This window comes from Haliotis rubra, unplaced genomic scaffold (assembly GCF_003918875.1).
Source record: "Haliotis rubra isolate DU_JTF1 unplaced genomic scaffold, ASM391887v1 Scf186, whole genome shotgun sequence".
Lineage (NCBI taxonomy): Eukaryota > Metazoa > Mollusca > Gastropoda > Lepetellida > Haliotidae > Haliotis > Haliotis rubra.
In genome coordinates, this window is record NW_025765847.1 from 400,647 (window position 1) to 504,499 (window position 103,853).

Here is a 103,853-nt window from a genome sequence, read left to right on the forward strand (position 1 = left end):
CAATGCGTCTACTGCGGTACCGTGTTAAAGGACACTTATATCAGGCGTTTAACTCATGGGAGCAAGTGCCCCGTAAAAACAAAGATGGCCATTCATCCCTGCCAATGTAGGTGCCAGCTCTGGTCCCTTGAGTGAGGTACACTCTAAAAAAACGGCCCTTTTCAGGGCCATCCATCTCTCTCAAAAGAAGGGTTCATTTCAATGCCAACAATAATAACAACACTAGGTTGACATTTTTCAAACGTTTTATTTCCCCCGCTAACAAGAACACTTTGACAAAAGAGACAGGATTAGGGGCGTCCCTGATCTTTTGTTTACAAACTGTAACATCATAACATCAGAACGATAAGGTTGTGTCCTTTGGCAGGGGTGTGGATCATGGCCAGCGTTGTTGTCTGTCAGGCGTGTTGGTTGAAACCAACGTCTTACACGTTCTTCATTGACGAGGGTATCGTAGGGATCAAACTGTTCCATCACTTCGTCAAAAGACCATCCACGGGCACGATGAGCCAGTACATACAAGCAGTACATCCCACAAGAGGCACTGAACCAGGGTTGAAGTGACTGACCATTCCACTGTTGTTGGAGCCATCCGGCGAAGGTCATGACATTCCGAAAGTCTGGATGCTGTTGGTAGTCAAAGTAGTCCATGGCACCTGGTACTGGGCGATACACGCACACCCAGTGTTGTCCTGGGAGATGGCTGGGGTCCGTGTTGACAATGTAGGCTTTAGGATAATGTCCCTCCTGCTGTTCACACAGCACGGTGGTGGCAAAACGATCTCGGGCAAAGGTACCTTGGTAGAGGGCTTGCAGCAGGGGATCCTGTTGTACGTAGGCGTTCAAGTGTTTGGTCGTCAAGCCACTGTCGTCGTCCATCCTTAAACCATCAGAGCGCTATGAACCGATCAATTTCCAAAACGCCAGATTCCTCGTGAAAGCAGACGAAAGCGGACGGGACGTGGTAGGGGTTCTGCAAACTGAAGTTCAAGTCCCAACTTGCCCGCCTGTCGGGTAGTTATACCCTTCATCTGCGCCAGATCCGCCATCAGATCCACCACCCACACAGTGAATCCGCTCTTGAATTCGTCCAGGGTGAGGTTGCAGGGATGTTCTTGCCACAGGTGTCCCGTGGTTATGGAACAGGTTCATGTACAACTGTTTGAGCGAGGCACTGTTGTTCTGAAAGTTGCTTTTGATTTCAGTGCCATGCACTTCTTGCCCATTGAGTTTCAGCTTGAGGCTGGTCACGTTGTTGTGCTTGAAATGGTAGGGGTTCTTTTCCTTGCTGCCAGCAAAGCATCATTGTCCACCAATCCAAACACCACTCGCTTGGGCAGTTGGCCTCCAATCAGTTGATCTTTGTGGAAATCGCCCTCCTCCTGAAATGTCGTGGGCTGTGACTTGACTCGGGTCAAAGGATATTTGGCCGTGACTCCTGGTGACATGTGTTTCACATGTTGTTCCCTTATGGAAGGATCAATGTTGACTTGGCGACGTAAAACCTCGCTTTGGTCAGTTCAAATCGGCACTCGGCATCTCCAGCACTCATCAAGTAGAAATCACTCGGGCTGCGAATCAGTTCTAGTTTCATGGGGACTCCATCCACCAGGTACCGGTCTTGGAGAAACAGGTCACAGTGGAGACGCCTGTCAGTTCCACGCCCTCGGTGGGTAGAATGACCCTCGCCGTGCGACAAGTCCTGCGCTGGCATTCGGGCTTACAGCATTAAAGTGATCCATTTTTCCAGCTTCATCTGTGTACCATCCTGGACACTGGAGATGGGTCCCTTTGGCTGCCTTCCCATAACTCAGCAACGCTTCCAAATAGGCTCGGTAGGGATAGGTACCCATGGAAGGAGTAATTTCCAGCTGGTTGTGTCCCACTTGCACACGCACTTCAAAATTTAAAAGAGGGAATGCATCATGTTGTTCACCGTGGACACGGGCGTGCGCCATCGCCATCATGAACTGCATTCGCATTCATCTGTATTCTTGATTTTGAGGCAGATGCGGAGGTAACACTGGCTCAAATCGATGTAGGCATTGACAGGGTTAGCAATGTTAAATTGGAGGGCCCGCGACCGAAGGGGTGCCAGAGGGCTGTATCGAATCCACTGACCTTCTTGGACGGAAGTCACTACAGGAGGCACAGAAAAGAGATCCAGTTGGGCCTTGGAACATTCAAGCAGGCATCTCGGGCGCATCATCTTGACAGCTGATCTGGACAACAGGTCTGCACAACAGGTCTTGACCGTGACGGTGTCTGGTGTTGAACTGAACTCCTTTCCCATCGGGTGGGTCTTTATCTCTTTCTCTCAAAACAAGGGTTTACGCTTCTTGGTGAATCCCACGGGCTGTTTCCGCTTTCGGGTTTGCAGCCGGGTGATCCTGGTGGTGGTGGTGGGTGCTGTCGCAAGGTGGCAAGTAAGGCTTGTTTCCCATGATGTTTCAAACTGTCCCTCACACTTCTCGGTGTCCTGAACTGATATCTTGCACCAATCCTGGCAACATCTTGACGCCTGTTTTGAGAGCTGATTTTCCCACCGTCTTGAGGATGGAGAGCTGAACGCCCCAAGTTTCCCAAGATGTTACCAAACCTCTCCCTCGCTGATGAATGCGCCCTCGGTACACGGTTAAGCTGCCTCCTCGCTGCTGTCCACCCAAGCCGCTGCCACTGGCGCGGGAGTCTGATACACTGGTGTCCTACCATGCTCATTCTCAGTACGCACTCCAGGCGACGCGGACGGAAATGAAGTGTCACGATGGTCTTCCCAGTCTGGAATGGCACGCGAGACGCCCCACGTCATCCGTTAAATAGATTTGAATGGCATCCGTGGTTCCCTGACGCAATCCCATGTAGCGAGGTGCTGAGGGTTTTGATCACGACGCTGTCTTCCATCATCTGACGGACACTGGGACATACATCAGTAAGGGAGCCATGGTATCCCCGACGATTTGATCTTCCACCGCATCCAGTAGACGCACATGGTATCAAAACCAGCCAGATGGTGTGCTTCCTGTTCACCCACGACGAGAGGACGGTCAAACACACCCACCTGGACAGGCTGAGCAGAGACTTGGCTTATTTCTTCTGCTTCATCCACCATGGGGAGCTGTATGAATCCCAGCAGACGTACTAAAGGAGCAGGCAACACCAATCGGGTGGTGTAGGCAGACCTGATGGTATCGTGGTCAGGTTGACTTGCGGTTCTGCAGGAGGAACCCGTGAGGGCTCTGCACATGTCTTTCCGGGTGGGAGCATAAAAGTTGACATGCGTTTTGCCACGCATTTCAAATCGGAGGTCTTCTTTGGGGTAGTTCACGGTGACGGTGAAACGACCTCGAGCATCCTGTTGGTAAACATCAGCTGTATGCTTTTCCAACAGCCGTGCACAGGATGTCTCTGGACGAGTTGGGGACTGGAATACACTCCTTCTGGAATAATGACCTTTTCGCTGACGGCTCTGATGATGCCTAGGTTCTCTTCTGTTACGGTCGCATCGAGTGCTGATGAACTGTAAGTCCGGGTCATGCGTTCCAAGTTCACATGAAGGACAAACCAGTTGAAGGGGAATGACACATTGTACCATGTCATGGGGAAATGAAGTTCACTGACGCCGACTTCCCACTCTTGGCGATTCACTTGAATGGGAAAGGGTAGTTTGACTTCGTAATGATTCACTCTGTTGTTGGGATGAACATCCATGGACGCATCGCTGGGTAAGGTCACGTAAAAGTCCTGCTTGGAAAACAAAGACACCGACATCTTTCTCTCTCTTAGGGAACCAGGCTGGATACAGAGGGGGTTGGAGATGCAGTCGAGGAGGGAGGCAACGGGGATGATGACGATGATGATGGCACCAACGTGGGTTGTGGGAGCAAGTACCCCAAGCAACTGGCCAACAAAGCTGTCCACAACTGTTTCTCACCGTTGTCCAATGCCAACTGAACCATGCTCATGATGACCACGCCATATATCAGAAACACTTGGGAGAAAAACACCACTTCACTTCGTGGCAAGTCCATGCCAAAGCAGCACCAGCGTGGGGATGGCTTACCGCCCTCCTTGCACCTGAGATCGGTTCACTCTGCATGATGGTGGAGGCTCCACTGACGGTGGGAGACTGGAGGCCTCGCTATTTAAAGACCAGATGAGCCGCAGGGATCCATGAATCAAAGCTGGCAGGGTATCCTGACCAACTCACCAACACTTCATCCTTTTTTTGACGATGTCGTCGTTTCAGGACCTGATCCACTTTGTACACGTCATCCGTTTTCTGAATGGGTTGCAGTTCTTGCGGGTAAAAGGTGCCTTGCAGCACTTCTCCATGATCATCTTTCACTTGGTAGACAGGAGGAACACGCCCTTTCACCACCCAATCCACGGTGAACATTTCAGTGGTCCAGTTGGGAAGGTACCCTTTGTCAAACGTGCCCTTGGTCTTGTTCAAACGGACACGGGGTCCCGGGTAACAAGAGAGGGTGCTTCTTCTTCTTTGTCTTGAGTTGGCGCTGCTTCTGCTTCTTCTTCTGTCGTTCCATGTGATCCAACACCCGAATTTCATCGTAGGGAGCGTTAGGACGTACATCCACGGGTCGTTGTCCAATCGTACGATGGACGCGATGATTGTAGGAATGCAGCAGTTGGGGTAATGCCTTAAGGTAGTGCCGTGTTCCCTGTTGGGTGAAGTAACGCCACATACGGTTTTTCAACGTCCTTTGAAAACGTTCCACCACAGAGGCTTTGGTTTCTGGGTTTTGACTGGTGTAGAAATGAATGCCACGTTTCTTGAGGAAGGCTTGAAAAGGTGCATTGACAAATTCAGTCCCTTTGTCTGTCTGTAACTGGGACGGCACACGTCCTTTGGCTTGTTTCAGGATCCGTTGAAAGGCCTCTATCAAAGTGGTACCGGTCTTGGCTTTCATGGGCTGCACCCAGGCCATTTTGGAGAAAACATCGATGACACACAGCAAATACCGGTAGCCTTGGTTCTCTTTCTGATATGCAAGGAGATCGCTCAGATCGGCTTGCCACAATTCATCTACGCCACCCACATGGTAATGATCCCTGGGAAACGAGCGTCGGGCTGGTTTGTGCAAGGTGTACGTGTCCTGGGTTTTCAACCATTGGCGAACCTGGCCTTGTGTGGGCCTTGACCCCATTTTGCGTCCCCCATTCCTGGGTCCCCCCTTCCTGGGTTCTGCTTTGGCTTGACGTCCTGCTGCTGCTTGCCACAAGGCAAGCCATCCCCCATAGCCTGCTGGGTGTTTGGGATCGTAATAGGTGTGGTGGAGCCAGCGTGTCCATGCAGGAGACAAAGACGATGGTGCTTTGCTGTTGTTGTTGTTTCTCTTTGGACGTCTCATGATGACACTGTCATTGTCATTACCCTCTGCTCCCTTTTATTAAAAGTGAATCCACTGACGAACCCGGTTGAGAGGGGAGGAGGAGGGGACCTCTGCAGCTTTCTTCTTCTTCTGGGGTTCCAGAGGAAGGTTGGATGCGGGTGGTGTCAAAAACAAGTCAGCAGGTGGATGGTGTTGACGCTTCACGGGGGTGTCAGGGGGCTGGGTGGATGACCCTTTGGTTTTCATCATCCAGGACCAACATAGAGGGTTGCCAATCAGTTCATGGGGTACGTTGCTGGAAGCGAGATACTGACCCAGAATATTCCAACCCCGTGGAGGGTCTGATTTGGTACGTTGTCGAAACTAGATCATTGATGAGATCCACCATGTGCGTCCCAGGCATGGGTTCCCCATCCACCACGAATTGACCCGTCTCATTCCAACCCAAGTCGGGATGAGCAAGAATACGGGCCATCAACTGCTTGTCCTTGGCTTGTAGCGTTTTGGGAACCGTTTGCACCACTTCATGCAGAATGGCTTCGACATCATCGGGTTCTGAAACAAAAGAACAAACAAACCATGAGCCACTGCTCTACCATGTGCTTCGTGGACTCATTCTTAGGAAGGCGACCTCTATGCCACTGGAACATGCATGTGACTCAGTAAGTCAACCGTACTTACGGTGAGGAGTTCCAGTCCTGGGGGTGCCCGTCCTGGGGGTGCCCGTCCTGGGGGTGCCCGTCCTGGGGGTGCCCGTCCTGGGGGTGCCTGTCCTGGGGGTGCCAGCAGCCTCTAAAGGTCGTGGTTTGACTGCTGCTTGGTCTTGAAACGCCAAGGTGTGTTGCAACAAGGTGTTATACTGCTGCTCTCGGTCCCTAAAGGGAACCGTGTCATCACGGACGAGGGTATCCATATCGTGAAGCGTGTGTACGCGTTTCTGTTCCAGCAGGTTGGACTTGAGCAAATGCCGTTGACGTTTTTCTTCTTGCTGACTTTGCCATACCTCTTCTGGGACCATCACCATCTTCCGTGCATGCTTCATCTTGGTGGTAGGACGGTGCAGATGCAACTAACCCTAATTTAGGATGAGCCGTCTATTTATGATCTTCCTTGAGGATCTTCCTTGAGGATATTCCTTGAGGATCATCTACCCAACAGGCCAGACACCAAGGGACCCACCACCGATGCCAAAGCAGACAAGAGACCCAATCCCCTTCCTTTCTGCTGTAATAGTTGACGCTTCTTGGACACAGACACCTTCTTTTTCATCAACGTATGCATCAGTGGCCCATGCTTTTGTAAACGTTGACGTTGCTGTGTTGTCATAGGAATGTTGCCTCCATACAAATTCACCACACATTCACAGATGGCTTGAATCAGTTCCGACGGGGCCTGTTTCAAAATAGCCTGTCGCATGGCTGGTGTCGCAGAAGGACTACACACATGACAGAGCGCTTCTTTGTGACGCTTCAAACGTGCAGACATGATGGTGTCGTCCCTGCAGCTGCTACCGTTGAACTGACCCGGATGGGGGTGGAAGGCCTCTATTTATGGTAATGTCGCTGGAGGGAGTGGGGGTAATGCTGCTGTCGTCTTCTTCTTCTTTTGACTTCTTAACACCATCCGGGTCAAGGCTGCACCTGGGGCTGAGGGTGAAGTGGCCCTTTTCTTCTTCTTCATATTGTTCTCTTGTCGGGTGGGTGACTTGCGACGCCGGGGTTTCTTTGGGGCACGGCGGCGACGAGGTGCTGAGGGCTTCTGCTGTTTTTCCTGTAGGTAGGACTGCCAGTTCAGCAAGATACGGGTCAAAACACCAGCCAACGTACCACTTCCACTGCGTTTCATCAGGTAATTCAGCCGTTCATCCATAGGTAGGCGTGGATTCGCAATCTTGGTCAGCACGTCTTGGTGCCTCAACAACCAGGTCTTGTGTTGCGTCTTCAAAGGAACACGTCCTGCTCGCAGATTTCTCATGGCAATGACAAACCATTGCAACAGTCGATGGCGTCCTTTGACAGCCACGCTCTCTGCCGAAGGCAGTCGTTTCTTCACGATGATGGGTTTGACTTTTCTGCGGGCGGGCATGCTTCTGTGGCTTCCTTTGCGTAGGGTGCCCGGGCTGCGACGTTTAGCACCCGAGCGATTGTTGCCAGTGCGTTTGGTGCTGGTGGTACGAGGTTGGGTCAAGGGTTGAAAGGGTTGAATCATGGTGGGAGAGAGGGGAGACGATGGGAATGAAGGGGGAGAGGACGGAAAAGAAGAAGGGGGAGAGAAGGCGGCAGGAGAGGCACGATACGTACTGACAGGGACAAGCGTGTTCATGGTGGGTGCTGTAGGGTACAGCTGCTTTAAGGAATGTCTTTGTTTGGAGGAGGGGGGAGCAGGGGGAGCACTTAGACTTTCGTACAACCGTTGCACACCCGACCGATGTTGTTTGGTGGGATCACGACCCAAGGTGGTCAGGAGTGTTTTATGGATCGGTTTAAACAACCCTGTGGCAACAGCACGTTTGCGAGGCTGGGTCTGTTTCCGTCTGTCTCCCATGGCAGCTCTGGGTCAACTGACAGTAGGGTAGACGGTCATCTCTATTTATCCCTACTTGGGAATGTAAAGGGTGGTGGGGTTATGAAAGAGATGGGACCGTACACGGTGCTCTTTAGCCGTGGTCGGTTTCAAGTCCAGAAACAAATAGGAATAAGGAGCCAAAGTGGCATCCTCATAGGCTTCCCGAAGGAAGGCCGTCTGTCCTGGAAAGATTTGTCTGGCCAAGTGATCCATTTGCGAGGCGCCCCTCGGGTTTTAAACAGCACCATGTAGTGGGCATTTAAACTAATGGTGCGATGATGAGGCGATGAAGCAAAGAGGTTTTATGCGTCAATTACAACAACACGGACGTGTTGCGATGATGGCTTTTCTTGGTAAACCATCGCAGGACCTCGGCTTCTTCCTCTTTGGTATTGTCGCCCAGCAAATCATCAATGATCAACCAATGGGGCGTAGGCAAACCCTCCTCTGTCTTAGCCCCAGACCCTGCAGGTAACTGAGTGTTGGCTTCCCCCATGGTTTGCACAAACGTCAGGGGTATCCCTAACCTTGAGGTCAGAACTTCCAAGTCCTCATGCATGGGTTGCCATTCACTGTACACCCACACGATCCCCTGAGGTGGAAGATCAAGGAGCCCCGGTTGAAACACATGTTCCATGTAGGCTTTGACAAACGATGTTTTACCCGACCCTGTAGGGCCTGCAATCAACATGGTAAAGGGATGACGTAACATGAGTGGGGTGACCATGGCCTCCACCAGGTCTGAGTCTAACAGTGTCCCTGACAGTGTCCCTGACATACTGACACACGTCTTACCACCCTGCGGGTTGCACCGGAAATGACCTCCAAGAGCTAAGATCCCTGAAGATGTAGAAGACACAACCCTTTGAAATGGAATTCACATTTTATTGAGGAACAAAACATGGCACACAGATTAACAATAATGATGCATCAACAGATCAACAACAGTACATCAACAGATCACCACCAGTTCAGGTGATCATCGGGATTGCAGGTAGAACACCGTAAAAAGTCCATTTGACCTGGATGAAAATGATTTTCATCGTTAAACATGGGGATGTCAGTGATGCCCTCTGGCTCCTCTGGAGCCATCACTTGAGTCGTCTCTGGAGTCGTCTCTGGAGCCATCACTGGAGTCGTCTCTGGAGTCGTCTCTGGAGCCCTCTCTGGAGCTGTCTGCTCTGCTTCCATGGTGACAGCCATCGGGAGTAGATCATACAAGTCTTGAAGATCTGGAGGTAACTCTGCCTGGGGGATCTCTTTGGGGCTAGCAGGACTGATCCCTTGACCCTTCTCGCTCTCTTCAACCCTAGTACGGCTGGTTTGTGGATAGTTCTCCCACAAGTCAGCAATCTCCAACTGTTTCTTGGGAGTCTGGGGTACTTTGAGACTCTTAGGCTTTGGGGGTACCTTCTTGGTGGGTGTCTTGGTGGGGGCCTCCTTGTTTGGCTTCTTCTTCTCCTGTTTCTTTGGAGAAGCCGGGGCCAGGGTCACCTTGGGAGGTGACGTCTTCTTGGTAGGTGCCTTGGGAAGGGGTGCCATCTCGGTGGGGGGCTTGGTGGGGGTCTCCTCCTCCTTCTTCTTCTTCTTCTTTGGAGAAGTCTTGGCCGGAGTGGTCTTGGGAGGTATTCTTTTTCGAGGGACGGGCTTGGGCGTCATGTCGGTGACCTCTGGATCGTTGGAGAACAAAGGTAGAGTGCAGGTGGCATATCGAAGATCATAGCTGGGTGGGTGAGGCCAGAGTTTCACCTGGAGTTTGTCCAGCAGCTTGCTGTACAGCACACCATGGTCATAGGCCATAGGACGTCCATTCCTCAACTTGAACACGATGTGGAACAGCTTGCTGAGGAAGGTCTCCCCTGCATTTTCCTTGGCATACGCATCGTTGATACCTATGAGTATCAAGCGAACAGAGTTGTTGGCGCTGTCGGAGAGGATCTCTAAGTGGTCTTGGTGATACGCCATCCAGTAATAGTCTTCCTCAGTCAACTCACAGAAGCGACCCATCATTCCATACAGTGTTTCTCTTTTCGGATGAATACCTGCCAGCTTGTGGATGATCGACGGCAACTTTTGTTCCATCACACGCAGCCGGTCCTGGAGATCCATGTAGTTGGTCTTGTATAACTGGCTTTGAGCCATCATGTTGTTGTGGAGATGGGCCATGTCAGAAGCTAGGTCCTTTGCCTGCGAAGCCAAGTTGACGAAGGAAGAAGGGAAGTTGCCTGGAGATGCCATCTTCAACGACTGAACTGATGCAACTGATGACCCGCTCGACTGATCCTGCGTTTTTATAGGCAGCACCAGCAGCGCGAGCTATGACGTCAATTCAAATGACGTCACGATCGTGCTGTTTCTGAACAGCGTCTTGCACTGCTTTTCTGAACTGTTCTAAAAAGTGTCTCTCTTCTAGATAGGTGGCGAGCACAAAGAGCAGCGTGAACAGCATGGCGACGAATAACGATTGGGCCAGAGTCTTTTTATATAGACACACAGGGTGACGTCACGTGGCTCGTGCATGGATGACGTCATTGGAGTTTGTCCATGGATGACGTCACTCACAACAACAACGTGTCACGAAGATGCATTAACGCTTTTCCCAACTTGTTTTTCCCGACCATTTCCAGGGTTTGTCAATATCAGGATGAGATACACCCATTCCTATTCCCCATCTTTGATCAAAGGGGCTAGCTTCAGCTAACGACTTAGGGTAGGATTGAATCAATCTCTGTTTCAAGTCATTGTTCTGGGAAAATTTTGCCGTTATCGCCTTGGTCATCACATCAAGACTGACAGTGTCCCACACTTTTTGAGTGAAGCCTTTCACACATCGCCCCAGACGTTTTTGCTTTGCTGGAACAGCCTCTTGCAGAATACGCGTCGCACTGTCCAAATCTCCAAAGTACATTGCTTTAGAGTACATGTAACACTGTTCAACACAATTAAATGTAACACCATCCAAGGTAAACACAGCTGGATGAAAGTTGCTGAACGGTGACTTGATTCCATAGAAGAATAGCCAGTGGACTGTCACTGGTGACTGTGCCTTGTCAGTTGCAGTCTTGAGACCCAGCAATGTCATGGCTTCTGTCTCTCCACATTCTTCCAATGCTTTGCAGAAGAGGGAGTAAGCTTGGGGTCCACGTCGGGGAAGCATATCTAACAATTCTCTGACACGGTCAAAGGAGGTCCGAGGTTTTTTGATAATCTCTGCCTTCATGAGGATGGTCAGGACTTTAAACGTCATCAGTTTGTCGACCACGGCTTCGACCTGCTTGATAGCAACCACAAGACCACAACGATTCTCCCTAAGCCTATCGCGGTGAACGGGTTCCATCCTTCTCTTAGACAACAGAATCTGTAATGACTCTGACAGAAACGTCTCTTTATATATATACACAGGGTCGTGATGACGTCATAGGGTGTGTGACATCAACCCCACTTCAAGGGGTTGTATTCGCAACATAGAAAGAAAAAAGAAATACAGAGCAGAGCGTGGTTTCGATCCACGGCCCTCTGGGTTATGAGCCCAGCACGCTTCCACTGCGCCACTCTGCTCTCCCTTCTCCTCCCTTTGTTACAGTAAACGTACCATGGACTCCACCAAAGCTGACCATGGACTCCACTCCACCAGGTCTGGCCCTGAAGAGAGACGACACAACACAAGAGTGCAATACAATAACATTTTATTGAATGATAGAGCAACAGATGAACAAGGCAATCACATGTTATGGGTTAAACATCAATAGATCATGAACAGAGCATGTCTGCAACAAAAGTCCATGGGGATGTGTTCACTCTTTATAGCCATAGGGGAGAGTTTCCCTGGGGACGCCTTGTGGGTCGTACTGCACTCGTCGTTTGGTGTAGACCAAACGATAACTTTTGGTAGTGTCCTTGGACAGCAACACGTTGCCCTGGCGAAGTCCTCCGCGAATGATGCGGTGTGGGTACGGGACAGTGATGTTTGCTTGATCCCTCTGACAGACGAGGTTCTTCATGCTGTCAAAGTTGACATGTTGGCTCGCCCTGTGATTTAAAGTAAATCCTCGGACCTTGCTGATGCCCACACTGCCGTCAGATTGAGGATAACGCAGCTTGTAGCCATAATTCTTGGGTCCTGCCGAGACAAAGGTTTGAATGCTGTTGCCCCCTCCCAGTTCATCAGTCAGCTCCCCCAAGGTATCTCCCAGTGGAGGGTTGTAGCTTAGTGGACGGTGAATGTAGATGATACTGTCCGTATCAAAATAGAGGACACGTCGATTCAAGGGTTGCAAATAAGAATACAACTTGAGACTTGCTGTCACCCAGGCTGCAATGGCCACATTGTGGGCTGGATGGGGGGTCGTGAAATTCTGTCTGAGGTTCGTGAGTGACACAGATGAGGTCTTCATTGATGATGTTAATGTCTTTCACCACACAGCGCTCATCCCGGAGGAGGGCAAAGTACCTCTCAGGGGAACTGATGTATTCCGTCTTGGCAAACCCAACGCGTTGACCAAACTTGCCCCAGTGATTGTTCAGGCAGGCTTTTGCTAAGGCACGTAGTCCTGGGTTTTTGCGAATGTGAGCAGGATCCAAGGTGACTCCTTCTTTTTGTTGTATCTCTGGGTCTGGGTCTGGACAGCCTTCTGGGTATCCACTGGCCTCTTGCTTGATCTTGAAGAAATTGTTCACATACTTGGCAAACAGCCCTCCCTCTTGAGTGTCAGGGTCGTAGGCGGCGAGCGTGTGAAAGTGCCAAGCCTCAAAGATGTGAAGCACTTGATAGCCACACTTTTCAACAGCATACTGAAGCTCCTTGCTGACGTAGGTACCGATCCATGCCCGGTCTTCATCCCCGTGGGGGCAGGGAGCATCCAACTGCTCTTCAGCACAAGTACGGCACAGAGGAAATAACAACTTACCTTGGACACGGTAAGGAAGAACAGGATGATAGAGGTCAGTGGGTGGTAAGACACGGCACTGGATCAGGCCGTGGAGCTCAAACAAGTCAGACACGGGAGGATGATCTTTGATCTCGGGATGTCCCACGGGAAAAGTGCCATACTTGCAGATGTAAGGGTACAGCGAGCAAACATCCACATATTTAATTTCTTCATCTTCTTTGGCTTCATAGTACAGTTTGGTGGCATTGGTACGTCCTCCAAAGAAAGCATCTCTGGGATCCAACGGGTCAGGCATGTAGGCATGGGGTCCTTGCAGGGTGGTCAGGAAGGCTCTCAGGTCACCATTGTCTTTCTGTTGTTTCAGAAAATCACATTCCCAGAAGGTCACCACTTGGTCAATGTCGGGATGTTGACGTAACACACCCAGTCGGTACATGGTATGATGGTATCGTTCCCAAGGGGTTGTACCCAAGCTAGCATGGTGTTCACATCGGCCCGTCTTGTAACAGCGAGTACATCCATGCCAGAAACAGCCCAAGTATTCATACATGGTGCGTGTCTTGGTGTCGTAGCCATCCACCATGTAGCGACTACCGTCAGCACAGTCAAAGCCTACTTCTCCACCATTCCGAGCATGTTGGATGTGGACCCCAGGGTGCTGATGCATGACCCAGTTGAGCCAGTGGAGACACTGAAGAGAGTAGCGATGCTGGGGGCGATAACCTTGAGAAGGTATGATGGCAATGGTGCGAGGTTCCAAAAACTGTTTTCAGAAGGTGAGCATGCAAGCCATGGGTAGAGTCACTGCTTCGTAGAAAGGGTCCACGTTGTTCTGTTGGATGAATATGTTGCGGAATGCAGCACAGCCTCGACGTAAAATGTCCACATCACTCTGACAGTAGGTCAACAATTCTTCATCCAGATCAAAGACAGCCTCTTCAGCCACCCGTGCATCGTACCAGGCCAAGAAAGCTTTACGTTCGGCAGGAAACATGCTGTCAGGATCGTAGGTAGACACGGGAGGATAAGGACCCACATAGCCTTGGTGAGCTTCGGTGTTGAAGAAGTGAGGGAAGTAGCCTTTCTTGAGTTCCGTCAATGCAAACGTTTTTGGAAACTGCTTCAGAGCCATCGTGAGGAAATTGAGTGAATCCTTAAAAACAAGGCGTCCCACGGTCATCTGCAAGATGTGATTCCCTCGAAGTGTGACCTGGGGTGCTTTCACGAGATGTTGATGGAAGTACTGTTGGAGCAAGTGTCCATCATACCCACGGTAGTTGTGAGCAATGACCAAGACGTCGTCATCATCAATGGTAGGGGAAATGTCGTCTTGTTCTTCATCGTCTTGTTGTTCTACATCATCATCGGGTTCTGGTGATGACAGTTTGGGTTGTTTCGAGGCACTGTCCGACGGCTGCTGGTGGGGTGCCTTACGTTTCTTCTTCTTCTGCCATGTCCTTCAAGGTCGCAGATCCCCGAAACACTTTGATGCGGCTAGGCCCTTCTCCTTCCTTACGCCAGGGACACTTTTCACACAACTGATCCGAAGCCTCGGAAATACATTTTCCACATCCCAGATGCACCACACACAAGTTGGGAACATGAGTCCCTTGATCTTGGGTACATTCAAAGTCGTAGAAGATGAACTGACGCTGTTGTCGTTCTTTGTCTTCATCCTTGTTTTCACCGTCTTCATCTTGTGTGGGTGGTTTGATGACAGACATGTAACACTGGTGGTTGGGTTTCAAGGGTTCTTTGCAGATCTTACAGTCACGATTCGTGCCACACTGGTGGTTGGTCAGGCCCTGGATTTTTCTCACGTTGACTTTGGCCATACATCGATGACACGTGTGGATGGTGGAGCAGGTGCTGGGATGCTTGGCAGAGGCTGTCAGATGCCGTTGAAAGCAGGTAGGGTTTCGGAACCACCCACCACATTGGAGGCAGGAGAGCCCTTCATTGTCCACGTCGCCACAGTATCCAGGACATTGGCACCAGTGGCATTGAAATTCTCGGGTGCAGCGATGATCTTGAGTGTTGGCGTATCCTTGGTCACAAGTTTCACAATAGTAACTATAACCTGTAAAAGCTGACATGGATGTAATGACATCGTAATGCTGATGGTGATGATACAAGTGAAGGATCTTGGTGGGTTGAGACACTTCACTCTTGTACAGGATCCGATTCATGACATCTTGAGAGTAGATTTTGAGCTGATAGTAAGGCGGCAAACGTTGAGCAAACAGTTCCCACGTGGCATGTCCTGTACAAGGCCCTTCGGGGATCTTGAGTTGACGAAATAAGCCCTTGGCGGCCTTCAGTTGGGTTGGTCTACGATGGTCACGTATGTATCGCCATTCCTTCGTCCATTCCTTGGTCACAGGATCGGGTTTGTGTGCATGGTGACTGGCCACGATCAGGGCACGGGCAAAGCAGAGCTGATCCTCATTCTTGATTTGAACGATGCATTGTTTCTTTTCCAGGAAGGCGTTTAAGCCAACAAGGTGTGTTGCCCGTCCGTGTCCCTCGCCTATACGATCAGGATCCTCTACATGCAGTAAGAAAATATCCATGGTGTCATCAATATGTAAGTCGTGGTTGCTTTGTTGTACTTTTTCCACTTCGGCCATGATGTGTTCCCCCTGGAGGTCCTCCATGCGCCGAAACGTGATTCGGATGGGTGTATCCAGGGCTGGGTGTTGCAGGGCCAATCCCACACGATCACCATCCTGGCCGCCCACATCGTCTCTCAAATCTGCTAACACTGCATCAAACTGTTCTCTGAGAATGACGGAAAGGTCTTCAGGCTGTTGACGCTGCAGCCAAGCTGAATTGAACTTCAGGTTGTAGCGCTGGGTATCAGTCCGGAATTTCTTGGTTGTTCTTTGGGTCGTCCGCTCCAACTGGTAGGGCACAGGCTCCTCTTCAAGTTCATCTTCGTTCATTCTGGGTGACGGCATGGTGAGAACTGGTAAGACCCACGCTGAGCCTGGTTTATATAGCCAACGTCACCCTATGACGTCACAATAGGCCGTCCTAAGCGTGGCAGTGCACACCATGAGCTCATTTGTTATTTATAGGAATGATGACATACCCCATGACGTCACACTAGCCTATCGACCTGATGAGTCAGGATCGGAGTGGTGCGAACCGGATGCAACCAGTGCGAACCTGATGCGTCAAAGTGACGTCATCAACCCCAGCTATATAAATTCGAGGTTTTCCAGCTCTCCCCATCAGTTGCTCACTGAAACTAGAAGCATGCAGACGCCTCCCGCCTCCGCCTCCTTCCGTTGCCGCCTGTGCGAAACAGATGACCAAAGTTATCTACACTGTCCCAAGGTGACCTGTACTGAGTGTGGTGCTCAAGGCCATCGCCATTACGTATGTCCCAAGAAGACCAAGGACAACAACAAGCACGATAACAACACCTGCTACAACTGTGGGAAAAACGAAGGTCATCTCAGTTACGCCTGTCCACACCCCTGTCGTCACTGTGGTGAAGAGGACCATAAGAGTATGAACTGCTCTAACAAGGCCCAGAAACGTCCGGCTCCCCCCACCAACCAGTCAAGTGAACCGCCAAAGAAAGTGAGTAAAATCTACTGGCTCTACTCAATGACAAGGTCCTCCTCGTTCAAGATCGCATAGACACCATGCACTCTGTACTTCAACGCATCTTGGACTTTGTTGAACCCATGGACGATTCCAGCAGCACTGCCTCCAGTGCACCACCATCACCACAATAGATACCTCGGTGATCTCTCACCCACCCATACCAACGGCCCTTTTCAGGGCCACCCACCTCGCTCGAAAGAATGCTACATCCAAAGCTTTTAACCACACACACACACTTGTCTAGCCACGCCATCGTCCGCCTCACCCCTCTCCCTCCCTCCCTCCTTCCCTCTCCTTCCCTTCCTCTCCTTCCCTTCCCTCTCCATCCCGTCCCGTCCGTCGCTCGTCCGTTCCGCCATCTTGAAATGCGTCTACGCTCGCGAGATCCCGCGAGAATCCACGAGATCCCACCGGATGGGCCGCCATCTTGAAACGCGTCCGCCATCTTGGCCCGGAGGTGACGTCATCGTCATGCGCGCACCCACCGGAACCGGACGTGACGTCATCGCGATGCGTACGCACGCCGGAACCGGAACCGGAACCCGAGTGATCTCCCCTAATGGCTGTACATCCGGTCAGCGTGGGCGCCGCCATCTTGATCCAAAATGGCGGCGCCCACGGGAACCGGATGTGCCGCCATCTTGAAAAAGACCCCAGGGAGACATGGTACACTACTCCCGAGTACTAATTAGTCTGGCAAGACGCACGTCCATGGCCCATGTAGAAGAACTGCAAGAGTGGGAGCCAGACTCTCCACTTCCTACTATCAGAAGGAGGCTGCTGGTATGAGGGAGCGTCGTCTGATCACACGTCTCTCCCTCACCAGTTGGCACAGGCAGGAACGTCCATTGTGGAGAAAACTCCGAGAAAACCGCAACTTGAGGACTAAAGTTCAATGGTCTGAAGAAAGTCTCCATCTTCTACACGTTACCGACGGTAGTTGTTGCTTATGGAGTTGCCGTGACACGGTATAGCCAGGTGTATGAAAAGCACGAGCACAAGTGCCGACAAAGTTATTACCTGTGCTGTGCCGTCTCCATTCTTTCTCGCACACCTAGCTGTTCCTCTCTTTGCACTCCTCCCTCGTAAGAAATAGTGAACTGTGTCAAACGTTTAATGATAGTTTGTTAAACAACTTCTTTATTTTTAGGACATACATTCTGCAAAAGACTCACAGAGTTGGTCTGATGTTTTGATTATGATCAGCGTTTCTTTGAGTATTATATGTTTATGAGTTTTCGAGTTAGATTGCAATTCATCAGTCCGCTTTTGAGCCAAACGGACACCAGTAAGATTTTGGATTGCTGTCCCAGCTGCAGAATGAACACCAATAGTGAGATCTTGGAATGTTCACCCAACTACAAACTGCAGGTTGAACACCAATAGCAAGATCTTGGATTGTTCACCCAACTATCAACTGCAAGATGAACACCAATAGCGAGAGATTGTTCAACAACTATCAACTGCAAGATGAACACCAATAGCGAGATCTTGGATTGTTCACCCAACTATCAACTGCAAGATGAACACCAATAGTGAGATCTTGGATTGTTCACCCAACTACCAACTGCAGAATGAACACCAATAGTAAGATCTTGGATTGTTCACCCAACTATCAACTGCAGAATGAACACCAATAGTGAGATCTTGGATTGTTCACCCAACTACCAACTGCAAGATGAACACCAATAGTGAGATCTTGGATTGTTCACCCAACTACCAACTGCAAGATGAACACCAATAGCAAGGTCTTGGATTGTTCACCCAACTATCAACTGCAGGATGAACACCAATAGCAAGGTTTTGGATTGTTCACCCAACTACCAACTGCAAGATGAACACCAATAGCGAGATCTTGGATTGTGCACCCAACTACCAACTGCAAGATGAACACCAACAGCGAGATCTTGGATTGTTCACCCAACTATCAACTGCAAGATTAACACCAATAGCGAGATCTTGGATTGTTCACCCAACTACCAACTGCAAGATGAACACCAATAGTGAGATCTTGGATTGTTCACCCAACTACCAACTGCAGGATGAACACCAATAGCAAGGTTTTGGATTGTTCACCCAACTACCAACTGCAAGATGAACACCAATAGTGAGATCTTGGATTGTTCACCCAACTACCAACTGCAAGATGAACACCAATAGCGAGATCTTGGATTGTTCTTCCAACTACCAACTGCAAGATGAACACCAATAGCGAGATCTTGGATTGTTCACCCAACTATCAACTGCAGGATGAACACCAATTGCCAGATCTTGGATTGTTCATCCAACTGCAGAATGAACATTTGTTGTGATATCTCGGATTATTTTCCATGATTTAAGATGATGACATAGTACCTATACTACAACAGTGATCAAGCAATCAGCCGGTTTTCTTCCTGGCATATTATTATTGTCGGCTCGTGAGTTCCACCAAAGCTCCACCACGTAAGCACACACGCACGCGAGCGTGGTAAAAATCACACTAAGCCGACACGTCGTGACGCACTGAAATACTTTTCACACTTGCTCATTAACACAAGTGGACAATGTACAGCCTAAAAATGAAACCTTGAGTTTTGAAAATCACCTATTCTTTCTTGAAAATGTGTGGCGCGTAGTGTTAAGTTTAGAAGCTACAGTCACAACCTTCCATTGAAACGGAAAGAAAATGTTCACTTAGTAAAATAACTGATCTAGGGGATGATTTTTTTTATTACTTATGGGTCTGTCCAGTTTTGGAACATTAGAGAAAAAACGCTAATTCACAAATTTATGTACACTAAACAAAATTTCTTTATCAATAGTCGAAAACTAGGAACTAAAAGAAAAATATCCAAAATGTGTAAAGCTATCATGTTACATGTACCACCAAACCAAACCAGCTTGTTTCGAAATTGAATATTGTACTCAGGTGTCACTGCTCGGTAAAATTGTTGATGCGTATTGTGTACCTGTATATCAAGATGTATATAATGAGTGAGTGAGTTTAGTTTTACGTCGCACTCAGCAATATTCCAGCTGTATGGCGGCGGTATGTAAATAATCGATTCTGGACCAGACAATCCAGTGATTAACAGCATGAACATCGATCTGCGCAATTGGGAACAGATGACATGTGTCAACCAAGTCAGACCACCCGATCCCGTTGGTCGCCTCTTACGACAAGCATGGGTTACTGAAGGTTCATTCTAACCCGGACCTTCACGGGTAGGTAATGGGTAGTTGTAGTAGTAGTGGTGGTGGTGGTGATGATGGTGGTGGTGTAGCAGCAGCAGTATATACCATGGCTTCCCGTACATACTTGATAATCAGCGGTTGACAACTACACACAACGAACCAAGTCATCGAGGCCAACCAACCTACCCATAAAGTCGTCTCTCTCCGCGCACACACGGAGATTGCGGAACACCAGTTTAAACATGGATTCCCTAAACAGACAGTAAGCTGTAAACAGTACTAGTAAGCTGACTGATAGTAGGCTACTGCATGTCCTTTGAGGAAACCTTTCTAATGAAGTAAATTCTATTTTAATTATTCCTAATTCCTATGTCCCTCTGAATATATATGTGTAGGAGTATTTTCCTCCGTTCGGGCCGATGGAGTAGCCTAGTGGTTAAATCGTACGCTCGTCACGCTGAATTCCCGGGTTCGATTCCCCACATGGGTACAATGTGTGAAGCCCATTTCTGGTGTCCGCCGCCGCTGGAATATTGCTAAAAGCGGCATAAAACCATACTCACTCACTCCTCCGTTCACTTCAGAAAGTATTGGGGTATCTCTCATTTCTCACAAGGTTTTTCATGTGCTGACATCATGCAACATCCGATAACTTCAACAGATGTTTCAGCAATCTGACATTACTTTCCCTGGTGACGCATGTATGATGTTCCACATTTAAACAGTTATAAACGGCAATTTCTTAAGTAGCGTGTCTGGTCCTTTTTCAATGCACGTAGGTGATAAGACGGAGTCAGATAATGCTGTGACTAGGCTGCATCTGACAATTCGAGTCTCCACTCAGGAACACCAGTTTGTCAACATGTTACCCATGCATCTTTTCTTTTCTTCATGAAATTTTGAGACGAATATATTTCATCTTTGAGGAGAAGAAAACACAGGCGCGGTCCTGTTTCACATCCATCAAGCAGGACTTGGCCTGCACACGTGGAGGGCCTTCAGACATTACTCTACAAGGCCGGCAAAAGCAGAACACCAGCGCGAAGATAAATTTTAACTTAATGCAACGCTATATTGATGTAACGAGCTAAAAGCCAGCGAAGCTTTAGCATATTTTCTGCGCATATTCGGCGAGCATGGCGAAAACTTCATTGGGGGTCCAACATGGCTGTTCCAATGTGCCCCCTCCTAAGTTGGGGAGTCACTAACATGATACATGGTTCCCCATCCTCCTTGTCATCTGTCATGCGAACATTGTTCCATCGACGTGTTACTTGTTTTTGGCAAGGGTGTGGTTAGATTTAGTGAAAGACTCGACTGTGCTCAACTGCGCGTATATACTACTGTTTCGGGCATTGGATCCAACTTCCTCCCCCCTCCTCTAAGATAGACAGGAATGGTTATAGTCTGTTCCTAGTTTGTGCTGCCGCGATGTTTCGCTATGCACGCTGCAGGAATTGCAAGAATGCAGCAGCGTTCGTTCATGTTACACACATAGCAGACGTGCATGTGCGGAACCCGAGAATCTGTACTCGTTTCGTGATTCTGTGTGTGACGTCAAGCGAAAGTCGGTCACCTGACCCTACCCCGGCACAAGGTGCGTGCATTACTTTACAGTGCAGAAGAAATTTTTCAATAATTCTTAATGAAAGTATATGTTCAAATAAAACTGCTGTATGGTTATCGACGAAACGTACACGAATGTTTGTAACCTTGAAATGCACCCAGTCCGTCTGCATCATGAGTTCATCATGGTGGCGCGTGCAGACCGTGTTCTTGCAGCATTCGCCGGGATGTGGCCAAGTACTCCCATGTCCGTCAACTGTCAGGTACGACCATAATCAAGTATGTGGATACACTGAAGCAACACCGACCCAATCCGCATGGAGAAGTCATTCTAAGATATTGATAACTTTAACTCCTCAATCCAGCAATATAATTATGAACCATCTGAACACATTTTAGGGTTGCTTCTGTAGAATCTCAAGAATGTATAATTCATGAATATGGCTTTAACCCATTACAAAGCTACCTGACACTGGTTATTTTCAGAACAAAATTGATTTGGGGATCACAAACTTTGTGAGAGCAACCACAACATCAAATTAATGTTGAACTCGGATACACAGACCCAAACATCTCTCGGCCACAGCCAGAAGTCTAATGAGTCCTTTCTGCCTTTAAGAACTGAAAAGTTGTAATGGCGTGCTTTTTGTTTCGCCTGGAGTGATGTCAAGGATAAGATGTTCAAATGCGTCCCAGGTAGATTAGGAACAAATCGAGAGACGACAAGGTTTTTAATCGCTGTCAACTCCTTCTTATAGACGTACAGCCAGCTATCTGGAAACTGACCCACCCAAACAGGTCTGGAAACCATGAAGCAACAAGGGCAGATAACTCTGATTCTAGTACGAAACTACCATGAAAGCTCCACTCGCTGCTGTTGAGCGTCCTTAAAACTTTGCCGGAAAGACACCTTCATATTCTTTGCCATTGCTTAGACTGACCAATACCAAACAATTTCTACGACAGTCACCTACGCCACTATTACTCACACAAAAACACAATACATAGAAGCTGGTGCCAGGCCTATATCACTACATAGAAGCTGGTACCAGGCCTATATCACTACATAGAAGCTGGTGCCAGGCCTATATCACTACATAGAAGCTGGTACCAGGCCTATATCACTACATAGAAGCTGGTGCCAGGCCTATATCACTACATAGAAGCTGGTACCAGGCCTATATCACTACATAGAAGCTGGTACCAGGCCTATATCACTACATAGAAGCTGGTGCCAGGCCCATATCACTACATAGAAGCTGGTACCAGGCCTATATCACTACATAGAAGCTGGTACCAGGCCTATATCACTACATAGAAGCTGGTGCCAGGCCCATATCACTACATAGAAGCTGGTACCAGGCCTATATCACTACATAGAAGCTGGTACCAGGCCTATATCACTACATAGAAGCTGGTACCAGGCCTATATCACTACATAGAAGCTGGTGCCAGGCCTATATCACTACATAGAAGCTGGTACCAGGCCAATATCACTACATAGAAGCTGGTGCCAGGCCTATATCACTGCATAGAAGCTGGTGCCAGGCCTATATCACTACATAGAAGCTGGTGCCAGGCCTATATCACTACATAGAAGCTGGTCCCAGGCCTATATCACTACATAGAAGCTGGTGCCAGGCCTATATCACTACATAGAAGCTGGTACCAGGCCTATATCACTACATAGAAGCTGGTGCCAGGCCTATATCACTACATAGAAGCTGGTGCCAGGCCTATATCACTACACAGAAGCTGGTGCCAGGCCTATATCACTACATAGAAGCTGGTGCCAGGCCTATATCACTACATAGAAGCTGGTGCCAGGCGTATATCACTACAGAGGACTAGCGCAAGGATCGTGTCACTACAGAAACAGGAAAGGAATTTCCGGTTAAAATGGTGCTACTCATATCTAACACTGGCTTGTAAATATTATCTACCAAGCTGGCTGGACAGTACTGTTCAACAACTACTTCACTAAGTATATGTAGGCACAATTGTTGTTTGTTTGTTGTTTAATGCCGCCCTCAGCAATATTCCAGCTATATGGCGGCGGTCTCTAAATAATCGAGTCTGGACCAGGCAATCCAGTGATCAACAGCATGGACATCCATCCACGCAATTGGGAACCTATGACATGTCAAGTCAACGAGCCTGACCATCCGACCCCGTTAGTCGTCTCTTACGACAAGCATGGGTTTCTGAAGATCAGTTCTAACCTGGATCTTCACGGGTATATACAAAACTGATGTTGTCCGGGGATTATGTGCAGATTGGTCCTGGATGTGCTTCGAATGTGTTATCTATCACATATCACACCACCACCACAATTGAAAAATGAATATTTTTTTAAAAAAGAAGAGCCAAATGCCACAGTCAGCAATATTCCAACAGTTTCTGTATGACGGCGGTCTGTTAATAATCGAGTCTGAACCAGACAACTGAGATCCATGCCCTGCAACGACGAAGACCACGTGCAAAACAAACCTTGAAGCGTATACACTGTTTGTGACAGTTGGAATTAATCACAAAACTGTGTCGATCATCAAAACAACAGTTTTGTGATTCAGGGAATGCATTGGTATTACTGACAATCAAGCTTCCGGCCTGGCTACATGCGTGTGATGTCCGACAACAATGTTGATTGTTTTGTTTGGGTTTTTTTTGGGTTTTTTATTGGTTCCCTAAGATTACAATATTGCAGATATACCAAGCCGTGATACGTACGGCTTAAAGAAATATATGGCTACATGATGTACAGGTGAGATATATTTGTATTAATATATTTATAAACATGCATAATTCATTAAATAGATAATGTACAGATGTACAGGTGAGATATTTTTGTATTAATATATATATATATATAATGTTGATTGTTGCCCAACTTGAAACTAAGAACAAGACAGATTAATCTTGTTAAAACGTAAAATAGACATTTTATTATATTTCTGCCGTCCGTCTGTAGACAGCCATTCTGCGCATGTGTCTGGAGACTGTTGAGCATCATGTTGCACGTGCTTGACTAGCAAGGAACTGTATCTCATACCCGAGAATCTGTGCCAAGGGTATCACACCAGGTCTGAAATCACACAGCCGTAAAATGGTGATATATAAATAGGACTTGTAGTTTTAAACTTGTCTACATCAGTTAAGTTCAAGTATTCAGCGTGATGCATATCATGGTCTGGCTAGGATCCGTCTTGTCATAGTGTCGCTGAAGGTCCGGTTCGCATCCATCTACTTCTCAAAACATTAAGTACGAGTTTCAATGTTCCTGTAGTTTTTCAGTCGGGGACAGTAAGGTGATCAGATCCACGTCCCCTGTTCACCAGGCAGCTGACGTGTTATCTGCGCTCTTGCCCAAGTCACTTTGTGACCTAGGCCTCTTTTTAAGGGGGCGGTGGGGTAGCCTAGTGGTTAAAGCGTTGGCTCGTCACGCCGAAGACCCGGGTTCGAATCCCCACATGGGTACAATGTGTGGGGCCCATTTCTGGTGTCCCCCACCGTGATGTTGCTGGAATATTGCTTAAAGCGGCGTAAAATCAAACTCAGTCAGTCAGTCAGTCAGTTTTTTTAAGTTATATAAGTTGGTGAAACCTGAGTTCGGTTAAACTCCACTATGAACAATACTTCTGTGTCAGGTCTGTCAGCTTGGCTATTGTCGACGCATCCGACTTAACTAAGTCATTCAGATCCTAAAGGTTTACTACCAGTGTGCGAAATAGCCGGTCACCTGACCCTACCCCGGCACAAGGTGCGTGCATTACTTTACAGTGCAGAAGAAATTTTTCAATAATTTTTAATGAAAGTATATGTTCAAATAAAACTGCTGTATGGTTATCGACGAAACGTACACGAATGTTTGTAACCTTGAAATGCACCCAGTCCGTCTGCATCATGAGTTCATCATGGTGGCGCGTGCAGACCGTGTTCTTGCAGCATTCGCCGGGATGTGGCCAAGTACTCCCATGTCCGTCAACTGTCAGGTACGACCATAATCAAGTATGTGGATACACTATGAACAATACTTCTGTGTCAGGTCTGTCAGCTTGGCTATTGTCGACGCATCCGACTTAACTAAGTCATTCAGATCCTAAAGGTTTACTACCAGTGTGCGAAATAGCCACTGGCCCGCTAGTCCGTGGCTAGTAAAAATCCAGTCGTGCCAGTAAATCTCCACAGTCACTTGCCCGGCTGGCTGGTGAATTTTCAAGGAACCATTTTGTAAATATATCAATCTCTCCGACTTGCTACGTTATAATACACTTTTAAATCATGCAAAATCATGATAAAAATGTTCATCATATTACCCGTGAAACCCGTGTCTGTATTGAAATTTCGGGCTAGTGAATTACTTTGTGGGCTAGTAACTTTCAGGCACAGCTAGACCGACTGGCTAGCAAACTTTGTAAACTATTTGGCACACTGTTTACTGCCTCAGTGAAACCCTCGAGCACTGGATGCTGAAGAAGCTGGAAACATGGGATTCGAACCCTGTTGTAGGTTTCTGACTTGAAGATCGCAGCTGGGGAGCATCGCTGCTAAAGTTAAAGGGTTGCAGATGCCCACAGTTAATGAACCACTTCCCAACAGGACGTTGATCGGCACATTGTCTTATTCTGGGCCTTGAAAGCACATCTTTTTTTGATATCATGAAAGTGACTGCAATTAACAATTGTTATTTCGAATAGGATGAACATAACATGCTTTGGAGGTAGAGCTAAGTTACTGCACTATGTACCCGTGGAGACCCGGGTTAGAATTGGTGTTCTGGTCCAGCCTCGATTATTTACATACTGTCGCCGAATATTGCTCAGTGCGGCGTTAAACAATAAACAATCAAAACAAATACTGTACTCGAAATATATGATACCATATCTGCGAAGACATCAACCTTGACGTCATTAATGTAAGCTTCAACCTGAAACAGTGAACCGTTGTTTTGGTAGAAGCAATTCAACCATGTATAGTCTGTTTGCATTGAAAACGTACCGATGAATTTCACTTTAAACAAAAAAGTAAATCAAATAAAGTGAAATTTAACAAACGATCATAGATTCAAATCGCTATTACTGGATTGTATTACAAGGGGGTAAGCGCAGTAGTTGGAACAGTGAAACAAATGCAAGTGCGGTACGTGAAGAGCGTTAACTTATAACAACCCTTGTCGTTTTCGGTGTTTCATTTGACGTGCATACCCCTTGTAATACAAACCAATAATAGCCATGTGAAACTATGATCGTTTGTTAAACAACCTTTATCCTAAGTCGAATAAAATTCTGAGATTTAAATGTTTAATTGGCAAGGTAAAATCATGAGGATTCGCAGTCTTAATTTCACTTTATTGTTTTACTTTTGGGTAAAGTGATAAAGTGACATTTATCGGTACGTTTTCACTGCAAACAGACTATAGTCATAGCGAATGAGTATTGGTTTACCCCGTTTTAGCTACATTCCAGCCAGATCACGGCATGATAAGCGAACGCTTCAACCACTTGGCTACCTGGCAGCTCCTATCAGAACGCGGATGAAGAGATCCGTTAAACCATAACCTCATTCCCTGGTAGAGATCTTCTAGTCCATGTTGTCACAAATCAAAGAGGAAGACCATGTACGGTGTCACAATTCTGCACTTAAATACGGCGATATCAAATCTGACGGATGTCTTATTAAAGATAACATCACAGTATCTCTTGCATTTTCTTCTAACTGGACCTTCGAGAGAAATATGTCAGCTAAGCCTAAATGATCTCAATGAAACAGGAGCAACTATTTGCAAATATGTCGACTGCTGCCACGAAGGTGCCCTTGCATTTTTGACTACCAGCTTACTGTTCAGTCGTGTCGCATATCTATCATAGATTTCACCGTAGGTGCCGACGCCGTAAGGCCGCTATCGCTTCAGATTAAGACTTGTTTACCAATCTGCGCTGTGGCACCGAAACTTCACAAATTTTGGAACAGAGTATAGTTGGAAGCAAAATGGCTGAGTGTAGTTGCGAAGGAATTTCTCAAGCCTGATGTTGCAATGCGGATAGTCATGGATAGCACGAGCTCGGACCATAGTCCGCCTCTCAGTGAGAACGCTGGCAGCTCCTGGGCTAATTGGGAAAATGAATTAAGCTCTGTGTCAGGACTAAACTTAGGTAAGTCCCTTGTCCTGACTTGCTTTCTTCGTACGTCTTAGTTCTACCCCAACTTCCTCCATCCACGGACTTGTGTTTTGTGGAATTTGTGAGTTTGATAAAACACCACGCCATCAAACCTGGTGTTTGTATCCCAATACGTGTTTATATGTTGTCTAAATTGGACCTTTTTATACCAAACAAACACCTCATCCAAACTTATCCCAACTTTATTGCGTGACGCCAGAAAAGTTGTGACATGCTCAGTCCAATCCCCCGACAACATATTTTCATAGAAATATGTCGCGTAAAAAAACCTTCAAATTCCAGACCTGATAATTCCCGAGGAACCTGTTTATAAAGGGTATGACAAGACGTGTGTGGGAGACAATTCCAAGTGTGGAAGACATAGTGTGATATCCAACTTGCTCCTGGCCTACTAGCTTCGACCTACTTAATGTAGCAGAGCTGGGATATCCTCAAGCAAAACACTTCGTTGAGGTCACTGTGACATGATTCCAGAAGTTATTTAAGAAATGGCTGTAAAGCATTGGGAATTTGTTTCACTACCCAGCTAGGAGTGGGTTGTCATTTGTAAACATGCTACTAACTGTTACAACCCATGACATCTGTTAATAACTCATTCAACATGGTTGAAACTGGACAGGTATTTTGGCAGGTATGCTATTCATGTTTTGCCTGTATTTGGACTCCATTGGTCACTGATTATATTTACATTGATGTCTCCAAACACATAATGTGAATGTTTCCACTTAAATGTTATTTGTTTCTGTAACCATGGCGACCAGACCAATTGCACATTTGCAGCGTGAATACTTTTCTCCTGCCTGTATCCATTCCAAACTCATCCAAGCTTGAAAACAGTGATGTGGTTCTTGCTGCCAATGTATATATATTAAAGCCAAGAAAAATGGCAGTTATTGTAATGAAACTATTCAATGAACTGTTTCAGCTATTGACAGGGATAATGCTTTGAATACTGAGTTAGAATGAGTCCCTAGCAACCTTGCTTGGTTGTAACTTGGCAACATGACACTCCCTGACTTGGTTGATTTCATAGTCATAAACACATGCTCTGTCATCGTATCACTGGATTGTCTGGTCCAGTCTCGATTTGTTTACAAACAACATCATACTCCTGTAATACTGCTGAAACAAATATATGCATACCGTATAGCGGTCTTTAAGTGTGTTGTCAGAGGGATGTGTGATAACTTAGTGATGTCTTGTTATTATGTTGATATGGTATAATACACTATATAGCAGTCTTTAAGTGTGTTGTCAGAGGGATGTGTGATAACATAGTGATGTCTTGATACTATGTTGATATGGTATAATACACTATATAGCAGTCTTTAAGTGTGGTGTTGTCAGAGGGATGTGTGATAACATTGTGATGTCTTATTGCTATGTTGATATGGTATAATACACTATATAGCGTCTTTAAGTGTGTTCTAAGAGGGATGTGTGATAAAATTGTGATGTCTTGTTACTATGTTGATATTGTATAATTCACTATATAGCAGTCTTTAAGTGTGTTGTCAGAGGGATGTGTGATAACATAGTGATGTCTTGATACTATGTTGATATGGTAAAATACACTATATAGCAGCCTTTAAGTGTGGTGTTGTCAGAGGGATGTGTGATAACATTGTGATGTCTTATTGCTATGCTGATATGGTATAATACACTATATAGCGTATTGAAGTGTGTTATCAGAGGGATGTGTGATAACATGGTGATGTCTTGTTACTATGTTGATATGGTATAATTCACTATATAGCAGTCTTTAAGTGCGTTGTCAGAAGGATGTGTGATAACATTGTGATGTCTTATTGCTATGTTGATATGGTATAATACACTATATAGCGTCTTTAAGTGTGTTGTCAGAGGGATGTGTGATAACATTGTGATGTCTTATTGCTCTGTTGATATGGTATAATACACTATATAGCAGTTTTTAAGTGTGTTGTTGTCAGAGGGATGTGTGATAACATAGTGATGTCTTGTTGCTATGTTGATATGGTACAATACACTATATAGCAGTCTTTAAGTGTGTTGTCAGAGGGATGTGTGATAACATAGTGATGTCTTGTTGCTACGTTGATATGGTACAATACACTATATAGGAGTCTTTAAGTGTGTTGTCAGAGGGATGTGTGATAACATAGTGATGTCTTGTTGCTATGTTGATATGGTACAATACACTATATAGCAGTCTTTAAGTGTGTTCTCAGAGGGATGTGTGATAACATAGTGATGTCTTGTTGCTATGTTGATATGGTATAATACACTATATAGCAGTCTTTAAGTGTGTTCTCAGAGGGATGTGTGATAACATAGTGATGTCTTGTTGCTACGTTGATATGGTACAATACACTATATAGCAGTCTTTAAGTGTGTTGTCAGAGGGATTTGTGATAACATAGTGATGTCTTGATACTATGTTGATATGGTAAAATACACTATATAGCAGCCTTTAAGTGTGGTGTTGTCAGAGGGATGTGTGATAACATTGTGATGTCTTATTGCTATGTTGATATGGTATAATACACTATATAGCGTATTGAAGTGTGTTATCAGAGGGATGTGTGATAACATGGTGATGTCTTGTTACTATGTTGATATGGTATAATTCACTATATAGCAGTCTTTAAGTGCGTTGTCAGAAGGATGTGTGATAACATTGTGATGTCTTATTGCTATGTTGATATGGTATAATACACTATATAGCGTCTTTAAGTGTGTTGTCAGAGGGATGTGTGATAACATAGTGATGTCTTGATACTATGTTGATATGGTAAAATACACTATATAGCAGCCTTTAAGTGTGGTGTTGTCAGAGGGATGTGTGATAACATTGTGATGTCTTATTGCTATGTTGATATGGTATAATACACTATATAGCGTATTTAAGTGTGTTCTAAGAGGGATGTGTGATAACATTGTGATGTCTTGTTGCTATGTTGATATGGTACAATACACTATATAGCAGTTTTTAAGTGTGTTGTTGTCAGAGGGATGTGTGATAACATAGTGATGTCTTGTTGCTATGTTGATATGGTACAATACACTATATAGCAGTCTTTAAGTGTGTAGTCAGAGGGATGTGTGATAACATAGTGATGTCTTGTTCCTATGTTGATATGGTACAATACACTATATAGGAGTCTTTAAGTGTGTTGTCAGAGGGATGTGTGATAACATAGTGATGTCTTGTTGCTATGTTGATATGGTACAATACACTATATAGCAGTCTTTAAGTGTGTTGTCAGAGGGATGTGTGATAACATAGTGATGTCTTGTTGCTATGTTGATATGGTATAATACACTATATAGCAGTCTTTAAGTGTGTTCTCAGAGGGATGTGTGATAACATAGTGATGTCTTGTTGCTTTGTTGATATGGTACAATACACTATATAGCAGTTTTTAAGTGTGTTGTCAGAGGGATGTGTGATAACATAGTGATGTGTTGTTACTATGTTGATATGGTACAATACACTATATAGCAGTCTTTAAGTGTGTTGTCAGAGGGATGTGTGATAACATAGTGATGTCTTGTTACTATGTTGATATGGTATAATTCACTATATAGCAGTCTTTAAGTGTGTTGTCAGAGGGATCTGTGATAACATAGTGATGTTTTGTTACTATGTTGATATGGTATAATACACTATATAGCAGTCCTGTAAGTGTGTTGTCAGAGGGATGTGTGATAACATTGTGATTATGGTATAATACACTATATAGCAGTCTTTAAGTGTGTTCTCAGAGGGATCTGTGATAACATAGTGATGTCTTGTTACTATGTTGATATGGTACAATACACTATATAGCAGTCTTTAAGTGTGTTGTTGTCAGAGGGATTTGTGATAACATTGTGATGTCTTGTTACTATGTTGATATGGTACAATACACTATATAGTAGTCCTGTAAGTGTGTTGTCAGAGGGATGTGTGATAACATAGTGATGTCTTGTTACTATGTTGATAAGGTATAATACACTATATAGCAATCTTTCAGTGTGTTGTCAGAGGGATGTGTGATAACATAGTGATGTCTTGTTGCTACGTTGATATGGTACAATACACTATATAGCAGTCTTTAAGTGTGTTGTCAGAGGGATGTGTGATAACATAGTGATGTCTTGTTGCTATGTTGATATGGTACAATACACTATATAGGAGTCTTTAAGTGTGTTGTCAGAGGGATCTGTGATAACATAGTGATGTTTTGTTACTATGTTGATATGGTATAATACACTATATAGCAGTCCTGTAAGTGTGTTGTCAGAGGGATGTGTGATAACATTGTGATTATGGTATAATACACTATATAGCAGTCTTTAAGTGTGTTCTCAGAGGGATCTGTGATAACATAGTGATGTCTTGTTACTATGTTGATATGGTACAATACACTATATAGCAGTCTTTAAGTGTGTTGTTGTCAGAGGGATTTGTGATAACATTGTGATGTCTTGTTACTATGTTGATATGGTACAATACACTATATAGTAGTCCTGTAAGTGTGTTGTCAGAGGGATGTGTGATAACATAGTGATGTCTTGTTACTATGTTGATAAGGTATAATACACTATATACCGGTCTTTAAGTGTGGTGTTGTCACAGGGATGTGTGATAACATAGTGATGTGTTGTTACTATGTTGATATGGTACAATACACTATATAGCGGTCTTTAAGTGTGTTGTCAGAGGGATGTGTGATAACATAGTGATGTCTTGTTACTATGTTGATATGGTATAATTCACTATATAGCAGTCTTTAAGTGTGTTGTCAGAGGGATCTGTGATAACATAGTGATGTTTTGTTACTATGTTGATATGGTATAATACACTATATAGCAGTCCTGTAAGTGTGTTGTCAGAGGGATGTGTGATAACATTGTGATTATGGTATAATACACTATATAGCAGTCTTTAAGTGTGTGTTTCAGAGGGATCTGTGATAACATAGTGATGTCTTGTTACTATGTTGATATGGTACAATACACTATATAGCAGTCTTTAAGTGTGTTGTTGTCAGAGGGATTTGTGATAACATTGTGATGTCTTGTTACTATGTTGATATGGTACAATACACTATATAGTAGTCCTGTAAGTGTGTTGTCAGAGGGATGTGTGATAACATAGTGATGTCTTGTTACTATGTTGATAAGGTATAATACACTATATAGCAATCTTTCAGTGTGTTGTTGTCAGAGGGATGTGTGATAACATAGTGATGTCTTGTTACTATGTTGATATGGTACAATACACTATATAGCAGTCTTTAAGTGTGTTGTCAGAGGGATGTGTGATAACATAGTGATGTCTTGTTGCTAATGTTGATATGGTACAATACACTATATAGGAGTCTTTAAGTGTGTTGTCAGAGGGATGTGTGATAACATAGTGATGTCTTGTTGCTATGTTGATATGGTACAATACACTATATAGCAGTCTTTAAGTGTGTTCTCAGAGGGATGTGTGATAACATAGTGATGTCTTGTTGCTATGTTGATATGGTATAATACACTATATAGGAGTCTTTAAGTGTGTTCTCAGAGGGATGTGTGATAACATAGTGATGTCTTGTTGCTTTGTTGATATGGTACAATACACTATATAGCAGTCTTTAAGTGTGTTGTCAGAGGGATTTGTGATAACATAGTGATGTCTTGATACTATGTTGATATGGTAAAATACACTATATAGCAGTCTTTAAGTGTGGTGTTGTCAGAGGGATGTGTGATAACATTGTGATGTCTTATTGCTATGTTGATATGGTATAATACACTATATAGCCGGTGTTGAAGTTGGTGTTATCAGAGGGATGTGTGATAACATGGTGATGTCTTGTTACTATGTTGATATGGTATAATTCACTATATAGCAGTCTTTAAGCGCTGTTGTCAGAAGGATGTGTGATAACATTGTGATGTCTTATTACTATGTTGATATGGTATAATACACTATATAGCGTCTTTAAGTGTGTTGTCAGAGGGATGTGTGATAACATAGTGATGTCTTGATACTATGTTGATATGGTAAAATACACTATATAGCAGCCTTTAAGTGTGGTGTTGTCAGAGGGATGTGTGATAACATTGTGATGTCTTATTGCTATGTTGATATGGTATAATACACTATATAGCGTATTTAAGTGTGTTGTCAGAGGGATGTGTGATAACATTGTGATGTCTTGTTGCTATGTTGATATGGTACAATACACTATATAGCAGTTTTTAAGTGTGTTGTTGTCAGAGGGATGTGTGATAACATAGTGATGTCTTGTTGCTATGTTGATATGGTACAATACACTATATAGCAGTCTTTAAGTGTGTTGTCAGAGGGATGTGTGATAACATAGTGATGTCTTGTTGCTATGTTGATATGGTACAATACACTATATAGCAGTCTTTAAGTGTGTTGTCAGAGGGATGTGTGATAACATAGTGATGTCTTGTTGCTATGTTGATATGGTATAATACACTATATAGCAGTCTTTAAGTGTGTTCTCAGAGGGATGTGTGATAACATAGTGATGTCTTGATACTATGTTGATATGGTACAATACACTATATAGCAGTCTTTAAGTGTGTTGTCAGAGGGATGTGTGATAACATAGTGATGTCTTGTTGCTATGTTGATATGGTATAATACACTATATAGCAGTCTTTAAGTGTGTTGTCAGAGGGATGTGTGATAACATAGTGATGTCTTGTTGCTATGTTGATATGGTATAATACACTATATAGCAGTCTTTAAGTGTGTTCTCAGAGGGATGTGTGATAACATAGTGATGTCTTGTTGCTTTGTTGATATGGTACAATACACTATATAGCAGTTTTTAAGTGTGTTGTCAGAGGGATGTGTGATAACATAGTGATGTCTTGTTACTATGTTGATATGGTATAATTCACTATATAGAAGTCTTTAAGTGTGTTGTCAGAGGGATCTGTGATAACATAGTGATGTCTTGTTACTATGTTGATATGGTATAATACACTATATAGCAGTCCTGTAAGTGTGTTGTCAGAGGGATGTGTGATAACATTGTGATTATGGTATAATACACTATATAGCAGTCTTTAAGTGTGTTCTCAGAGGGATGTGTGATAACATAGTGATGTCTTGTTACTATGTTGATATGGTACAATACACTATATAGCAGTCTTTAAGTGTGTTGTTGTCAGAGGGATTTGTGATAACATTGTGATGTCTTGTTACTATGTTGATATGGTACAATACACTATATAGTAGTCCTGTAAGTGTGTTGTCAGAGGGATGTGTGATAACATAGTGATGTCTTGTTACTATGTTGATAAGGTACAATACACTATATAGTAGTCCTGTAAGTGTGTTGTCAGAGGGATGTGTGAGAACATAGTGATGTCTTGTTACTATGTTGATATGGTATAATATACTATATAGCAGTCTTTAAGTGTGGTGTTGTCAGAGGGATGTGTGATAACATTGTGATGTCTTGTTACTATGTTGATATGGTATAATACACTATATAGCAGTCTTTAAGTGTGTTGTTGTCAGAGGGATGTGTGAATAGATTGTGATGTCTTGTTACTGTGATGATATGGTATAATACACTATATAGCAGTCTTTCAGTGTGTTGTCAGAGGGATTTGTGATAACATTTTGATGTCTTCTTACTATGTTGATATGGTATAATACACTAATTAGCAGTCTTTAAGTGTGTTGTCAGAGGGATGTGTGATAACATAGTGATGTCTTGTTACTATGTTGATATGGTATAATTCACTTTATTATATAGGTAGTATTTTTCCAGTACCACGATTGGTCAAAAGACCGTCACATGATTGACTACAAAACACGATATTGACTTGAGTTTTCTGATAAATTACGATATTGACTTGGGTTACTAAATATAGGCAAGGAATCCCGTACGAAGGGGCTTCCCCCGCTTTTCAGCCAATCAGATCACTCCGATAGATGGCACAGTGTGTGCATTAAAAGTTTATGTTAAAACCCGTTTTCTTCATTATAAAATAAAACAATTATAGACTCTTGTAGAGGTCGATATCGAGTTTTATTGACCTCTGAGAAAACAATATCAACCTCGCAAACTCGGTCGATATTGTTTTACTCAGGTCAATAAAAACCGATATCGACCTCTACAAGAGTATAATTGTTTAATATAGCAGTCTTTAAGTGGGTTGTCTGAAGGATATGTGATAACATTGTGATGTCTTATTACTATGTTGATATGGTATAATACACCATATAGCGTCTTTAAGTGTGTTCTAAGAGGGATGTGTGATAACATAGTGATGTCTTGATACTATGTTGATATGGTAAAATACACTATATAGCAGCCTTTAAGGGTGTTGTCAGAGGGATGTGCGATAACATAGTGATGTCTTATTGCTATGTTGATATGGTATAATACACTATATAGCGTATTTAAGTGTGTTCTAAGAGGGATGTGTGATAACATAGTGATGTCTTGATACTATGTTGATATGGTATAATACACTATATAGCAGTCTTTAAGTGTGTTGTCAGAGGGATGTGTGATAACATTGTGGTGTCTTGTTACTATGTTGATATGGTATAATTCACTATATAGGAGTCTTTAAGTGTGGTCTTGTCAGAGGGATGTGTGATAACATAGTGATGTCTTGTTACTATGTTGATAAGGTATAATACGCTATATAGCGGTCTTAAAGTGTGGTGTTGTCAGAGGGATGTGTGATAACATTGTGATGTCTTGTTGCTACTTTGATATGGTATAATTTACTATATAGCAGTCTTTAAGTGTGTTGTCAGAGGGATGTGTGATAACATAGTGATGTCTTGATACTATGTTGATATGGTATAATACACTATATAGCAGCCTTTAAGTGTGGTGTTGTCAGAGGGATGTGTGATAACATTGTGATGTCTTATTGCTATGTTGATATGGTATAATACACTATATAGCGTATTTAAGTGTGTTCTAAGAGGGATGTGTGATAAAATTGTGATGTCTTGTTACTATGTTGATATGGTATAATTCACTATATAGCAGTCTTTAAGTGTGTTGTCAGAGGGATGTGTGATAACATTGTGGTGTCTTGTTACTATGTTGATATGGTATAATTCACTATATAGCAGTCTTTAAGTGTGTTGTCAGAGGGATGTGTGATAACATAGTGATGTCTTGTTGCTACGTTGATATGGTACAATACACTATATAGCAGCCTTTAAGTGTGTTGTCAGAGGGATGTGCGATAACTTAGTGATGTCATGTTACTATGTTGATATGGTATAATACACTATATAGGAGTCTTTAAGTGTGGTCTTGTCAGAGGGATGTGTGATAACATAGTGATGTCTTGTTACTATGTTGATAAGGTATAATACGCTATATAGCGGTCTTAAAGTGTGGTGTTGTCAGAGGGATGTGTGATAACATTGTGATGTCTTGATACTATGTTGATATGGTAAAATACACTATATAGCAGCCTTTAAGTGTGGTGTTGTCAGAGGGATGTGCGATAACATAGTGATGTCTTGTTGCTATGTTGATATGGTATAATACACTATATAGCGTATTTAAGTGTGTTCTAAGAGGGATGTGTGATAACATAGTGATGTCTTGATACTATGTTGATATGGTATAATACACTATATAGCAGTCTTTAAGTGTGGTGTTGTCAGAAGGATGTGTGATAACATTGTGATGTCTTATTGCTATGTTGATATGGTATAATACACTATATAGCGCATTTAAGTGTGTTCTAAGAGGGATGTGTGATAAAATTGTGAAGTCTTGTTACTATGTTGATATGGTATAATTCACTATATAGCAGTCTTTAAGTGTGTTGTCAGAGGGATGTGTGATAACATTGTGGTGTCTTGTTACTATGTTAATATGGTATAATTCACTATATAGCAGTCTTTAAGTGTTGTCAGAGGGATGTGTGATAACATTGTGATGTCTTGTTGCTACTTTGATATGGTATAATTTACTATATAGCAGTCTTTAAGTGTGTTGTCAGAGGGATGTGCGATAACATAGTGATGTCTTGTTACTATGTTGATATGGTATAATACACTATATAGCAATCTTTCAGTGTGCTGATATCAGAGGCATGTGTGATAACATTGTGATGTCTTGTTGATATGTTGATATGGTATAATACACTATATAGCAGTCTTTAAGTGTGTTGGCAGAGGGATGTGTGATAACATTGTGATGTCTTGTTACTATGTTGATATGGTATAATACACTATATAGGAGTCTTTAAGTGTGTTGTGAGAGGGATGTGTGATAACATAGTGATGTCTTGTTACTATGTTGATATGGTATAATACACTATATAGCAGTCTTTAAGTGTGTTGTTAGAGGGATGTGTGATAACTTAGTGATGTCATGTTACTATGTTGATATGGTTTAATACACTATATAGGAGTCTTTAAGTGTGGTCTTGTCAGAGGGATGTGTGATAACATAGTGATGTCTTGTTACTATGTTGATCAGGTATAATACGCTATATAGCGGTCTTAAAGTGTGGTGTTGTCAGAGGGATGTGTGATAACATTGTGATGTCTTGTTACTATGTTGATAAGGTATAATACACTATATACCGGTCTTTAAGTGTGGTGTTGTCAGAGGGATGTGTGATAACATTGTGATGTCTTGTTGCTACTTTGATATGGTATAATTTACTATATAGCAGTCTTTAAGTGTGTTGTCAGAGGGATGTGTGATAACATTGTGATGTCTTGTTGCTACTTTGATATGGTATAATTTACTATATAGCAGTCTTTAAGTGTGTTGTCAGAGGGATGTGCGATAACATAGTGATGTCTTGTTACTATGTTGATATGGTATAATACACTATATAGCATTCTTTCAGTGTGCTGATGTCTGAGGCATGTGTGATAACATTGTGATGTCTTGTTGATATGGTATAATACACTATATAGCAGTCTTTAGTTGTGTTGACAGAGGGATATGTGATAACATAGTGATGTCTTGTTGCTCTGTTGATATGGTACAATACACTATATAGCAGTCTTTAAGTGTGTTGTCAAAGGGATGTGTGATAACATTGTGATGTCTTGTTGCTATGTTGATATGGTACAATACGCTATATAGCGTATTTAAGTGTGTTGTCAGAGGGATGTGTGATAACATAGTGATGTCTTGATACTATGTTGATATGGTATAATACACTATATAGCAGCCTTTAAGTGTGGTGTTGTCAGAGGCATGTGTGATAACATTGTGGTGTCTTGTTACTATGTTGATATGGTATAATTCACTATATAGCAGTCTTTAAGTGTGTTGTCAGAGGGATGTGTGATAACATAGTGATGTCTTGTTGCTACGTTGATATGGTACAATACACTATATAGCAGCCTTTAAGTGTGGTGTTGTCAGAAGGATGTGTGATAACATTGTGATGTCTTATTGCTATGTTGATATGGTATAATACACTATATAGCGCATTTAAGTGTGTTCTAAGAGGGATGTGTGATAAAATTGTGAAGTCTTGTTACTATGTTGATATGGTATAATTCACTATATAGCAGTCTTTAAGTGTGTTGTCAGAGGGATGTGTGATAACATTGTGGTGTCTTGTTACTATGTTGATATGGTATAATTCACTATATAGCAGTCTTTAAGTGTGTTGTCAGAGGGATGTGTGATAACATTGTGATGTCTTGTTACTATGTTGATATGGTATAATTTACTATATAGCAGTCTTGAAGTGTGTTGTCAGAGGGATGTGCGATAACATAGTGATGTTTTGTTACTATGTTGATATGGTATAATACACTATATAGCAATCTTTCAGTGTGCTGATATCAGAGGCATGTGTGATAACATAGTGATGTCTTGTTGATATGTTGATATGGTATAATACACTATATAGCAGTCTTTAAGTGTGTTGGCAGAGGGATGTGTGATAACATTGTGATGTCTTGTTACTATGTTGATATGGTATAATACACTATATAGGAGTCTTTAAGTGTGTTGTGAGAGGGATGTGTGATAACATAGTGATGTCTTTTTACTATGTTGATATGGTATAATACGCTATATAGCAGTCTTTAAGTGTGTTGTTAGAGGGATGTGTGATAACTTAGTGATGTCATGTTACTATGTTGATATGGTATAATACACTATATAGGAGTCTTTAAGTGTGGTCTTGTCAGAGGGATGTATGATAACATAGTGATGTCTTGTTACTATGTTGATAAGGTATAATACGCTATATAGCGGTCTTTAAGTGTGGTGTTGTCAGAGGGATGTGTGATAACATTGTGATGTCTTGTTACTATGTTGATAAGGTATAATACACTATATACCGGTCTTTAAGTGTGGTGTTGTCAGAGGGATGTGTGATATCATTGTGATGTCTTGTTGCTACTTTGATATGGTATAATTTACTATATAGCAGTCTTTAAGTGTGTTGTCAGAGGGATGTGTGATAACATTGTGATGTCTTGTTGCTACTTTGATATGGTATAATTTACTATATAGCAGTCTTTAAGTGTGTTGTCAGAGGGATGTGCGATAACATACTGATGTCTTGTTACTATGTTGATATGGTATAATACACTATATAGCATTCTTTCAGTGTGCTGATGTCAGAGGCATGTGTGATAACATTGTGATGTCTTGTTGATATGTTGATATGGTATAATACACTATATAGCAGTCTTTAAGTGTGTTGGCAGAGGGATGTGTGATAACATTGTGATGTCTTGTTACTATGTTCATATGGTAGAATACACTATATAGCAGTCTTTAGTTGTGTTGTCAGAGGGATATGTGATAACATAGTGATGTCTTATTGCTCTGTTGATATGGTACAATACACTTTATGGCAGTCTTTAAGTGTGTCGTCAGAGGGATGTGTGATAACATACTGATGTCTTGTTGCTATGTTGATATGGTATAATACACTATATAGCAGTCTTTAAGTGTGCTGTTGTCAGAGGGATGTGTGATAACATTTTGATGTCTTGTTGCTATGTTGATAAGGTATAATACACTATATACCGGTCTTGAAGTGTGGTGTTGTCAGAGGGATGTGTGATAAGATTGTGATGTCTTGTTGCTACTTTGATATGGTATAATTTACTATGAAGCAGTCTTTAAGTGTGTTGTCAGAGGGATGTGTGGTAACATTGTGATGTCTTGTTGCTACTTTGATATGGTATAATTTACTATATAGCAGTCTTTAAGTGTGTTGTCAGAGGGATGTGCGATAACATAGTGATGTCTTGTTACTATGTTGATATGGTATAATACACTATATAGCATTCTTTCAGTGTGCTGATGTCAGAGGCATGTGTGATAACATTGTGATGTCTTGTTGATATGTTGATATGGTACAATACACTTTTTAGCAGTCTTTAAGTGTGTCGTCAGAGGGATGTGTGATAACATACTGATGTCTTGTTGCTATGTTGATATGGTATAATACACTATATAGCAGTCTTTAAGTGTGTTGTCAGAGGGATGTGTGATAACATAGTGATGTCTTGTTACTATGTTGATATGGTATAATACACTATATAGCAGTCTTTAAGTGTGTTGTCAGAGGGATGTGTGATAACATAGTGATATCTTGTTACTATGTTGATATGGTATAATTCACTATATAGCAGTCTTTAAGTGTGTTGTCAGAGGGATGTGTGATAACATAGTGATGTCTTGTTACTATGTTGATATGGTATAATACACTATATAGCAGTCTTTAAGTGTGTTGTGAGAGGGATGTGTGATAACATAGTGATGTCTTGTTACTATGTTGATATGGTATAATACACTATATAGGAGTCTTTAAGTGTGTTGTGAGAGGGATGTGTGATAACATAGTGATGTCTTGTTACTATGTTGATATGGTATAATACACTATATAGCAGTCTTTAAGTGTGTTGTCAGAGGGATGTGTGATAACATAGTGATGTCTTGTTACTATGTTGATAGGGTATAATACACTATATAGCAGTCTTTCAGTGTGCTGATGTCAGAGGCATGTGTGATAACATTGTGATGTCTTGTTGATATGTTGATATGGTATAATACACCATATAGCAGTCTTTAGTTGTGGTGTCAGAGGGATATGTGATAACATAGTGATGTCTTATTGCTCTGTTGATATGGTACAATACACTATATAGCAGTCTTTAAGTGTGTTGTCAAAGGGATGTGTGATAACATTGTGATGTCTTGTTGCTATGTTGATATGGTATAATACACTATATAGCAGTCTTTAAGTGTGGTGTTGTCAGAGGGATGTGTGATAACATAGTGATGTCTTGTTACTATGTTGATAAGGTATAATACACTATATAGTGGTCTTTAAGTGTGGTGTTGTCAGAGGGATGTGTGATAACATTGTGATGTCTTGTTACTATGTTGATAAGGTATAATACACTATATACCGGTCTTAAAGTGTGGTGTTGTCAGAGGGATGTGTGATAACATTGTGATGTCTTGTTACTATGTTGATATGGTATAATACACTATATAGCAGTCTTTAAGTGTGTTGTCGGAGGGATGTGTGATAACATTGTGATATCGTGTTACTATGTTGATATGGTATAATACACTATATAGCAGTCTTTAAGTGTGTTGTCAGTGGGATGTGTGATAACATTGTGATGTCTTGTTGCTATGTTGATATGGTATAATACACTATATAGCAATCTTTCAGTGTGCTGATGTCAGAGGCATGTGTGATAACATTGTGATGTCTTGTTAATATGTTGATAAGGTATAATACACTATATAGCAGTCTTTAAGTGTGTTTTTAGGGGGAGGTGTGATAACATTGTGATGTCTTGTTACTATGTTGATATGGTATAATACACTATATAGGAGTCTTTAAGTGTGTTGTGAGAGGGATGTGTGATAACATAGTGATGTCTTGTTGCTATGTTGATATGGTATAATACACTATATAGCAGTCTTTAAGTGTGTTGTCAGAGGGATGTGTGATAACATAGTGATGTCTTGTTACTATGTTGATATGGTATAATACACTATATAGCAGTCTTTAGTTGTGGTGTCAGAGGGATATGTGATAACATAGTGATGTCTTATTGCTCTGTTGATATGGTACAATACACTATATAGCAGTCTTTAAGTGTGTTGTCAAAGGGATGTGTGATAACATTGTGATGTCTTGTTGCTATGTTGATATGGTATAATACACTATATAGCAGTCTTTAAGTGTGGTGTTGTCAGAGGGATGTGTGATAACATAGTGATGTCTTGTTACTATGTTGATAAGGTATAATACACTATATAGTGGTCTTTAAGTGTGGGGTTGTCAGAGGGATGTGTGATAACATTGTGATGTCTTGTTACTATGTTGATAAGGTATAATACACTATATAGCGGTCTTAAAAGTGTGGTGTTGTCAGAGGGATGTGTGATAACATTGTGATGTCTTGTTACTATGTTGATATGGTATAATACACTATATAGCAGTCTTTAAGTGTGTTGTCGGAGGGATGTGTGATAACATTGTGATATCGTGTTACTATGTTGATATGGTATAATACACTATATAGCAGTCTTTAAGTGTGTTGTCAGTGGGATGTGTGATAACATTGTGATGTCTTGTTGCTATGTTGATATGGTATAATACACTATATAGCAATCTTTCAGTGTGCTGATGTCAGAGGCATGTGTGATAACATTGTGAAGTCTTGTTAATATGTTGATAAGGTATAATACACTATATAGCAGTCTTTAAGTGTGTTTTTAGGGGGAGGTGTGATAACATTGTGATGTCTTGTTACTATGTTGATATGGTATAATACACTATATAGGAGTCTTTAAGTGTGTTGTGAGAGGGATGTGTGATAACATAGTGATGTCTTGTTGCTATGTTGATATGGTATAATACACTATATAGCAGTCTTTAAGTGTGTTGTCAGAGGGATGTGTGATAACATAGTGATGTCTTGTTACTATGTTGATATGGTATAATACACTATATAGCAGTCTTTAAGTGTGGTGTTGGCAGAGAGATGTGTGATAACATAGTGATGTGTTGTTACTATGTTGATATGGTATAATACACTATATAGGAGTCTTTAAGTGTGGTGTTGTCAGAGGGATGTGTGATAACATAGTGATGTCTTGTTACTATGTTGATATGGTATAATACACTATATACCGGTCTTTAAGTGTGGTGTTGTCAGAGGGATGTGTGATAACATTGTGATGTCTTGTTACTATGTTGATATGGTATAATACACTATATAGCAGTCTTTAAGTGTGTTGTCGGAGGGATGTGTGATAACATTGTGATATCGTGTTACTATGTTGATATGGTATAATACACTATATAGCAGTCTTTAAGTGTGTTGTCAGTGGGATGTGTGATAACATTGTGATGTCTTGTTACTATGTTGATATGGTATAATACACTATATAGCAGTCTTTAAGTGTGGTGTTGTCAGAGGGATGTGTGATAACATAGTGATGTCTTGTTACTATGTTGATATGGTATAATACACTATATAGCGGTCTTTAAGTGTGGTGTTGTCAGAGGGATGTGTGATAACATTGTGATGTCTTGTTACTATGTTGATATGGTATAATACACTATATAGCAGTCTTTAAGTGTGTTTTTAGAGGGAGGTGTGATAACATTGTGATGTCTTGTTACTATGTTGGTATGGTATAATACACTATATAGGAGTCTTTAAGTGTGTTGTCAGAGGGATGTGTGATAACATAGTGATGTCTTGTTGCTATGTTGATATGGTATAATACACTATATAGCAGTCTTTCAGTGTGCTGATGTCAGAGGCATGTGTGATAACATAGTGATGTCTTGTTACTATGTTGATATGGTATAATACACTATATAGGAGTCTTTAAGTGTGTTGTCAGAGGGATGTGTGATAACATAGTGATGTCTTGTTGCTATGTTGATATGGTATAATACACTATATAGCAGTCTTTAAGTGTGGTGTTGTCAGAGGGATGTGTGATAACATAGTGATGTCTTGTTACTATGTTGATAAGGTATAATACACTATATAGTGGTCTTTAAGTGTGGTGTTGGCAGAGAGATGTGTGATAACATAGTGATGTCTTGTTACTATGTTGATATGGTATAATACACTATATAGCAGTCTTTAAGTGTGTTGTCAGAGGGATGTGTGATAACATAGTGATGTCTTGTTGCTATGTTGATATGGTATAATACACTATATAGCAGTCTTTAAGTGTGTTGTCAGAGGGATGTGTGATAACATAGTGATGTCTTGTTACTATGTTGATATGGTATAATACACTATATAGCATTCTTTCAGTGTGCTGATGTCAGAGGCATGTGTGATAACATTGTGATGTCTTGTTGATATGTTGATATGGTATAATACACTATATAGCAGTCTTTAGTTGTGGTGTCAGAGGGATATGTGATAACATAGTGATGTCTTATTGCTCTGTTGATATGGTACAATACACTATATAGCAATCTTTAAGTGTGTTGTCAAAGGGATGTGTGATAACATTGTGATGTCTTGTTGCTATGTTGATATGGCATAATACACTATATAGCAGTCTTTAAGTGTGGTGTTGTCAGAGGGATGTGTGATAACATAGTGATGTCTTGTTACTATGTTGATAAGGTATAATACACTATATAGTGGTCTTTAAGTGTGGTGTTGTCAGAGGGATGTGTGATAACATTGTGATGTCTTGTTACTATGTTGATAAGGTATAATACACTATATACCGGTCTTTAAGTGTGGTGCTGTCAGAGGGATGTGTGATAACATTGTGATGTCTTGTTACTATGTTGATATGGTATAATACACTATATAGCAGTCTTTAAGTGTGTTGTCGGAGGGATGTGTGATAACATTGTGATATCGTGTTACTATGTTGATATGGTATAATACACTATATAGCAGTCTTTAAGTGTGTTGTCAGTGGGATGTGTGATAACATTGTGATGTCTTGTTGCTATGTTGATATGGTATAATACACTATATAGCAATCTTTCAGTGTGCTGATGTCAGAGGCATGTGTGATAACATTGTGAAGTCTTGTTAATATGTTGATAAGGTATAATACACTATATAGCAGTCTTTAAGTGTGTTTTAGGGGAGGTGTGATAACGTTGTGATGTCTTGTTACTATGTTGATATGGTATAATACACTATATAGGAGTCTTTAAGTGTGTTGTGAGAGGGATGTGTGATAACATAGTGATGTCTTGTTGCTATGTTGATATGGTATAATACACTATATAGCAGTCTTTAAGTGTGGTGTTGTCAGAGGGATGTGTGATAACATAGTGATGTCTTGTTACTATGTTGATATGGTATAATACACTATATAGCAGTCTTTAAGTGTGGTGTTGGCAGAGAGATGTGTGATAACATAGTGATGTGTTGTTACTATGTTGATATGGTATAATACACTATATAGGAGTCTTTAAGTGTGGTGTTGTCAGAGGGATGTGTGATAACATAGTGATGTCTTGTTACTATGTTGATATGGTATAATACACTATATACCGGTCTTTAAGTGTGGTGTTGTCAGAGGGATGTGTGATAACATTGTGATGTCTTGTTACTATGTTGATATGGTATAATACACTATATAGCAGTCTTTAAGTGTGTTGTCAGAGGGATGTGTGATAACATAGTGATGTCTTGTTGCTATGTTGATATGGTATAATACACTATATAGCAGTCTTTCAGTGTGCTGATGTCAGAGGCATGTGTGATAACATAGTGATGTCTTGTTACTATGTTGATATGGTATAATACACTATATAGCAGTCTTTAAGTGTGTTGGCAGAGGGATGTGTGATAACATAGTGATGTCTTGTTACTATGTTGATATGGTATAATACACTATATAGGAGTCTTTAAGTGTGTTGTGAGAGGGATGTGTGATAACATAGTGATGTCTTGTTACTATGTTGATATGGTATAATACACTATATAGGAGTCTTTAAGTGTGTTGTCAGAGGGATGTGTGATAACATAGTGATGTCTTGTTGCTATGTTGATATGGTATAATACACTATATAGCAGTCTTTAAGTGTGGTGTTGTCAGAGGGATGTGTGATAACATAGTGATGTCTTGTTACTATGTTGATAAGGTATAATACACTATATAGTGGTCTTTAAGTGTGGTGTTGTCAGAGGGATGTGTGATAACATTGTGATGTCTTGTTACTATGTTGATAAGGTATAATACACTATATACCGGTCTTTAAGTGTGGTGTTGTCAGAGGGATGTGTGATAACATTGTGATGTCTTGTTACTATGTTGATATGGTATAATACACTATATAGCAGTCTTTAAGTGTGTTGTCGGAGGGATGTGTGATAACATTGTGATATCGTGTTTCTATGTTGATATGGTATAATACACTATATAGCAGTCTTTAAGTGTGTTGTCAGTGGGATGTGTGATAACATTGTGATGTCTTTCTACTATGTTGATATGGTATAATACACTATATAGCAGTCTTTAAGTGTGTTGTCAGAGGGATGTGTGATAACATAGTGATGTCTTGTTACTATGTTGATATGGTATAATACACTATATAGCAGTCTTTAAGTGTGAAGTTATCGGAGGGATGTGTGATAACATTGTGATATCGTGTTACTATGTTGATATGGTATAATACACTATATAGCAGTCTTTAAGTGTGTTGTCAGTGGGATGTGTGATAACATAGTGATGTCTTGTTGCTATGTTGATATGGTATAATACACTATATAGCAATCGTTCAGTGTGCTGATGTCAGAGGCATGTGTGATAACATTGTGATGTCTTGTTGATATGTTGATAAGGTATAATACACTATATAGCAGTCTTTAAGTGTGTTTTTAAGGGGAGGTGTGATAACATTGTGATGTCTTGTTACTATGTTGATATGGTATAATACACTATATAGCAGTCTTTAAGTGTGTTGTCAGAGGGATGTGTGATAACATAGTGATGTCTTGTTGCTATGTTGATATGGTATAACACACTATATAGGAGTCTTTAAGTGTGTTGTGAGAGGGATGTGTGATAACATAGTGATGTCTTGTTACTATGTTGATAAGGTATAATACACTATATAGGAGTCTTTAAGTGTGTTGGCAGAGGGATGTGTGATAACATAGTGATGTCTTGTTACTATGTTGATATGGTATAATACACTATATAGGAGTCTTTAAGTGTGTTGTGAGAGGGATGTGTGATAACATAGTGATGTCTTGTTACTATGTTGATATGGTATAATACACTATATAGGAGTCTTTAAGTGTGTTGTGAGAGGGATGTGTGATAACATAGTGATGTCTTGTTACTATGTTGATATGGTATAATACACTATATAGCAGTCTTTAAGTGTGTTGTCAGAGGGATGTGTGATAACTTAGTGATGTCATGTTACTATGTTGATATGGTATAATACACTATATAGCAGTCTTTAAGTGTGGTGTTGTCAGAGGGATGTGTGATAACATAGTGATGTCTTGTTACTATGTTGATAAGGTATAATACACTATATAGTGGTCTCTTAAGTGGTGTTGTCAGAGGGATGTGTGATAACATAGTGATGTCTTGTTACTATGTTGATAAGGTATAATACACTATATACCGGTCTTTTAAGCGTGGTGTTGTCAGAGGGATGTGTGATAACATTGTGATGTCTTGTTACTATGTTGATATGGTATAATACACTATATAGCAGTCTTTAAGTGTGTTGTCGGAGGGATGTGTGATAACATTGTGATATCGTGTTACTATGTTGATATGGTATAATACACTATATAGCAGTCTTTAAGTGGTGTTGTCAGAGGGATGTGTGATAACATTGTGATGTCTTGTTACTATGTTGATATGGTATAATACACTATATAGCAGTCTTTAAGTGTGTTGTCAGAGGGATGTGTGATAACATTGTGATGTCTTGTTACTATGTTGATAAGGTATAATACACTATATAGCAGTCTTTAAGTGTGTTGTCAGAGGGATGTGTGATAACATTGTGATGTCTTGTTACTATGTTGATATGGTATAATACACTATATAGCAGTCTTTAAGTGTGTGTTGTCAGAGGGATGTGTGATAACATAGTGATGTCTTGTTACTATGTTGATATGGTATAATACACTATATAGGAGTCTTTAAGTGTGTCTTGTCAGAGGGATGTGTGATAACATAGTGATGTCTTGTTACTATGTTGATATGGTATAATACACTATATAGCAGTCTTTAAGTGTGTTGTCAGAGGGATGTGCGGATAACATATAGTGATGTCTTGTTACTATGTTGATATGGTATAATACACTATATAGGAGTCTTTAAGTGTGTTGTGAGAGGGATGTGTGATAACATAGTGATGTCTTGTTACTATGTTGATATGGTATAATACACTATATAGGAGTCTTTAAAGTGTGTTGTGAGAGGGATGTGTGATAACATAGTGATGTCTTGTTACTATGTTGATATGGTATAATACACTATATAGCAGTCTTTAAGTGTGTTGTCAGAGAGGATGTGTGATAACATAGTGATGTCTTGTTACTATGTTGATATGGTATAATACACTATATAGCAGTCTTTAAGTGTGGTGTTGTCAGAGGGATGTGTGATAACATAGTGATGTCTTGTTACTATGTTGATATGGTATAATACACTATATACCAGTCTTTAAGTGTGGTGTTGTCAGAGGGATGTGTGATAACATAGTGATGTCTTGTTACTATGTTGATATGGTATAATACACTATATAGCAGTCTTTAAGTGTGTTGTCAGAGGGATGTGTGATAACATTGTGATGTCTTGTTACTATGTTGATATGGTATAATACACTATATAGCAGTCTTTAAGTGTGTTGTCAGAGGGATGTGTGATAACATAGTGATGTCTTGTTACTATGTTGATATGGTATAATACACTATATAGCAGTCTTTCAGTGTGTGATGTCAGAGGGATGTGTGATAACATAGTGATGTCTTGTTACTATGTTGATATGGTATAATACACTATATAGCAGTCTTTAAGTGTGTTGTCAGAGGGATGTGTGATAACATAGTGATGTCTTGTTACTATGTTGATATGGTATAATACACTATATAGCAGTCTTTAAGTGTTGTCAGAGGGATGTGTGATAACATAGTGATGTCTTGTTACTATGTTGATATGGTATAATACACTATATAGGCAGTCTTTAAGTGTGTTGTCAGAGGGATGTGTGATAACATAGTGATGTCTTGTTACTATGTTGATATGGTATAATACACTATATAGCAGTCTCTTAAGTGGTGTGATATCACCATTGTCTTTAAGCGTGTGGATAAGGATAAGCAGTCTTATGTGTGGTGTTGTCAGAGGGATGTGATAACATAGTGATGTCCTGTTACTATGTTGATAGCGGTATATAATACAAGTATGTGCTGGTTTGGATGGATGTGATATATATCTCAGTCTTTAAGTGTCAGCAGTCTTTGGCGTGGTGTTGTCAGAGGGATGTGTGATAACATAGTGATGTCTTGTTACTATGTTGATAAGGTATAATACACTATATAGCAGGTCTTTAAGTGTGGTGTTGTCAGAGGGATGTGTGATAACATACAGTGATGTCTTGTTACTATGTTGATATGGTATAATACACTATATACCGGTCTTTGGTGTGGTGTTGTCAGAGGGATGTGTGATAACATTGTGATGTCTTGTTACTATGTTGATATGGTATAATACACTATATAGCAGTCTTTAAGTGTGTTGTCAGGAGGGATGTGTGATAACATTGTGATGTCTTGTTACTATGTTGATATGGTATAATACACTATATAGCAGTCTTTAAGTGTGTTGTCAGTGGGATGTGTGATAACATTGTGATGTCTTGTTACTATGTTGATATGGTATAATACACTATATAGCAGTCTTTAAGTGTGTTGTCAGAGGGATGTGTGATAACATAGTGATGTCTTGTTACTATGTTGATATGGTATAATACACTATATAGCAGTCTTTAAGTGTGTTGTCAGAGGGATGTGTGATAACATTGTGATATCGTGTTACTATGTTGATATGGTATAATACACTATATAGCAGTCTTTAAGTGTGTTGTCAGAGGGATGTGTGATAACATAGTGATGTCTTGTTACTATGTTGATATGGTATAATACACTATATAGCAGTCTTTAAGTGTGCTGATGTCAGAGGGATGTGTGATAACATAGTGATGTCTTGTTACTATGTTGATATGGTATAATACACCATATAGCAGTCTTTAAGTGTGTTGTCGAGGGGATGTGTGATAACATAGTGATGTCTTGTTACTATGTTGATATGGTATAATACACTATATAGCAGTCTTTAAGTGTGTTGTCAGAGGGATGTGTGATAACATAGTGATGTCTTGTTACTATGTTGATATGGTATAATACACTATATAGGAGTCTTTAAGTGTGTTGTGAGAGGGATGTGTGATAACATAGTGATGTCTTGTTACTATGTTGATAAGGTATAATACACTATATAGGAGTCTTTAAGTGTGTTGTCAGAGGGATGTGTGATAACATAGTGATGTCTTGTTACTATGTTGATATGGTATAATACACTATATAGGAGTCTTTAAGTGTGTTGTCAGAGGGATGTGTGATAACATAGTGATGTCTTGTTACTATGTTGATATGGTATAATACACTATATAGCAGTCTTTAAGTGTGTTGTCAGAGGGATGTGTGATAACATAGTGATGTCTTGTTACTATGTTGATATGGTATAATACACTATATAGCAGTCTTTAAGTGTGTTGTCAGTGGGATGTGTGATAACATAGTGATGTCTTGTTACTATGTTGATATGGTATAATACACTATATAGCAGTCTTTAAGTGGTGTTGTCAGAGGGATGTGTGATAACATAGTGATGTCTTGTTACTATGTTGATAAGGTATAATACACTATATAGAGTCTTTAAGTGTGTGTTGTCAGAGGGATGTGTGATAACATTGTGATGTCTTGTTACTATGTTGATAAGGTATAATACACTATATAGCAGTCTTTAAGTGTGTGTTGTCAGAGGGATGTGTGATAACATTGTGATGTCTTGTTACTATGTTGATATGGTATAATACACTATATAGCAGTCTTTAAGTGTGTTGTCAGAGGGATGTGTGATAACATTGTGATGTCTTGTTACTATGTTGATATGGTATAATACACTATATAGCAGTCTTTAAGTGTGTGTTGTCAGAGGGATGTGTGATAACATAGTGATGTCTTGTTACTATGTTGATATGGTATAATACATTATATAGCAGTCTTTAAGTGTGGTGTTGTCAGAGGGATGTGTGATAACATTGTGATGTCTTGTTACTATGTTGATATGGTATAATACACTATATAGCAGTCTTTAAGTGGTGTTGTCAGAGGGATGTGTGATAACATTGTGATGTCTTGTTACTATGTTGATAAGGTATAATACACTATATAGCAGTCTTTAAGTGTGTGTTTTAGGATGTGTGATAACATTGTGATGTCTTGTTACTATGTTGATATGGTATAATACACCATATAGCAGTCTCTAATGTGCTTGTCAGAGGGATGTGTGATAACATAGTGATGTCTCTGTTACCATGTTGATATGGTATAATACATATAGGAGTCTTTAAGTGTGTTGTCAGAGAGGGATGTGTGATAACATAGTGATGTCTTGTTACTATGTTGATATGGTATAATACACCTATATAGCAGTCTTTAAGTGTGTTAAGGTCATGAGGGATGTGTGATAACATAGTGATGTCTTGTTACTATGTTGATATGGTATAATACACACCTATATAGCAGTCTTTAAGTGTGTTGTCAGAGGGATGTGTGATAACATAGTGATGTCTTGTTACTATGTTGATATGGTATAATACAATTATATAGCAGTCTTTAAGTGTGTTGTGAGAGGGATGTGTGATAACATAGTGATGTCTTGTTACTATGTTGATATGGTATAATACACTATATAGCAGTCTTTAAGTGTGTTGTCAGAGGGATGTGTGATAACATAGTGATGTCTTGTTACTATGTTGATATGGTATAATACACTATATAGCAGTCTTTAAGTGTGTTGTCAGAGGGATGTGTGATAACATAGTGATGTCTTGTTACTATGTTGATATGGTATAATACACTATATAGCAGTCTCTTTAAGTGGTGTTGTCAGAGGGATGTGTGATAACATAGTGATGTCTTGTTACTATGTTGATATGGTATAATACACTATATAGCAGTCTTTAAAAGTGTTGTCAGAGGGATGTGTGATAACATAGTGATGTCTTGTTACTATGTTGATATGGTATAATACACATATAGCAGTCTTTAAGTGTGTTGTCGGAGGGATGTGTGATAACATAGTGATGTCTTGTTACCATGTTGATATGGTATAACACACTATATAGCAGTCTTTAAGTGTGTTGTCAGAGGGATGTGTGATAACATAGTGATGTCTTGTTACTATGTTGATATGGTATAATACACTATATAGCAGTCTTTAAGTGTGTTGTCAGAGGGATGTGTGATAACATAGTGATGTCTTGTTACTATGTTGATATGGTATAATACACTATATAGGAGTCTTTAAGTGTGTTGTCAGAGGGATGTGTGATAACATAGTGATGTCTTGTTACTATGTTGATATGGTATAATACACTATATAGGAGTCTTTAAGTGTGTTGTCAGAGGGATGTGTGATAACATAGTGATGTCTTGTTACTATGTTGATATGGTATAATACACTATATAGCAGTCTTTAAGTGTGTTGTCAGAGGGATGTGTGATAACTTAGTGATGTCATGTTACTATGTTGATATGGTATAATACACTATATAGCAGTCTTTAAGTGTGGTGTTGTCAGAGGGATGTGTGATAACATAGTGATGTCTTGTTACTATGTTGATAAGGTATAATACACTATATAGTGGTCTTTAAGTGTGGTGTTGTCAGAGGGATGTGTGATAACATTGTGATGTCTTGTTACTATGTTGATAAGGTATAATACACTATATACCGGTCTTTAAGTGTGGTGTTGTCAGAGGGATGTGTGATAACATTGTGATGTCTTGTTACTATGTTGATATGGTATAATACACTATATAGCAGTCTTTAAGTGTGTTGTCAGAGGGATGTGTGATAACATTGTGATATCGTGTTGTTACTATGTTGATATGGTATAATACACTATATAGCAGTCTTTAAGTGTGTTGTCAGAGGGATGTGTGATAACATTGTGATGTCTTGTTACTATGTTGATATGGTATAATACACTATATAGCAGTCTTTAAGTGTGCTGATGTCAGAGGGATGTGTGATAACATTGTGATGTCTTGTTACTATGTTGATATGGTATAATACACTATATAGCAGTCTTTAAGTGTGTTGTCAGAGGGATGTGTGATAACATTGTGATGTCTTGTTACTATGTTGATATGGTATAATACACTATATAGCAGTCTTTAAGTGTGTTGTCAGAGGGATGTGTGATAACATAGTGATGTCTTGTTACTATGTTGATATGGTATAATACACTATATAGCAGTCTTTAAGTGTGTTGTCAGAGGGATGTGTGATAACATTGTGATATCGTGTTACTATGTTGATATGGTATAATACACTATATAGCAGTCTTTAAGTGTGTTGTCAGAGGGATGTGTGATAACATAGTGATGTCTTGTTACTATGTTGATATGGTATAATACACTATATAGCAGTCTTTAAGTGTGTGTTGTCAGAGGGATGTGTGATAACATAGTGATGTCTTGTTACTATGTTGATATGGTATAATACACTATATAGCAGTCTTTAAGTGTGTTGTCAGAGGATGTGTGATAACATAGTGATGTCTTGTTACTATGTTGATATGGTATAATTCACTATATAGCAGTCTTTAAGTGTGTTGTAAGAGGGATGTGTGATAACATAGTGATGTCTTGTTACTATGTTGATATGGTATAATACACTATATAGGAGTCTTTTAAGTGTGTTGTCAGAGGGATGTGTGATAACATAGTGATGTCTTGTTACTATGTTGATATGGTATAATACACCATATAGCAGTCTTTAAGTGTGTTGTCAGAGGGATGTGTGATAACATAGTGATGTCTTGTTACTATGTTGATATGGTATAATACACTATATAGCAGTCTTTAAGTGGTGTTGTCAGAGGGATGTGTGATAACATAGTGATGTGTTACTATGTTGATATGGTACTACACTATTGATATGTGTTGTCAGAGGGACACTATATAGTGATGTCTTGTTACTATGTGATAAGGCATAATACACTATACAGTGGTCTGTCAGAGGTGATGTCAGAGGGATGTGATAACATTGTGATGTCTTGTTACTATGTTGATAAGGTATAATACACTATATACCGGTCTTTAAGTGTGGTGTTGTCAGAGGGATGTGTGATAACATTGTGATGTCTTGTTACTATGTTGATATGGTATAATACACCATATAGCAGTCTTTAAGTGTGCTTGTCGGAGGGATGTGTGATAACATTGTGATATCGTGTTACTATGTTGATATGGTATAATACACCATACAGCAGTCTTTAAGTGTTGTCAGTGGGATGCGTGATAACATTGTGATGTCTTGATACCATATGTTGATATGGCATAATACACTATATAGCAGTCTTTAGTGTGCCATGTCAGAGGGATGTGATAACATTGTGATATCGTGTTACTATGTTGATATGGTATAATACACCATATAGCAGTCTTTAAGTGTGTCAGAGGGGGGTGTGATAACATTGTGATGTCGTGTTACTATGTTGATATGGTATAATACACTATATAGCAGTCTTTAAGTGGTGTTGTCAGAGGGATGTGTGATAACATAGTGATGTCTTGTTACTATGTTGATATGGTATAATACACCATATAGCAGTCTTTAAGTGTGTTGTCAGTGGGATGTGTGATAACATTGTGATGTCTTGTTACTATGTTGATATGGTATAATACACTATATAGCAGTCTTTATGTGTTGTCAGAGGATGCCTTGATAACATAGTGATGTCTTGTTGATATGTTGATATGGTATAATACACCATATAGCAGTCTTTAAGTGTGTTAGTCGGAGGATGTGTGATAACATTGTGATGTCGTGTTCTATGTTGATATGGTATAATACACCATATAGCAGTCTTTAAGTGTGGTGTTGTCAGAGGGATGTGGATAACATAGTGTGATGTCTTGTTACTATGTTGATATGGTATAATACACACTATATAGCAGTCTTTTAAGTGTTATCGGAGGGATGTGCGGATAACATTGTGATATCGTGTTACCATGTTGATGGTATAATACACCTATATAGCAGTCTTTAAGTGTGTTGTCAGAGGGATGTGTGATAACATAGTGATGTCTTGTTACTATGTTGATATGGTATAATACACTATATAGCAGTCTTTAAGTGTGTTGTAAGAGGGATGTGTGATAACATAGTGATGTCTTGTTACTATGTTGATATGGTATAATACACTATATAGGAGTCTTTAAGTGTGTTGTCAGAGGGATGTGCGATAACTTAGTGATGTCATGTTACTATGTTGATATGGTATAATACACTATATAGCAGTCTTTAAGTGTGGTGTTGTCAGAGGGATGTGTGATAACATAGTGATGTCTTGTTACTATGTTGATAAGGTATAATACACTATATAGCGGTCTTTAATGTGGTGTTGTCAGAGGGATGTGTGTGATAACATTGTGATGTCTTGTTACTATGTTGATAAGGTATAATACACCATATACCGGTCTTTAAGTGTGTGTTGTCAGAGGGATGTGTGATAACATTGTGATGTCTTGTTACTATGTTGATATGGTATAATACACTATATAGCAGTCTTTAAGTGTGTTGTCGGAGGGATGTGTGATAACATTGTGATATCTTGTTACTATGTTGATATGGTATAATACACTATATAGCAGTCTTTAAGTGTGTTGTCAGTGGGATGTGTGATAACATTGTGATGTCTTGTTACTATGTTGATATGGTATAATACACTATATAGCAGTCTTTAAGTGTGTTGTCAGAGGGATGTGTGATAACATAGTGATGTCTTGATACTATGTTGATATGGTATAATACACTATATAGCAGTCTTTAAGTGTGTTATCGGAGGGATGTGTGATAACATTGTGATATCGTGTTACTATGTTGATATGGTATAATACACTATATAGCAGTCTTTAAGTGTGTTATCGGAGGGATGTGTGATAACATTGTGATATCCTGTTACTATGTTGATATGGTATAATACACCATATAGCAGTCTTTAAGTGTGTTGTCAGAGGGATGTGTGATAACATTGTGATATCTTGTTACTATGTTGATATGGTATAATACACTATATAGCAGTCTTTAAGTGTGTGTTGTCAGAGGGATGTGTGATAACATTGTGATGTCTTGATACTATGTTGATATGGTATAATACACTATATAGCAGTCTTAAGTGTGTGTTGTCAGAGGGATGTGTGATAACATTGTGATGTCTTGTTACTATGTTGATATGGTATAATACACCTATATAGCAGTCTTTAAGTGTGTTGTCAGAGGGATGTGTGATAACATAGTGATGTCTTGTTACTATGTTGATATGGTATAATACACTATATAGCAGTCTTTAAGTGTGTTGTCAGAGGGATGTGTGATAACATTGTGATGTCTTGTTACTATGTTGATATGGTATAATACACTATATAGCAGTCTTTAAGTGTGTTGTCAGAGGGATGTGTGATAACATAGTGATGTCTTGTTACTATGTTGATATGGTATAATACACTATATAGCAGTCTTTAAGTGTGTTATCGGAGGGATGTGTGATAACATTGTGATATCGTGTTACTGTGTTGATATGGTATAATACACTATATAGCAGTCTTTAAGTGTGTTGTCAGAGGGATGTGTGATAACATAGTGATGTCTTGTTACTATGTTGATATGGTATAATACACTATATAGCAGTCTTTAAGTGTGTTGTAAGAGGGATGTGTGATAACATAGTGATGTCTTGTTACTATGTTGATATGGTATAATACACTATATAGGAGTCTTTAAGTGTGTTGTCAGAGGGATGTGCGATAACTTAGTGATGTCATGTTACTATGTTGATATGGTATAATACACTATATAGCAGTCTTTAAGTGTGGTGTTGTCAGAGGGATGTGTGATAACATAGTGATGTCTTGTTACTATGTTGATAAGGTATAATACACTATATAGCGGTCTTTAAGTGTGTGGTGTTGTCAGAGGGATGTGTGATAACATTGTGATGTCTTGTTACTATGTTGATAAGGTATAATACACTATATACCGGTCTTTAAGTGTGGTGTTGTCAGAGGGATGTGTGATAACATTGTGATGTCTTGTTACTATGTTGATATGGTATAATACACTATATAGCAGTCTTTAAGTGTGTTGTCGGAGGGATGTGTGATAACATTGTGATATCGTGTTACTATGTTGATATGGTATAATACACTATATAGCAGTCTTTAAGTGTGTTGTCAGTGGGATGTGTGATAACATTGTGATGTCTTGTTACTATGTTGATATGGTATAATACACTATATAGCAGTCTTTAAGTGTGTTGTCAGAGGGATGTTTGATAACATAGTGATGTCTTGATACTATGTTGATATGGTATAATACACTATATAGCAGTCTTTAAGTGTGTTATCGGAGGGATGTGTGATAACATTGTGATATCGTGTTACTATGTTGATATGGTATAATACACTATATAGCAGTCTTTAAGTGTGTTGTCAGAGGGATGTGTGATAACATAGTGATGTCTTGTTACTATGTTGATATGGTATAATTCACTATATAGCAGTCTTTAAGTGTGTTGTAAGAGGGATGTGTGATAACATAGTGATGTCTTGTTACTATGTTGATATGGTATAATACACTATATAGGAGTCTTTAAGTGTGTTGTCAGAGGGATGTGTGATAACATAGTGATGTCATGTTACTATGTTGATATGGTATAATACACTATATAGCAGTCTTTAAGTGTGGTGTTGTCAGAGGGATGTGTGATAACATAGTGATGTCTTGTTACTATGTTGATAAGGTATAATACACTATATAGCGGTCTTTAAGTGTGGTGTTGTCAGAGGGATGTGTGATAACATTGTGATGTCTTGTTACTATGTTGATAAGGTATAATACACTATATACCGGTCTTTAAGTGTGGTGTTGTCAGAGGGATGTGTGATAACATTGTGATGTCTTGTTACTATGTTGATATGGTATAATACACTATATAGCAGTCTTTAAGTGTGTTGTCGGAGGGATGTGTGATAACATTGTGATATCGTGTTACTATGTTGATATGGTATAATACACTATATAGCAGTCTTTAAGTGTGTTGTCAGTGGGATGTGTGATAACATTGTGATGTCTTGTTACTATGTTGATATGGTATAATACACTATATAGCAGTCTTTAAGTGTGTTGTCAGAGGGATGTGTGATAACATAGTGATGTCTTGTTACTATGTTGATATGGTATAATACACTATATAGCAGTCTTTAAGTGTGTTGTCGGAGGGATGTGTGATAACATTGTGATATCGTGTTACTATGTTGATATGGTATAATACACTATATAGCAGTCTTTAAGTGTGTTGTCAGAGGGATGTGTGATAACATAGTGATGTCTTGTTACTATGTTGATATGGTATAATACACTATATAGCAGTCTTTAAGTGTGTTGTCAGAGGGATGTTGTGATAACATAGTGATGTCTTGTTACTATGTTGATATGGTATAATACACTATATAGCAGTCTTTAAGTGTGTTGTCAGAGGGATGTGTGATAACATAGTGATGTCGTGTTACTATGTTGATATGGTATAATACACTATATAGCAGTCTTTAAGTGTGTTGTCAGAGGGATGTGTGATAACATAGTGATGTCTTGTTACTATGTTGATATGGTATAATACACTATATAGCAGTCTTTAAGTGTGTTGTCAGAGGGATGTGTGATAACATAGTGATGTCTTGTTACTATGTTGATATGGTATAATACACTATATAGCAGAGTCTTTAAGTGTGTTGTCAGAGGGATGTGTGATAACATTGTGATGTCATGTTACTATGTTGATATGGTATAATACACTATATAGCAGTCTTTAAGTGTGTTGTCAGAGGGATGTGTGATAACATAGTGATGTCTTGTTACTATGTTGATATGGTATAATACACTATATAGCAGTCTTTAAGTGTGTTGTCAGAGGGATGTGTGATAACATAGTGATGTCTTGTTACTATGTTGATATGGTATAATACACTATATAGGAGTCTTTAAGTGTGTTGTCAGAGGGATGTGTGATAACATAGTGATGTCTTGTTACTATGTTGATATGGTATAATACACTATATAGCAGTCTTTAAGTGTGTGTTGTCAGAGGGATGTGTGATAACATAGTGATGTCTTGTTACTATGTTGATATGGTATATAATACACTATATAGCAGTCTTTAAGTGTGGTGTTGTCAGAGGGATGTGTGATAACATTGTGATGTCTTGTTACTATGTTGATATGGTATAATACACTATATAGCAGTCTTTAAGTGTGTGTTGTCAGAGGGATGTGTGATAACATAGTGATGTCTTGTTACTATGTTGATATGGTATAATACACTATATAGCAGTCTTTAAGTGTGTTGTCGGAGGGATGTGTGATAACATTGTGATGTCGTGTTACTATGTTGATATGGTATAATACACTATATAGCAGTCTTTAAGTGTGTTGTCAGAGGGATGTGTGATAACATTGTGATGTCTTGTTACTATGTTGATATGGTATAATACACTATATAGCAGTCTTTAAGTGTGTGTTGTCAGAGGGATGTGTGATAACATAGTGATGTCTTGTTACTATGTTGATATGGTATAATACACTATATAGGAGTCTTTAAGTGTGTTATCAGAGGGATGTGTGATAACATTGTGATGTCTTGTTACTATGTTGATATGGTATAATACACTATATAGCAGTCTTTAAGTGTGTTGTCAGAGGGATGTGTGATAACATTGTGATGTCTTGTTACTATGTTGATATGGTATAATACACTATATAGCAGTCTTTAAGTGTGTTGTCAGAGGGATGTTTGATAACATAGTGATGTCTTGATACTATGTTGATATGGTATAATACACTATATAGCAGTCTTTAAGTGTGTTGTTGGAGGATGTGTGATAACATAGTGATATCGTGTTACTATGTTGATATGGTATAATACACTATATAGCAGTCTTTAAGTGTGTTGTCAGTGGGATGTGTGATAACATTGTGATGTCTTGTTACTATGTTGATATGGTATAATACACTATATAGCAGTCTTTAAGTGTGTTGTCAGAGGGATGTTTGATAACATAGTGATGTCTTGATACTATGTTGATATGGTATAATACACTATATAGCAGTCTTTAAGTGTGTTATCGGAGAGGGATGTGTGATAACATAGTGATGTCTTGTTACTATGTTGATATGGTATAATACACTATATAGCAGTCTTTAAGTGTGTTGTCAGAGGGATGTGTGATAACATTGTGATGTCTTGTTACTATGTTGATATGGTATAATACACTATATAGCAGTCTTTAAGTGTGTTGTAAGAGGGATGTGTGATAACATAGTGATGTCTTGTTACTATGTTGATATGGTATAATACACTATATAGGAGTCTTTAAGTGTGTTGTCAGAGGGATGTGTGATAACATAGTGATGTCTTGTTACTATGTTGATATGGTATAATACACTATATAGCAGTCTTTAAGTGTGGTGTTGTCAGAGGGATGTGTGATAACATAGTGATGTCTTGTTACTATGTTGATAAGGTATAATACACTATATAGCAGTCTTTAAGTGTGGTGTTGTCAGAGGGATGTGTGATAACATTGTGATGTCTTGTTACTATGTTGATATGGTATAATACACTATATACCAGTCTTTAAGTAAGTGTGTTGTCAGAGGGATGTGTGATAACATTGTGATGTCTTGTTACTATGTTGATATGGTATAATACACTATATAGCAGTCTTTAAGTGTGTTGTCAGAGGGATGTGTGATAACATTGTGATGTCTTGTTACTATGTTGATATGGTATAATACACTATATAGCAGTCTTTAAGTGTGTTGTCAGAGGGATGTGTGATAACATTGTGATGTCCTTGTTACTATGTTGATATGGTATAATACACTATATAGCAGTCTTTAAGTGTGTTGTCAGAGGATGTGTGATAACATTGTGATATCGTGTTACTATGTTGATATGGTATAATACACTATATAGCAGTCTTAAAGTGTGTTGTCAGTGGGATGTGTGATAACATTGTGATGTCTTGTTACTATGTTGATATGGTATAATACACTATATAGCAGTCTTTAAGTGTGTTGTCAGAGGGATGTTTGATAACATAGTGATGTCTTGATACTATGTTGATATGGTATAATACACTATATAGCAGTCTTTAAGTGTGTTATCGGAGGGATGTGTGATAACATTGTGATATCGTGTTACTATGTTGATATGGTATAATACACTATATAGCAGTCTTTAAGTGTGTTGTCAGAGGGATGTGTGATAACATAGTGATGTCTTGTTACTATGTTGATATGGTATAATTCACTATATAGCAGTCTTTAAGTGTGTTGTAAGAGGGATGTGTGATAACATAGTGATGTCTTGTTACTATGTTGATATGGTATAATACACTATATAGGAGTCTTTAAGTGTGTTGTCAGAGGGATGTGCGATAACTTAGTGATGTCATGTTACTATGTTGATATGGTATAATACACTATATAGCAGTCTTTAAGTGTGGTGTTGTCAGAGGGATGTGTGATAACATAGTGATGTCTTGTTACTATGTTGATAAGGTATAATACACTATATAGCGGTCTTTAAGTGTGGTGTTGTCAGAGGGATGTGTGATAACATTGTGATGTCTTGTTACTATGTTGATAAGGTATAATACACTATATACCGGTCTTTAAGTGTGGTGTTGTCAGAGGGATGTGTGATAACATTGTGATGTCTTGTTACTATGTTGATATGGTATAATACACTATATAGCAGTCTTTAAGTGTGTTGTCGGAGGGATGTGTGATAACATTGTGATATCGTGTTACTATGTTGATATGGTATAATACACTATATAGCAGTCTTTAAGTGTGTTGTCAGTGGGATGTGTGATAACATTGTGATGTCTTGTTACTATGTTGATATGGTATAATACACTATATAGCAGTCTTTAAGTGTGTTGTCAGAGGGATGTTTGATAACATAGTGATGTCTTGATACTATGTTGATATGGTATAATACACTATATAGCAGTCTTTAAGTGTGTTGTCGGAGGGATGTGTGATAACATTGTGATATCGTGTTACTATGTTGATATGGTATAATACACTATATAGCAGTCTTTAAGTGTGTTGTCAGTGGGATGTGTGATAACATTGTGATGTCTTGTTACTATGTTGATATGGTATAATACACTATATAGCAGTCTTTAAGTGTGTTGTCAGAGGGATGTGTGATAACATAGTGATGTCTTGATACTATGTTGATATGGTATAATACACTATATAGCAGTCTTTAAGTGTGTTATCGGAGGGATGTGTGATAACATTGTGATATCGTGTTACTATGTTGATATGGTATAATACACTATATAGCAGTCTTTAAGTGTGTTGTCAGTGGGATGTGTGATAACATTGTGATGTCTTGTTGCTATGTTGATATGGTATAATACACTATATAGCAATCTTTCAGTGTGCTGATGTCAGAGGCATGTGTGATAACATTGTGATGTCTTGTTGATATGGTATAATATACTATATAGCAGTCTTTAAGTGTGTTTTTAGGGGGAGGTGTGATAACATTGTGATGTCTTGTTGCTATGTTGATATGGTATAATACACTATATAGCAGTCTTTAAGTGTGTTGTCTGAGGGATGTGCGATAACATAGTGATATCGTGTTACTATGTTGATATGGTACAATACACTATATAGCAGTCTTTAAGTGTGTTGTCAGAGGGATGTGTGATAACATAGTGATGTCTTGTTGCTATATTGATATGGTACAATACACTATATAGCAGTCCTGTAAGTATATTGTTGTAAGTGTGATATGTGATAACATTATTGTACCGTGATATTTAAGGGTTAGGAGTTTATTGTTTTACCCAAGAATTTTGTCCATCATGCAGCCCAACCTTCTATCAAAGACATGTTTGTTCAAACAGTATATTGAAACGCATTGTTTGGATTGTTCTCCACGTTGGGGATCACCTTGTTAGTCCGGGTGAGAGGTGCAGTTCAAGGTTTTGTTCGGATTTTCTAATATTTACAAGAGTTACATATTTTGAACTAAAACAAGAAAACATGAGAATGTTTGTTCAACAAATATGATAATAACAGAATCACTTGAACACATTTTATTACATTCTTTTTAAAGTTTGGTGTCACCTTCCAAATCTATGAGTGAAGTGCTGTGCAAAGTGTTTTTCGTGATATTTGTAATTTACCTTATCAACAATTAACACAATTTACATCTCTTGAATTTAAAAATTCCCATAGCAAACGTCTTCAACAAATAACTTTATAGGTTTTTTTTCCAGATTTGGGTAATGGTTTCTTTGTTTATTGGAAAGGTGCACAGCACTGGGAACCCTTAAACTTTTAAATGTCCCCAACTATTTAACATTGCAAAGGGCCACAACATCACAGTTTAGTCAAAATGTCCCCAAGTTTGTTTTTGATAGGAACAACACTGAGATGCTTTCATAACAAGTGTCTGAAGTGGCGTGGTTAGTGTTGTTGTCCAGCTCAAGCTGTGAGTCAGTTTTGTTTTACACCACACTCAGCAATATTCCAGCTGTATGGCGGTGGTCTGTAAATAATCGAGTCTGGACCAAACAATCCAGTGATCAACAGCATGAGCATCGATCTGTGCAATTGGGAACCGATGACATTCGTCAACCAAGTCAGCGAGCCTGACCACCCGATCGCGTTAGTTGCCTCTTACGACAAGCATGAAGATCAAGAGTCTAACCCGGACCTTCATGGGTACTCAATCTGTGAGTCATGGTTGGAGGTATTAGTGAGCCTTGCTCACATTGTTTTTGGTTGTTATGCATGTATCTTGTTGCAAAGTTAAGATATGGTAATACACAAAGTGCACTTTCTTAACCAGTGTTGCATATATCACACTTAGTCTGGTTTAGACTTTGTCCTGTATTTAATTTAATACATGAGTATATTAGTTTTGAGGAAAAAAGGAAAATGTATTCTTTCCAATCTTTAAATTCCATAAACATTTACTTATTCATATCTTGTCACAAGTGTACCCCCATATCACTGTCTATGAAGTAATGCCATGAAACAGTCAACTCCCTGTAAACATCTTCAACACAGTGTGGGCCCTATATTTGCAATAGATAGATGTTTTTCTCCAATTTTACGTGATCCTTTGTTGCATTGAACTCCAGCACATGGAGCCATTTTGTGTGTTGACACAGTTGGACACCAAATTGGTCACAGTAAACAAATCTGTTCATTTTTTGTACTTAAGAGAGTGAGTCAGAAGGAGAGTTTTCCTCTAGTTTAAGCGTGATTATCTGTTTAGTTACTTACCTTAGTTTTCTGTAACTATGAGCATGTTTATTCAATAGTCTGTAATACACACATTTTCCAACACTACCTAATAACATAACATATGTCATATTTGGGATTACATTTTCTCGATGAAATACAGATTCTAGTACTATTGAGGTTGAGTCCCATCCAGGATTCGAACCCATAGGCAGGCATCTAATCGCCAGCACACAAAGTCAGCCATCTAACCCACTCAGCCACCACACATCCACAAAAATGGAAGTGGGACAAGTGGTAGCCTAGATCACTTCTTTGTGTACCCCTGTAATAAGTGCTAGGTGATAAGATGAAAATAACCAAAGGGACTTCACCAGGTTCACCAGTTAGATATCATGTGTTAGGTCACATGGTCAACATATCAAGTTACAATCATATAATGTCATTGTAGGTTACATTTTTCTTTCAATATACCATAAAAGTAGACTTATATGGAAACAAATGCAGTAATGATTTTAATGAAATATTATTGTTGAAATAATTGTGAATTCTTCTGTCATGCCAAATTGTATCAGATAACTTGTGATAATCCCACCCATGCTTACTTCCGTTTCTCTCATCATTTATCTCAATACAACCCTATTAGTAGATTTATGTTTATGGAAAAGTAGTGATGATTTAAATGAAATATATATCAGGGATTGAAATAGTGCTTGATTAGCCATGGTAAATATTGACATGACAAGGATGAAGTATTTTCAATGTGCCCTCAGCATAACTATAATTGTAAAAATAATGCACACCATGATTCATTTAATGAAATAAGCTATAAGTTTGAGCAACATTAATGATTCAAAACCTATTTTTGTACCCAAACACTCTCCTACCCAGAGTTGTATACAGCCACCGTAGTACCTTTGCCACAGGCAGTCGCCATGTGATGATTGGTCACATCTTACACAGTCCGTTCAATATACATGTACTGTATATGATTTCGACGGGTTCAACTTTTATGGGTTCAACTAATTAAACATCTGTGATGGAATGGGTTTTTCACTGAGAAAATATCCTAAAACATATAACACTATTTTGATTTGCATGACTATCCTTTGTTTACATAGTTTGTACGGTTCCACGTGCTATCATCGAAGCCCAACGGAGGGCTAGCAATACAGGCCATTCTTTTCTGATTTATGAGTTAGCATGTTTGTTTATAAACTAGGGGTGGGTATTGCAGAGAATTTTCATATTGCGATATATTGCGATGCGAAAGCATGTATTGCGATATGTATTGCAATATATTGCATGAAGTATTTTTAAACAAAAACTACTTATAATCGAGTTACTTCTTGATTTATAGAGCAAAAACACAACAAAATCAATATGCTTGATTAAGCTTTAATAACAACTTTTAATCATGATAAAATAAAAATATAAATAATATTTGAAACAAATGAAACAAGGACATATCCGAACATTTCCGAGTGTTACGAAGTTTTCCGAATGCAAGTCAAAATACTGGTTTTCGATCAGCGTATCGCAATACGTATCATTTTCATGTCTGAACCGGTAAATACCGGTAAACTGGTTATATTGCACAGCCCTATTAAAAACAAGAGAAAAGTCTGGTCATGTGACATGCAAATTAGCCATGGCAGTGATGTTATACTAAGTCATCATGGCACCCATCCGTGTGTGCCCATCAAACTGTTTATCGGTGGCACTCTCAATATCACAGCTTAACATAAGGGTGGCCATTTATACATAAATACAACAAATATTAGATAATAAACAGCATGATAAGAGAGCAAGCAACCTGTTTATATTTACATCTTATTTACCCATCAAATGTGAGATTGAATGTTTACATCTCATGGTGACATGATTTGGACAGATGAAGAACGAAGCACATGTGACACATGTGGTCTCACCCTAGGCAAGTGAGTGGGTTCCAAACTGCCTCTGTTCACCCAGCAGAAGATGGGCACCCGGTTGGATAAAGTCATGTGACTATTACCTTCTAGCGCCTAACAGGCAGCTTGGGTTATCCGGGGTAATATGAATCAGATTCTGATTAAGCGCCGCGAGCAATCACTTGGTGTTTGGAGACTGTGCGCTATAGAAGATGACTTATTATCCCCCGCCGCGCGTTTAGAGCGAAGCGGGCGATATAGTATTAGGCTCCGTACGTCCGTACGCTACGAATTGGAATATCTTAAGAACCGTTCTCTAGATTCTTTTCATAATTGGTACCTAGGTTCATTACAGTATAAGAAAGGTCCAAGTCAGGTTTGGTGACCTTGACCTTACTTTCAAGGTCACAAGGGGACTTTAACGTTTTACCTGCATGTTAAACTATCTCAAGAACCGTTCACTGGATTTTCTTCATATTCAATACAAAGCTTTATCTAGGGAAGGCGCAGGGCCCAGTCGATTTTGGTGACCTTCACTTAATTTTCAAGGTCACAGAGACACTTTGAAGATTTCAGCATGTAAACCTGCATGTTAAGCTATCTAAAGAACCGTTCACTGGATTTTCTTCATATTCAATACAAAGCTTTATCTAGGGAAGGCACAGGGCCCAGTTGATTTTGGTGACCTTCACTTAATTTTCAAGGTCACAGAGACACTTTGAAGATTTGAGCATGTCAGCAAGATATTTCAAAAACAGTTCACTGGATCTTCTTCAAAGACTTTCAAGACTTCCCTTAAATGTTTTTCCAAAAGCAATTTCTTTAGTACTATTTTTGAAAATTTCATACACTATGACATTCATGTCAAAGTCAGTCTTGAAAATATGTGTGTGTTTGAACACCTAAAGAGCAAGACATCAAGAGAGGTTGACTGGTCATGTTTTTGTTGACATTTAACTTAAACTTTCATTACTTCATAAGTTTGATTTGATAACTTGAGGCGGGGGATTATGTCACCTTAGTGACAATGCTTGTTATTAATACAATGTGTCTTCATAGGAATGGCGACAGGAGCAGGATGGATTTAAAGATATATGCCGTTCAAACGTATGCATTCAAATCACTACACCCAAGTCAGAGGCAAGAATGGACTATTTGGCAAAAATGTGTACCAAAATTTAAGTCAAAACTACTGTCAATTTCATGTTTGTAATAACTTGTTCTCCTCCTCTTGATATGAGAGCAATGGTGGGGAAGAAGTGGCCTAGCTACGCCAGAATCTCTCTCCCCCCCCCCCCCCTTTTCATAGAAAAACAGAACAAAACATCCTAGTTTAAACAGGGGGGAAACTTTGGCCTAGGTGGGGAAACTTTAGCCTTGCCCAAACTTTCCCCGGGGTAAGAATATCCCAGGACAAAACTTCCCTGGGGAAAGTTTGGCCAAGGCCAGGGAAGAAATGGCCTGCTACACCAGTACATAAGCCAAACCACCAAACTTCATTCATCTTCTCGTCATGGCCAGCCTTCGGAAATAGAGTGTCAACATATCAGTAATGAATTAGGCAAGTAAACCCTGTTGTTACACCATCTCCTAATTAAACATGTTTTTTGTATATCTGGACACATACTCGTAATCTAGTTTATTGGTTTTACTCCAACTGGCATCCAATAATGTTTATATTAATTGGCACGAAATTGTGTGTCCCTCCGACACTTGCAACTTCACTTTATTCACAGCAACCACAATCATATTTACTCATGCTTCGAAACGAAGGTAACTTGAGAGAAAATGTACATGTATATATAATCTGTAATGATAAAAGTCACACTTATTATAGCTGGGCAACATAAAACATGTCAACAAACTATTTTCAAGATTTCCGCTCACTGCATCAGAATTCATTTCCATTATATACACAAAGAACTTAGTTCTTACTGGTCAGCAAGGATAAGTTGAGCACCGACCTGACAATTGACCTGTATTAGCATGTATGAGTGCCACCCACGGGCGATTGCCATTGTTAGCGAATGGGCCCCAGTGATCAAGTGTAGTGCGACTTGCTACACCGACGTGAGAGTCTTTTGAGCAAGGCGTGTGCAGCTATGCATGGAAACAATTTCATCGTCATGCAATGCACGTGCATTAGCCTACATCTGCTCTACCTTTCACAAACCAAATGGGTTTGCTCATTGCTGTGCACCACCTACTTCTCGTAAACATGTTCTCTGCGCCAGTCCAACTTATCCTTGTTTGCCAGTAGTTAAGCACCTTCTGACTGGTCATGATTGAATGAGCCCCGATCTTAGCTTTTTGGAGCATATCTGGGACATGATTGGTCATCGTATGCAACAAAGGGATCCTCCTGTACAGAACCTGGCCCAGTTGGAAGCTAACCCTTTGGAGCATATCTGCCCCAAAGGGTTGACAACGACATTAGAATCTATGTCGATACGTCGCCTATATAGAATAAAGAAGTTGTATATCTATAAAAATAGTCCTCATCCTTGATCTACCAAACTTCTAGAATGCCAATCAAAGAAGTCAATTGGAAGCTGCTTAACACGAGGAATGGCATGGACTGCCCCTTCAGAGGATCAGGAGACTGACAGGGGTATGAGGAGGAGAGTGCTGGCTGTCATACAGTCACATGGAGGTTACTCTCTGTTTTGACTTTGAATCGTGTAAGACATGCAAAATGACATTTTGAATGTTCATATTCACCAATCATGTTTGTAATAGAAACACTCAATTCAACATGAAACATTCCAGGGCCATACTTGTACAGACATGGTTTTGTATGAAAATCAGTGTGTTTTTTAAAGTGAACTATTCTCATAATAAAATCAACATGGATTCCAATCATGTTGTCATTTTTTTATGAGTTAAAGGATCATACTGGTCAGGAAAGCTCATGTTTTTCCATTGTGGTCACGACAAGAAGTTTTATGAATTTGTTGAAAACCTATCATTGCAAAAATACAGGGGTGCTTAATTAAGTTCTTTGTGTATATTACTGGGTATGTTTTAACGAAGACACCGGTAAATCTTGTGGAAACATGTGCACAGCTGATCTGATTAATATATCCAGCTCTGTTTCCGAGACAAATACACTAAGTAATCTTAAAGACTGAATATAATAAAATGCATAGCAAAATCAAATGAGAACTGAAAAAGTAATTAATCTTGTCTAATGATGTTTAATATCAAATTTGATGTCTTCCAAGATTTTCTTTTGTTCGTTCATATAAAGTGATACGATGTCGTTTTCTTACCACCATAAATATGAGTTTGATGAAAGTGAAACCTTTAGATAAGCTGATCATCAAAAGGTATGGGCGTGTGTATTTTCACAAAGGCACACCTAAATTATCTATCTGGTGCACTATGGCACCCTTCGAAAAAAAGTGCATTGGTATCCTTGTATATTGAAAAATATTCCTTGTGCATAATTATATCAAACTTATCCAGATGATCCCACCATGCTTCAGGCCACACATGTGGAGTCTCTTTATCACAATGTCACCTGGCTGGGCAGTCATGATAAGGGCGGGGTTCACCTGAACTGTATTTGTAGAACAGGTATATTATGAAAAGGAATTCAAATACAGTTGAAATCTATATGTCAAGATAGTTGTGAGAACCGTTGTTTCTGACAAAAAGTCAAGGTTAATTGTCAAACAATATCTGTTGCTGTTGGAAACCATTAGACATCACCTGTGGAGTGTCGAAGAGATACAGCTAGAAACACTCTGAGATCTTCTAACCTCATGCAAAACTCGTCCCCCAACACACCCAAACACATACACACACAACCCTTCTAATAATAGGTACGAAAAACTCAGTGAGTATTAAGTTGAAGTATTTATCATAGAAACAAAGCGCTTGTCTCTGAAGTATTAATCATAGAAACAAAGCACTTGTCTCTGAAGTATTTATCATAGAAACAAAGCGTTTGTCGTATATTAGTGATTACTTATGCTAATAAAACAGTTATGAAATATGGTTCTGAATTCACGTGTTCATCTAGTTGTTTGTTTTGAATGGTTATGTTGAGGAATTTTAGGAAATGGAAGTGAATAGAACTGTTTTGTTTAATTCATCAGGATAATAGCATTTCCATTCCTTGCTAACATTACTCCTTCCTTCACATCTGATATTACTTCCACGAAGTCAATGTCAGTAACTGCTCTATATAGAAACAGGTCACCTCAACCTGCAACAGTTTTAAAGGTTCCAAGTATTGTTACATGAGTAAGTACAGTGGGTGAGTACAGAGGTGTTTAGTACAGTGGTTAGTACAGTGGGTTAGTACAGTGGGTCAGTACAGTGGGTTAGTACAGTGGGTGATCAGTACAGTAGGTGAGTACAGTGGGTTAGTACAGTGGGGGTTCAGTACAGTGGGTTAGTACAGTGGGTGATCAGTACAGTAGGTGAGTACAGTGGGTTAGTACAGTGGGTTAGTACAGAGGTGGTTAGTACAGTGGGTTAGTACAGTGGGTTAGTACAGTAGGTTAGTACAGTGGGTGATCAGTACAGTAGGTTAGTACAGTGGGTGATCAGTACAGTAGGTGAGTACAGTGGGTTAGTACAGTGGGTGATCAGTACAGTAGGTGAGTACAGTGGGTGACAAGTACAGTAGGTGAGTACAGTGGGTTAGTACAGTGGGTTAGTACAGTGGGTGATCAGTACAGTAGGTGAGTACAGTGGGTTAGTACAGTGGGTGAGTACAGTGGGTTAGTACAGTGGGTGATCAGTACAGTAGGTGAGTACAGTGGGTGATCAGTACAGTAGGGGTTAGTACAGTGGGTTAGTACAGTGGGTGATCAGTACAGTAGTGTGAGTACAGTGGGTTAGTACAGTGGGTTAGTACAGAGGTGGTTAGTACAGTGGGTTAGTACAGTAGGTTAGTACAGTAGGTTAGTACAGTGGGTCGATCAGTACAGTAGGTTAGTACAGTGGGTGATCAGTACAGTAGGTGAGCACAGTGGGTTAGTACAGTGGGTGATCAGTACAGTAGGTGAGTACAGTGGGTGACAAGTACAGTGGGTGTTAGTACAGTGGGTTAGTACAGTGGGTCAGTACATTGGGTGATCAGTACAGTAGAGTGAGTACAGTGGGTTAGTACAGTGGGTGAGTACAGCAGGTGAGTACAGTGGGTGATCAGTACAGTAGGTGAGTACAGTGGGTTAGTACAGTGGGTTAGTACAGTTCAGTACAGTGGGTGATCAGTACAGTAGGTGAGTACAGTGGGTTACAGTACAGTGGGTGAGTAAAGTGGGTGATCAGTACAGTAGGTGAGTACAGTGGGTTAGTACAGTGGGGTTAGTACAGTGGGTGATCAGCACAGTGGGTTAGTACAGCAGGTGATCAGTACAGTGGGTTAGTACAGTGGGTTAGTACAGTGGGTGATCAGTACAGTAGGTGAGTACAGTGGGTGATCAGTACAGTAGGTGAGTCAGTGGGTTAGTACAGTTAGTACAGTAGGTGAGTACAGTGGGTTAGTACAGCAGGTGGGTTAGTACAGAGGTGGTTAGTACAGTGGGTTAGTACAGTGTTAGTACAGTAGGTTAGTACAGCGGGTGATCAGTACAGTAGGTTAGTACAGTGGGTGATCAGTACAGTAGGTGAGTACAGTGGGTTAGTACAGTGGGTTAGTACAGTGGTAGGTCAGTACAGTAGGTGAGTACAGTGGGTGACAGGTGGAGTACAGTAGGTGAGTACAGTGGGTCAGTACATTTGGGATCAGTACAGTAGGTGATCAGTACAGTAGGTGAGTACAGTGGGTGAGTACAGTGGGTGAGTACAGTGGGTGATCAGTACAGGTGAGTACAGTGGGTTAGTACAGTAGGTTAGTACAGTGGGTGATCAGTACAGTAGGTGAGTACAGTGGGTAAGTACAGTAGGTGAGTACAGTGGGTGATCAGTACAGTAGGTGAGTACAGTGGGTCAGTACAGTGGGTGAGTACAGTGGGTTAGTACAGAGGTGTTTAGTACAGTAGGTTAGTACAGTGGGTTAGTACAGTAGGTTAGTACAGTGGGTGATCAGTACAGTAGGTTAGTACAGTGGGTGATCAGTACAGTAGGTGAGTACAGTGGGTTAGTACAGTGGGTTAGTACAGTGGGTGATCAGTACAGTAGGTGAGTACAGTGGGTGATCAGTACAGTAGGTGAGTACAGTGGGTGAGTACAGTGGGTCAGTACAGTGGGTGATCAGTACAGTGGGTTAGTACAGTGGGTGATCAGTACAGTAGGTTAGTACAGTGGGTGATGAGTACAGTAGGTTGTACAGTAGTCAGTACAGTGGGTGATCAGTACAGTAGGTGAGTACAGTGGGTCAGTACAGTGGGTGATCAGTACAGTGGGTGATCAGTACACAGTGGGTGATCAGTACAGTAGGTTAGTACAGTGGGTGATCAGTACAGTAGGTTAGTACAGTGGGTGATCAGTACAGTAGGTGAGTACAGTGGGTGAGTACAGTGGGTTAGTACAGTGGGTTAGTACAGTGGGTTAGTACAGTGGGTGATCAGTACAGTAGGTTAGTACAGTGGGTGATCAGTACAGTAGGTCAGTACAGTGGGTTAGTACAGTGGGTGATCAGTACAGTAGGTTAGTACAGTGGGTTAGTACAGTGGGTGAGTACAGTGGGTCAGTACAGTGGGTTAGTACAGTGGTCGATCAGTACAGTGGGTGAGTACAGTGGGTTAGTACAGTAGGTCAGTACAGTGGGTTAGTACAGTGGTCGATCAGTACAGTAGGTTAGTACAGTGGTGGATCAGTACAGTAGGTTAGTACAGTGGGTCAGTACAGTGGGTCAGTACAGTGGATGAGTCATAGTGATGACGTCATAGTCCTAAGTGTCAGCTCACCTGATGAAGGGACCTGGAATGGTCTCAAAACGTCGTGAGGGAAATTAAAAAGAAGTTTAATCCTTAAAAATATCTTGGACATCAATGTACAACTTCTAAATGCCACTGAAAGACATCATACTGTATGAGATTGCCTGTATCACATGCCTCTATTACCTGTACTCATTATTATCATTATTATGAAGAAATATTTGTCATTATATATGGGACATTGGTGCCATCAATGATATATATAAACTATTGTAATGGAGTCAAGTTTAATCTTACCAAAACTGACTTGATAATTGCCAAAGATAGAAAGCAACAAAGTATTACATTAGTGAAAGTATGGCCAGTGATGTGAAATATGCTGTTTTCTTTTGAAATCTTTTGCATATTGTCTCAAAAGTTACTTTTCTGATATTTATTAATAATTGTTTGACATTTAGTTAATAGTCATTGATCTTCATGATCTATATCGATAGGCAGCCCTTTTAAAGGGAGGTAACTCAGCCTGTTGATTGAAAGTTATCTGCTGTAAATGTTCCTTACTTGTTGACGTTTAGTCTCAACATGAATAACACTACATTTCAAGAGGTGTATGGTATGCTGTTACCCATCAATATCAGCTGACAAGTTGTCATGTTCTGTGTGTTATCGCAGCTGTATGTTGTATGGTATGCTGTTACCCATCAATATCAGCTGACAAGTTGTCATGTTCTGTGTGTTATCGCAGCTGTATGTTGTATGGTATGCTGTTACCCATCAATATCAGCTGACAAGTTGTCATGTTCTGTGTGTTATCGCAGCTGTATGTTGTATGGTATGCTGTTACCCATCAATATCAGCTGACAAGTTGTCATGTTCTGTGTGTTACCACAGCTGTATGTTGTATGGTATGCTGTTACCCATCAATATCAGCATGACAGGTTGTCATGTTCTGTGTGTTACTGCAGCTGTATGTTGTATGGTATGCTGTTACCCATCAATATCAGCTGACAAGTTGTCATGTTGTGTGTGTTACTGCAGCTGTATGTTGTATGGTATGCTGTTACCCATCAATATCAGCTGACAAGTTGTCATGTTCTGTGTGTTATCGCAGCTGTATGTTGTATGGTATGCTGTTACCCATCAATATCAGCTGACAAGTTGTCATGTTCTGTGTGTTATCGCAGCTGTATGTTGTATGGTATGCTGTTACCCATCAATATCACTTGACAAGTTGTCATGTTCTGTGTGTTATCGCAGCTGTATGTTGTATGGTATGCTGTTACCCATCAATATCAGCTGACAAGTTGTCATGTTCTGTGTGTTACTGCAGCTGTATGTTGTATGGTATGCTGTTACCCATCAATATCAGCTGACAGGTTGTCATGTTGTTCTGTGTGTTACTGCAGCTGTATGTTGTATGGTATGCTGTTACCCATCAATATCAGCTGACAAGTTGTCATGTTGTGTGTGTTACTGCAGCTGTATGTTGTATGGTATGCTGTTACCCATCAATATCAGCTGACAAGTTGTCATGTTGTGTGTGTTACTGCAGCTGTATGTTGTATGGTATGCTGTTACCCATCAATATCAGCTGACAAGTTGTCATGTTGTGTGTGTTACTGCAGCTGTATGTTGTATGGTATGCTGTTACCCATCAATATCAGCTGACAAGTTGTCATGTTCTGTGTGTTACTGCAGCTGTATGTTGTATGGTATGCTGTTACCCATCAATATCAGCTGACAAGTTGTCATGTTCTGTGTGTTACTGCAGCTGTATGTTGTATGGTATGCTGTTACCCATCAATATCAGCTGACAGGTTGTCATGTTCTGTGTGTTATCGCAGCTGTATGTTGTATGGTATGCTGTTACCCATCAATATCAGCTGACAGGTTGTCATGTTGTGTGTGTTACTGCAGCTGTATGTTGTATGGTATGCTGTTACCCATCAATATCAGCTGACAAGTTGTCATGTTGTGTGTGTTACTCGCAGCTGTATGTTGTATGGTATGCTGTTACCCATCAATATCAGCTGACAAGTTGTCATGTTGTGTGTGTTACTGCAGCTGTATGTTGTATGGTATGCTGTTACCCATCAATATCAGCTGACAAGTTGTCATGTTCTGTGTGTGTTACTGCAGCTGTATGTTGTATGGTATGCTGTTACCCATCAATATCAGCTGACAAGTTGTCATGTTCTGTGTGTTACTGCAGCTGTATGTTGTATGGTATGCTGTTACCCATCAATATCAGCTGACAAGTTGTCATGTTCTGTGTGTGTTACTGCAGCTGTATGTTGTATGGTATGCTGTTACCCATCAATATCAGCTGACAAGTTGTCATGTTCTGTGTGTTATCGCAGCTGTATGTTGTATGGTATGCTGTTACCCATCAATATCAGCTGACAAGTTGTCATGTTCTGTGTGTTATCGCAGCTGTATGTTGTATGGTATGCTGTTACCCATCAATATCAGCTGACAAGTTGTCATGTTCTGTGTGTTATCGCAGCTGTATGTTGTATGGTATGCTGTTACCCATCAATATCAGCTGACAAGTTGTCATGTTCTGTGTGTTATCGCAGCTGTATGTTGTATGGTATGCTGTTACCCATCAATATCAGCTGACAAGTTAATCATGTTCTGTGTGTTACTGCAGCTGTATGTTGTATGGTATGCTGTTACCCATCAATATCAGCTGACAAGTTGTCATGTTCTGTGTGTTATCGTAGCTGTATGTTGTATGGTATGCTGTTACCCATCAATATCAGCTGACAAGTTGTCATGTTCTGTGTGTTATCGCAGCTGTATGTTGTATGGTATGCTGTTACCCATCAATATCAGCTGACAAGTTGTCATGTTCTGTGTGTTATCGCAGCTGTATGTTGTATGGTATGCTGTTACCCATCAATATCAGCTGACAAGTTGTCATGTTCTGTGTGTTATCGCAGCTGTATGTTGTATGGTATGCTGTTACCCATCAATATCAGCTGACAAGTTGTCATGTTCTGTGTGTTATCGCAGCTGTATGTTGTATGGTATGCTGTTACCCATCAATATCAGCTGACAAGTTGTCATGTTCTGTGTGTTATCGCAGCTGTATGTTTCAGCTGTATGGATGTACTATATCTGCTATATTACCTGGAACATATATACAGTCTGTGTCATATGGAGCCAATCATCTGTACCTATAGGTCTGGTATATGGTTCATATATCTGACAACATTGTTTGTTTAAGCTGAACCAAGCTGCAATACAATCTGCTTTTGTACTGGCACCACAACAATCTTAACAGCTTCCACCTTTGAATGGAAGTTTTTTAAGGCATAATCTAAAATGTTAAATCTTTTAAGAAAATGCTGTAGAAAGTAGTTTATGGGCACACAGCGCTGTGATTGCTTGCACGTTGTGAGTTAGTGTGAGAGTCAGTGACTCAGTATGTATCATTGGTTCCACTTGTTATCACATGGAGTAAATCTACGTATTGTCACGTGTATTGTTGTGACATATATCAGATATTCCCCAGTTGAAGGCTCCAGATTTTCCGTGGCTTGTTCCAGCACAGAGCTTTTCACTATCAGTACTGGCGAGAATGTTTGTGAGGAGGTCAGTATTTCGATTGCTTCATACCAAAAGACAGTATGAGATGGAACTTGTAACTCTGCTTTGCGCTTAGTAATACGAGGATAAAGTGTCATTCATACAGGACTAGTACAAGCACAGACACATACAAACACAGACACAGGTCAAACACACATACTCAGTCCCCTTGTAAATGCAGTAATCTTGAACATGACGTTAAACTCAATTTCACCTCACCTCAAAGCTTATATTTGAAAAACAAATTTAAAAGCAGCCCAAATATTTCCACTTAAAACCTGGAGCACCTGACTCCAATTGAGATAGCTGGGTCCTGATTCAGGGTCACGTACTAGCACCCATTCTTCTGGCTTGAAACTGCGGAACCACTGCCTCTATTCAATGTTTCCACGTCCCCAATGTGGGACGTATTACCTGGGGAGTAATTGCTATTGGACTGGACTTGGCGTAGATACAGCATACAGGTTTCCACAAGTTTATCAAAAAATTTCCAATCTTGATTTTTCTGTAGGAAATGCATTTTGCTAGTGGTTGCCATGCATATGTGTATGGTTCCCAGGTTGCAGCGAGGTATATATTGCACATAATTGGGGTTTGTTGGCGTAACAGGTTGTAGCATGGGATGGAGTTGGCAATGATGTGGCAAGGCATGGAATCTAACATGTTTCCTGACTGTAAAACTATGGTAGAACTGGAGAATGCTGTAACAAGTAAGTGTGAATGTCTGTGGAACATGGAGCGGGGGGATGAATGTGGGATGATGAACAGCACAATGTTTCGTAGCGTCCAGGAAAAAGTTGGAAAGTTTGGCTCAATGAGATTGTACACATTTGGTGCTGTTTGGATGTGTGTTTAATGTAGCTTGTCACTAGGCTCACGCTGTGGTCTGATATACTTGGCATTTTTCTGTGTTATTTCAACGGAGGTCATAGAATGCTGCCAGTATCACAACATACATGTGAAAATACTGAAGAACAATGCATCTTGATAGTGTGACAAGATTCTCCCTGCTGTGTTGACATGACATGTTGATACCGTTGCAGTATCGTGACGTCTCGCTGTTGTGTTGACATGACATGTTGGTAGAGCTCCAGTGTCAAAACGTCTCCCTGCTGTGTTGACATGACATGTTGGTAGAGTTGCAGTGTCATGACGTCTCCCTGCTGTGTTGACATGACATGTTGGTAGAGTTCCAGTGTCAAGACGTCTCCCTGCTGTGTTGACATGACATGTTGGTAGAGTTGCAGTGTCAAGACGTCTCCCTGCTGTGTTGACATGACATGTTGGTAGAGTTCCAGTGTCAAGACGTCTCCCTGCTGTGTTGACATGACATGTTGGTAGAGTTGCAGTGTCGTGACGTCTCCCTGCTGTGTTGACATGACATGTTGGTAGAGTTGCAGTGTCGAGACGTCTCCCTGCTGTGTTGACATGACATGTTGGTAGAGTTGCAGTGTCATGATGTCTCCCTGCTGTGTTGACATGACATGTTGGTAGAGTTGCAGTGTCATGACATCTCCCTGCTGTGCTGACATGACATGTTGGTAGAGTTGCAGTGTCAAGACTTCTCCCTGCTGTGTTGACATGACATGTTGGTAGAGTTGCAGTGTCATGACGTCTCCCTGCTGTGTTGACATGACATGTTGGTAGAGTTGCAGTGTCGTGACGTCTCCCTGCTGTGTTGACATGACATGTTGGTAGAGTTGCAGTCTGTCGTACAGACCTTGAAGCAAATATATCCAAGAAAGCCCACACAAGTCTAGAAAATGTGGCAAGTCTAGATTTCCACAGCTGAAAATGAAGAAAGTCCCTGGTCCCTTCCTTTATAGTATTTACGGGGCGCTGGGGTAGCCTAGTGGTTAAAGCGTTCGCTCATCACGCCGAAGACCCGGGTTCGATTCCCCACATGGCCATTTTCTGGTGTCCTCCGCCTTAATATTGCTGGAATATTGCTAAAAGCGGCATCAAACTAAACTCACTCACTCACTCACTATAGTATTTACAATTTTAATTTAAAAACTTATATTTTCTATAAAATATGTTCATTTCAGAAATAAGCTGTTAGTCTAGTAGAGTTGCACTGTGGTAACGTCTCCCTGGTGTAGGGCATACTTTACACCAAGTCTCACCATAGTGTTGACAACTCTCTGTATACATAACTGTGTACATACTTTACACCAAGTCTCACCATAGTGTTGACAACTCTCTGTATACATAACTGTGTACATACTTTACACCAAGTCTCACCATAGTGTTGACAACTCTCTGTATACATAACTGTGTACATACTTTACACCAAGTCTCACCATAGTGTTGACAACTCTCTGTATACATAACTGTGTGTGTGTACATACTTTACACCAAGTCTCACCATAGTGTTGACAACTCCTGTATACATAACTATGTACATACTTTACACCAAGTCTCACCCATAGTGTTGACAACTCTCTGTATACATAACTGTGTACATACTTTACACAAAAGTCTCACCATAGTGTTGACAACTCTCTGTATACATAACTGTGTACATACATTTACACCAAGTCTCACCATAGTGTTGACAACTCTCTGTATACATAACTATGTACATACTTATACCAAGTCTCACCATAGTGTTGACAACTCTCTGTATACATAACTGTGTACATACTTTACACCAAGTCTCACCATAGTGTTGACAACTCTCTGTATACATAACTGTGTACATACTTTACACCAAGTCTCACCATAGTGTTGACAACTCTCTGTATACATAACTGTGTACATATATTTACACCAAGTCTCACCATAGTGTTGACAACTCTCTGTATACATAACTGTGTACATACTTTACACCAAGTCTCACCATAGTGTTGACAACTCTCTGTATACATAACTGTGTACATACTTTACACCAAGTCTCACCAAGTCTCATACATAACTGTGTACATACTTTACACCAAGTCTCACCATAGTGTTGACAACTCTCTGTATACATAACTGTGTACATACTTTACACCAAGTCTCACCATAGTGTTGACAACTCTCTGTATACATAACTGTGTACATACTTTACACCAAGTCTCACCATAGTGTTGACAACTCTCTGTATACATAACTGTGTACATACTTTACACCAAGTCTCACCATAGTGTTGACAACTCTGTATACATAACTGTGTACATATTACTTTACACCAAGTCTCACCATAGTGTTGACAACACCTCTGTATACATAACTATGTACATACTTTACACCAAGTCTCACCATAGTGTTGACAACCCTCTGTATACATAACTGTGTACATACTTTTACACTCAAGTCTCACCATAGTGTTGACAACTCTCTGTGTACATAACTGTGTACATTTACACCAAGTCTCACCATAGTGTTGACAACTCCCTGTATACATAACTATGTACATACTTACACCAAGTCTCACCATAGTGTTGACAACTCTCTGTATACATAACTATGTACATACTTTACACCAAGTCTCACCATAGTGTTGACAACTCTCTGTATACATAACTGTGTACATACTTTACACCAAGTCTCACCATAGTGTTGACAACCCTCTGTATACATAACTGTGACAATGCATTACTTTACACCAAGTCTCACCATAGTGTTGACAACTCTCTGTATACATAACTGTGTACATACTTTACACCAAGTCTCACCATAGTGTTGACAACTCCCTGTATACATAACTGTGTACATACTTTACACCAAGTCTCACCATAGTGTTGACAACTCTCTGTATACATAACTGTGTACATACTTTACACCAAGTCTCACCATAGTGTTGACAACTCTCTGTATACATAACTATGGTTATGGCATGTAGTGGAAGACGGCACTAACCTTCTCAGGACATGGAGGAGCTCCCCTTCATTCCATTCTAATCTTCCATAAATAATTACTTCCTTTTTGTTGTTTTTTCCAAGCTTATGTAAGAACAAGTTGGTATTCTTTGAACCAGATGAAGAAAATCATCTTTTAGTCAACATGTTAAAGAATTTATCTATGAATCATCAAGGGATATAAAGATTTATTTGCCACCAGCTAATTACATGTCAATATTTGAAAACACTGGCATATGCGTGTTAAGTTCTTATAGCAAGAAGATGGTGTTAAACTAACATTTCTTATCTCAACATTTGGAAACATGCAGATAAAAGTGTAGAAGAAAATCGCGTTAGTGAAGTTTGAGATACTGGGATTGGTATATATGTTAATTTCTAGCTCCGTATCATGCCACAACAAACAATGATAACTGCATGAGCATCTGAAATATGTAACCTAAATGTCCTTTATCATTTCCATTACAAAAAATCAATAAGGATTTGATAAAATGTTTGAAAATAAGAAGGGGAAGCATGTGTGAGTCAGGAAGATTGTCTGGTGGTGATACCGTGGAGTTAACACGTGGTAAAGTGGCCATTCTCACTCTGCAGTATCAGTCTTCTTCTCCTCTGTCATCACAGTGTATATCGCATCATAATGTATATCACATCTCTGCGTATATCACACTTCCTGTAATTCTCCCATGCTTGTATAGTGTCTAAAAACATCGGCAATTCTTCCACTGTAAACACTTCCATCTGGTGGTGGTCGACACCGCCGCTGGATGCACACACTGATTGTGCACATTTGGTGCATGTTAGAGAATTTCTGTCCAAACATTAGTGGCCTATACTTCCAAATGTAGGTCTTTTCCATTTGAACAAGTACAAATTGGAGGTTTCACAGAAACCGTATTCTAATTGTGTATATTCAAGTGTATGAACAATGTACATTTTCAGAAATATTTTTTATAGAAATGTGCTGACAGTTTTTAAATTGTTAATTTGTGCATTGATGTTTGGTAAGAACTGTGATTGTAACGAGTGGTGGGGATCCTGGCTCAGCTCCAGGTGGTCGGTTTCAGTACGGGAGGTAGGGTAGCCCAGTGGTTAAGGCTTTCGCTCATCACACTGAAGACCCAGGTTCAATTCCCCACATGGGTACAATGTGTGAAGCCCATTTCTGGTGTCCCCCCCACCATGATATATTGCTGGAATGTTGCTAAAAGTGGCGTAAAACTAAACTCACTCACACAGTTTCAGTAGCTGGCACATTTAGCATTAGATTTATTAACATTCAAAGATATAAATAGAATGTTATGTTGATTGTCTGACTGAGGTTGTCAGCAACATCCACACCAACGTTGATCAAGTATCTGCGCTGCTTTTATGACATATGACATATGATTGGATAGAGAAAGTAAAGGTCACTCAGTACTATCTAGGTATCACATTGTGTACACAATAACTCAAGAGTCTATGAATCTCTTAGGCAACGTATCCATAGAACTTGGTTTTCCTTCAAGGTCTTGATGGCATCAACTTTTTGTGTGACCTTCATATAAGATCAAGGTCATTATAGGTAAAATTTTGAAAATTATTTGAAATTTACATTTAATTCATAAAAATCTAACCAAAATGTGTTCACTTACAATAATTAACTGCAAAACTGTCAAATGTCATGGTTTTATCAACTGTCAGGGTCAGTGTGAAGGTTATTTACTCATGAAATGACTTGTCATAGTTCCAGGATGTTCATAATTCAAAATCCCCATTGGCAACAAGCAACTTTCTTCAGTTTGACTGAATGAGATTGAGGTCACGTGTGCGAAGTATGCATACCTTGTGTTCACAATCTATTGAACATTTATGACAGTAATTCAAGGGATGTCTATATCCGTAATCTCTAGTCAGCAGGAGTGCAAATAACTTTAAAATTGCTAGTGTACTCCGGAACAGTGGCACATGTAAAATCACTTGCCCTGATAATTTATCCACTATACTGGCCGTTTTCTTGTTGATTTTTAAAAATAAACAACATAAATAACATTGGAAAGTCAACTGGACACCGGTACAGTGTGATATACAAATTTGCTTGCCCGACAGAAAAAACACACTGGATTCGGACGTCGGGCAATGGGTTATATCCACCCCTGGTCAGGTTAGGACTGAAGTGATTTTAACTTTATAATTAATGTTGCTTGTGGACTGTTTGAAATGTTTACTGTGTAAGACATGTGTTTTCTCCAACCTGGACAAGTGTCATTAAGCTGGAAGTGCCCATAACTTTGTTTTTAAGATAGTATCTACAAGCGTTGGATCAGTTGATGATGGTAAAGTTAAGCTGGTTCATGAGATACTCATATGTTTCTGATGGGAAGGTTTATGGGTTTTCTGGAAATGCTGCAGTGCATTGGCTTCTGGTTTTGAATGTAATGCCAATATCTTTCTATGTTGAAAATACACTCCCAAAACCATCCTTCCCATATTTATGATCTAAAAACTAACAAATGCTTCGTAATAAATATATCTTCATCTCATGGTCCCTGCTTGATGTGAAACTGACAGTCAGAATGTCAGGGTAGGATAGCTCATAACTGGTGTGTTGCTGATCATGCACCAGCGTGGTATACGAGGTGCTAGTGTTGCTAATGATGCACCAGTGTGGTATACGAGGTGCTAGTGTTGCTAATGATGCACCAGTGTGGTATACGAGGTGCTAGTGTTGCTAATCATGCACCAGTGTGGTTTACGAGGTGCTACTGTTGCTAATCATCTACCAGTGTGATATACGAGGCGCTAGTGTTGCTAATCATCGACCAGTGTGGTATGCGAGGTGCTAGTGTTGCTAATCATCGACCAGTGTGGTATGCGAGGTGCTAGTGTTGCTTATGATGCACCAGTGTGGAAAACGAGGTGCTAGTGTTGCTAATGATGCACCAGTGTGGTATACGAGGTGCTAGTGTTGCTAATGATGCACCAGTGTGGTATACGAGGTGCTAGTGTTGCTAATGATGCACCAGTGTGGTATACGAGGTGCTAGTGTTGCTAATGATGCACCAGTGTGGTATACCAGTGTTGCTAATCATGTGCTAGTGTTGCTAATATGCACCAGCGTGGTATACGAGGTGCTAGTGTTGCTAATCATGCAACAGTGTGGTATACAAGGTGCTAGTGTTGGTATGCACCTGTGTGGACAAGGTGCTAGTGTTGCTAATCATCTACCAGTGTGGTATACGAGGTGCTAGTGTTGCTAATGATGCACCAGTGTGGTATACGAGGTGCTAGTGTTGCTAATGATGCACCAGTGTGGTATACGAGGTGCTAGTGTTGCTAATGATGCACCAGTGTGGTATACGAGGTGCTAGTGTTGCTAATGATGCACCAGTGTGGTATATGAGGTGCTAGTGTTGCTAATGATGCACCAGTGTGGTATACGAGGTGCTAGTGTTGCTAATGATGCACCAGTGTGGTATACGAGGTGCTAGTGTTGCTAATGATGCACCAGTGTGGTATACGAGGTGCTAGTGTTGCTAATGATGCACCAGTGTGGTATACGAGGTGCTAGTGTTGCTAATGATGCACCAGTGTGGTATACGAGGTGCTAGTGTTGCTAATGATGCACCAGTGTGGTATACGAGGTGCTAGTGTTGCTAATGATGCACCAGTGTGGTATACGAGGTGCTAGTGTTGCTAATGATGCACCAGCGTGGTATACGAGGTGCTAGTGTTGCTAATGATGCACCAGTGTGGTATACGATGTACTAGTGTTGCTAATCATGCAACAGTGTGGTATACGAGGTGCTAGTGTTGCTAATCATCTACCAGTGTGATATACGAGGTGCTAGTGTTGCTAATGATGCACCAGTGTGGTATACGAGGTGCTAGTGTTGCTAATGATGCACCAGTGTGGTATACGAGGTGCTAGTGTTGCAACAGTGTGGTATAATGCTATGCTAACCAGTGTGATATACGAGGTGCTAGTGTTGCTAATGATGCACCAGTGTGGTATACGAGGTACTAGTGGTGCCAGTTTACGAGGTGCTAGTGTTGCTAATGATGCACCAGTGTGGTATACTAGGTGCTAGTGTTGCTAATGATGCACCAGTGTGGTATACGAGGTGCTAGTGTTGCTAATGATGCACCAGTGTGATATACGAGGTGCTAGTGCTAGTGTTGCTAATGATGCACCAGTGTGGTATACTAGGTGCTAGTGTTGCTAATGATGCACCAGTGTGGTATACGAGGTGCTAGTGTTGCTAATGATGCACCAGTGTGGTATACGAGGTGCTAGTGTTGCTAATGATGCACCAGTGTGATATACGAGGTGCTAGTGCTAGTGTTGCTAATGATGCACCAGTGTGGTATACTAGGTGCTAGTGTTGCTAATGATGCACCAGTGTGGTATACGAGGTGCTAGTGTTGCTAATGATGCACCAGTGTGGTATACGAGGTGCTAGTGTTGCTAATCATGCACCAGTGTGGTATACGAGGTGCTAGTGTTGCTAATGATGCACCAGTGTGGTATACGAGGTGCTAGTGTTGCTAATGATGCACCAGTGTGGTATACGAGGTGCTAGTGTTGCTAATGATGCACCAGTGTGGTATACGAGGTGCTAGTGCTAGTGTTGCTAATGATGCACCAGTGTGGTATACGAGGTGCTAGTGTTGCTAATGATGCACCAGTGTGGTATACGAGGTGCTAGTGTTGCTAATGATGCACCAGTGTGGTATACGAGGTGCTAGTGTTGCTAATGATGCACCAGTGTGGTATACAAGGTGCTAGTGTTGCTAATGATGCACCAGTGTGGTATACAAGGTGCTAGTGTTGCTAATGATGCACCAGTGTGGTATACAAGGTGCTAGTGTTGCTAATGATGCACCAGTGTGGTATACAAGGCGCTAGTGTTGCTAATGATGCACCAGTGTGGTATACGAGGTGCTAGTGTTGCTAATGATGCACCAGTGTGGTATACAAGGTAATATGTGACATTGACCGGTGTACATGATTTCAGCTCTATTCCTTCTGATCATTTGACAGCCTCATGTAATTTGGATGCTTTAATTAACAACAAACATTGCCACATTTTGTTTTTTAAACAGTTCCTGCTTGCACAACCTGGGCCTTTTTGAAACGGTATTGAAGGGATTGCTTTTCTTCTTGACACATTTCTGGTTTTTGGATTAGTTCACTACAAACAAGTGATTTTTGTGTATTACAGGAAGCAACAGTGAGCTAAATGGACTTGTAGAAGACAAAGAAATTGCTGCACGAGCTGTGGCCTTTGTTGTGAACAGCACTCGCAAAGGAATCGTCCCACTATGTGCCGACGTGGCCAACCTACTCCATGCCAAGAGACGGTGAGATGACATTTGTTAGATATTTGTAAATCAGCCATTAGTGTGTTGTGTGTAAATAAGGGAATAGTGTGCTACTGGAGTAATTCATCTGTTTCAGAATGACTTGTGTCAAGGCATAACTTCCCCGACATTTCGGTGAGCGAAATATTATCATGACTGTACTCACTACAAGTTTATTTGTGTTAATATTTCCCTAAAATTTATTTCAGGTTAGAGAAGAAAGTATTTATGATGAAACGTGAGAACGAAGCCCTGCGATCATCTGCGTCCATAAGCTTTAGAACAAGCCATTCCACAAGCCCCACTCAGCCAGCTTTCTCTGCCTATACTGACAAGTCTCTGCTGCATGACCAGTGTGGTCACACACAGGTAGGGTCACGGTCACATACAGGTGGCATCATGGTCACATACACATATTGTCACTGTCACACACTGGTGGGGTAACATATATGAACTTTACATTTTTTGGGATAAATTTTATGTGCCAGGTTACATTTGCATTAAAGTAATGTCAAAACAAACCATGCCCATCTCTCCTGAGCAAGCACCTGTTCATATTACTGTCACAAATGCATCATGTGTAATGAATGCTGCTCTGTGATGAGTGTTGACTGTGTTGACTGTGTCTCCAGGAGCGGTCGCGGCCATGTTCTCGATGCAGCCAGTGCTCCAGCACGCTCAGCAACTCCCCCAAACTGGAGCAGACGTACAGCTTCAAGGGCCACCTCCACTCCCCCTCTACACACAGAGAGAGTCGACGCCGAGGGTCACCACGTGTCGGGCATCGGCCAGTCAACGGAATCATGACACAGGCATTGATCCACAGTCCACCAGAGGGAGTGGCCACAGACTCCAGTGATTCCAATATTCCGTCGGATAGGAAAAACTCTCTTCCAGAAATCATTTCTGAGCCTGAGGATGGTATCAAGAAGATCAGGTGGGTATTGAGATGGGAAGGTTGAATTTGGTACCAGTATATTTGTTTTTCGTTACTGTCAAAGGTCACACTCAGCAATTTTCCAGCAATATTACAGTGATCTGTGACAAGACAATCCAGTGATTGATATCACGGCCATTGGTCGGTGCAATTGAGACATAATGAATTGAGTAATACAGGGTTCTAACAAAACCGGTGAACATTGGTCAGTTTGGTCACATGACTGGTTGGCCAGTGTTATGTACAGTGTTGTCTGAAGGCTTTAACTGATGACAAATATACGTCTTAAAAGAAATTAAAAAACACCTGATTGTTTTGTTATATAATAGTTAATCTGAATGAAATGTTTTAGTAGTATTATAGAAAATGAACCCATGTATTAGAAGCAGCTCAATTAGAGAGCATGTAGCTACACATCATTACATAACCTTATCGATCTTGCATCTATGATTTCAACTAAATTCATTGAGTACAACAGAAAAGATCTGTGTGTTTTACCTTTGAATGAATGTTTCTTTCAGTCCGAAGGCATCTAAAGAATCCCAGTGCTCGTTGCTACAAAACACTGACTCTACCATTGAAGAACAGTTCATTGAAAGTAAGGAAATCTTTAGTTTGTACATCAAACCAGGACCACAGGTAGCTCAAGGGTTGAAATATGGTGGACTTCACAGAGTTGTATCCCCTGGAGATGCCAGGATGTGATGATCATGGGTTGCCATTCAAGCCTAATTGTTACACTTTTATTCCTGACTACAGATGTTGATGTTGCTTTTTGATATCCAACTCTTGTTGCTTGGCTTTTCATGACTAAATGTTTCAAGACTAAGTTACAAGTCATGAACTGTCCTGAGAAACGTCACGTACCTAAAACATGTCTACACTCAGATCTTAAACCACAGACCCTGCAGCTGGTATGTTCCTACATTTCCTGTGTTGAGTACAGAGTGGTGTCTATGTGCCAGTGTCAGGACATGCCCAAGTATTCAGATTGAAGAATATTAACATGCAATGTTTTGTTTCAGCAGTGAAGCTCAATTCATTATCAGCAGAATTACTTTGCAGAAGAACTTGGCAAGCTTTTAAACTTATTTGGAATAGGCCCATATACAAGAAGAATCAGTCAACAAATACTGAAAGGAATTTATTTATATCAGATTGAAAGGAAGACTCTGAGAGGTGAGTATTTCGCTTGTACAGATATAGGTCATTACAGCAGTTTGGGAGCACAGCCCTTCTGATAATCTGGGTAATGCAGAAGGCTGCAGTGTTGGGGAATCTACATATTCTCCGGAAAGTTCTTGGTGGTTTCGACTAGTCAGTGTTTTCTGGGAGAAGTCCCATTCGCTGTCTGGGCTGCATGTAGATGGGGCAAGGGCCCTGAGCTGATGATGAGGCTAACCAGCCTGACTGTGCCAGGATCACCCAAACCCTCTCTGCTGCATGCTATTTTTAATCTGTAAAACATAATAATAATGGTTATTTTTAGTGTGCAATTATCGACTCACTGATACATGCTCAAGGCGCTAAGATGTGTCTTGAGGCAGGTGTTGATGATGTCTGGGTTGACGAAGATGTGTCTTGAGGCAGGTGCTGATGATGTCTTTGTTGACGAAGATGTGTCTTGAGGCAGGTGTTGATGATGTCTGTGTTGATGAAGATGTGTGTGGTGGCAGGTGTTGATGATGTCTGTGTTGTTACAGATGAACCATCTGGCCCGAGAGTGTGTGAACACGTTTGTCCAGGACGAGGATGGGGAGGGAAGTCAGTCGTCCAGCTCACTGGAGGAGAAGTCCTTCACAGACTACGTGCTACAGACAGTGGGAGGACAGCGCAGCAACTACGTGCTCAATGGGTGCGGCAGACACAGACTTGTTTATATCGTACCCAGTCATCCTTGTAATTTGTTTATGCCACTTTCCACTTTACTAATGGAAAGTATTAAATAAAGTTTGTATGATGGAAATGTAAACTCAGACATTTTGAAAATGTGACTTTTCCTCAGCATTAACTTCATATTCTAACTCTACTTATTCCACCCCGACCATGCCATGGTTTATTTGTCATGGCTCTGTAAAAGGTCTGTGGTCACATGGTGATTATGACCGCCTCCGTGTTGTAGTGGTTAGAGCGTCCGCCCGGAGAGCGGAGGTCGCGGGTTCGATCCCCAACCACGTCATACCAAAAATTGTTAAAATATACTTGTTGGTCCCTGTCTGGCACTCGGCATTAATGGGTACAACAAGGACGGGTCGGCTCGGAGTCAGTATAATGTGTCTGAGTGGGGTATTCATGCATGCGGCATGGTTTGTCAGTGGGCTAGCACTATAAAACCAGCTTCAGTCTGGGCTAGTACAAGCAGCCGCACATACACATACACACGCATGCACGTCGTCATATGAGCGAAATATTTTCAAGCACGACGTTAAACCCAATTTCACCTCACCTCACCTCACATGGTGATTATTGCTAATTTTATCAGAAATTCATGCATTTCAAATTTTGTCTGCAGTTGGCTGTGACAATTCAGTTAAGTTATATATGCTTTAAACATGAGCAGTTTAGGAAAATGGTCTACTCATTGGCTTAAGAGTTCTCTCAAGACAACCTGGAACCCAGGAAATATAGAAACGGAATACCTTAGAATATATGAAATTCTTAATGATATGGATTACATGCAAGTCAGTACTCAATGGTTTAAAACCTGGAGCACGGAATATTGAAGTTCATCAATTCGCCCACAGATTAAGTAAACCACGAATTCATCGGAAGATTGCTTTGACCAGCTTGATGTTCCCGGAGCCTCTGTTTGGCTGCAAGTGTACAGCGTGTGAGGAAGCGATGGGAGGGGAGGACAACACTGCCTTGTCCCACAGTCTCAGTGAGCACCTGCAGAAGTTCCCCATCAGGTAAACACATGTCACCTTCACCATGGCCGTCACATCGCAAACACGTTGCCTTGTTCCTTGGACTTTCTGAACAGATGTCAAAATTGTCCGCAATGCCCAATCTGTGTTCTTTTGCCATTAAGCTGACATGCCACGATATGCTCCTTGTGATATTGGTCAATTTTGCAATGAAGCTGAAAGGCCATGTTATGCTCACCCCTCCTGAGATAAAGCTTTTTGCCTTCTTTCTTAGATGTTCTGTACAAGATACTGAGCCTGTAACAGATCTGATGTAAAACTTCCTCACCTTAACTGGCTTATGAAAGGCCTTATATCTTGTAGTCTGTTTGAATCTGAAAATGTTTCAAGTTAGATTCTGCCTTCAAATGGATCATGTACTTGAAATTTCCCAAAGCAGTCATTATCTTAAGTGAATTACCTAAAAAGTTAGAAAGAAAGTATCTGTTGAAGGCAACACAACCTTTTCATGGTCAGTAACCATAATGGTATCTCCCTTCAAGTGGTTGCCTGCATCTGCGTTCATAGAATGTTTACATTACAAGACTTGTTGTAACCATGGTAACTGCGCTGTTGTTGCAGTGGGCGTGTCCAGGTGCAGCTAGATGACCATGTGGTCATCAAGGGTGACCGTACAGGATACATCCGCTATGTTGGACATCTGGACAAAATCGGACAACCCAACATGATATTTGTAGGCTTGGAACTTGATGCTCCTGGTAAGTATTCTCTTTGTCCAGACACAGTGTGGTGTACACAGTTTGAAGTAGTCCCTTCCTACCATGGGGATCATGACACTGAATGTCTGAGAACAGTTGCGGAAGTCCAGTCTGGCTGTCTCTACCATGGGGATCATGACACTGAATGTCTGAGAACAGTGGCGGAAGTCCAGTCTGGCTGTCTCTACCATGGGGATCATGACACTGAATGTCTGAGAACAGTGGCGGAAGTCCAGTCTGGCTGTCCCCTTCCATGGGGATCATGACACTGAATGTCTGAGAACAGTGGTGGAAGTCCAGTCTGGCTGTCTCTACCATGGGGATCATGACACTGAATGTCTGAGAACAGTGGCGGAAGTCCAGTCTGGCTGTCCCCTTCCATGGGGATCATGACACTGAATGTCTGAGAACAGTGGTGGAAGTCCAGTCTGGCTGTCTCTACCATGGGGATCATGACACTGAATGTCTGAGAACAGTGGCGGAAGTCCAGTCTGGCTGTCCCTTCCATGGGGATCATGACACTGAATGTCTGAGAACAGTGGCGGAAGTCCAGTCTGGCTGTCCCCTACCTTGCTATGTATCTGTGAAAGGGGCGGTCTGGCTGTCCCCTACCTTGCTATGTATCTGTGAAAGGGGCGGTGGGGTAGCCTAGTGCTTAAAGCATTTGCTCATCATGCTGAAGACATGGGTTTGATTCCCCACTGGGGACAATGTGTGAAGCCCATTTCTGGTGTCCCCCACCATTATATTGCTGGAATATTGCTAAAAGTGGTGTAAACCTAAACTGACTCACTATCTCTGACAGAAATACCCCATCAATAGCAGATACATTCATTCACTTCATTTAGCGAAATATTGGGACTAGCCCACATATAGACATGTTTGTATATACAGCTTGTATTTCTGTTTGCAGTGGGTCGGCATGATGGCTCTTTAGATGGGAAACGTTATTTTTATTGTCGGAAGGATCATGGAATATTTCTGCCGCTCCATGACATTGTCTGTCATGTACATGGGAAGGTATGTCATGATTGTAACACTTAATTCCATTTAAATAGACCTACCAACCATTCACTGGAAATACTATATTGTGTACCCTTGCCCACCCCATTCTACACAGCTATAGATCCTTTTAAAGAGTTCACTTTACTACAGAAAATAAGGTATTTTGATTACACCTTGTATTGTTCAGATTATTGCCGCAAGTGACAGAGGATGCTTTAAGACCTGATTTTTGTAGACCTAATTGTTATTGTCTATTTTAGAAACACGAGTCACAGGATATGGATGAGAGGATCAAGAAATCACACCATGCCCCTCCGACATCGTCTCCCCTCCCACGCAGCCGGATACGAGCCTTGGCTCGGCGGAAACTGGAGAAGAAGGAACTGGCGTCCTTCTTTAATAAGGACAACAATAGGTAGGACGGGTATTGATAGGGTGTGTGTATTGACAGGGTGCATGTATGACAGGGTGCGTGTATTGACAGGGTGTGTGTATTGACAGGGTGCATGTATTGACAGGGTGTGTGTATTGACAGGGTGCGTGTATTGACAGGGTGCATGTATTGACAGGGTGCGTGTATTGACAGGGTGCATGTATTGACAGGGTGTGTGTATTGACAGGGTGTGTGTATTGACAGGGTGCGTGTATTGACAGGGTGCGTGTATTGACAGGGTGTGTGTATTGACAGGGTGCGTGTATTGACAGGGTGCGTGTATGGACAGGGTGAGTGTATTGACAGGGTGTGTGTATTGACAGGGTGAGTGTATTGACAGGGTGCATGTATGGACAGGGTGCATGTATTGACAGGGTGCGTGTATTGACAGGGTGTGTGTATTGACAGGGTGCATGTATGGACAGGGTGCGTGTATTGACAGGGTGTGTGTATTGACAGGGTGCGTGTATTGGACAGGGTGCGTGTATTGACAGGGTGCGTGTATTGACAGGGTGTGTGTATTGACAGGGTGTGTGTATTGACAGGGTGTGTGTATTGACAGGGTGCATGTATTGACAGGGTGAGTGTATTGACAGGGTGTGTGTATTGACAGGGTGCGTGTATTGACAGGGTGTGTGTATTGACAGGGTGCATGTATTGACAGGGTGCATGTATTGACAGGGTGCGTGTATTGACAGGGTGCGTGTATTGACAGGGTGACAGGTGTATGGACAGGGTATGGAAAGGGTGCATGTATTGACAGGGTGTGTGTATGGACAGGGTGGTGTGTATGGACAGGGTGTGTGTATTGACAGGGTGCGTGTATTGACAGGGTGCGTGTATGGACAGGGTGTGTGTATTGACAGGGTGCATGTATTGACAGGGTGCATGTATTGACAGGGTGTGTGTATTGACAGGGTGTGTGTATGGACAGGGTGCATGTATGGACAGGGTGTGTGTATTGACAGGGTGAGTGTATTGACAGGGTGTGTGTATTGACAGGGTGGACAGAGATGCGTGATTGACAGGGGTGTGTATTGACAGGGGGCATGTGTATTGACAGGGTCTGTGTATTGGCAGCATATATCTGTATTGACATGGGGTGCATGTATTGACAGGGTGTGTGTATTGACAGGGTGTGTGTGTGATAGGGTGCATGTGTGTATTGACAGGGTGTGTGTATTGACAGGGTGCGTGTATTGGCAGGGTGTGTGTATTGTATTGACAGGGTGTGTGTATTGACAGGGTGAGTGTATTGACAGGGTGTGTGTATTGACAGGGTGTGTGTATTGACAGGGTGAGTGTATTGACAGGGTCTGTGTATTGACAGGGTGCGTGTATTGACAGGGTGCATGTGTATTGACAGGGTCTGTGTATTGACAGGGTCAGTGTATTGACAGGGTGTGTGTATTGACAGGGTGTGTGTATTGACAGGGTGTGTGTATTGACAGGGTGCATGTATTGACAGGTGCATGTATTACATGGACAGGGTGAGTGTATGGACAGAGGTGAGTGTATGGACAGGTGTGTGTATTGACAGGGTGCGTGTATTGACAGGGGTGTGTGTATTGACAGGGTGCGTTGTATTGACAGGGTGCGTGTATTGACAGAAGTGCGTGTATGGACAGGGTGCGTGTATTGACAGGGTGTGTGTATTGACAGGGTGTGTGTATGGACAGGGTGCGTGTATGGACAGGGTGCATGTATTGACAGGGTATGCATGTATTGACAGGGTGTGTGTATTGACAGGGTAGTGTATTGACAGGGTGTGTGTATTGACAGGGTGTGTGTATTGACAGGGTCGTCGTGTATTGACAGGTGTGTGTGTATTGACAGGGTGCGTGTATTGACAGGGTGGTGTGTATGTATGGACAGGGTGCGTGTATTGACAGGGTGCTGTGTATTGATATTGACAGGGTGTGTGGTGTGTATGTATGGACAGGGTGTGTGTATTGACAGGGTGTGTGTATGGACAGGGTGCGTGTATGGACAGGGTGTGTGCAGTGTATGGACAGGGATGCGTGTATGGACAGGGTGCAGTGTATTGACAGGGTGAGTGTATTGACAGGGTGCAGTGTATTGACAGGGGTGTGTATATTGACAGGTGCATGTATATTGACAGGGTGTGTGTATTGACAGGGGGTGTGTATATATGGACAGGGTGCATGTATGGACAGGGTGTGTATATGACAGGAGTGTGTGTATTGACAGGGTGTGTGTATTGACAGGGTGCATGTATGGACAGGGTGTGTGGAATTATGAGTACAGTGTATTGACAGGGTGCGTGTATGGACAGGGTGCGTGTATTGACAGTGCGTGTATGTGATGAGTGTATTGACAGGGTGTGTATGTGTATTGACAGAAGTGCGTGTATGGCATGGACAGGTCTGTGTATGGACAGGGAAGTGTGTGTATTGACAGAGGTATGTATTGTGTGTGTATTGACAGGGTGTGTGTATTGACAGGGTGTGTGTATTGACAGGTGTGTGTATTGACATTGGCAGGGTGTGTGTATTGGCAGGGTGTGTGTATTGGCAGGGTGCGTGTATTGACATGTATTGACAGGGTGTGTGTGTATTGACAGGGTGTGTGTATGGACACAGACAGTGTGTGTATTGGACAGGGTGTGTGTGTGACAGAAGTGGTGCAGTGTATTGACAGGGTGTGTATGACAGGGTGCATGTATTGACAGGGTGTGTATAAGTGTGTATGGACAGGGTGTGTGTATTGACAGGGTGTGTATATTGACAAGTGCGTGTATTGACAGGGTGCGTGTATTGACAGGGTGCGTGTATTGACAGGGTGCGTGTATTGACAGGGTGCGTGTATTGACAGGGGTGTATTGACAGGGTGTGTGTATTGACAGGGTGAGATGCGTATGTATGGTGTGTGTATTGGACAGTGGTGCAGGGTGCATGTATTGTATTGACAGGGTGAGTGTATTGAGTGTGTGTATTGACAGGGTGCATGTATTGACAGGGTGTGTGTATTGACAGGGTGGGTGTATATATTGACAGGGTGCGTGTATGTATGACAGGACAGTGTATGGACAGACAGGTGTGTGTATTGACAGGATGCAGTATGGACAGGGTGCGTGTATTGACAGGGTGTGTGTATTGACAGGGTGCGTGTATTGACAGGTGTGTGTATTGACACAGTGGGTGTGTATTGACAGGGTGTGTGTATTGACAGACAGGGTGTATTGTGTATTGACAGGGTGTATTGACAGGGTGTGTGTATGGACAGGGTGTGTGTATGCGTGTATGGACAGGGTGTGTGTATGGACAGGGTGAGTGTATATGACAGGGTGCAGGTATGGACAGGGTGAGTGTATTGACAGGGTGAGTGTATTGACAGGGTGCAGGTATTGACAAGGTGTGTATATTGACAGGGTGCATGTATTGACAGGGTGTGTATATTGACGGTGTGTATATTGACAGGGTGCGTGTATGGACAGGGTGTGTGTATTGACAGGGTGCGTGTATTGACAGGATGCATGTATTGACAGGGTGTGTGTATGGACAGGTGCGTGTATTGACAGGGTGAGTGTATTGACAGGGTGCAGGTATTGACAGGTGTGTGTATGGACAGGGTGCCTGTATTGACAGGATGTGTGTATTGACAGGGTGTGTGTATTAACAGGGTGTTGCTGTTGATGGGGTGTCTGTGAGGTTATGAATGACAGGAAGACTGTAAGACTTACAGAAATAGTGATCCATAGAGATTGACCTTCCTTTCAAGCTTCAAAATCAGGAAAGACAGCTATCGGACTTGATTTGATGTTAGTTTTTAGACAATGTTCTTCAATAAGATGTTTGTTCTTACATTTGGTAAAGGAATTTATATATCTGCCTGATCATAATGTATATATTCAGAGGCAAAATTTATTGTGACATGGAATATTTTCATTGTGATCTGGATTATTTTAAGTTAAACCAGAGAAAAAATAATAGGGTCAATAAATCACAACCAAACAGTTGTTCAAATTGCACAGAGTTTGCAAGAAGTATGACGTGTTTGAGAAATGGCCAGCTTATAAAGGCCAGTCATCTAGGCCAGTCATCTAGACCATTATCATTTCCACTCAATGCAAGCTTAAGAAGTGCAGAAATCAGAAAAACACCTCTATCAATTGTTCTGAAACAAATTTCACATGCTGGGCCTCAGGGAAATGAGGCCTAGAGTTAAGCGTCATTCTGGTACCTTGGGGCGTGAAGTTGCCCATAGAAACACCATAATAGACCATCCCCATAGTGGCCAACCACCAGTAACATCCCCATGGATTCGAACAGTGTGCCTCCAACACATGTTCCAGCCAGCAAACCTGACATGTACCTGTACCTGGCAACAGAGGGGGTATCTGCGGGAACAGTTGGACGACATCTATGCATCTACATCATCTGTGCAAGAAGTCCAGCCCGACTGCCAATTCTCATGCCAGAACATCGGCGTCAACATCTCCGGTGTAGTAAGCAACACTTTGGGAGCATGTGAGTTTAGAAGAGTTCTTAAGTGATGAGTCCCGTTTCCTTATTCCGTGAGCTGACGGCAGGACACGTGTCTACAGGGACAGTGTCCAGGCCATATGTTCTGGTAGGGGATCTTTCTGGATAATGGGTGGGATAATAGCTGCAGCAATTACACCATTGTTTCTGATTGAGGGGAACACGAATGCTGTCAGGTACTGAGAAGAGATTAAGCAAATATTCGCTTTACTGTTTTGCAACAGAATGACTCTGGAGCCAACTTTTAACACGATAACGCCAGACCATGCGCTGATTGAGTTGAACAGCAGTATCTTAATCAGAACACTGATAACCTGTCACCTTGACCTCAAACATCCCCAGATTTGTCAGCTACAGAACACGACTGGGATGAAGTAAAGCAATGTACAACATGTCATCATACTCCTTCAGCAACTCTGCAGAAACTCCAGCAAATCCTAACATGGATATAGAATGATCTTCCCAAGGACATTCATCGTCATTTAGTGGCTTCATGGAGGCGGGCCGGGCCTGCTTCTTCATGGAGGCGGGCCGGGCCTGCATCAATACACAAGGTGGACCGCCTCACTGATGACCGTGTGAACTTGTCTGTGAACACCCTCCACTTGTGGCTCATAACCATTTGACAGGAGCACTGTTCTTGTGAACTGTTGATTGTTACCATACCTTGAAACTTTTGTCTTTCCACGCAATAATATTTCATTCGTGGCAATGAAAGTTTAACATTGATTCTCTTTGTCCTTTGTGTGCCAAAATAATTTTTGCTTTTGAGTATGTATATATATACTTCCCATTAAAAGTTTTGACTCACTTAAAACACTTAAAACTTAGTTTAGAACAGTTGCCTGAAGTAAGTGGCTATATTTACACTAGTGAGTCTAAACTTTTGATGGGAAGTATATATATGCAACACAGTGAGTGAGTTTATTTGTTAGTGAAGCTTTAATATATACTTGAACTGTTTGTGTACTTAAATTCTCTTTTTGCTTTGACAGGAAACAAAATTCAGATGATGTCTTGTGATCGTGGCTTCTGCAATTGTACAGAGAATGGCTGTCTGTCATCATCGATCCACCTCATCGTCTGCTGCCCTCACGGACACAAGTCATAAAACATGGGGAGGGCACAACAATAAGTTACTTGTCAGATTCTTGTCTTTTTCTGTCAATGTCAGGATGATTGTGTGTTTTTTGTGTCTTAATATTGTGATGACATCACAAGTTTGTTAACAACAACTAAATACATGACATTTCTGATCAACAAGTCACTAGTTAGTTGTGGTCTCCCTTCAATCTCTTTTTTAAGTTCTAATGTGACTAAAGGCAACATGTACTTTCACTCATCATCTGCTTGAAGAACCTGATCTTGTTGTCTCTTCTAAACTGATTGCTGACCAACAGTGTGTGGACAGCGAGAACCTGGGACTGGATGACACAACCAGACGATTCCTGTTGGAAAGTTTTGAAAACGAGTGGGAGAACTATTTCGGCAGCTTCACTACCCCTACTTGTACTCTACTGCCTGTGTCTGGCCTGTGTGTCCACCATTAGAGGTTTTTAGTTAGCCTGTCTCGGAAAAGTGTAGCTGAATATTTTTCATATGATTTTGCAAGCTGCAGTTCTGAGCTTTGACTGCTCATTCAAGTTACCTGAAGCTATATCAGTATGAATGTTGATAAATATGAGCTATGTTGGCATGTATGTAAGAAATGGTTTGTACGTCTGTGATAAGGAAATTGCTAGTTCATTGTGGAGGGCCAGGGTGTTGCCTGCAACAAACAGGACCCAAACAGCAGTGTCTTCACTGGACTGCAGTGACCTGGAGAAACACCTTGTGGGCTTGGTGCATGGACTACAGCGACATGGAGAAACTTGGTGCATGGACTACAGTGACCTGGAAAAAGATGTTGTGAATTTGGTGTATGGACTTGAGTGACCTGGAGAAACACCTTGTGGGCTTGGTGCATGGACTATAGTGACATGGAGAAACTTGGTGCATGGACTACAGTGACCTGGAGAAAGATGTTGTGAATTTGGTGCATGGACTACAGTGACCTGGAGAATGATGTGAATTTGGTGCATGGTCAACGATAACCTGGAGAAACATCTTGTGGGCTTGGTGCATGGACTACAGTGACCTGGAGAAACATCTTGTGGGCTTGGTGCATGGACTACAGTGACCTGGAGAAACATCTTGTGGGCTTGGTGCATGGACTACAGTGACCTGGAGAAACATCTTGTGGGCTTGGTGCATGGACTACAGTGACCTGGAGAAAGGTCTTGTGGGCTTGGTGCATGGACTACAGTGACCTGGAGAAACATCTTGTGGGCTTGGGCATGGACTGGACTGGAGAAACATCTTGTGGGCTTGGTGCATGGACTACAGTGGAGAAACATCTTGTGGGCTTGGTGCATGGACTACAGTGACCTGGAGAAACATCTTGTGGGCTTGGTGCATGGACTACAGTGACCTGGAGAATGATGTTGTGACTTAGTGCATCTTGACCTGGAGAAACTTGGGCTTGGTGCATGGACTACAGTGACCTGGAGAAACATCTTGTGGGCTTGGTGCATGGACTACAGTGATGAGAAACATCTTGTGGGCTTGGTGCATGGACTACAGTGACCTTGAGAAACATCTTGTGGGCTTGGTGCATGGACTACAGTGACCTGGAGAAACATCTTGTGGGCTTGGTGCATGGACTACAGTGACCTGAGAAACATCTTGTGGGCTTGGTGCATGGACTACAGTGACCTGGAGAAACATCTTGTGCTTGGGCATTGACCTGGAGAAACATCTTGTGGGCTTGGTGCATGGACTACAGTGACCTGGAGAAACATCTTGTGGGCTTGGTGCATGGACTACAGTGACCTGGAGAAACATCTTGTGGGCTTGGTGCATGGACTACAGTGAGTGACCTGGAGAAACATCTTGTGGGCTTGGTGCATGGACTACAGTGACCTGAGGGCTTGGTGCATGGACTACAGTGACCTGGAGAAACATCTTGTGGGCTTGGTGCATGGACTACAGTGACCTGGAGAAACATCTTGTGGGCTTGGTGCATGGACTACAGTGACCTGGAGAAACATCTTGTGGGCTTGGATACAGTGACCATGGACTTAGTGCATGGACTACAGTGACCTGGAGAAACATCTTGTGGGCTTGGTGCATGGACTACAGTGACCTGGAGAAACTCCTTGTGGGCTTGGTGCATGGACTACAGTGACCTGGAGAAACATCTTGTGGGCTTGGTGCATGGACTACAGTGACCTTGAGAAACATCTTGTGGGCTTGGTGCATGGACTACAGTGACCTGGAGAAACATCTTGTGGGCTTGGTGCATGGACTACAGTGACCTGGAGAAACATCTTGTGGGCTTGGTGCATGGACTACAGTGACCTGGAGAAACATCTTGTGGGCTTGGTGCATGGACTACAGTGACCTGGAGAAACATCTTGTGGGCTTGGTGCATGGACTACAGTGACCTGGAGAAACATCTTGTGGGCTTGGTGCATGGACTACAGTGACCTGGAGAATGATGTTGTGAATTTAGTGCATGGTCAACAATGACCTTGAGAAACATCTTGTGGGCTTGGTGCATGGACTACAGTGACCTGGAGAAACTCCTTGTGGGCTTGGTGCATGGACTACAGTGACCTGGAGAAACATCTTGTGGGCTTGGTGCATGGACTACAGTGACCTGGAGAAAGGTCTTGTGGGCTTGGTGCATGGACTACAGTGACCTGGAGAAACTCCTTGTGGGCTTGGTGCATGGACTACAGTGACCTGGAGAAAGGTCTTGTGGGCTTGGTGCATGGACTACAGTGACCTGGAGAAACATCTTGTGGGCTTGGTGCATGGACTACAGTGACCTGGAGAAAGGTCTTGTGGGCTTGGTGCATGGACTACAGTGACCTGGAGAAACACATCATAGCGGTGACTTGATGTCTGTCTTAGAAATATGTTCCCATATTGACTGTCAATCAATATTTGATATATGGAGCATGTCACCATGTTCTTCTACAATTTTCGCTACAAGTGTCAACTGTTTGTAGAAGAAAATGAATTGAAACACAAAACAAGTATCCATGAAACTTAGTTCCAGACTTTTGTAACATCGTGGTTGTAACTGGCCATGTCTCTGTCGCTGCAGCCTGGTTTGATCTTTTATATATCGAAGTACTTCATGAAGTATATGATCTGGGAGCTGTTAAAGGGAGGTTATCTGTGGTAACAACTCCCTCAATGAACTATAATTACAGCTGTTTCGAAAACTGTTCTCTGTTGATAATTTATTGCCAAATGTTGTCTGAAGAAGGTGTTAGGATGGTTCCATTGTTATGTTTCTGTGTGAGGGAACCCCCAAATCCGGGAGCTCCATTGTCTCTTTCCTGTAGTTCTTAATGTTACAGCTACATTCATTTAGTGAAGATGCCGTCCACATTCAGTTCCATATTATTATTGTACTGTTGTATGATTGACGTCTGTTATTTATGAAATACTGCATGTTTTCAGGGTAGCATATCTGAAGTAACTTTGGCAATGTTTTTAAGCAAACAGTAAAACCCAATATATGAAATTGCATTGGCAATATGTTCCGTTTTTCAGCTGAAACCAAAATGATAATGCATTTGATTCAGTTTCAAAATTCCGAAATACTAAAGTAACCTATACAGTATAATTGGTGTAAATCATAAAATCTTGAGTGTTGCCATGGATTCTGGCATGCTGCTAAGATGGAGGTCAGTCTGTGTGATAGCAGATTGAACACACTTGGACGTAGCCTGTTGTATGTATTCTCAAATCTGTTTCTGTTTCACGACGACGAGGAGCCTGCTTGCTACAGCTCCTCAGAAGGTTGATGGAAAGTGTGCGCTGCGTACAAGGGTGACATTTGTTTGTTTGTCTGCAAGTGTTTTATTAATCAGTTACTCTGTACAGTTTATGTTGAAATGTTCTTGACGATGCCGATCTGGCAAGATTCTCATGACAGATGTTGTCGTGCACATATTTTGCTGTGTGCCTTCTGCCTGTAACAAGCTTGATTATGTACATACATAACATACAAGTGCTTGGAGTTAATAATGACTATGACAAGATTGGATTAGTTCAGTAGATGGTTTTCTATGCGTTGACACACCAGGGTACAGTCAGTGGCAACCGTCAGTAGCAAGTGTTGGATGACAACCGACTAGCACCTACTGATCTAAAAGGTTTCATTTTTGGGTTGCCTGTAATATTGATCTGAAAGGTTTGGATTTTTTTTTACCTCACCTGACGTTGGGTGACTGTTTGTAGCATTCGTCCATATCCACTACCAGAATTTCAATCTACCACAATAAGGCTTTGGGCATATTTTTGTTCTAAATCTGCTATGGCTTTTGCATACCTATTGTTGTAGAAGTGTGATTATGTCAATGCTTTGATACGCCTCTATCAACATCTTGTGAACCAGTGGATCAAAAGCAAAAAATATGGATGTTTTCCCCCAATGAAAACTGAATGACTACTTGTTTAGGTAGATCTTGTATCTCATTAGACATATTTTGTTATTTAGACCTTTCACTTGAGTCAAATAGTTTCAATCTTATTCTCATAACATGTAATGTAGAAACACTGCAGACTTGTGTAAATGATGAATCCTCTATTATCGTCATTGATCCAAGTTGTAACTAGCATGAAGGGATATTTTACTAAACAAAAAGTGCATAGAATTCAAATTTCCTGGTACTAGATTACTTTTTTCCGAAATGTTGCAGGCAACAACAACACCACAACGACTTAAAAGAATCCTAAGTATTTTTCTCTCAGTATAGTCCTGTGATTAAAGTTTGTACTTTAATAATCAAGTTTTAGCCAAGCTGAACCACACTACCATTGCACATTTTCATTTCCTGGTTTATGAAGCTAAACCTTTCTGCATATGTATTGCATCTTTAAAAATGTCTGCATGCACTATTATGATGTTTCCTATGACTTGCGAAGTATAATTTGGATCAATATATGACCACTGACTGGACCACTGCCGAGTCTATATGGATAGGTTCTGCCTGTGGAGGAATAGTTGCAGGGGTAGCTCATATCTGTAAAGACGTTCGATTACTTGGTTTCTAAACTAAATTGTTGTTAAGAGAATCATGGTTACCAGTGTTAATGTTCTGTGAACTATTTCTTTGAAGAACCTGTCCATGAACTAATTCTGTGTTGATAATATTAAATGTGTCTCCTTTCTTGCTCTGTAAAGGAATAAATGTCATTTTGTTCAAAATGTGTGTTGTATGTAATATAGCACGTCCCTACCAGGGTGGTTCCAGCAATCAGCGAAAAGCTGTGATACAGATGTCAATACACAGTACTCTGGCGGAGTAACTCAGGTGGTGCAAGTAGAGAGGTAAGGTCTGTACACAGAGTCTGGTGTAAGAATACACTCCAACGTTGTCGAATACATATGTTTCTATACACAACATTCTTCCTGCTCCAGACATGCTGTGTAGACAAGCTGTGACACGTGGCCTGGGAGGACTTGCTAGTTGAACAGGACTCCAGTATATCAAGGCTTGTCTGCCTAATGTGACAGGAAAGTGAGCGAGAGTAGTTTTATGCCGCAATCAGCAATATTCCAGCTATATGGCGGTGGTCTGTAAATAATCGAGTCTGTACCAGACAATCCAGGGATCAACAGCATGAACATCGATCTACACAATTGGGATACGATGACATGCCAGCGAGGTGTGACAGGAAAGACTGAACTGAAGTAGGTAAAGGACGTTTTCCACTTTTGTGAAAGCATGAGTGTAGATGTGTTTCTAGGTTTGTCAGCACCATAACAGGAGAGCACCAGGATTCAAACCCAG

The 103,853-nt window shown here is 41.1% G+C and overlaps 1 protein-coding gene and 1 long non-coding RNA gene across 2 annotated transcripts; one reads left to right on the plus strand and one right to left on the minus strand.

Moving 5' to 3' along the window:
• The first annotated feature begins 27,155 nt into the window (after positions 1-27,155).
• LOC124273916 lies at positions 27,156-99,327 on the plus strand. The gene is made up of 12 exons (XM_046709259.1): positions 27,156-27,318; positions 86,356-86,494; positions 86,704-86,863; positions 87,127-87,431; positions 87,953-88,029; positions 88,457-88,553; positions 89,092-89,286; positions 90,176-90,340; positions 90,920-91,056; positions 91,970-92,076; positions 92,322-92,476; positions 97,995-99,327. The coding sequence occupies exons 1-12, from the start codon at positions 27,201-27,203 to the stop codon at positions 98,020-98,022; spliced, it is 1,683 nt and encodes a 560-aa protein (XP_046565215.1). The 5' UTR covers positions 27,156-27,200; the 3' UTR covers positions 98,023-99,327.
• A 57-nt stretch (positions 99,328-99,384) lies between these two features.
• On the minus strand, positions 99,385-100,310 carry LOC124273946. Its single transcript, XR_006897784.1, has 5 exons — positions 100,141-100,310; positions 99,991-100,076; positions 99,785-99,870; positions 99,669-99,753; positions 99,385-99,469 (listed from the first exon to the last, which is right to left on the minus strand). It is a non-coding gene; the product is annotated as an uncharacterized LOC124273946 (long non-coding RNA).
• Positions 100,311-103,853: the final 3,543 nt, after the last annotated feature.

What these genes read in the sequence shown, in the direction of transcription:
- LOC124273916 (XM_046709259.1), top strand. Translation starts at nt 27,201, where the DNA reads ATGCGGATAGTCATGGATAGCACGAGCTCGGACCATAGTCCGCCTCTC. An exon ending in CCCATATACAAGAAGAATCA is followed by an intron (nt 88,554 to 89,091) that starts GTCAACAAATAC and finishes GTGTTGATGAAG; the next exon opens with ATGTGTGTGGTGGCAGGTGT. An exon ending in CTTGGAACTTGATGCTCCTG is followed by an intron (nt 91,057 to 91,969) that starts GTAAGTATTCTC and finishes TTCTGTTTGCAG; the next exon opens with TGGGTCGGCATGATGGCTCT.